The 121,896-nt window shown below is 38.7% G+C and overlaps 3 protein-coding genes across 7 annotated transcripts; all 3 read right to left on the reverse strand.

Annotated features, from left to right (window-relative positions):
• Nucleotides 1-26,723: 26,723 nt before the first annotated feature.
• On the reverse strand, nt 26,724-69,031 carry LOC115903682 (coagulation factor XI-like). Its single transcript, XM_030948326.1, has 15 exons — nt 68,863-69,031; nt 66,133-66,295; nt 65,371-65,474; nt 63,684-63,843; nt 63,001-63,110; nt 59,873-60,032; nt 58,967-59,076; nt 58,720-58,879; nt 58,475-58,590; nt 57,529-57,703; nt 56,977-57,152; nt 56,575-56,670; nt 55,164-55,303; nt 32,517-32,608; nt 26,724-26,775 (listed from the first exon to the last, which is right to left on the reverse strand). The coding sequence occupies exons 1-15, from the start codon at nt 69,029-69,031 to the stop codon at nt 26,724-26,726; spliced, it is 1,983 nt and encodes a 660-aa protein (XP_030804186.1).
• Nucleotides 69,032-75,728: 6,697 nt separating this feature from the next.
• On the reverse strand, nt 75,729-89,460 carry LOC115903359 (cytochrome P450 4V2). The gene is made up of 11 exons (XM_030947795.1): nt 89,227-89,460; nt 86,470-86,582; nt 85,806-85,891; nt 84,104-84,294; nt 83,627-83,696; nt 82,491-82,617; nt 80,537-80,728; nt 78,663-78,765; nt 78,190-78,324; nt 77,839-78,018; nt 75,729-76,222 (listed from the first exon to the last, which is right to left on the reverse strand). Exons 1-11 carry the CDS (start codon nt 89,438-89,440, stop codon nt 76,044-76,046), a joined length of 1,590 nt encoding a protein of 529 aa, XP_030803655.1. The 5' UTR covers nt 89,441-89,460; the 3' UTR covers nt 75,729-76,043.
• A 1,269-nt stretch (nt 89,461-90,729) lies between these two features.
• FAM149A (family with sequence similarity 149 member A) lies at nt 90,730-120,555 on the reverse strand. Of its 5 annotated transcripts, XM_030947941.1 has the most exons (16): nt 111,213-111,260; nt 110,446-110,588; nt 108,997-109,107; nt 107,962-108,094; nt 106,225-106,367; nt 105,336-105,461; nt 105,003-105,179; nt 103,004-103,194; nt 101,459-101,613; nt 100,228-100,331; nt 99,800-100,018; nt 99,373-99,487; nt 98,569-98,697; nt 98,132-98,210; nt 93,894-97,304; nt 90,730-90,934 (listed from the first exon to the last, which is right to left on the reverse strand). In XM_030947941.1, exons 5-15 carry the CDS (start codon nt 106,308-106,310, stop codon nt 97,231-97,233), a joined length of 1,455 nt encoding a protein of 484 aa, XP_030803801.1. In that variant the 5' UTR covers nt 106,311-106,367; nt 107,962-108,094; nt 108,997-109,107; nt 110,446-110,588; nt 111,213-111,260; the 3' UTR covers nt 90,730-90,934; nt 93,894-97,230. The 5 variants fall into 5 exon arrangements, with proteins under 5 accessions (XP_030803801.1, XP_030803800.1, XP_030803802.1 ...); XM_030947940.1 differs by lacking the exon at nt 110,446-110,588 and having other exon boundaries at nt 111,213-111,272; XM_030947942.1 differs by lacking the exon at nt 111,213-111,260 and having other exon boundaries at nt 110,446-110,895.
• Nucleotides 120,556-121,896: the final 1,341 nt, after the last annotated feature.

A 121,896-nucleotide genomic window follows, 5' to 3' on the forward strand; every position in this document is an offset into this window, starting at 1 on the left:
CCTGATGAGCCTGCTCCTCACATACTGCATGGCATGTTTATCCAGCTGTGTGCTTGACATTCTGTCCAGAAGAATTCTGTGAGAGACAGTCTTGAAAGCTTTACTAAAATCCAAAAGGATTACATCAGCTTGCTTCTCTTGATCAACTGGTGGGTTACCTTGTCATAAAAGATGAGAAATTTAAGTTCCATCTTCAATGACATGTTTTGACAGCTCTCTAGACTTAATATCTTTCCCCTATTTATTGTTCCACTAAAAAATACAATACTATTTGAATATAATTTTAAAAACCTAAATAAAGAACATCTAAATACAGGTTGTTTGTGGGTTTTTTATAAAAGGGTCAAAGCATAAAAGACCTTGCCTTTTCAATTTGACATTCTTCATAGAGGATGTGAAAGAAAGCAGAACTAATTTATGCTAGCAGTGGGTAGCACCACTTGTATGTTAAATATACATGGGCCAAATACAAGAAAATCAACAAGACACAGATAATTTCAAAATCCAATTTAAGATCCTGGATATTTTCTTATGGTTTAGTTCATTTATAATCTGTACCAAGACATTTACTTAAAGCACAAGTGAAAAGTTAGAGACATATTCTTAATTTTGTTTTCAACAAAAAATATTATTCTTGACCTGCTGCATCTGCCAGGTTAACAAGATATTTAATACTCTGCTTGTTTGATTTGTCATATATTGGTGATTTGTTAATGATGTACGGATGTAAGCTTGCATCGTAAAGGGAGGACTCTCGTTACTCATTCTAGCATTAATTCTCCTATTTAAATATAGGTTAGCCTGCTAATGGGGAGGGAGTCATAAAGTTCTTATATTTTTGTAGTGTAGAGCTTTAATGCACTTTTTGTTGATGGCTGCTTGAGGGCGCACAGTGTAATTGGGAAAATCAATATTTATCCGCTCGTAGAGATTGTATTCTTTTTTAAAGGAGCTGCACCCCCTTTAAATAGCCCTTAATTCATTTCATTAGGGTTTGTGGGTTTTCCTTGGAGAAGAGTTCAGAGTGAGCATAGATTCATTTCACAGGCAACCAGCTATCACCAGCTGTCATCTGCATCTGACTTACATCAGAAATAATTTGTTACAGTGTTCCAAACGATACTTGGCCTCACTGCTCATATTTTGCCCCCTTAATAGTATTACTCTATGCAATAAAAGACTGACTCTTAATGCATATGTAAAATCAGATTGAAATACAGTTCATAAAAGTCAGGTCTTGGTTTCCTCGATCTTATTGTTTATGACTACAATCATAGCATCACATTAATACAACCACCACATAAAAACTGTAGTTGCACTATACATAAATATTAAAATTTCTAAGGTTGCAAATAAAGAGATTAAAATTCTGGGAAAAGACAGAATGAGCTATGTGTGTAAGAAAATACATTACGAAATTGTGCCAAACTATTTTTAAAAAATTATTCGTTTTTGTTTAATTAATTAAAATGGAAGGAAAAAAGGAGTTGAAGAGTCTATACAAGGAAGTTAAGAGTACACTGACATTTCCATTTTGTCACCTGGACATGCTGATGACTATGACTGAGTGAAATTGCATTAAAATATAAAAGCCATAGTTCAAATCAAGGGCACACATTCTAATTAACTACAGTACATCAGGGAGATGAAATTAAGAGTTACATTGTACCCAGCTGTTATGAGGAATGCATGAAGTTCAAAATGGGCTTCCACCATTCATACAATTATCAAGAACTACCACTGACTCCTGTGCCCAGGGGAATGCAGAACCTGCTTGGTTCAATTATTCACTTTTCTGAGGAGCAGAGGCACAGAAAGTATCACAGCCTCTGACGCTGATACAAGAGCTCAGTAACCTGGGAAGCTCTGAGGTACAAGGATGTAACACAGGAACATACTGAGAGGAATATTGTCTGCTAAGCTTCAAATTAGTTCCAGGGAGAACCTAGCTGTTCTGATATTTAAATGTATGGATCAGTGTCAGTAATTTATTAGCTAATAAGACAAGGTCTGTTGAGAGAATAGGGATGGAGTCACAGAAAAAAGGAAAACAAGTGAAAGATTATCTGGTGGCAAAGGAATACATGAAAATGTGAAAGGAACTTGGAGGAAGTCTGCAGAGAAGAAAAGACTTTTCGGAGGGAAGACTCTAAAACCTAGTTTGGTATCACCCCTTGAGTCCAGAAGGTCTCTGTCTAAATTGCCTCAGGTCCTGAGTGGCTCAGCTATGATAAAAGAGAACAGGTGTGCTACAATTTGCAGAATACTCACCTGTATTGTCTTTTTGGAAATCCACCACTTTTGGAGGACCCATGAGGTCCTGCAGCCCTGCACAAGGCAAAAAATTCCAAGGAAGTTTTAAGGTTATGATTTCAGCACAGAGAAATTCTGTAACTGTTTTTCCAATGAAAGCATATTAAGGCCGCTCAGAAAAGTTTTAGAGCATGACAGTTGCATAAGTCTGTTCACCAGGAGGAAAGACATACAGTGCAGATAATCCTAAATTAGAAGACCAAGCAAACCAAAATCCAGCTATTGGATTAATTGGATTCAGATATTCTTCTTGTCATATGTGACTAGATATGTATATTATAGAAATTCATTAATCAAGTTACCAGGATGTAGGACAATGTTTAAAGACAAAACTACATAGAAGTCCAGTTAAAACCACTTTAAAACAACCATAAAATAGGCTGAAGTATTATTTGTCCAGTATTTCAGTAGTTTTTAGCTAAAAATTCTGTGAAGAGAAAGAAAGGCTGGGGAGAGAGAGATGGAATTTGCACATTCACAAGGAAAGACCTTGGCTTCCTCCACACCTTCAACATCAGCCTGTCCAGGAAACCTGTCTATCAGTGCTGACTCAAGGATGAGGACACATCTATTTAGACAGAACAGCTGAAATTGATGCTGCCTTCAGTTTCAGGTTCTAGCCTTTTTCTGAAGGTTCCCATTCCCAAAGCAGAGACAGCAGAAAGAGCAAGGTGTCTGCTTTTGAACTGCCACAACCAAGATCCAAACATATGAATGTAATTCGAAATCAGTCATCCAACCAGTTGCAGCTTGGCTGTGGAAACCAAGAAGATTAAGCAGAATTCAATCCTCTCATAATAGACCATCATCCCTCAGATTCCAATTATCTGGCATGTCTGCCTGCACTGCCTCCTGTAAATCAGTCTATGATCTAGTCCTTCCACTGATTGAACACAAATACGAACATACAGCACCCCAGCTTTCTAGACAAGTTTTTTTGGTTTTTTTTCTGAGAGCTCTTCCTGCAGACTGAATCTCACCCTAGCTTTTCACCTAGCCCAGGTCAAAGGCAGCTGCACACGAAACTCTTGCGGTCGCAGCTGCATGGCTGGACATTGCCTTGGAGCCTGCTGACACTGAGTGATTAAATCCTTATGGAAACCTTTCTGAGAGTACACTTTGACTCAGTTTTCCTGCCCACATAAAATTGGGCATGGAAGATCACTGGTGTGTGACAGTGATCTTCATCCCAGCGTAGGATTAGGATGTAACCAAGGCATGTACTCAGATCCTGGGTCCTCACACATTTCTGGCATATCCTTAAGCATCCTGTTTGTTCTTCAAGTGAAACATAGAAAGATAAAGCTACTTTAAATGTTATAGGAGTATGCAAAATTTGGCTCAAACTCCAGTGTGGGAGAACAACATTTTTTAATTCTTGATACATCACCAGAGCTTCCATTGGACATAAATTAAAGTATAAAGTAAGTAATATTTAACTTTGTTTTGCTGAATTGCTAGTAAATATGGAAAAATACATGCTGAAAATATTAAATGTTTTTCAATATTAGAAAATAAAATATATTTTTAAAATAACAAAGCTTATTTTAATTGAAATAAATGTTGATTTTTCTAATCTTAGTATAGTATTGCCAAGATAAAAAAATTCAATCTTTTTACTTTAATGAGTTTTATTTGTCATGCTAGCAAACATTAGTTAACAAAGAAATTGATTTTCTACAGTGGAATTAGGTCATTGCCAAACACTTCTAGTGTATTTAATTTTCTTCCCCTATTGAAATCCAGCTGTGAAGTTTTTAAAAATACCTGCTCTGTGTTTATACCCTCTGCAAGCCAGACAGGCATAATAATTATTGTCCTTTCCTAATTTGCTCTGTGTAACAAAAAGGCGAAGAGTTTTTTGTTCTGCTTTCATAAGGTGAACTTGCTATGCTCTCTATGGTCTTAGAAACTAGCTCTTCCCCACATTGTTCTAAATAAAGGCCATGTATGTGGGTGACCAGAACTATAAAAAGCAGTCTAGTGTTGTTCTACTGCTTGTCATGGCTTAACTGCAGCTGGCAACTAAGTCCCACACATCTGCTCACTGACCCCACCCTCATTCGGCTAGGATGGGGAGAAGAATTGAAAAAAAAAAAGGGGGAAAACTTAAAACTTTATCTCTGGATTGAGATAAGAATAGTTTAATAATTGAAATAAAATATTAATTATAGTGATAATGGTAATGATAATAATAATAATAGAATTAAATGAGAGACAACAAAGAGAGGAATGAAACCCAAAAAAAGACAAGTAATGTACAGTACAATTGCTCCCCACTCACTGACCAATGCCCAGCCAATTCTGAGCCACCACTGGCATCACCCACCCAATACCTCCCAGCTTATGTCCTGAGCATGACATTCCATGGTGTGGAATATCCCTTTGGCCAGTTCAGGTCAGCTGTCCTGGCCATGATCCCTCACAGCTTCTTGTGCACTTCGTCACTGGGATGAATTCTTCCAGAGCCTGGGACACTGAAAAGTCCTTGACTTGGGCTAAGCACTGCTTGGCAACAACCAAACATCAGCATGTTATCAGCATCATTCTCATACTAAATCCAAAACACAGCACCACACCAGCTACCAGGAAACAAATTAACTCCATCCCAAATGAAACCAGGACACTACTATCATAAACACTGATACTGGAAATTGTAATTACAGCTAAACTATGCAAACATGAAAAATAGAAAGCCTAAATATTTCACTTGTCCACCAAAGTATGTGTGACTAATGAAGAACTAAATAACAGATTTATTGTGTGTCTAGCCCATAAAAGGACTGATAAAACTCTGGCAGATAAAACTGTCTAAAAAGGCTTTTTAAATCCATGTTTAAGAATTTATGTGTTATAGAAAAATCTTAAAATACTCTAACTACAAAGCACACGCAGTTTATTCATTTATAAACTAATAAAGGGTATGAACTTCTGTGTCTGAAAATGAAGTTAAAAACCATTGTTCCAAGCCAGATTTGAAACATTTATTCAAAGGGAAATTTACATTTGTATTCCACTAAGTCCCTGTGTGAATCGTTGTAGTAAGAAAAAAGCTTCAGAAATATATGTTTGGCGCTAAATCTCAATGACCAGTTCTGCAAAGTGTAAGAATTGCAGAAGACAACAGAAGCTCTGTCTGAAACTTCCTCTGTTGTGCCCTTTCTCTCCTCTCAAACACTGACAACAGCAAGATTCTGGAGAGAAGTTTAATCCCTGGAGTAAAAAGAAGTACTTCCCATCACTTCCATGACTACATAGGCTTGTGCATGTGCGCACAGACTCAAATGGAAAAGACGAACTATCATTCTCAAAACTAAAACCTGAAATTAATTGGAACACTTTTTACCATTGAAAAATTATTAATTATTTGACAGACAATGACATTATTCACTCTGAGGTTTTATCACTCCTTCAGAAACTATATTTTTAAAGGCCACACTGAGAAATGAGCTAATATAGGTCATAATGTTGATTATGGTGTTTAGACAAAAGTTCTTCGACTGCCATTTGTTTTATAGAACCACCAATGTAATATTTTATCTTTTGACTTTTAATGCAGGGGTTTTGTATTGTATGAATAGCTGAGAGGTGATAAGTATAAAATGACTCATAAGGAGAATTATTAATGCTGGTAAATTGGATAACACTCCATAGGATATGACAAAGTAATTACTCTCCCAAGAACTCCTCACTCTTCTCAATATGCATAGATAATCTTCTCTGTACATTGATTTATTGTCTATGCTATAATGTATAGATGCTTCAGGTTTTTCAAATAAAGGTACCGTCCTGTATAAACATCCTATTTTCCTTCCAATGTAGAAATGTATTTTTCCTGCTGCACGGACTTCAAAGTTCTATAAATAAATAAGAAGATTAAACAACATTTACAAATGAGTGTGGAGATCTCTTCTCTGCATGTAATAAAGATGAGATCAGGCATTTCTCAGTGGAAGCAGTGGATGGTTTGGCAGTTGGCTGCCAAGAATTAAAATGGTGCAGATCTGAGGTAGGTCACAGATGCACAGGCTGCAAACACTGCTGGCTTATCTGTTGCATACTTTTTTACCTCTCCTTCCTTATTACTTTCTATTATCTTAAATCCCTAGTCTTTCTAATTTTATCTTTCTCCTTCAAACCTGGTCCTCCCCTTAAATATGTGTAAAGTGTGCTTAAATATTCAACAAGTTATATGTTCTGTGGTTCATGTTTTATTGACAAAAAAGTACATCTCATAATGCCAGAATTTCCTAGATCCTATCGGAAAATAATGCATGATATATTATAATTCTGAATTAAACTGCAGATAAATTTTTTGCAGTTTAATTCAGATAAATTTGGAATTAAACTGCAGGGGAAAAAAACTTCTATTTGGTGAACAAAAACTAAATTTTTTCAGCTTTTTTTTTTCTAAACTTCTACTTCTTCCATGTTGGACATAGCTTACCGTACAAGGAATACTAATGCAAACTGAAAAAATTACGCAAAGATATTTTTGAATGGTAGCATTTTTGAAGGTAGATTAGATGCACAGAAGAAATAAAATGGAGTTAAAGTGAGAAAAATTTTCTGATTTTGAAGGCTGATCATGCTTAAGGTCTTAATATTTACAAGGTGTTTCAAACCCCAAACAGCGATGAGAAGAAATAAACTTAAAAATCAGTGCCATGGTCACTAGAGTCCATGCATTCTAGAGAGTAAATGTTTATTGTGGGAGATAAGAACTCATAAAAAAACATTTAAAAAATTGGTTTTCTGCAGCTAAGAAAATAGTACTAATTTAGAATATTGTGTATAGAGTATTTTCTGGACATATTGGAAATTGGATACAAATGGAAAGAGTAGCTCCTTTGCCCAAATTTTGCATATTGAGGAAAAGAGGCATTGAAAAAAAAGTATCTACCTTAGCTGGTATATTGTTTCAGCAGAAAATAAAGAATCTGGAATTCAAGAGCTCTGAGGTCGAATGCAGACACAAGAGAGACCCTGCTCTAGGTACATACAGTGCGCTGTCATTAAAGTGCATTTTGAATTTAGAGTATAAACTTCTGGTTTAGGGACCAAGCAGGTCTCCAGTGCTTTCAGATATGTTAATAAAAAAAGGAAAGTGAAATTGTTTAAAAAAAAGATAGAAATGGCAATATTCATAAGCTAACCTATAGTTCAACTAAAAATGTTAATTGGGCCCTAAAGGAGAAGAAATACCCACACATAAATATCAAAAGATAAACAGTAAGTCAAGTTTTACAGAAAATACAAAAAGGAAAAGTAAAATATATCCAAACAGACATAAATAAGATACACCAGCATAGCTGCTTGTGCGAGGACTGATTCTGGCTGTTTGGTAAAAGCATCAGACAACAATGAACAAAAAAATAAATATGCAGGTGCTGGCATTTAATGCATCACCTCAAAAATGTTTTAACCTTCCTGTCTAAGAGAATGTCTATAACATTTAAGAAACACCAAACCACATAAAATATTCTCCAATATTCTGACTTGCAAAACACACACAGTGCTATACACGAAGGTTGCAAAGTTGTCTGAGCAGGGCAAAGAGCCCTTTGATACTTCAAGCATAGGTGAAACTGAAATCCTAATATGTAGGCAAACTGCCAGCCAGAGATGACTAGGAATAACTGCTGACATACAAGGAAAAGCAGCAGGAGAAGAGGTTGGAACTGAGGTAATTTGGATGGAAAGTCTTGGCAGGAGAGAAAAGCTCCTGTAAAGCAGCAATGGCTCAGTATGTCAAAAAGACTATTTAGAATTTAATTTTAATAGAATTTAATTTTAAACATTTGCAAGAGGAAGTTTTTCACTGATTTTTTCCTCCTCACATGGTGTTTCAATAGAAAACAAGGGGGTTTTTTTGACATTTTAAATTTTTTTCTCTTCTCAACATTTTCCATGGTCTCCCTTCATCCAAGACACACTCTTTGGGTAAAAAATGAGGGGACAGGAAAATATAAAAGGAAATGAGAAAAAAATTAAAATTATTGACAACATAAAGGTTAATTAAAAAAAAGTGGCATATTCTTACTTTTTAAAGATACACTTAATTCATAATAAAATGAAGAAAAATCAACAATTATAACAATAAATTTAAATGTTTGAAAGTTGTTCATTAAACTATGTTTTGATTTTTCAGATCTTAACCTAAAACTTAGGTTAAAAACTGAATCTTAAGGGAAACAGAGCAGCTTGTTAGGTAAATAGTTAGGAGTGAACAGGATACATGCTGGTATTAGCTATGTTTTTTACATAATTCCAGATTATAGTTTTGTCACTACCTTAAAATTACAGTGAACAAAAAACATCATAGGGTAAATTCACAGCTGAACAACAAAAAATTTTGGAGGACCAGTTAAACATAATATACCATCAGAGTGGATTAAGTTTTTCAAAATGAGTACTGAGTTCTACCCTGGTTTGACTCTGCTAAATAGTTTTTTTAGAGGTTTGAATGATGGAATGGCAGAAAGCTTGCAAATATTTTGTCACAGATTTCAAGACAATAAGGAAGAATTTATGACAGCAGCAAATCAAACCCCAACAACTGTTTTGGAAGGTGTTAAAGATTGCAGTATTTTAGCCAGACCAAGTCAATTCTCTTTCAAAATATTGTTACAGCATATTTAAAAGAGAAGTTTTCTGACTGTTACAATATTGAAGAAGTCCTGAACAACAAAACAACCAAGGCATCCTACATGAAAAGTGACTGTAGAAGCTGCTGTTAATAGTTTTCAGACTATAATGAGAACTTCAGCTTCAGCACAGGAGGGTAACTACTCCCACCTGCTCCTTGCAGGGACTAGCTGGCACCTAAAGCCCTAACCACCACACACTGGCCTCAGCATGAAAGCGCTGAGCACTGAAACACCCTGGATATTGACCACAGAGCAGGACTTAAGGCTGTACTTTTAGGAAAAGCAGGTCAGAGGGGTCTTTGACCCAGTCAGGTTGTTACTTTATTTAATAATACAGAATGAAAGTGTGGCATTTAAGAGGACAAGTTAAAATTGGAAACTATACCTTGTCCCAGCCCATGTTGCACTGTGTGACATGCCAGTTCCCGACTCACACACCTACACACAGACTCACAGGAGCAAACAGGGACTCAGGCACTCACAGCTGAGGGAAGGACCACCAACACTGAGTGACCCCTATCCTACTTAAGGAAAACACCTCTACCATTTCAATGCTGAAACTGAAAAGGGCAAGGGGGTCTGCACGTACAAATGGACCATACAAGGATTACAAGGGCAGGATTTAAAAGAGGTCGTAACAGCACACAGCTATGTTATTTACACTCCTTCTCTGATCCAGCGCTGTTTTGGAGCAAAAAAGACCAGAATTGCTACAAAGTCTGCACAAGGTCACTGAAATCAACACACTTAGCTGAATTCTGCTGATGCTTGAGCCCCTCAGGTAAAGCCTCCAAAGACTTTCCTCTTTGAAGTCCTTTCTTGCATTAGTCTAGAAGCCATGGTAGCAACAAAAACACGTTCTGGCAGAGAGTCTTCAAGCATACATAATTCACTAGATACACTTTACAGGTTCTAACAGCTTTTTGCAGGACTTTTCCCTGTACCAGTCAGGCCACAGCTAGCTCTGCAGAGGGGAACTGGGTTAATTAAAGCAATTACAGAATGCATTCTACTTATTCTCTCATAATGGCTATTTTTGTAATTAAAACTTAAATCCAAAGCTCACAGAGATTAATGATGAGCTCATTTCCATTTCAATAGTTATCATGACTGTAGCTGTTGACAATTTGTAGTGTTACTTCACTCACAGAAAACAAAAGTCCTATTGAAAATGTCCTGTCCTTCCACTTACTTGCAAGAAAAACTTCCTCTTTTTTTCAGTCTTAAAAAAATAAGTAAGTCAATGTTTTTGAGAAATACCTAGTTAGACTCCAGTTCCCAAAAACTAGATAAATAAGCATTGTTGCAATATTTGTATTGTTTACATGTTGTGAATGAAGCTTTGTACATATGTTGTAATTTGTAAAACGCCTGAAAGTCTAATTCCCTGGAACTGTCTTTTGCACCAAGTCTGGTCCTCAGTCCCTCCTCTCACAGCTCCTACAGTGCAGTAGCCCTCTCAGTAGAATGAACACAACTTTGCTGTAGCCCAGTGTTGCTCTATCAAACAAGGACTTCTGCAAGACACCAGGCTGAAGAGACAGGATCCCTGTGTGCACGTGCTCAGCTGTGTGATGGAAATAACCCACCCCACTTACATGAGAGAAGGCAAAGGCAGGGGTGCATACAGAACAAAAATGGAAAAAATAGCAGTCAGAGAGAAGTCAAAGAAAAGCTGGAGGAGAAAAGAAAGAAGGAAGTTCCTTATAACCACCCCTTGAGTACAAGCTATTTATTTTGAACCAGGACGCCTGTGTTTCCACATTTCTCCATATCCAAATAAAAAACTGTAACTGGAGTCTAAAGCATACACTTGTGTGTGTCAGAATAAATGCAGAGTCTAGATCAAACCAAACAAAACAAAACCACAAACAGACACACAAGAAACTAACTACACAGAAAAAAAATAAATAAGAAACCCAAAGAGAAAAAAAATTTACACTCTCCAATACACCTAAAAAGACCTTAAGCAGATAGTGGTGGCTGCTGAGAGAAATTCTTCAGATGTCCTGGCAACAAGGGAGCAGAAGGAGGCGGTAAGTCTCATTCACTGCCACGTGAGTTCATGTTGCTGGCACTGAAGGTGGAAAATTTGGTAAGAAACATCTGTGGCTTTGTGAAACCATGTTAGGCTTTGAAAGGAGCAGCATGTGTAGGAGGAAGAGCAGGCAAGTCTTCTCTATAATAGTTCATAAAAAATCTGTGCAGACAGTTCTGCTCTGCAGCAGTACCCCACAGGCCACTAAATATAGGTGTCTATCTTGGAAAAGAAAAACATTTCTCAACAATTTCAGCAGCATTAAACCACTAATATCTACAGAAATTGCCTAAATACAGAATATTCTATACCCATGAGAAGTCAGAAAGCAACTTAATGTCCTTGAGAATACAGAACGCAAACTTCTACAATGGCAAACGCATCTCAAGTGGCCAAGCAGAGCAATTTCAACTGAATCCCTTTTCCAAAATTTATAAGGGAATTCCACTGACTATGCTTTCTCCATCTTTCTGCATTTCCTATATTCCAATCATCTCTAACATGAAATAATGAACAGGATGAAGGAGGTGAATGGGGAAAAACTTTAATATTTCTTACAATGTGAGAACTGGAAATAGTCAGATGAAAGATGTATTTCTACATACGCTAATAAATGGACCTCATTGCCACAGGATGCTGCAAGGGCTAAAAGAATTTTTTAAAGGCTCAAAAAAACCACCCCAAACCCAATGCTTAAATTAAAGCCTGTAAGAACAAAACACACTTGTGTATACAGCCTCACAATCTGACCCTCACATGTCACTGTCATATTTTCTGAAAAATCCCTTCACCAGGATTTCTTCTCCTGGGAAGCTGAGAAGCCTCAGAGAAAAATGAAAGCAATAATTATCTGATTGCTTCTCCTGTGTTTGCTGCTTTGGAATGTGGTTTGGACATTGTTTGCCAACTGGTCAGTGTTTCATTGGTCTCATGTGAATTGTTTTAACTTAATGACCAATCACTGTCAGCTGTGTCGAGGCTCTGGAGAGTGTCACAAGTTTTTCATTATCATTCTCTGTAGCCTTCTGTCTGTATCCTTTCTCTATTCTTTAGTATAGTTTTAGTATAGTATTCTTTAATATAATATAATACCATAAAATAATAAATTAGCCTTCTAAGAACATGGAGTCAGATTCATTCATTTCCTCCTCCAACAGGGGACCTAGAAAATACCACAGTCAAAGATGGTCAGAGGACAGATCATGTTCAAGAGGTGAACTGCTGTAATCTCATCCAAAGGACCCATTGTTAGGCACACACACGCACATGCAGAGCAGAGACAAGCTACCTGGCTAAGCTGATCAGTGTTTTCATCTAGTACAACGACCCTTTGTATGCCACTGTCTCCTCCCCTCTCCCATTTACCAACACACCTCCCTTCAGCTCTAGCTGTACCAGCCAGGTTTAACTCGCTGTGGAGGGACATTTCCCCAGGTGGGAGCCAGTGAGTGGGAGCCAGTGATGGGAATGGTACAACATGAAGATGCCAATGTTGTATTTGAAAGTGCTGATGATCAGTTCATCAATCCCCATTCTAAATAATTCTGCAGCAAATGCACAGCTTAACTCTGTAGAAAACAGATGGTAATCATATCAACCCACACCACTTGAGTTAATTCACCACTATTTCTGCAAGGTCAGGATGTTTCTTAACTCATCATTTCAGCGTGAAATGGAGGAGAGAGACATATAGACTAATTTCATCTACAAAATCAGAAAGGTAAAATCTAGTAATTCCCAAGTTCAGTGTGCAGCACTGTAGTTCTCCCATGTCTGACAGGTAACATTAGATCAGGTCTGACACCAAGCTTTTACTTCATTGTCACAGCTGTGCACGTCTGCACAGAGCACTCTGAGGCTAGAAGACAGGTTTGTGGCTGTCCTCAGTAGCTGAAGGAACAGAATTTTTCCTTCTCTCACTGTTTCCAAAATGTCCCTATAAATTAATAGTTTTTTAGAAACTAAGCAACAAGAAGCAGCAACTTAAGCTGTAAAGATGAAGTAGGATCTTGCTGAAAAGATCCCAAAATGGTAAGTGACTATAAACGAGCAACATCTGAAAGCTGTTACTGAAAATGCTGTTTATATTTTTATTACTTGTGTGCTGGGAATACACAAACACAATGTAAAACTACAGCTTTGCATTTGATAACTGCAAATACAAGGATGTACATAATATATTATCTATTTAGTTCCAGGGTATAGTAGACATTAAATTTATGTTATTGTGTTTCTCTTTTTTTCTTAGGTCATGCAGTAATTTCTGCACAGAAACACATCTATGCATGATATAAAAAATGTTCATGCTTATCTAAATTCAGAAGTGGATTACTGATAATAAAATGTATCAGATTAAATTATACCCAGACTAGTTTTCATTTAAAATAGATCCCAGTGAAAAAGTTTGCTTTGATGGAAATCTACAGATTGGCAAGTGCAAATGTCATCCTATCCTCAAGCAACCTTGTACAAGAATAGTATTTCTAATGATAAAATACACTCCCTGCTGTCCAAATCAGCACAGAATATATTGCTTTCCTTTCATAACACAAAACTTAGGGAAAGCTGCCCTCATTGTGGTTGCCTACCTCCATCTAGTGCTCAGAAGAGGTACATAAATTAACTCTACAACAATAATTAATCATTTTCCACTGGAGAATAAAGATTACAAATCCCCAAACTCTGTTCCATTAATTTTCAAGTGGTGAAGGAAGTTTCTGGATTCCAAGAAAACCCAGAGCAGACGTCCAGCATGCTGAAAGATGTATTAGTGCATTTGTGCAAGTAGGATGTGCATCTCATACAGAGACCTGGACAGGCTGGAAGGGTGGGGTGTCAGGAACAGCATAAAGTTTAACAACAAAAAGTGCAAGGTCCTGCACCTGGCCCAAATAATCAGAGCCCAGTTCAGGCTGAGATCTGTGGGCTGAGGCTCAGCCTTGCTGAAAGGGACCCAGGGATCCTGATGGAACAGGAGCCAAGTGAGCAGCACTGCAGCAATGAAGGCAAAGCAGATCCCAGAGCGCAGCGCAGGGGCATTACCAGCAGCGCCAGGGGCACGATCATTCCACTCTCCTCAGAGCTTGTCAGGCTGCACCTGGAGCTCTCTTTCCTCTTCTGGTCCCTACAATTCAAAAAAGACATAGAGGTCGTCTAGAGACGGGCCATAAAAATAACCAAAAGTCTGGAAAACTTTCCTGGTGAGGAAAGACTGAAAGAGTAAGATGTTCTCTTTCTGGGGAAAAGAAAACTCAAGGAGGGTCTCATCACAATATTCCATTACTAAATTGATGGCTCCAAGAAGAACAGAGCCACACAAAGAGGTCAAGGGGAAAATACTGCAAGCTGCATCAGACATGCATCACATTTATCTTGATATGAGAAGAATTTTTTTCATAATAAGAAAAATTGATCACTGGAACAACCTCCCGAGGGACATATTGGAGCCCCCATCACTGGAGGTTTTCAACACATGACTGGACAGAATGCTAGATAATATCATCTAGGCTCCCTTTTTCAGTAATGCCTGGACCAGATTACTTTCTTTGGAAAGCAGTGACACTGTGCCAAGAAGGTACTGAAAGAATTCAGCATTCTGTAGTTCTACAGTCAGCAAAAAGGAGACATAGGAGAGTGAGAAAAAAAAAAGAAGGAGTACACGAATTGAATTAATAACACAAGTTCTATTTAAAAGCAAAAAAAAGAGCTGCTCCTTTGGAGCCAAGTATAGTATTCGAAAAACAGGCAATAATTTCAGAACCTAAAATGCTACAGGGAATTTCTTTGTTTAGGCAGACTGTAGATGACTGTCCCAAATGCCATCAGAGGTCAGCACTAAGCTTCCTGAAAAAGAATACCCCTCTCTTGTTGGGGACATGGACTGTGAATATTCAATATTCAGAGCAGCATCTACAATACAACCTTTACCCACAGCAAAACATACACACAAGTACTACTCAAGACACAAAGCCTTTAACATAGTGGGATTTGATGCATATTTGTCCAAAAGTGTGGCTTTTTTCTGTGTATAACCAATAATACCAGAAGATTTTTGATCCACAGCTCAAACATTATATGCTCAGAAATCCATCTACTAACTCATGTACAGTGAAGTTTTATTTCAATGGAATTTTTAAGTTAATTCCCTGTAGATGGTATTTAGAGATTTCTGCATAAGTTATTATTTACTCACATCTTTGCTTTTTACTCCCTTCTGCCATTTAGAAATATTGATAAATTTCTTTAGCATCCACTCATCTCTTTAGCAGAGCTCCAGAAAGACCATTAGGGCACAGAGAAATGTTTGAGAGAAGTAATTCCTTGGGGAAAAAAAGGAAAAGGAAAAAGAAAAAGGGAAAAGGAAAAGATTATGAGGAAGAGCAGAAAAAGAAAGGGAAAGGCAAAGGATGTGAAGAAAGAAATATATAATCAGCTCTTACTTTGTTTGTATCCAAAAGCCAAAATCACCCTTTAAACATTCTGTCTGAGTGGGCATGCAGGCAGCCTTTGAGAGAGAAAATTTGTTTCATTTGCACAGCATGGACTGGCAACAGACTCATTTCACTACTGCAACAGCATCTGAGGGGTTAGAGCAGCTCCCTGTGCTAGTTATCAAAGCAAAAAGACATCCCCCTACAGACTACGTCCCAAAGCTTGCACAGCACACACCATGCAGGAAAAGGCCCAAGGCTAATAACTCTGTTCTATATTTATCCCTGTGGTCTTATGCTTTGCTCTGTCACCCTAAGGAAGTCATGTAAAGCCCTGTGACTCAGATATAGCTGACTGATAAAGCTCCCTGTTATCTCTCACTTCTAGAAGCATGCTGTTTATTTGGAATATAGTAGCCCTGGCTACACAAGGCAGACTCCCATGAACAGAGGAAAATCTACAGGCTTCTATCCTTCTCCTTCATTTGCGATGTCATTCACAACCTGCTTTCTAGGCAGCATCTCTGCAATAAGGAGAATTGAGCAATTAAATCCAGCTAAAAAGTTTGTTTGGAAATTATTGCCTCTGGTGCCCATGTACAGTCACATAAATCTACTTTCAGACCTGGCCCTTAGGTAAAATCTCTGCCTGAATATCTTGACTGGTCCCCTTACAAGAAGATATGGTTTGTTACCAGATTAAGTCTTTTTAAGTGACAAGGAATTTAAGAAGACACTTTATCCTCTATTTTCCCCACAGGAACTCAGATAAATGCCCCTCTCCGTAAGTTTCATTCATTTAAGAAAACAAAAGGCATGGCAAACATATGACTGTCACTCTTGCATGTAACACAAAGTAATTTATAGGAAACTATGGCAATCAGATGGTTCTGCAAATTTTAGTACCAAGGTGAATTCCTGGCCTGCTCCAGAGTGCAAATCCCTTACCACCCTTGCTTAAGCAATGTAATACCAGCTCAAGGAAAAAGAGTGGATATTTTTTTTAAACCCTTTAATGTTCTCTTTAATACCTCAAAACATGATTGAATGGGCAAACAGACAGACAACAAATACCAGAACCACATCTCTGAGCAGCAAGAGGGACACTCTTTAAAAGTGTCCATTCAGAAGGGCTGCTGGGTCAAACCTGCCCACAATACAATAAAAGGACATCAACAAGCATCTAACCTCTGTTAGTTACAACAACAGCTTTTCATTTTTGTTTAGAACAACAAAATATTTGTCTCAAGGTAGATGCTTTTCTTCATCATGCAAAAGTTCTTTTTAATCAACATTCTCAACTAAATTCTCAGTTACTTACTGCTCATTTATGCAACAAAAAATCTTGACCATTTAATTCCACATTAAGCTGGTACTTCTGCATGATTGGCTGGATTATTCCTGTGAGACGAGTTTCTGCCTACACAGACTTCCCCAGGTAGTTCTTCCAAAGCCCAGGCCACTGCTTACCTCCTCTGGAGGGATGGGTTGATTGCCTGGTCCCAAAATCATCACAGCCAAGCTCCAGCTTGGGCATCATACACTGCTGGTATCCTTATCCCATACCTCATGGCCCTTTTCATAGGTAACTTTGGAGTAGCAACTGAGCTTATGGCATCTTAGCCCACTGAACTCAGGAGTTTCTAGAATTCTGGCACCTTTTTTCAGGAAGTGTGGGATTTCATACTTCCAAAAAAATGTGCTTTCATACGTTTCATCTAGATCCCTGGAATTTCATACTACAGATTCTATGTTAAGATAAATGAAGATAAGAATGAAGTTGCATATTGGCACTGCATATCATGGCTCTAAAAAAACAGGAACTGGTAAAGGTGAGACTGAACAGGCCAAATACCAGGTATCTCAGTATTAGATCTACCTTAGATCTGTTGTAGGCCAGGGCTAGTGGCAATGTTCACAAGAAGAGGTGCAGCAGAATGCCTTCAGTAGAATGAGGGCTGTGAATAAAAACACTGATTTTAAAACAAAATTTTATGGGCACTTGTTTATACATTTAAATAGTATGACACTAGTTGAAGCACTGCAATCTTGGGTTAGATGTTACTATTAGATACAAAAAATGACAATCTGTTGAAGTTGCTGCTTTTGCGATCTATTTCAAATTAACATGTGATTAATGCTGAGGAATTGTAGCACTTACACATATACTACTTATAGTGTCTTTAGTAAATTAATCACAGATATACTGATCTACCCAGTCACTGAATGATGCCAGTAAGTACAATCCTTACTTGATTAGCCTCTGTTACTGGAACAGGTTTTTTGTTTCAATCACATATGACTCTCATGGAGGGAACCATTAACAATAGATTTACATTTTTTCACCTAATTTGCATTAGCTTTTTTTAAAATTTGTTGAGTGTAATTCATTTTCCTCCTATTTCTGCCAGTTTATCTGTTGTGCTATTAAAACCAGAGAATTATAAAAACAATGAGAATTATATATTTTCCTCCTCCTCCTCTTCTAACCAAGTGATTTTTAAAATTAGATTTCCCTGTCATAATAATAATAATAAACAAACAAAAACAAACAAACAAAAATCTCATCGCAGGCAACATAGACAACAATTTCTGAGATAAAAATGCAAGATTTAAACTATTTTACTAGTTTAAAAATTATCAGGAATTAAAACCAACTTATGCTGCTCTTACTTATACTGCACATTATTTCTCAGATTCCCCTTAAAATCTATGACAAAAACGTTCTTATTGAATTCAGTGTTAAACAACTGGATCATAGAAATTCATCCACCTGCATGGATATCTTTAAAGTTAATAGAGATTTATGTTCCAAAATGGAAAAAAATATTCACATGACTAATAGTCTCAACTTCTGAAAAACACCTCCTTTAGTATTCTGAATTGCTATGTACCTCTAAGTTTCCTTTGGTGGAAAAAGAAAATCCTAAAAACATTACAGACGACATTTGTAACCAAATTTCTGTTAGAACTATCCACTTCTAAATCTTGATCATACCCATGAAGACTTGCAGACATCCCAAAAAGGACAAACTGCAGGGTTGCAGGGTTCATAAGACCCTATATTTTAGCCACAAAACACAAAATTATGTTAGAAATCTGCCAAAAAGGTCAGACTTTGCAAAACCCACGGAGATCAGTATCTGGAGCCCATCGTTAACACAGCTACAATCTTAATCCTCCAAACCAACAAGTCATGTTGAACAGTTGAGCACCTTTCCATCAAGGTGCTAAGGTATTTAATCAAGCAGTCACAAACATCACTCATTAAACTTGTATGTCAAATACTTCAAAATAATCAATCTTACTTCTCTACAAGCTGCATTTACAATGGTCATGTCCTGCCCCAGACAGGTTGCTACATTTCCTTTCCTTCTCCACAGCTTGCCAGGGCCTTGCATGTCAGCTGCTATTTATAGCTACAACTTCCCTCTTTTCTCCTTGAGGAAGCTGCAAGTTCTTCGATAGTTAATGAAAATCAATCAGACAATCAGACTGTCACCTCTTTCATGAACATAGAAAGCAGTTCTTCAGCTAAAAAGGCAAAAAAAAAAAAAAAAAAAAAAAAAAGGGAAAACAATCTGCCAGCTCTTAAACCACATTTCCTGGAAAAATCAAATTCTAATTATAATTTAAACTCCTTCCAAAGTGTAAAACACCAATCCCTTAGTAAGAGTCAAGAGTTCCTACAAAAATACAGCACACACTGAAATTTGTTCTTGCTCTTGAATTTAAAGCATGATTAGGCCTGTGGTGTACTGCTGAGGCTGATTACGGCATGTTTTGATATCGCTTCTCATTCTGAGTAATTCCACAAGATGAACACAGGAAATTTCTTTATTTTCCTATTCTTCCTTTGAGCTTTTGAACTTTAGGCAGTCCTCTTTCTAAGGCTTGTTTGCCCTCAAAGGAATAACTGATTCTGGATCCCACAGATCCAAAACAGTAAGGAGAAAGCTAGAGAAAGGACTTAGAAGAAAAATCCCAAAGCTAGTTAGCCACAAATAGAAACCCAATGTATTAGTAGATGAGGACTGCCTCATTCCACATGTCTCTCACCCTCATCTAGACACTGAAATGACTGAGCATGGTAATGCCTTAAAAGGAAAAGATGCAACTGAGTTAGCCAAATAAAGTTTTCTGTATTTCTTCGCGCTACTGATTTCTCTGGAATTTTCGATATGGCAGCATTACCTATGACAACAGAGCCTCTCTAGTTTTCAGGCCATTTTGTGCCTAGTGCTGCATATTAAGAAAGGGGAAAGGCAAGGGGATGTGTGATTAAAATGAAAATACGTTTATTCACCTCAGAAATATTGCCATTTCTTTCTTTTGATGCCTCACTTTAAAGGAAGGAAAAAGACAAGTGGGTGCCTGCTGTTGTACTGCTTTTGTTATCACCACAGTAGCTGCCATAATTGCGCTTTCAACGTCTGTGTCTGCCTCCACCGCTGAGACTGTTACTAAAATAATTACAGCAGCATTGACTTTTCTAGCCTTTTTCTAAGCCTTGTCTGTGACATGCATTTAAAGTGTTTTACTCAACCTGCTTCCAGGCAAAACCAGGCACTTTACTTGCAGGGGAGTAACAGGTCCAAGAGGGCTCTTGATTCCTACGCAACATTTCCAGCTTGAGTGAAGAGCAAGGCAGAGCACAGGCATGACCTGTGCACTTTTCTTCACTGCTTATGGACCAGGGAGGGCACACCTGGGTCAACACATCCAGTCCCTGGTTGCTGCTGGTGGCATCAGAGAAAGCCCCGAGCAAGGGAGAACCAAGGGATGAGTCGGGTGCATCACTGGGCATGTGAAGAACTGCTGAGTGGAACTCAGTGCCATCTCTTGTTGCTTAGGTTACATAATGCCAAAGGTCTGTTTGGGCCCCTAACATGCAGAAATACAAATTTGAGTAGTTAGTGACAAAGTGGGAAATCAAAACACTGGAAACATCTCCAGCTTTCTCTGGTTCCTCAGCACATGAATTATCTTACCTGTGTTCCAGGCTGCAGAAGCCTTGGGTATATTACCTAAGAAAAGTTTGAAGATGCATTTAACTCTGCAGCAAGAGATCCCTAATCCTCTATTAGGAACCTTCATTAAATAAAGAGGCATAACTCCCATTTAGAATATAAATTATATTTGCTCTTCCAAAATTCACATGCTAGACTTCTACTTTTTCCAGCACGTGTAGATGTGAAACCTTAAGTCCTTGATTTACTGGTGGACTTGCCTCAAATCAATGAGCTTAATGTCTTTTCCTACCTAAATGATGTTATGTTTCTATGGTCCTACGAATGAATTCACAGACAAGAGAGAGTAAACTGTCAAACAAGGTGATATTTTTCTGCTTTGCCTCAATTGAGCTAATAATTAGAGACCCACGAATGTGAACAGCATTGTTAATATCATCCCATAAACAGATAATCATAATTTTGTGCCATTTTACTGTCCAGAGGTATCAGTCAATGAATTGAGAAAATTAAAGAAATTGACAGTTTGATCTGAAAATAAATGAAAAAGCCTACTAATTTGTTAATGCTATGATGCTTGGTTAGAATGAAAATAAAATTACACAAGTAATTTGAAATATTTTGAAAACTAAAGCTTTTTCACTTGGTATTTGAAAGAGTTGCCTATAAATAACACGAATACACTTCAATATTTGTGTGGGTCAGTTTTTACCTCAGGCCACAAAACTAATCATGTAATTCTGAGATTGGGACACTAGTTTGACTCTTGTAGTGAAGATACCAGAGGGTTTTTGTTTGCCTGGTTGGCTGGGGTTTTTTGGCCAAATGAAGTTAAGCAGACACAAAGAAAAGGCTTTTCTTTTTCCTAGGAAATGGAAATTCAGAGCATGCCATGAAATAGATTAAATGTCAATGGCACATAAAAAACTACCTACTGAGAGAGCAGTACATCTGTAGAGGTCATCATACACAGTTGACATGTACTAAGAAGCAATAATCTTCGTAAGTGATGTTACTTTGGAGATAATTTATTCTATTTTTCAGAAGAACAGCTGGTAGTAAAGACATGTAACCAGTTTGCTGCTCCAGCTCCTCAGGCACGAGCTCTTTTACTAATTTGCTCTAATAGGGAGTGAATAGTTGTTCAGACTGATGGATTCACAACTCATGGTACATTTGGGCTTAAGAATTCCTAGTGTAATATTTGAATACATGAATATTTATAGCAAAGAATATAAAGTACAGTGGGAAATGACAACTTATTCTAAACTTCTCTGTACATTTTACTTCCTTTTCTTTTTTTTGCCCAGGCATTACAAGTGCCTATTAAGAATTCGATATACCTTGTTTCTTTTAAGTGCTGCCCAGGATTTTTAAGACACCTCATTACTCATCGATTTCTGGAGCATGAACACTCACTTGATCAATGTCAAATAATAAAGGTTGCCATAGTTCTGTCTTAGCTGACATGAAAATAACTAATGATTTAATTAACAAAATAGATTAAAAGCAGTGATAATCAGTGACAGCTCATTCTGTAGTGGCATCTGTATTGATGCATCTCTGGAGCCTGAAACACCAGACAATTTTGTTTTATTAAATGGAGTTAAAAGAGATTGACATGATCCTGTTTCCTTTAGGCACCTTCCAGGGAGCTCCTTCTAACACTGTTAGTAGAATGTCAAGCCCAATACTGTTCTCATAATGAAATGTTATTAACACTATGCATTTCATAGTGGTAGATTACCATGAGGTGTCTGAAGCACTGTTTATTTTACATTCAATTTTATTTTCCATTTATAATATTAATATAAAACATATCTGGAAGCTTTTCCTTATCTTGAAGCTAATTACATCCTTTGTACCTTCTAAGTACAAAATCACATATTTTCACTTCTGGGAGAAGAACAGCTGTGTGTCAGCTTTGGGATGTGACTAAGAGCCACACATATCCTGGGACCCATGTGAAAATGAAATTATTCTGTGGAAATTAGTTCAAATGGTGCCTAGACATTTGGAATGTCTAAGGTTAAGAGTAGCAAATGCACAGGTTATGATCCCAGCAATTCAATGACATACACAGATCACAGTATTCTGATTCTAATATATTGCAGCCTCGGATCTGACCTGCTTCAGCCATCATGAGCATGAGTCAGTGGATTGTCTGGGCACAGGCTAGGAGTTCTACTGTACAACACTGCAATATTAAACATATTTCTCTTGGCTGCTCTTCAGAAATAAATGAAAAATTTGAGATGTAATATTACTTGAAAAAAAAGTGTCAATTTAATAATGATGAGAACTGTTCCCGTATGTTAACTGAGTGTCAGACTAAAAAAAGAGAGCAAATCATCTTGCAATCATTTTTTAGATAAATTTTGCTATTTTAAAGACTTTGGCATCCACAATATCTCTTACAAAAGCAAAAAAAAATATTTATAGAAATCATACACTACATAATACAGTAAAAGAATCCAATTCCTAGCAATTTTACTAATTCAGGGTCATCTATTTAGGTACGGATGTTGATACACATTATAATAGTGATATCCATTGGACCCAAAACATCTTAAATGGCCCTAAGTTCCTTGATAGAACACTGTTTGGCAAGAAAAGTCCAGCACTTGATGTTTAATATTCAGTATACCAGAAATGATCCAGTATGTCTAGCAGATAAATTATGGCTAGTTACAGCTGACTTTGGTAGATAGACTCTTATGAATTTTTAGCAACGATCAGCTAAATGCAATTTAAAAAATATGAGTCTTTGAACATTTGCCTTTTAACTGATTGCAAGTAAGTCAAGACACATCCACTTAGTTTTCATATGTGCCTGCTGTTATCACTGCAGCAGAGCTATGCAGCAGAGGAAAGGTTAGCAGAGAGGCTATGGGCAACCTACAACAGCTGAGAACATTTTCAAGTTTCTGATCAGAGCTGAAACTCGGGAGCAGTCCCAGGTTGGCATCAGAACCATGTAGACTGCAAACTTGATCTTTGACATCAGCAGGAGAAAGCACCCAGAACATTGTGACTCAGTCTGAGCTGGCTGAGGCTTCTTGTAGCAGCTGTACAAGGGCCAGTGGCCACTCCCCAACCAATTTCAGTCTGGTGGGAAACCATATGTTTTTAAGACCTGAGAGCCCCAGGGAACCAGTGTGCAATGAACAGTCATCTGGGGCAACACAGCTGGGAGAGGCTTGGGGCAACTTTCAAACATCAGCTGGGAAACAACAAGAAAGAAGCAAATTGTGTTAAGAAAATGTATAAAAAACCCCCATGTGGACCATATAGCCAGGGGAACGAAGCTCCAGGCTGATGGCCTTCATAGGCCTAGAAAAGGCCCTGGAATGCCCTTGTTTTACTGAAAGAAAATCTAAGTGTGATTCTGATGCAACTGTTTTTTCTCCAAAGATATCAGACGAAATGAGGGCGAGCCATTCAGAGCATTGGGATTACAGGATGCAGCACTGCAGGATATGCACATCAAGAGATAAGCCTAAAAACAGCCAGACTGGCTGAAAGAAAGAATTCACTCCACATAGAGCTCTACCTGCCCTTAATAACTAACTTTTTTGGAAAACAGCTCCTCATAATTGCATTGAAAGAGGTATGCAGATAAGTCTCACTTTCTCTACTAGGCAACAGCATAAACAGCTTGTCCAAGGTCACACAGAAAGGATGAACTGAACCCACCTCTTTTAAATCTTATAAAACCATATACCATTTAATGAACTTAACAGTCGTGACACCACTGTTCATCATTCACTGATGCTACAGCTGCTGCTCAGAGGTGCTAGTTATCACCTTTTGAAAATTTCCCACTCTGTTTCCTTCCTCTAGTTGAATACCACTCTGGCAGTAAAACTCATCTAAACATGTAGTAGCAGGACAAGGGAGAATGGCTCCAAACTGAGAGTAAGTTTATCTTACATATCAGGAAGAAATTGTTTACTGTGAGGGTGATGGGGCACTGAAAGAGGTTGCCCAGGGAGGTTGTGGATGCCCCATGCCCAGAAGTATTCAAGGCCAGGTTGGATGGGGCTCTCAGCAATCTGGTCTAGTGGAAGGTGTTCCTGACCGTGGAAGAGTTGGAATGAGATGAGCTTTAAGGTCCCTTCCAACCCAAGCCATTTGACAGGTTGGACCTATGTGATTTAGTAGGGACTGTTGTCTCATCATATAACTAAAATAAACTTAGTTTTACATAAGGGTTATATTGGAAATCCCTGTTGTATATGGAGGAATCACGATCATTTCAAAAGGTGACAGAAGACACAGCTTGAAGGATATTGAGGACAGGAAAACCCTCAAAATTCACATTGCTCTAGCTTGTTACCTCTGTTCCTTGTTAATCTCTTTACAATACAGGAAGATACTAGAGTAATCTTGTAATGGGTGCTGCCGCTGGTTTTATGCAGCTACGTCATATCACTTCCTTTTCTAAAAATGAGATATTCAGTCCAGCATCCTGACTGATGCTCTTTGGTGTGAGAGAAAGGTTTCTGAGTAGTTTAAACTTCAACACATCTCTAAAAGACAGCTCATTTCACATCTTCTTGTGAAGTTTGCACAGGTCCTCTTCCACAGGATAAGTCATCATTAGCTTTTATAAGCCAGGATGGGCAATCGGATCTTCCAAATAATTTGGGCTGAGATTCCTTATCAAACAAGCTTTGCTCACATTTCTGGCAATGGCAATTCCTGAAACAAGAGAACTTTTAAGCAAAAGTCACTGAGCAATGTGAGATTTTGAAGTGTTCTGCAAAGGTCAGAAACTAATTTCCCCCTCTTCTCGGGAGTGGATGCACTTGAACTTACTGTAGCATTGGCATGTTCCCGATTCTGCCTCCACTAAGGTGAAAATTCCCCCAGCCAACAAAGCTGTAGAGAATTGTACACATCAAGAACACATGGCATGTGAACTGAGGTCAGGGGAGGGGGATGAGCAAAGAGTGAAGTTTGATTGTTGGCATTAATGTATAAATATAGGGCATACAGTGAGAAAGCGTCTGTGTATCACAAACTGCTTGTCTTTTATTTCTCTGGCTATTTTAGCCAGTCACAAGAAATCACAACAACCTCAAACCTAATATAGAGAGAGAAGCTGACAACTTTCTGTGATGTCTCAGAGACAAAATATTTATGTGTATGAAATAAAGATGGAACAAACAATGCTAATAATTCAGAGTACTAACACTGAATTAAAATTTGTATGAAAAGTTTTTTCAGATGGGTACACATCATCACATAGTGAATCTAGATGTAGTGAGGGCTTTTAAGTCACATACAGTCTTTTCCTAGTAAAGTAAAATCTGGATGCAGCTGGATGCAGCTACATAAATACTTTTCACACCTACCCAGATAACAGGTTTCACATATTGTCTCTACCACACATATAACCCCACTCAGCATCAAGAATGAAAATAGAGTGAAGAGAATTAAATGAGAACATTGTGTCAAGAGGGGACTGCAGTAATAGTAAGTAATTTCCTTTGGAATTCACACCTACTTGAATGTGTAATTTTACACAGATGGAAATTTGCTGAAGTTTTATAAAGAACATCTCCATAGCAGTGATCTCATGAGGAACAAAAGAAACACAGTGTGATTTACGTGTACAGAAATTAAATCACTAAAATACTGAGCAATAAAAATTTGCATAAGCAGAGGGGTAGTACAGATATTTTACCATTCCTTACTCTTTTGCATGCTATTCGCAGTCTTCCAATCTTTCTCATTTAAACAGCCTCACATGGACAGGACATACACCAGTGAGAACAAGTGCACTGCAGAAAAGAGGACTTGGTTGTCTTTGTCCTTGGTTCATGAGGTGACATCCCTTTATTCTAACGTTCAGACTGGATTCATTCTGGTCAGCATTTAAGAATGAGCTTAGCTTTAAGCACATGCTTGGGTAATACTGAATCTGCCAAATTGAATTTATGTGGGCCTAAACAGAGATGATTTCGCAGCTCTAGTCCCAAGTCTCTAAAGTAACAAACAGCTCACAGAAGTCTGTCCATACCTAAGTCACGCGCTGCTCAAACCACAAAGCTCAAGTGCAGAGCATTGTAGAAATACAGGTTCATATTCCATAGGGAGCAATTTATTTTCTTCTTACTATTTTATCACCAGTACCTAAAACTGACTGAATTTACCTAAGGCTTTGTGAAGTTAACCTTCTATGGATTACCCCCTTCTCATATAGTTCTCTTTCAAAATGCTGTTACTGCAATTTGACTACTAGAAACAAGAAACCACAGACAAAACTACCCAAAACATGGCTTGGCTATTATGTTTCAATTATTTTTCCATACTGTTATTTTAGAAAGCATTCAGGAAATTTTACCTTTTGATGATGTACTTTCATCCTAGAAGGAAGAGGGGAAAACAATGAATGACAAAAATAACCGCATTTCAAATTTGCTATTCCAACTATGAGGTCAATATAGAGGGCCTTAACATAGAGAAAAAAAATCTATTCTTTCTGAAACGGTTCCTGAAGGTACAATATTCAGTTCTTGTTGATGCACAAAAAAAAAAAATTTGTTTCCTTCAGACTTGACTCCCTCCACTTACTTAAATGTTTGCTTTAGATTCTTCAAAGCCATGCATGTTCACTTATGTTGCTACGTTACCAGGGTAATACCTATGGTTACCAAGGCAACAGGTAATAGCCCTGTGTGCGTGTGTAACATGTCAATAATATCAACACTCAGAGCATCATGTTAATATATAAACTATCAACTTACCTGGAAAAATTCTAGTTTTAGACTATTATTCAGTTTTTCCAGTGTCAAATACTTTATGTCCAGATGCTTTGGTAACCCCTTGATAATGAATTATTTAATTCTACAACTTTGCCATTGCAAGTTGTCTGTGCCATTTTTGGACTATAACTAGATATGTTTCAATAAGTTCTGTTCTCAGTACTAGAAAACCAAGATATCATTTCACAGTGCAAAGTATTCATGCAAGCACTGAGTGAGGAGCAGTTTATGTATATTAACCAATTATTTATGGCATCCCTTGAAGGATTCTTAATCCCTGTAACCCACATTTTGGAGAGAAGAAAGCAAATTATTGGTTTCACTGTTATCTCTTTGAGCCATTACAGTGCTCTGAACAAACCTCTGCTAAAAGAAATTTCAAAGAGGCATGCAGGTGCCCACCAAAGCTGTTTGGTCAGTCCCCTCCTCATCTGGGCAGGAAGAGAAAATATAACAAAAGGTTCATGGGTTGGTATAAGGGCAGGGAGGGATTACACATTGATGATGGTCATGGGAAAACCAGACTTTATTACCAATCAAATCAGAGTAGAATATTTGTAAACAAACCCAAATCCTAACAACTCTTCCCCCTACCTCTTCCTTCTTCCCAGGCCAAACATCTCTACCCCTCTCTGTCAGTGGCACAGGGGTGAGGGAAATTACTGCAGTTTCCTTTTGACATAATCTTGCATCTTGATCATCTAGTGCAACCTCCTTAAACACATTTTTCCAGATATATGAAAACATGTCATGCACAGCAACAACCAGGTCTTGTACCATTTTGGCTTGAACTCCTGGAAATAAACTGCTCAAAATAACAGCAAAGTTCTGAACCTTGAACAAGTAGAAATATGTGAGTGACATAACACCTTGAACATGTGGATCTGTACATGCATACTTATCTCCTGCGGAATAATGAATTTCTTTTTCGCAGTTAAGAAAGAAAGGTCAACTGTCAACTTTGTACAACTACAAAATGACTGCCTGAGTCTCCAGGGAGATTCAACAAATATGGGACAATCACGGATGAGAGAGCAGTGTGAAAACACCTTCCTTCTCAAGGCAAACACATAATGAGAGGTTTCTGAAGGCCCACCAATTTGGCAGGCTCTCACTACAAGTTTAAAGGTAATGACTAGGGCATTATTGGCAGATCTTTCAGAATTGCAGAACGAAATGGGAAGGAAGAAAGAATTTGATGACAATATGGAAAAATCAAACCAATAAATGTTCTAAACCAGTTGTTCATACACTTGCAGAAGGGGCACATTTCCCACTCCTCTAATGAAAGTCTATTTCTTACAAGTCTCCTAAGTAATATTTTTGAAAAGAGGAAAGGTATCTGACTTGATCATAAGCATCTCCAAGAAGTGACTTTTATTTGTCACTGTAGATTTGGGTTATTTACACATTTCATTACGTACTGAAAATAAAAAATACACTACCAGGATGCAATTGTGGTGGAAATGGCTGTTGGGAAAAACAGCAATTTCAGGGAGAATGATAAATACTCAGGATATCTCTGAATGATGAACTATGTGTTCAATTCTTAATTATATTGAAAGATGTCTGAAAACTCATCTCACTTGTATCTATAAATGTCAGGATTTCCTTAAAAAAAAATTGCCCAGGTTCCAAAATTTCCCCTTTGACAAAGGCATTAAATAAATCACCATCTAAGAATTTGGTTCTTGTTCCATCTGCTCCAGGAACATGGTTTGAAGACAGCTGCAAATTCTGCTCATGGATGATCTATGCCCTCTTATTTTTGAGATTGCTTTTCACATACCTGAGAAACATACAGATGTGTAAAGGATGGCAAAAGTAGCAGATCAACAGAAGAAGGTTGTTATCAGCTCTGACAGAAATTACTCCAAATTTTGAAGATTTGAGACTCTGTCTGGCAGAAGCATAAGTGAATAATGTTTCACTCATTAGCACTACATTCATCAAGTAATCTAAATGCCACAGGTGGGCTCAGTGCTTTCCAAAGCATACATGAAAAATCAGTTAAGTCTCCACAGAAACAAGCAAGAATTAGACTATGCAATTTTACCCTCTAGATCAATTTTTGGATGTTATATATAAATAGAAGGAAAGGAAGTTCTTTAAAATTGTGAAGTAAAATTATTATTATAATCAACATATCCAGTGGATGTGACATTAACAAGAAGAATGTCTTAGTTTGTTTATCATTTAAATAAATCCAGCAATGCCACCTGGTTAATTTAAAGCAATATTCAAGCTGTGCTGCAGACACCATAGAATTCACAACAAAAACAAGGATGTGTTTTAGATACAATTCCCCAGCTTTGGATCCCATTTCAGTTCAGCAAGCAGAGAACAATTTCAGAATGAATTAGCAGTGCCTGCATGCATTCTTTAGTTAAAAAAGGAAATTACCAAGAGGACAGAGTTTTAACAGCTTTATGCAAGTTGACAGTCACCACTGAATTTCTGGAGCAAGTTGCTACAATTTCCATTTAGTTTTGTTGATGTGCTATTCCATGGCCTTCTGACTTTTAGAGACTTTCTCTGCTAAAATGATAGAGGTGTTTAACCACAAGCTAGTGAGCCCCAAAATGTTCTACCTTATGAAAGAGATCATTAGCTTTTGATCGGTGAGTGTACACAGATACAGCTTAAGTAATTAAGCTAAAAACTCAACTAAATTATAGTATTAACTAGGTGAAAATATCTTAAATATTCCATAGTTTAATTAATTTTAAAGTAACTGCATTTAAAGGCACATAACCAAGAAGTCCATTTTTGCATTAACAAAAGTGCACCAAGTTTTAAATTCCGTTTGCCTTGCTCCCCTGGCCTTTAAACTCTTCTTGCAGTTTCAGAAACCCCTCTTGAAACAACAGATGTTCTTCCAGCTCTTCTAAGGTAATGTCTGCCTATTCTTTATACCAAGGCATAAAATTTGAAAATATTTTTATCTCAATTTACCTAGAAGCTGTCCTGTTGGGTTTTTTCCCAAAAGCCATGATGTTCTTCACAATACAGAGGACCTAAGCAGGAGCAATAAATACCAGTTTAGTAGCTCAAATACAAAGTCACACTGATAGCAGTATTTTGCACTAATATATTAAACAGCATCAGGACAATTTGGCTACAATTGCCCACATTATTTAATTGTTAACATACTCTTTGGAATAATTTTAGCCCGTGAAAATGCTTGGGCACGGTTCAAAGAAAAGCAGATCTGGTGGTTCTTACCAACACCCAAATTGGACTCGGCTATCCTGCTTTGAAGCAGAGAGAAAAAATAGTGCTAATTACCTGCAGGCCTAAGGAACAGTCTCTCCACAAAATTAGTTACAAAACTTACATGCCTTTGTTATAAATGATCAAATCGAGGGCCAAATTTCTAAAAAAATTTAGCCATGATTTATTAGATTGTCAGCGAAACAGAAATTCGATCAGAAAAAAAAACCACCACAGCCAAGGGCAGCGTCGACCCCAGGATCAGCACTGGGTGAACACACGGACCTGACACCCGAATGTCAGTTTCCCCTGTTCACACCGGCTGCTTTGCACAGCGACTTCTTATACAGTATATTCCGCCTGAGGCAGAGATGACCAAATGTTCCTTTGTGTCCCTTCACATGCAGAACCGGGGCCATACATGTGCAGGGTTAGATGAAAGTCCAGTCCAGGTGTCTAGGTGTTGTCAGAGCACTCCGGAGAAGTCGGCATTCACATGTAACAGGGTGGCGCCGGTGATCACCATAGTAGATGCAATCTTCGAGGTGCAGATCACTCTTGAGAGGTCCTGGCATTCCAGGGAAGTCAGTGATCATCGCTCAGGAAGGTTCCATTCTTACGTTAAAAGACCCGGTATTAACATTGTCCGGGAACTAGTTGAATAAGACTCTGCTCCCAGATGGGGTGGTCAAAAGACATAGCTTGGATCTTACAATATTTTATATATTAAGAGCATGAATTATCTCTACCATATACTACACCTTGATATAAAAATCCAGTCTTTCCTACAGCACAAGTCCCAGGGGACTGAGACTGTTGCTCAGGAGACAATCAAGACAATCAAAAGAACTGCAAATCTCACATCCTACAGCAGCCACCAATTCACAAAAAGAAAAAAAAAAAAGTCAACTTGGGGTGCTCTTTGTGTCCTAGAACAGCAGGAACAGCAGCCAGGAGATTCTGCAGCCCTGGGAGTTAAAAAAAGACCAACAAGTACAAAGGAACACCTGGCCTTGGGCAGAATCTCTAATCCACCTCAAACCTCCTCTTAGAAAAATAAGCAAATCCCCACAGATTTTTCAAGTAAAGGAGGTTTTCCTTTACACCAAAAAGAATATCAAAAAGCCATTTGGAAAAGGAATATGAATCTGATCCAGAATTTCAGTTTTCAGGGTATTTTCCTGAGAGATAGCAATCCCCAACTTGAGGCTCTGCTGCCTGGACAGCTGATCAGTTACCTTCAAGCTCTTCACTGATGCAAAATGCGGAAGCACACCCTGTCCCAGGCAATTTTCTGTCACCCTTCCCATCAGGAATTTCCCTGACTTCTTCAATCTGAATGTCTCAAGCACATAGGCTACTTTCTTCCTCCTGGTTCTTTGATCACAAACATTCAAAATACCATTTCAGGAAAGTGAGACACAAGAGATCACTCCTGTCAAGCAAAGAAGGAATTAGGCATGAGGCTATTGTCTCCAAGAGCACCAACACACCAGCCCACCTTGGTGCCAGTTTCTAAGGGCACAAAGCCAACCCTCACAAGAGTACTCCAGGCTGTACACACAGCCTTTCCATCTCTGCTCTGACAGCCTAAGAGGGGGAAGAGAGGCATAGGAGAGGCACAGCTGAGCAAAGTGCTGCAGCTGTATATCTGCCTCATGGGGCTGCCCAGCTCCAGGAGATGGCTCCCCAGTGGCTCCATGAGCAAAATCCAGGCTCATTTCAAACTCATCCGTTTCAGGCCTTCCTTCACTCTTCTGCTCTTCGGGGATTTGCAAGCTGTTCACATGATCAATCCATTGCATGCCTTTTGTTTGCCTTTAGGAACAGTGTAACTGTCTTGCCTTGCACCCTTCTCAGTACATCTCTGCTCTTCATCCTTCACTTAGGCAGTCTCCCAATGCTGTAGGAAATCGAAGTATTCCCATGAGAGAGTGGGGTAGGATGGGATGGCAGGTGCCCTGGAGCACAGACACGTTGGGTTGGACTACCTAGGGTGACGAAACAGGGACAAAGCCCTTTGGTGCACAATCTGTGCCTTCAAATCCCTAAAACTCTGCTGCCTGGGTGTCCCTCCTCCATTTCATGGTCTTGCGTAGGAACAGCATCAGCAGTAAGTAGTATCTGACCTTGCTGGCAGTGCAAACGAAAGACAGAGCAGCTGAAACAGCTCCATATTTTCACCTCTTGAATGGTCTGTTGAGGTAGTGACAAAAGCTCCCTGGAGGAGAAAGCAAAACCACTTCAGTGAAAAACAATATTTTCAAGGCCAGTGAAGAAGTTCCAGAATATTATATTATGAAAACAAAGTGAAAAAGAAAGATGGAGCAATATGCACAATTCGCTCTGTGTCAACAAGTGCAAAACTCTTTATTGAAATCTATAACAAGGGGGTTAATAAGCTGTACAAAATGCTACGTACTTTTTAGTTGAATGCACCATTTGAAAGTTTCAGGGTAAAATAGCATCCTGGAAGATGTTCCTGAAAAATTCCCCACAGCAAGGAGAAAAAAAACCTTTCTGCTTAGTTACTTGTTGCATGGCCTACTACAACCTGCATGTTTCCTTAAGCATTACCCAAGAAGCAGGCAAGTACTGCAGAAGTCTGTGTGCTAATCATTGTAGTTCTACGTGGCACCTTGTTTTGAATCTAGATATTCAGAGAAAAAAATTGCAGTAAGTCGCTTCCACAGTGCTATAGATAAGCTTTGATTAGTTTGTGTGTAGGCAACCAGCACAAATAGCACAATACAAGCATGACAGTGGTGAAGCAGACAAATTATACATGTTTACATCATGATGCACAAACTCATTTTCATAGAGCATTTTTAAATACCCTAACTATGATGCTTAAGAGCACAGAATTTTTTTCTTAGTGACTTTTTATTGGCCTTTAAAAATACAAGAATAATCAGAGATAAAACAAGCATTCAGAGATATTTGAGTACTGCTCCCACCTTCTGAGCCAGAGGTATGCAATTTGCTTTTCAAGTTACTCTGATCAGATTTCTGAGTTCAGTTCATATGAAACAATAACAGCAAACCAAATACTGTAACTATTTGCTTTCCTGAAAGGGGCTTAAGGTTGCATTGGAGGTTGTAAGGAGCACAACGAAGAAGACAAAGAAAATAATTTGTTTTAAAATAAACCAGGAATGGTCACAGTCAATAAATGGCACAAAAAGCAATATGTCAAAAAGGGGACTGAAAAAGAAATGCCAACGGAACCACACTTACACTAAATGTCCCCTTAGGACAAAGATAAAAAGCAAAGGCTGAACTTGACAAGGCTGAAAATAAGTTTGACAGCCTTAGACAAGAAATGTAAGATGACCTTGGCTGCACTGACTTGAGTAAGCAGATGTAGACAGATGGCCAAAAGAAAAAATATCCGCGTACTTTCAAGTATAAAATTTTCCTGGGACTGTAGAGACAATCTTGCCGTTTATAAATGAGGTCTGAAGAGTCAAACTAGATGTCACAATGTAAATAATGCCAAACATGCTCTTCAGAAACAATCAAAAATATCACGGTGTAAACACAAAAATATCTGGCACTGGGTAGAAGATATCTAACCATAATAACAGCAATTCAGATGAACCAAAAAGAAATAGAGCACTTGTTCCTTGCCCTTCCTTGGTACAATAGTAAAGAGGATATATTTGGATGACAATGGAAACTTTCTCATATCTCCTTCTGCAGTTCAATTAATGCAGAAAAATTACTTAATAGCATTTAAAGTCATTAGATATTAAATTTTAGAAAAAGAAATTGATTCAGAATAAAGTAGATTAATTGCTAGCAATTTAGATTGAAGGGGAAGGATCGTGACTCTTGGATCTCTGTTCTAGGTATCCTCAGCTACAAGGTACATGATCTGTTTTGTCAAATCTCCCCATAAAATTTTCTTAGCTTTGCAATGATCTCACTTGGTGGTTTTCTTAAGCAGTGCTGTAAATCCATGTTCTCTTTGGAATCTGCAGGTGCACTCAAGTGTTCCTTCTGTGTGTGTTTCCTTGCTGCGCCAGTAACACGGTCATCACCAAGCCTGTTTGGGTTTCAAAGACCCTCAGTGGCAGAGCCTTTCATGTACCCCAGGTTTTCTGCAGATAGTTAGAACAGCTTCAAGACAGATGGAGCTACAAATGTTATCCCACTGCCCACAGTGGGCAGGCTTCAAATAAATTTGAAATCATGACTTCTGTTTTTCTCCTGTCTACCAAGAGCTGCAGAGGGCTTTTTGTGCTAGAGAAATATTTCACTTATGGCTTTCATTTATTAATTAGAAATCTGCAAATATGAGAGGATAATTTTTGATATTTTGGTTTGCAGAACTTCCCTCTACAGTAGTGAGCCCTCATAATTACTCATTCATTATACTCTGCTCATTCAGAGTCTGTGGATGATGTGCCATTACAGTTGAGGATTTTTTTCCTCAAGAGTGACTTGCATTGCTAAAAATATGCAGGAGGTAAAAAAATTAATTGATATTTCATCTTGCATGTTGTACTTGTTCTTTTGGAAAAAAAATTAATTCAGGAGTTGCATAGTGTGCAAGTATCTTAAACTTTCTAAAAGCCCAACAGCATCTCAGAAATAATTTTGCTTTTTCTTTCTTAAAAGCACCAGAGAATTTGTTTCACATTCCCCTAGAAAATATCAAATTACTTTTCAACAGAAGGTCATAACTGACTTTTAGACTGACCCTTTCCTTAGATTTACTTGCAGCCCAACTTTGCATCATTCTTTCTTATGTATCAAATACATCATCAGTCCACTGTTTTATTTCTACAGTTCTGAATTAAAACTACTTTCAATGTGTTTTCCATTAAAAAAAGCTATTTTTTGTGGTCTAAGTAAGCCTTCAAATATATTTTGCAATATAATTCTAGAACTATATATTAATCATTGTTGAAATTATTATGACGAACTACAATTTTCTAATTGTAAGTGCTGTGAAAATTCATAACCTGCATATGACTAAAAGAAAATAATGTCTTCAAATGTCAAACTGCTGAAGGGTTCTTGCCAACATTCTTCACAGCCCTACCAGATGGTATGTTTTAATTTCTGTCACAGAAAAATGCCCTTAAGAACTTTAAAGCACCTGGGTAAGGATTACTAGAATGTAGTAATAGTAACATGGTAAACAACCCTTGCTTTTCCCATAGCTTTTAAGACTGTGGAAAATTAACTGGGGTACAAATGCATGCCTATTTCAGGAAACAGTGAGGGTGAGGACTAGTGGCAGTTAGGACATGAACAGAGATGGACAAACACCAACCACAGTGCCTATTCCAAACAACAGCTAAGTTAAAAGAGTGAAATTCTGTAGTTCATTGCAGGTTTGACATCTAATTCTGGTGACAAGACATATGATGGTACCATATAAACATTCTGACTGAAATATCACAAACCCAGGTTTCTGCTTCATCTTTCTTTTCAGAGGAATGAGGAGAAGAAGCAATGGAGAATGGGATGGGAAGGGGAGAAAACAGCTACAATTTCAGCTTCATATCTGGAGCACTAAAGCATAAAAAATGTATTATACTGATCTGTACATAATATTTGCAGTCTAAGACAAACGGTTGCAACAATACAAGTCAAAAACAATGCTACACATCTGTAAGTCATATTGAATATTACTGCTGTTAATTATGAATACATCTCTTGTATGTATGTACGCTGAAAACTAAAAATAAAAATCATATTTCAGTGTTCTGATAAACTCTCAAGCTTCTTAGAGCAAAGACAGGGAGGACTGGAAGGAGTTTGTTTCTTGACTCTTAACAGAAAATAAACAGCTCTGCTTCTTAGGTCCAAAAGTTCTCTCCAAAACCCTTGGGTTTATGCATTTTACATTTACATATTGATGAAAACGTGTATTGTAAGTTTAAAAAATCTTGTCATTATTTTTGTATTTATTTTTGTTTCATCCAGGACCAGAACTTGCAAATAAATATACTTGTGCTTTGAATTCACAGGTTAGAATCTTGGTACTGCTCATTTTGAATCTCTGTTGCTAATACATTTGAAATTACTTCTGCTCTAAAGAGGAGCCCTTTCTATAGATCAAAAACCTGAAGAAATTTGCAAGTTATTTCAGAGGTAACAACCTCCTACCCAGCTGCCATTCTCACTCTTCTGCATTTTTGTTAGCAAAATACATCCAACATCATCAATTTCTCAAAACACATACCTGTTTCTTGAAGACATCTGAATGTAAAAGCTGAATGCTGTAATCAATGGCATAGGGTGAATGATACCACAGTGAAACTCCCAACCTGTGACTTACATTCCTAATGGTTGGGCCAATTTCTCTATGACAAGAGGTATGAGCAATTACATCTAAGAGAAGAAAATAATTTCCTTGAATCCTGTAGAATAGATTTTCAAAGCATAAAAGTTATTTTGCTCATACTTTGTTTTAAGATCTGCTGTCAGACTTTGATCTGGTGAAGGGTTTTGTCTGGCACAAAAATTTTTAAAAACTGACCTGTTAAAACCAATTATTGTTATCTAATACAAAACATCACTCTTCAGGGCATGAGCCAACCAAGTCACTTTAAATAGGAATAAATTCTCAGTATCAGATTTCTGTTTTCTTCAGCTAAAAATCCAGATCCTAGTCTTTGCTCAAGAAAGTGTATCAAATGGAGACATCACATGTAAATACCTGTCTCTTAGGCAAATGTGTGATAGGTTTCTCAAAATTCACATGTTCACTTTAACTTCTTTCTAGCATAATTGAGGCAATGAAATCTGGAGTAGAATTAACTTGTGTATTTATATGTATTTAATTATCACTTTTTTACTGAATCAATATTGCATTTTTTACTAGAATGAGACTAAGGTCAGCTGACATATCTCCTTCATACAACTCATACTTTTGTAACAAGCCAGCTCTAAATTAGAAAACCAAAGCTATGTTAAATTTTAGCTGTGACATCAATGAAACAATTAAAAAATTATGCTTTGCTGCCACATTAATTGCATTCTCCATGATATTTCCTGAAAGGATTAATGCATCTCATCTCCTTGTAGGTGCTGCGGGGTCACTTGTACCTAAGTGTATCCTCTTTTGATCTGTTTGAGGGGAAAAATGTAGAGAATTCCACGTAGAGAATTATCTATTGAACTCCTGGATAAAATAAAAGACAACATGTACATTTAAAGAAATGAATACATGTATTTATTTATATACATCTAGATGTAGGCATACCTCAAAATATATTGTACAAACACGGAGGTACTTAGAAAGCAGGAAGAATGTGCTCACTGAAAATCAATTAAGTTTTTCAATAATTATTAAAAATCACAGTAAGTAGGTAAGTGGTGCATACTTTAAACTACCTCTATTAGGAATCATCACCATTTTGAGTTACAACTGTAGTGACACCCACAATGTATCATATCTCTTCTTACAACATCTGAAAGGCAAAACACTGTGAAAATATGTAAAATAACATGGAAAATAGAACTCGAATGAAAACATTGACCACCTAACAACATTTTTCAGATGCATACACAATGGACTAAACCTCCTCATCTGCCAGATTTACACAAAATGTGGTAATTAAGATCTGTGCTAATCATGTGGGAGAAAACTGACTGCTTCACGTACATACTGCCCTTACACCAACACACAGCCTGGGCTCCATAATATTCCACTGAGAAAACTGAGCTGCTCAAAAGATTCATTTTGTAGTGAATATTTACAACTGAAGATAGGGGCAGGGAGGCTCTTACGAATTGGACTGCCTCCATTTGCACCATCAGAGGCTTTACAATCAATCTTCTGTTTCTTAGGGTTTCTTTTCATTTTGCAAACCTCTGAACAGACCAGAATGTGACATTTACTTGAAACATCTAAGTGACTCTTCAATGAGTCATTCTACAAATTACTTTTTCCTTCAGCCTTTCTAGGATACAGAGCCCTAAGTTCCAGAAGTGAAAAACAAGGGAATAATCAGCTGCATTTCCCATCATTACGCTGCTGACCTTCATTGCACTATCAAAGAGAGATCTGATTCAGTAATTCCAGCTCTGTTTTACTGAGCATTCAGCCAGTGCAATACACCTGAATGTATTTCCTCTCATAAGAAATTGGTCCATTTTGTCTGTTTTCCATTCCAAAGTTACATAGTATTCAGTTGCTTATTTTTAGCATTTAATACTAGAACAAAGAGAAAATGAACTATACAGTGCTACCAAGGACCAAAATGTCTCCATCCACACAGGAAGTACAGCAGATGTACTCTATTGTCATCCTTTGACTTACAGGACATACTCTCACTTATTCATTCACCAGAATGAAAGGCTATTAAGCTTTTTTTTTTTTCATCATCTGTATTTTACTACATAAAAAGTATTCCTTTGAAGACAGGATAAAATTTCCTCTCTGTGGTCAGAACCATGGAATTATGTATATTTAATATCTAAATTCTTAGAGTTGTTCTCATTTTTAATTCTCCAGAAAAGAAGAAAAACATCAGTAACATTAATATCTGTTATTCACCTTTAAAACAAAAATTCTCATTGATTATATCCATAGAAACACAGACAGTAAACTGAGAATTCATTTAAAAAAGAAGAAAAAAAGGTTTAAAGAAATAGTATTTTCTACTGATTTTTTTCTAATACAAAAGATTTCCTATTTCCCCAATAAGCACGTACAAGACCCATCCCCAACTTTCTTTTCTTTTTTATATTTACCTCTTCTTATTCCCAGCCTTTTCTCTTTTTCTTCTACTCTTTTGGGATAAATAATACTGATCAGATTCTGTTTTGATTTAAACTTTGGTTGGCCTTGCCACCTTTTAATCAGGATAGAGAGCATGAGAATCACAGTTCCAAAAATTCTCCTGGGATCAGCCTGCAGTGAAAAGTGACTTGCACTGAATAAAATTCAGCTGCTGGAGAAGTGAAAGGTGTTGCAAAAATCATCCCCTTTTTTTTCTTCATGCAGCAATCGTAGATTTTACACCAAAAATCAGCAGCAAGTAGCTCATGTCCCTTGGACTGGATGTAGCAAGCATTCAGACATCTGCTTAACCTTAAGTACACAGTTATTCGATGGAGCACTTTACCTATATTGATTCCTCACTGTTCCACTCTCGCATAAAAATTCTTAGCTAATTGAGATAAATTCCAAATGCATGTATCAGTGCCTGCGATTCCACGTACTTTACTTTTTGGGAGCCCTCATTACTTACCACACTCTAACAGCAAAATCACAAAATGAAAAAACTTGCGACTTTATATTGCCACCTATGAATCAATACACTTTAATTTTAGATATATATATATACACACCTTAATTTAGTTGCTTTAGGGGGTTTAATCATTCAAGTCAACACACACAGTTGTTACACACATTTCGCATATTTCATTTATTGGTGGTTCAAATTAGCACTAAGGGAAAGTCTTCCTCAGCACTTTATGAATTTCAGAGTATTCATAGCAGAAATGACCTGAAGTGCTAAATGTGTCATTGTTAAATCCTTTGTGCCTTCATGCATTGTGCCTATAACTGAAAAAACAGCATGATGCTTCTTCATGGAGGAGGTTTCAGTCAATTCTCAAGCAGGAAAATGAGGCAGCACCACAACACTTTCCATTCTTTTTTTCTCTCTGGGGCAGGGACAGAAAAAGTCCTGGCTAGAAAGGAAGGCATTCTGCCAGTTTTTGTCAGCGTTGGATTATATACTGAATATGCTTTTATCTTCACAGCAAAATATCACCTTTGGTGTCCTCTCTAATATCCAGCAAGAAGCATTCTGGCCACCTAGGGATCAAATCAAGAAGCTTCTTTTTCCAGAAGGTAAACTAAACCTAGTTTTAGACCATGCAAAGCTTAAAAATAGTCAGATAAAACAAGAATTTCAGAACGTCAAAACTAAGGTTTCTCTTGATCCTGGCTTTGTACCAGCTTTGTCTGCCAGACCCTGTACATTTTGATGCAAATCCTTCCATTTCCTTTGATCCACACCTCTCTCAATTCAGCTGGAAATCAGATCTTTTTGACCTGGTGTTACACTGAACAAGTCAACAAAAAGAGCTGTTTCCCCAGGTAAAATCCTGAGTCAAAATCCCAGCTCTGGGAGAAGGTAGGATTACACCTCCAGCATGATTATCCTTCCCTTACCGCAGAAGAAATCCTGCAAACAATGGTTCCACGTCTTCAAGTCCTTCCTAATACTTCAAACTGTGTACAAACATACTTCCTTTATTACCTTTTGTGCAACATTATTTCCAGTCAGTGAACAGCAAACCAGATGCACTCAATATGCAATTTTGCATTATGTAACATAAATTTTTCTAACGGGGTGTAGTAGCACAAAGGTGTCCTCAAAGGTTAGGGCTCTCTCCTCTCTATTTCAAAGCTGACTTTAGTAGCAAGGAATAAAATAGAGCAGAAGTCTTCTGAATCCAAAGTCTTAGAGAGTAGGTGAGAACAAGCATCTGACGCAACAAGGAAAAAGTCAGAGACCTTTGTGCTTTGAGCTCTGCTCTCCAAAGGCCAAAGCTGCATTCACTTTGAAACTGAACTGTGTGGTCAGTCCTCATAACAACTGGACTGAAAAGTGTGAGGGTAGTCCAGGCAATTTTAGATTTGCTAGGCTGAGTGGCTAAGAGTCTTAACATTTCTTTTTCCTAAAATTTCCAGACTCTTTTTCCTAAAATCTCAAGACTGCTAAAGCAAAAGCTGTGAGATTCACTTTTTCCTGTCTTGCTATGCCAGAAGAAAAATTATATATGCAATGGGACAGAATGTGTTACTCCATCTAAAATCCAACAAAAGACACAATAAGTGTTTTAACATTCACCTTCCTCTCCAAAAAAGCTTTACTGTAAAACGACTATTATAAGTGTCTCTCAAAAATAGAGCAGTTCTTTATCCACACTGCTACATTTGCTTGAGAAAATGTGTTATTTACTGAGTCCCAACACAAGGCAGGCCAAGTAGCAGCCACTTTGCATCCCTAGTGTAGCATTTGAGACAGGCTGAGTCCAAATGAGTAAGATGGTAATTCCTCTGCCCTTAACACTTCAGTTGTGTCTGCGAGGTATGAAATAAATCTGAAGCCTTTTCAGCAGACTATGAACAGAATCAGGATTTTCCAAATTAACAAAAGATGTTGGGCTTTTTTCCCAATGGAGAAAACAAAAATTCTTATTAAAAATGAAATGCTTTCTTTCTGTTCAAATACTAACTGAAGACTTCACAGATTACAAAACTTGCTATTACTGAGTGCATGATTCCCAGGGAATTGAAACTGATTATAAAAGAGATCTGAAGAAGATGGCACAGTTTAAGGTGAATGCATTTATAAAGCTTGCAAAAAATAGCACCATGTCACCTTCACCTCAGGAAAACACTGAAAAATAATTATTTGAGACTGTTAGAACAAGGTTCCTTCAGTTTCATCAGAACTTATAAATTCTAGAGTTTTAGGTGTCTAAATGCCAGCAGGAATGTTTATAAGTTTGTTAATACTGAGATTGAAACAAAGCAGGAACACTATAAGCTATATACATCATAAGATGAAAGAAATCTTACCCCAAATTCCCCCCCTGTTTATTGTCAATACCTCTCTAAGCTTGATTCATTATAATGGAACACTTGCATAAAAACCAGTGGGGGGTAATGATGTAACAAAATACCCGAGTACAGTGTTATCTATTCAAGCTCAGAGACAAGAATGTAAAATGCATAGAAGGTCAGACCACAAGCAAGAGCCTTAATCAAGTTTTCCAACTTTTCCCTGCAATATGTTATTTTTATGTAGCATATGCTTGAGGTGACAGAGAAAGCCATACTCTGATAATTGTCTAATGATATGGGAGCACTTCCAAGAAGATCAAATCTCTGCTCCTCTCCGTTCTGTGAAAGGTCAGCAGCTTCTCTCAGCAACTTATCTTTTTGGCTCCCTTATTTAGTGAAAAATGGTCAACATGAAAATGAAACATATTAATTCACCAAATAGACTTGCTTTGAAGTTTGACCTGAATAATCTTTTAAGTCTGGTTCATCTGCCAAGGAATAAAAACAATTATTCATACAGCTTTACTGTTGTCACCCTAATACATGATTAACTTTCCAAAAATAAAAATCAAGTCTTTTTTTCCCTCCATTCTGAAGACCTGACATAACCTCTGCATTTAGTGAGAAACATGCATGTCTTTGAATCCTGAATGGTTCCCAGGATAATAAAACTTACATCTGTTTTACACAGTGACTAAGCCTTATAAATAACAGAGCTTCAGCCCAGCGAAGCAACCAAAGTGTCACTACCTTCAGACAATAGTCACCACTAAGGATAAAAGCTCTTGTGTTGACAAAAACAACTCATAACACCACTGAGGAATGTAGAGAGACACTTACCAAGTGAAGTTCCTGCTTACTTATGCAGGTAGTAGGGAATGTTCCGCTTTGCAAGGCATCTGAACAGGTCAATTTAGCACTATGGATAAGCACCCCCGTGCCAAACAAGCACAAAAACAAAACAGATTAAGAACACTCTTGCATTAGGACTATATCGAATCCAGGCTAATTAGCTTTGCTATGAGCAGAGCTAATTTACTCTGGAAGAACACTAAATTGCTTCTGGACCACACAGGATCTTGTGCAGCACAGCTGGCAGCCCATGGCTCCACCTGGACATGCCAGCTCATACAGATCCAGGCTCAGGAATCACTTACAGGAACACAGCTCTCAGCCCTCTCCAGCAGAGCTTTCATGAGCCATTTTGTTAACACCACTTTATGGCCCTGGAGGTAGACTAGAGAAGATATCCTGCAGAGAGAAGCTCTGGCCTCACGAAAGGGAGAGGTGAGCTACTCTCCAACTTGAATAGGGCCAGCCTTTCCCTTTCCTTGGTGTGAGTCCTGAGCTGTTCTACTGAGCATCAGCTACTTTTATAATCATAGGACTTTACCTCTGAGTTCACTCCAGATGGAATTTTTTGCTTAATGTGTATGGAACATCTCAGCTATGCTTGAAGTGCTCTGACCCTCCGGGTCAAGAGTCCATGACATCCATTTCATTTCTGCAACATAGCAAGGCTGGTTTTGACACAGGAAAGGAAAGGATAATTCTTCAAAGAAACTGCAAGTCAAAGGTAGATGAGGAGAATGTAAATGTTACCCTGGCTGAAATAAAGCTGGGACAGTTCAAGTTTTCAAAAAAGTGCCAGAATAACCACCAATGGTGGTAACCCTTACTGTGTTTCCTTGGAGTTTAAATATTAATCAGCAAACTATAATTTGCATTGCTACTCTTTCATTATTTATTTTTATATATTATGTTATAGTGCTGATGGACAGAATGGCCCTTTGTATTTAATCTATTTTTTAAAGTATTGGGGTTTTGTGTTTATGGAATGAAGTCCAAAAGCTAAGAATACTTCATTTACTCTTCTTGCTTGCTTTATTATATGTTTGCATGCTTCAACTGCCAAAATGTGTTTAGCTCTCCCAGTCCATCCCCATTTTTTCTCATCAGTAATTTTTTTTTTTTTGCATAAGGTCTTTCATCAACCTTTCCCTGAGTCATAAATTTGAGTCTTTTTCTGTGGTTTAAAATTGCCATGTCCAGCCTTTGTACCTGTACTGCTTAACACCAGCACATACTCCAGTTTCTTCTAACCCCTTTTCTGATGCCAAAGTCTTCTGACCTCCCATTTTATCTTCAAAAAGCAATTATTCCAGCAGATACATAATGAATCATATTACACAAAGATTTTTGCTATGAAGTTTGCTTTCTTGGTACACTTACACCATAGGGGGAAAGCAACTTAACCCTTCTGATATAAAGAACATGTTTGAAATCAAAAAAAATGGTCTTTGACATGAGAGTGCTGGTGCCAGGAGAAAGTACTGATAAATAAGAGCAGGCAAAAATGAAAGGTTATTTAATGTGATTATTTAGACTTGTATTCTTAAAACTGCATTCAATATATAGTGAAGGGAACCCATCAGAGACCACAATGGCTTAAGAATCCTATTTACCAAATAAAAAACTGAGACCTGATGGATGCACTTGGAACCTGACTTTCCACATGCATCACCCAAGTGTGGTGTGAAGGTTTTTCCTTTTTGTACAGCTGCCCATAGTGTCACCATCTGCACCTTGGGTGAGAGCTGCTCTCATGTGGGCTGTGATAACCAGCCAGCCTTACCCCATCAATGGCTAGCTCTTTCAAGGTATGGCCCCCATAATTTTTTGGCATTTAAACAAGACATGTCATGATTGAAAAGTCAGATCTCTTGTTACTGCTTAGAAGCCTCCTGAGTGTGCCTGATATGCACACCTGAGCTTGCTGAGAAAGTGACTTTTTACACGGGCAGATAGTGAAAGCACAAGGAGAAACAGTTTTAAACTTATAGAGGAGAGATGCACACTAGATATTAGGAAGAAATTCTTTACAAAGAGAGTACCGAAGCACAGGTTGCCCAGAGAAGTTGTGGATGCCCCATCCCTGGAAGTGTTCAAGGCCAGGTTGGATCAGGTTTTGAGCAATGTGAGCTAGGGGAAGGTGTCCCTGAACATTAAGGATTGGACGAGGTGATCTTTATGACCCCTTCTAACCCAAACCATTCTATGGTTTTATGATTACAGATGCAAACAGAAAAATAAGCATTCAAGTGTTCCTGGAAACTTGCCAATGTGGACTTGAAGAAAGAGCTGGATGGCATTTTCAAAATTTCAAGGGTTTTCTACTCTTTCCTCAAATGTCTCCATAACCTGAAGTAAATCGCCACTTGCTTTACGTTCCACTGAAAAAATCATCATTTGGGCAAAAGGGAAGCACCACACACGGAGGTTCAAAATATATTGCCAGTACAGCTAATGTTTTTATAGCTTAGTAATCCACATTGTCCAATTAATGCAGAAAACCTTCATTAATAATACAGGAAAAATTGCTTTGGAAAGAAAATAGCCCTTCCAACTACATACTCTTTTTCTCTGGTGTGTGCTTGCCCTTCCTATGTTCCCTTGCATCTAGAGGTCGATGGTTTCAGGTACCCCTGTGAGGCTTCTGCTAGATGGAGGGATATTGTACATACAGCAACTATCACATCCTCAGTCCTTCACTGAGAGAAGTATGATGTTGTTGCTGGGTATCCCAAAGATCCTGTTGAAATTACCTTTTTGTGTGTTTCATCATGGTGTGTTTCTCCTTGCTTCCCAGTCAAGTTTGAACAGTGCTCCCCAGCCCTGTTAGCCCAGCCACCCTGTTTGTTTCACCATGGCTCTCCTTGGCCTTTACCACACACAGTTTCCCATCACTCCAGCCAAAACCAGGTCAGAGAGCAGCCCCTGACCCCTTCACAGGGTTAAACCAAGTCCCCACAGCTCAGGCTGAGGCACACACAAGTGCTGGGTCCCTGCACAACCAGGTCAGCACAAAGCCTGGTGTTTTCTCATGCTAGTGGCAAAATCACATTGAACAGGACAGCAAAATTAAGTAATTTCTTTATATTAGCAATGTTTAGGCCTATTTTATAGGCCTTGAGTCTTCTAAACAAAAACAACTTCCCTTGAAGCAAAAGAAAACTAAGCCCATAATAAAAAAAATCTGGGTTGTTGCAGGAGAATGAAAGGAATGAACCAGTTAAAGAACAGGCATGCAAAACAAATAGAAAAATGTTCAAAAAAAAAGATGTATTATAGAAAAAAACCAAACCCCATTATTTTGTATTGCTGGTCATGATCACAGTCGGCAGCTGGAAGGTCCAGTCCACCACAAGTGCAAGGCAGGGCCTGTTACACCACGGCCAGTTACCACCTAGCCTTAAATACTTCCAGTGATGGAATTTCCACAACACCCTCAGCTGCCCCCTACCCACTACTTCATTCTCTTTACCCCAAACAGTTTTTTCAGCATCCTTCTTGGTACAACTTGAAGTCACATGTTCTTTAATCCACAATAATAGTAACTCTAAATCTTTGTTTTGTTCACTGATGCACAGAACTAATATCTCTTTCCTCCTGCCTGAGTGGTCCAAGATTTACTAAGATCAACAGCCACTTTCAAATGTTAGAGCTGTAGTAGAAGAGTAAGATACTACTTATTCTTCAGCCCAAGGACCTGTAGTACCTGGGACATTGTTCCTCATGGTTCCCTTTGGCTGTGTTCAGAGGTAATGTTGGAGACTAATAATTCAAGATTATCATCCCTTCCCAATTCTGAGCAATCTCTCCATTTCAGACAATCTCACTACAGGCTTTTCCAGATATGAAAACCTCACAAAGGAATTTTTAACAGATGGGTATGATTTTGGCTGTAGGAACCATTCATATATTATTAAAGTACAGACTAATTTTGTTTTAAGCATATAAGGCACAGTAGTGAGGGCCAAGCTCACATATAGCTCCCCAAGCTAGTTCCCCCAACTCTGTCTCCCAAGCTCCCTGATTCAGGGCCAGGCAACTGCACTGTGCCCAGTCTGGCCACAAGCCAAGCCCCCCAGAGAGAGCAGATGTGCTCAGGGCCCTGCCTGTGTCTTTATGCCTATTTATTAACATTGAAATACTGTGGGGTTCCATAGGCAGGGAGCTGTGGGCAAAAGGCTTGTGTTTAACTTGATTTGGTCAGCCTTCATATCCTAAAGTCTTTTAATGTTCCTGTGCCATGAAGAAATGTGGAGCTATATATATAATATCTGCTGCCTTTGAATTCTACAAATGAAGATGGAAATTTAATATTTATTATTACTTATTCTCAGCTATGGAAATAAAAATATCTTCTTAGATGGCCTTTTTCTCATCAGAGCCATTGAACACAAGACAAATTAAAGCTAAAGCACCACCTAGTGACAAGCTACTGAAAGTTAATTTAGAATACAGAAAAAAGCTTCTCTTTTCCCCTGAAATTTTAGTGAAAGCTAAAGAAATCAGAGGTTTACTGAGAACCATAAAAAACTTCCTGGTAATAAGAACAATAAATATACTGGAAATAATTATAAAACCACTTTTCCCATTTATTTTCTGTGTTTACAGCAATTCTACTGCTCCCACCAGTCCGTCCTGCTAATCATAAAGTTTTAGAATCTTTGAAGTCCAAAGTTTTGGATTGTGTGGATTCATTCAGTATTAATTGTATAAATGTTTTATTAACTGTTCATTCTATTTTTTCCAACAAATAGAGTTCAAAAAATTAGTTGCATTCAGACAATATTATTGCATCAAGTCATCTGCCACATCCCAGGATGCCCCAAAGAGAGGAGCAGCAGCTCCTTCGTCCTTCTCCTTCCACACTTTCACTCTGTCCCCCATGGGATGACACCGCTCCTCCCTCCTTCCCCAGCAGCACTGAGTGATATGTGGAGTTATGGTGTGACTTGTTCCCTGCTCAACATGTTGGGCACAAGGTCAAAACCAAAATGCTCATGCCTAAAGTTCTTAAACAGTGAACCATGAACAGAAAAATGGAATCACAACACTGAAACATAAAAGTTTCAGATATGCTATGGGTGGTGTTTCCTCAAGAAGCACCTTCCTCTTAGCAGCACTCAACCAACAAGAATCATTCAAAAATGATGCTGTACTAGGGATGGGCAACACAGTAAATTTCAGGAAGACTTCATCACCCAATAACACCCCATAACAGATGTTTGTTTAGATCTCTCGTGATAATCAAAACCATACCACTCTCCAAATTCCTGCAATGACTTCAGGGACAAAAGTAAGCAAAGAGGTCATTGGAAGACACAATCTACCAGATGGTACAGTCAGTGGAAATGGAGTGAAAGTACAGAGATGAGCCTGACAATTGAATCTGATGTCTCAATGTAGAGCAGCAAATCACAGCAGAGTTGTGTGATAATAAGCTCAGGTCAGACCACAGTACAATCATGTTAGGGCAATGCTGCACTTCAGATGATTTCACACTTCCTAGCACAGAATAAATCATGTATAATACAGGAATTCTATTTTCAGGTCCTGGGATACAGTTTTGTGGACCTGGAAAGGATGCCTAGGTGTTCCATCATATTTTCAGTTCCACACCCACAGATGCATATCTATTGTTTAGGCTGGTCTTTCTTTAAGTTGCATTGATACTTGTTTTTTTGTTCTAACTCACTTTAACTTTGATTTAGTTCCTACCAACTCCTCTTAAACTTTTACATGCCCTGTGCATGCAGTCTTCTTTTGCTATCATCTCTTCCTTTGGTATCATTGCTCCCCCACAAATAAACCAGCTAACAAAAATATGGGAACTGACTCACTATTTTCTAACATCACATCGTGATAGGAAAAAAAGTTGTCATTATATTACAACAGTTCTATTATCATTACATAGCAAGGGTTCCATATTGCTAGAGTTTCATACCTCCTTGATGCTTCTCATAGGTGGCTCCTCTAGGCACTGACTCTTCTCGTCCTCACAGCAGCCAACTGACTCCAGTTCCCACCAATCCACTCTTTTATAACACTCTTCTCATTGGCTACAGCTGTGGCCTGTTAACATCAGGCCTGCTCCTAATCTTTAGTAATTGGTTCAGCTGCAACTCTTTAGGGGGTAAGATTACATTCTATACCACCTTTATTTACCCACACTGTATCCCCCCCAAAAAAAGTATTAGAAACATGAAGAATAACTGCAGAAATTTTTTTAAAATTAAGAAAAAAAAAAACAAGAACAAAAACCCTCAACCAAATAAACAAAACCAAAACCCATCACAATACCAAGGAAACCCCAAAGTCCACTGCATAAGACATGAAAAAAAGGTCTTGCAGCATTCAACAATCCCCAGTAATTTTAACACTTATATACATATCTATAAAGTTATTTACAACACAAAGACCACAGGTAAAAGAATCAATTTGCTGCTCCAGGAAATCCTTCACTATAAATATGTAGTATTGCATATCTTTTATAATTGCTCAGAGGCAAAATAATGTTGCCTCCTATTTGAAGTAGAAATGCAATTTGAATATATTTAAATGCAGATATTTCACTTTAAAAAAGCACCTAACAATCATTTTCCAAAGAATCCTCCATACATACAGGAAATTAGGCAGAGAATTAGAATTCACAGATCTCCTACTATGAGGAGTACCATTGTGAATTATTTTAATTCCATACAGTTTGCTGGTTTTCAGCATCGAGACTCGTTTTTCATTACAGCAGAATAATAATTTTTCACAGAACAAATTAAACTTACGCTAGGACCTTACACCAAATTGTTCCACTCCCCTCTGCTGGGAAAGCAGAGGAAACAGACTTACTAGGCAATCTCTCTAGATCTTCATTGCAAGGATTTTTAATTCTCCCAGAGAGAAGAATTGAGAGGCTTTATGTCTTCTTGTTCACAGCTCAGGTCACTTTCATGAGGTTAGACATTAGGCAAAGCACCAACAGTAGTAGGAAACACTGCATTCCCAGTTTAATGGGAAACTGGGTTTTTTTTCTTTGCAATTCTTTTTAAATGATTACAGAGAAAGCTATTACAAGTTAAAACTTTAGTCCACTTGAGCAGCAAAAGAATATGCCTTTACTTTATGCTTAACTAATTGTTCTCCAGACCGTCACAGCACATACGAAGTGTTTCATCTGTACCTGAACAAGTTTGAAAATTTCTGGGATCAGGGATCTTGTTTGTACAAAAAAAATCAAGCCAGACTAACACTGCCATTCGATGCATCAACAATGGCACTTGCCTCTACCAAAATTCTTACATCTCTAAGTAACATTACGAGATTTATTGACTTTCAGGACAACCAAAGACACTTGCCATTAATCAGAATATCAACTAAAGCACCGATGTTTATCTTCTGTTCCAACATGAGCAGAGGAAGACTTTAAGTATAAGACCAGGCTTTTCTTTAATGAGATTGAGATAGATTTCTTGGTTGTCAGATTTTTAAATATCACTTTTCCCCAGGGAGGTAGATTAGAAGGGAGAATAAACAAAGGTCATAAACTGCCTCTCATTTAGTGCTAGTTACCTATTGATAGCTGAAAGCCCAAGTGATATAACACTTAATAATAACACCAATATACTTCTATCTATGAGTCTAAAGGTCTCCATGAATTACATATCACGCTGGTGTATAAACCCACAAAAAGATCAGACATTCCCTCATGTAGTTCATCTTCAACAAAGTCATAAGGACTTCATATAGCCACCACAAACTCCTGCATTCTCCACATATCTGGGAGATATTCCTGGTGCTCACTTTTAGCCATCAGGATTTTATTACACATGGACTGACAAATAATATAAATTGTCATTGAAGGATATCTGCTGTAGGTGAAAATATATTGCAATAAGGTATTTTATCTGGTCAACAGCTACTCATGAAGGATGGCTGCAGTCATTGAGATCACTTGTCCTTTTCACAGGAACAGCTTAGTTTCCTTTGGCATATTGCTGCGACCTGGAATATTTCTGAGAATCAAAACCTGGAGCTCCAGAGGTCTACCAAGCACAGCTGACTGCCATTCCTCTTTTTGTTACTGCAATACATACAACCCAAAAACTTGCAGCAGAAAAAACAAACAAATAAATAAACATACAAACAAAATTGAGGGAAGGAAAAAAAGAAAATAAAAAATAATAACACATTTTTTGTGCATTTGAAAAAGCTGATGACAGGATTATTATGAGAAGGCATTAAAGGCTGTCAGATTGACATTGCATATACTCTTTAGCCTACACAGTTTGAGTATTAGGGTCAAGTATTTTGGATGGTCCCCTGATGATTCTTATTTAGAGAGTTTCAGCCTCTGTTTTCCTACTGAAGCAATTCATTTTTTCTGTCAGCAACTCTTTTCCAGCTGTCTTCATTCCTTCCCCACGAGGTCAAAATCACACTTGAATGCCAAGAATCTTTTTTTTTCTGTTTTCTATTTTTTTCCTTCTCAATCCCTTATTTAAGTCTCTAGTTTTTTGCCAGCATGTCTGAGGTTTGCTGTTATTTTAAACCAGCTGCTGATTAAACAGAGCCTGAAGAGACCAAATCAGCCCCCACCCATATCTCTTGTTCTGCTTCTGCAGTGTTGGCAAAAATCCCATGTGCCTTCCCTCTCACCCTTGTTCCAATTCCCCCAGCACACACCAAGCTATTCCTGTTGGCTCTCTGAGCAGCCATGTCCTGCGCTCAGCACTCCCAGGGCATGACACCTTCGGCACTGTGTGCCCAGTGACTCAAGCCCCTGTCACCAGGAGTCCACACAGGGCAGAGGGAAGGCAGCACCTCTTTCCCCAGATGTGCCTGCAACAGCAGCATTACCTCTTCTTTCCTGTTAAGTCTGGACTGTTCTTATCCCTTCTCTGAATTTTACTTCTTTAAAAATAAACAAAGTAAATCAACTCCTCAGCCTTTGAATACAGCCTTGGAGTTTCAGGTTTGTTGACTGCAGTCAGCTTAGCACTGCACACCCTGACTCCAGCCACAGATAGGAGTACAAGCTTGTAGCGTGGAATTACACTTTTTTCCCCTCAGTATTATTTACAAATAAAGCATAAAAATTTAAAGACAGAAGTAATTTTCAGCAGCTTGATTCTTATCTCCCAACAATTTGATGTTTAATTCCTAAGTTTCATGACCTCATTTACTTGCAGAGCCACTCCTGCTGCTTATCTCCCAGTGTGGTATAAAGCAATTATAAGTAGTACTCTGGAACATATTTTCAGCAATTATGGTAATGTAGATGATTAGGAAACAAGCTCATAAAGTTTGGCAAAGACAGTGTTGGTACTCCACTCTCCTTTCTGATGCAGTGTGAAATGTTGCCTCTTACTATGGGAAAGTAATTAATTTTTTATTCCTGTTTCTCACACTAGCATTAATTTCAGCCATGAAATATGCTTGCCATCTGACACAAAGTAACAAAAATTATAAAAGGAAACAAGGATATATAGGAACAGGATAAAATTGTTTCTTTAATCACAGAATTAGATATTTGGAAAATAAAAATATATATTGGGGGAGGGAATCCTTTTATTGATTTTCTGGATAGTCTTCAAGAGAAGTGGACGCTCATTAAGCTTCTCATCACAAAATTATCCACAAAAATTAGAATACTGTAGGTGACAGCTCATTGGGAGCAATGGGTTAAAATTGGAAGACTGGTGGGGATTGTAAACACACTCAAGTGACCTTGCAGCTGGGAACGCAAAAAGTCTGGAGAGCAGCAATGTAGAAAAAAAGTAATTCATGCTTTCCACTGTTTGTGTTCCGTGTGCCTCCAGAACACCTGTGTATAGATAACATGGGTGTTTGGTAAACAGGAGGCACCCTAAGGATTAGGCTCGAGCTCCCTGCCTTGATCCTAAAATCAAAGCCCAGAGGAGATCACAGCACAGTGGTAAACAACACTTGTGCAAACCCTTGGCAGTCTGCTGGGAACAGCAGGATGGGACTTTCCAGCATGAACTGGGCTTGGTAGTGTCAGCACCCATGTGTGTCCCTCTGCCAAGACCTCTGGGTTTGTTTTCTTGGTTAGTACCTGTTGTCTTATACCTTACAACAGTTCTATTATCGTTAAGCCACAAGGATTCCATTGCTTCAGAGTTCATACCTTCTTAATGATCCTCGTGAGCAGCTCCTCTGAGCACTGACTCTTCTGGTCCTTGCAGCAGCCATCTAACTCTACCTACTACTCCACTCTTTTATGCCACTTGTTCTTGTTAGTTACAGGTGTTTCTAATCTTTAGTAATTGGCCCCAGCTGCAACTCGTTGGGGGATAGGATTACAGTCTGCATTGCCTTCGTTTATCCTACAAGTACTGACACTTTTCTGGTTAATTCCCCAAGGATACTAGGGGAATGCAACTATGTAGGCATATCCATGCCTCAGCTTCCCTTCCCCCAGCCCTCCAGTAAGCTTGTAAGTGGTTCACCCATTTTTACTACATTCAGACAAGAGAGGGGAATTTCTTTTTGCTGTGTGGCAACCTCCTAAGACAGAGGTAGTTCCCAGCTTCAAGGTCCATACATGTCCTGCAACCTCATCCACTCCTGTTTTATGCTAGAACAAAAGAAGTCTGTGCAAGAATAGAAGAAGTCTGTGGCTCAGCCATATTTTCTTCTGCCAAATCAGTGGTCACAGAGTTTATTGTTATTACTGCTTTTTATTTAGTAATAGGAAAATTAATTCATTTTTTCTGCATTTTAAAACAAGTACTTTACACTCCAGGCTAACAAAAAACACCATTGAAAAAGCACTAATACACTTTATCCCATTGCTCTGAGGGTTGTTATTCCACAGCAACACTTTGAGTGAGTCAGTAATGCTCATACTGTGTAGTTTTTTCTAGAATCCAGTCTGAATAGTCAGCAACTTTGGTGTAGACTCCCGGCTGCCTGGGGCGGGCGCAGCCTTCGCCCCAGCTGGTGATGCCCACCAGATACCAGACCTCCTCGTGCCTGCAGGACAGGGGCCCTCCTGAATCTCCCTGTACCACAGGAGAAAAAGAGAGAGCATGCAAGGAAGAGGCCTCATCAGTATTTCTATCACAAAGAAAACTGTGAATAAAATCAGCATAATTCAATGTTACCACCAGCATAACAGCCTAGATTTCAGTCGCTCTCACTTATAGCTAATTAACAGAGGACTGAAGCAGGTGTTCTGATTGTTTAGTAAATTGATTTCTAAGTAGTCATTGCAAACAATTTCTTCTTCCCATGAAGGTTCAAAACCACTGGTTTATATTATTTTCTTTTTATTATCATTATCACATACTGTGATTTAAACACATCTACATACAGTGTTTTAAAACTGTATGTAGTATTGGCAATATTTTTTTCTTATGACCATATTTTTAGTATCTCTGTTCTCTACGTGCCTTATCCTGCTTGAGTGACTCTGTCCCACTCAGAATAAAACACCTTTGTTTTTTCTTTTTCTATTCCTTTCTGAATATAAGATTCCTTAGAGAAGCTGTTATGAGTTGTTAGGACAACAGCAAGTGTGGTTTTTTTTAAACAGCATCTCCATGTTCTGTTACACTGTATCAGATAAAAAAAGCTTAATTGGCATAGAGGAAAAATTACATCCCAGCTCCAAGTATTTTTATTCCTAACTAATCACAGCAATAGTAACATTTCAGCATACAATTATTAAGCGTTAAATGTTTGCAGTGAAAACTGTATGTGAAAGAGAATTTAATATTAATAATCAAACTATTTTCCTCTTGCAGAAATTAACTCAGAATATTTAAAGTGGTGAAAGTGCGTGAGTTTACTCTTGAGCAGAGACTTTGGCTCATGGAACTCATGCTGTTGTGACATTTTCAACTCTAATTATGAACAGAGCAGTTTTCACAGTTTGTTTTCAGCCTTCTATACCCCATGCATTTTAATAGCATTACTAGCACCCTCCCTTCTGGTTTATACACAATGGATGCTTTAAAATAAGATTTTAGGCACTCTATTTCCTACCAAGAAATGGAAAAAAAATAAACTACATAGGAAATCTGCTCTTAGTGGAGAAATGCTTCAAGATACTGTACTTATGCTCTCTGGATTTCTGATAGCCTGAAGGAGCACTGTTTTATTCCCTAAATGGATATCTATATATCCACACTCAGAGTTTCCTATCCATGGAATCTATCCCTAAAGATTTCAATGTCATATAAGAAGTATTTTCCATATACCTTGGTTTTCAGTGCTTTTGACAACAAAAAGTGACAAGTTAATCAAGAGCTCTATTGATAATCATACTTTTCTGATAACAATTAAAAATAATTGCATTATTCCTTTACATATTTGAACATATGGTTGGAATATATAACCACACACTACTGTTTGTCGTTACCTTACAAGCATCCCTTCCTCCTTCATCATAGCCAGCACAGATCACTTTGTCACCGATTCTGTGCTTCCGGTACCTTGCCTGGCATTCCTCTTTTGACATGAAGGGAACAGGAGCCTTTTGAAGAATATCTTGGACCCGACCTATATGGAAGGCAATATGAGATGAGAAATGTTTGGTTCTAAAAAATAAAGGTTAAAATTCAACTCTAGAAATCCCCATACACTGATATTACAATGTGGGAGGTCAGTGCTTCTGGAGTGTCAATAGATGTTCATGACACTGATTTTCCTTCCTTTGTGTTAGCAAACAATGTGAATTGTCTTCTAATTTAAATGCTTTTATGATGCCGTCTTCTTTCTCTGACTGGAAAAGGTTCAAAACTCCCTTCTGATGTGCAACAAATCCTCATATTGGAAAGGCTCTCAGGACATTGGCCCTTGGAGCATTGCTGTTAGCAGTGCTTTGTGTTAGTAACTATTATTTCCTGGTAAAGTGTTGCAATAAGTTTGAAATCTCCCAGTTGCCAAATCTGCTCTGTCCTAGTAGTTTTTAAGATGGAGAAATTTGCACATAGACTAAACAAGAGTATTTAAAACCAGCTTTTTCTCTAGTAATTAACAGAAGAAATTTGTCTGTACAGTAACTGCCTAAATTTGTTAGATTTCACATTGAACTATAACTTTCAGATAGGCACATGTATAAAGGAAAAGTTTCTCTTTAAAGAGATGCATATACATCTATATAAACATATTAAAAATAAAATAAAGAGATGTAAAACCACAGCTTAGTAATTAAGATCTTTTTGGCCTACCTCCATATAAAATCAGAGGAGTTCAAATCTCATCTACTATCAAAACACAAGTCATTGGCATGGTCTATAATCAATCTTCAGAATAAGAAAAGCAACATACTTCTAAAGTCATATGAATACAATCGCATAAAAATATCATGTGTTATGTGCAGACTGTAATTCAAAACAGTTCAGTGGTAAATTTATTGCCTTTTTTTCAGCTAGGAAAAAATTAAAAAGAGTGTGCAGAACCCAGGTATGTACTGGGATTTGCCAGTAGATTAAACTAGAATCTAAGGAATGGTGTTGTAGAAAATGTATTTAGATGTATGTAGAGGATTGAAATATCAAGTACTTCAAACTACTGAACCAATTTATAAAATTAATTATTGTGTCAGAGCATGGAGCTATTTAATGATAATTTCATACATCTTTCATTTATATTTTATGGTGTCTTAATAGAAATCAAATTTAATAAAGAATTATGTTAAAGTACTGTCTAGAAGGAATAGTGGTAGCTAAGAATGGAGAATAATTTTTTTTAGAGAAGGAGAGGTTTTTTGTCAAAAACATTGACCTTAAAAATACAAAAATTCACTGCTTAAAAGTATTTCTCTGTACCTTTTTCTTTTCTGTAACCCCATCCAATTACCCAACAGTCAGTATAAAATATGTTAGTGTCTTCTTTCGATGGCAGGCAGATAGGCAGTTGAAGATCTAAAGTACAAGAGAAAAGATTAGTTTGTCCAGCAGAGACAACTGCAACAGTAAGGTTTTGTGGGCACCCACACGACCCCTGACGACAGCTTCCATTTATGCTTTGTCCCTTGCATTATGCGTGACTCCCAGCACGTAAATTAGAGCCACCCATGTTCTTTTTGAAGCCAACAGAATAGATTCTCCTCAAACCCCAGTAACTGCATATTAAAGGAAGCCAGCCCAGGCGTCATGCACTGCCATAAGCAATGCCAGCCCTGTGTCATCCTGCATGTTTTCACAATTCCTCTGCAATATGCTACATACCAGTAAAATTCATAGGCTCAGCAAGTTTCATTAAAGCAATGTCGTATCCAAAATGTGCATATTTATACTGAGAGTGAACAATAATCTCTTCCACTTTGAAGAAGGGTGTATCCTCATTTATTTCTGATTGTCTCAAAATGCCAGCATAGATGCGCCAAATATTGGGATTCTCTAGACTGAGGGGAAAAGAATAACAGTCAGTCTGTGACTAAATAGCATAATGCAGTATTACAGTAAGAAAAAAACTCATATCTCCTGAGAATGTCTAGGGTTCTGTAAGTATTTGTTGTCTGCTTTAGAATTTCACCTTCTAGATTCATTAAAATAATTTAGCATCAGCAGTACAATACTGTGCTAAAAAGGGAGAAAGTATGGACTTCCAGTTACATTAAGAAAACAATGTCTACCTGAAAATTTCACCTTTTGGCTACATTGCAGCAGTTCATCTATTTCTAGTTCTCATTGTTATTATCTTGAAAGGTAGGCCTCAATTTCCCTTGCAGGCTGGGCTAACCTTTGAGGCTTATTTGTCCATTTGCATTTAGGGCTCACCTGGCGACGCAGTGAGCAGCCGTGAGGATCCACTGGTTGCTGATGATGGAGCCCCCGCACAGGTGTCTCTGGCGGGACAGCTTGGCGTGCAAGCTGACCTGCCACGGCCACTCACCAGGGGAGGAGTCTGTCCCACCAACAATCCTAATTGTTCTTGCAGAATGCTGCATACACACTATTAAATTACAGAAGTAATTTAAAGCTGAGCTTAAAGACAATTTGCATTCACCAATGAAAAATGAAGATGAGACTACTGCTGATCACTGAATAGGCACCAACTATTGTGAAGAAGGTGATAAATGATACATTTTTCATGGGTTATGGTCATAAAGTCCATTAAAATCAAATTCACAGTGCTGTTCCAGTCTTTGCTATCTATTGAATTTGCAGGCAATCTCAACAAGGGGAGAGAATGATGAGGAGGACTACACTGATATCAGAAGGCTAATTAATTACTTTATTATACTATATTATCCTATATTCTATTACATTAAATCTAAACTGAATCTGCCAAGCACTCCACTCTGCACCCAACTGCACAGAATCTTGTAACTGTCATCGGACAGTCCTGACACATGCACACTCTTGGCCCTGATAGGCCAAGGAAACAAAACACCATCACTCTGGGTAAACAATCTCCATATTGCATTCTACTTTTGCACAAACACAGGCACAGCAAATGATAAGAATTGTTTTTCCTTTCTCTTAGGTTCAGAGAATGTGAAACACAGAAATATTCTTGGGAAGAATTGTGCCTTGCTTTTCTCTGTCAAGAGAAATGTGGTGACAACTATCTGAAGACCTGACTGACTTCACTTTTCCAGAACACTAACTTTACAAGATCACCCACTGGGACAGTGAAGCCACTTTAAAAAATTATGGTTTGGCCTCCTACACTGAAATCAGGGAAGCACTGTCTATTTTTCATAAAAAAAGTTTTACTTACCAGTACTGGCTTTTTCTTTGCATAATCTTAGTGAGTATCCAGAGATTCTTCCTGGTCCATGTACTATTTTCACTGGAGATCCATTTGAGGACATTCTTAGGTGACACTCACACTTTCTGCCAATGAATTAATGCAAACATTTTGTTTGTATTTTTTTCACTGAACAGCACATACATTAACTTGCTCACCCATGCCTGAAATGATTATTTCAGCAATCTTTGAACATTTTAAAAAGTATATCTCACCCTTCTTCACTGCATGAATCTTGGAGGAGAGAATAGGAAAAAAATTGGCAGCGGATCATGTCTGTGCAAACCTGCTGACAGGCTCGGTGTCCTTTAGTATAAGTGACAGTAAGTTCATCTCCCAAAAAATCCATCTGCATGTAAGTGCGAGAATTGCAGGCTGTAAGAATGATTGCATTCAAAGCATCAGAAAGTTATTACTTAGATTAATTCAAAATTAGTGGTTTTATTGTAATTTGTATTTTACCAGGAAAAGATCTTCTGCAATTTAGGAGGCCAAAGCCTGATACAGCATTTTCTTGTGATATCAGCCCCTCTGGAATTCCACTTGTTGATGTCTTCAGGAGGCAAAGATTTCTAAAATTAAATATTTTTCACAGTAACTAAACCTGTTTTCACATTCCAAAAATAATTGTTTAGGTACTGGTAAAAGAAGGTTCTTTCCTAAATACACTCTTTTCTCCCAAATCTCAATCTGTAGAAGTATTTAATATGAAAATGCACTCCCTGTGTTTACTGGTTCGCACTAAATTGAAGCAATCAATTGTGCTGTGAAATGTCATACAAGTATACTACTAAAAGTGGTACAGTATTTATACCTATATAGATGACTTAAGAAGATGCATGCAATCTCAGCTTTGCTTCTCCCTGAAATTCCTTTGAGACTTTATTCTTCTGATTTGTGTGCAATGTTGATTTTTAACTATTCTCACTACTAAGTGTGAAAGAAGAACCACAAATAGAAATATTTTTAAAGCCATTAACTTAATTGAAAAATCTTTTCAAGTAAATAAGTTCGCCCTGCCAGGAAACCAGATGGCTCTTTTGATAATGCCATAAAATTCAGCTTTAAGTCTTTAAAACAATCTGGAGGCTCACTGTACTTTTGACATGTATAATTCTTTTCAGATTAAGACCAAATACACAACCACAATACAAAAGTCCTTATCAAGTTGGAAAACAGTTGAAATGCCCACAAGAAATTACAAATTTATGAACAAAACACATAAGAAGCTGTACTTTACTGAAAATAGCCTTTCAGCATAAATTTACATATGTATAAGAAATTAGTGTTTTAAAAAAGACTCTGTATTTTTAAAATGTAAATTTTAAATAATCTACATAGATAATATCATTTAACTGTCATATTCACCTTTGAGATTCTATTTGCCATTTCTTGGTAAAAAATGTAAAGAACAAGCACTTTGGAAAATATGTACACATAGTTTGGCAGACAGAAATATCAGGAGTGAAAAAACTTGTAACATTAATTCCTGAAAACACTTGATCTTCAAAAATGTCCATTTGACAATCTGTATAAAACAAGAACAAAATATCAAAATTCAAAAAACTTTAGTATGTCATCAGAATATTGAGATTTACAAATTATTCATTTCTACCTTTATTTCCATTTTCCTTCTGTGATTGATAAGCTGGAAAGGTAAGACAACATTTTAACTAAAAGCTATTTCTCAGGAATATTTTTGAATACGTAAAGTTATGGAGGGCACTACAGGGATAAGGTTCATATAGAGGAAAAGAGAAAATATGTATTACAGTAGAGATTTGCTGATTATGTATTACAGTAGAGATTTGCTAATCTAATAGGGAAAATTTAAATTAATTTTCAATGGGCATATCATGTTCATGGGAAGACTAGAAAAAAAATAAGGTGATGATCTTAACACTTCTTCTTTTACTACTTGAAAAGTAGGCAGAGTAAGAAGGATTGCTGCCCTCTGACATAGCCAAAATATCAAAACACAACAGAGGCTTGGCAGGATAGTTCACACAACCAGACAATGGACATAGAGGTTACAGGAAATACTAGCATGTTTAAAAAGAGATTAATGAGTGTCCTACTTGAAGTCCCAGTTAGAACTCTAGTGCAAGAATTTAAAAAGAAAAACAGGAAGCATCAGCACAGAGGATGTTTCTTCAACCTATCAAGCTGCAGAGATAGTAAAAATAGTGAAATGATCCAAAAGAAAGAATTTGGTGGCAGCAGAGAACTTGAACTGTTGAGAAAGTGCAGCAACCAAGTCAATACTGCCCAGTATGTTATAGAAACATATTGGGAACATCTTACTTCAGAAAGAGAAACTAAGAGGCAGAATTTACTCTGAATCCTGTTAATTTGATGAGGTTTTTAAAAAGCATAGGCAAGAAAGGACAACAATATTGGGAAGTAATTACACAATAAGAACAGTAAAAAATATAATCAGAAATGTAGAAAATTAGAGTCATTTAACTGTCACATTTAGTAGTAAAGATCCTATGTTAAGGGGAAATAGCCTTCAGAAGAACAGATAGTTTCAAAGGAAATTATTTTTAAAGTAAAAATGTGGATCTGAAACTTAAGGAAAGCTAATCCATGATCTCAAGCACCATGTTCAGTGATCATTTGCTCAATATCCAGTGATGCCCAGGAAGATACTTTGCAAAGGGCAGAAAACAGACAAATTGCTATGCATGCATAGTGGTGTGTGTGCATAAGAATAAAGTCAGAGAGGCAAAGGCAGAAAATGAAAGGCCACCTAGAAAGGAATAAACTAAATAAATTCAGAAGAAAACCTCAAACAAATATTGAAATAAACCCCTTTCAGATGCTGACAAAACAACAAGGCAAAAGACATTACTGAGGTTTTAAGACTACACAAATCTCTGTCTGGACAGGTATAGATGATTTGTCTGAGATTAGGACAGGTGACCTCCTTAGATGACTTCTTGATGCAGTAGTGCTGTCTAGGCTTCTATGATCACACAATTTATTTCTTCTCTCTCTTGCCTGCTCTTGCCTCTTTCATAAGACACAGAAAGTAGGGAAAGAAAGGGAGGAACAAGATTGATTTTCACATGATGTCATGGTTTTATCCCAGCCAACAACCAAGCCCCATGCAGTCACTCACTCACTCCCACACCAGAAAAAAACAGGGAGAGAATCACAAGGGTAAAAGCCAGATAACTAGAGGTTTCAGGTAAAGACTGTTTTGTAGGAAAAGTCCATGCTGGGCACCAAAAAGGACTTTGGTGTGGTGACCTTGTCTGGATGCCAGGTGCCCAGCAACTTACTCTATCATTCCCCTTTCCTAGCTGGAGAGGTGAATGAAAATGAGATGGAAAATGACATATAGGTAGAAATAAGGCAGTTTACTAAAGCAAAAGCAAAAGTTTGCACACACACAAGCAAAGAGGACAAACCAGATTCTTTTATTTTCTACTTCCCATCAGCAAGTGATATCCATCCACTTCCTGGGAAGCAGGGCTTCAGCACACATAGTTGTTGCTCCAGAAGGCAAACACTGCAAATAATAAATGCCTACCCTTCTTCGTCATTTCCTTAGATTTTATAGCTGAGCTGACATCATATGACATGGAATGCCCCTGTGGCTAATTTGGGTCAGCTGACCTAGGTGTATTTACTCCCAGGATCTTGCCCACCCCCAGACTATTGATGGGAGGAATGTTGGGGAGAGAGTGCTGATGCTGTGCCAGTACTGCCCAGCAGTAAACCCAAGCACTGATTTTAGAAAGCAATATATTGATACACATCTCTATGAAATGTGATTTATACAGGAAAATTAGATTATCTGTGAGATAAAATAAGGCTATATGAAAGCAGAATAACATCATCATCATTAAGGGAAAATATTACACAGTAAGACAAAGTGGTGATAGAATTAAACAGAAAAAGAAGAAAAAAGAAAAAGTGAAAGATGTTTCAGCTGAGAATAAGAAGGTTTGATATACACTGTTTGATTTTAGACACTTGAGAATTTTGTATGAGTAATGATCGCAGGAACAAGCACAGACTTTTTCCTTTCATCACAAATCAACCACAAAATGCATAGTACATCCTTTCCTATTAGCCAGCTGTATTAAAACACTGCAGATCTTCAATAAAAATTTTCAAGTGCATACACAGTATACAAACAGAATGTAGAAAGCTCCATATTTCCCCTGATCTTTGAATCTGATGGGCTTTTATCTTTAATTTTTGTATCTATGATACAAAGATAACATACTTTTTCATCAAGTTAATATTATGAAGGAATTCTTTAGATCTCTAAAGGGAACTGTTTCTGTAAGACAAATGATAACATGAAAAAATTTAAAAGATACGAACCTCCTTTGTCCCTGAGTGTACTAACTATATTTTAAGAATAAGATTATTTTAGAATTATTCTACATAATGAAACATTTCTACATGTGAGTGATAGATTGCATTTCAGGATACATGACCCTTAAAACCAATCAGAATCAGAGATTTTAAATAGTTACCTAATTCAGAAAGCTGACATGGCTTTAGAGAGAATCCAGAGACAACCTCATCAAGCGTCTTTATGTTGGTTGGAGTTCCGACACTGGTGTGTTTCAAGAAGCATTTTTTACTGAATGAAAAAGAGTAAAGAAAGTGGTAAAAAAACAGGTCTTCTTCCTCGGACCAAACCATCCTCCTGAACCCACAATTCCTACCATTGTGCATGGTCTGGCCATGGGCCAGGACAATCTCCAGCCTCCAGAACAGAGTTCAAATGTTGAACAGAGCTAGCTGAACAATGTTTAACTTCCACAATTGAGCAGATTAAGAGCTCAAAAATAGGTCTTATTAAAATGAAATAATTTCTCTGTATACTCTGATGATGCTGTTTTCAGAACAATAAGCAGAGTAAGATTGAACAGAGCAAAAATGCAGCACAGCTATCAATATAATTTGCATTTCAGTATCTCCAGAGAATTTTAGGATTTTTTCAAGGCTGTAATAATCAAGTTTGTTTTTCTGACCAACAGACAAATGAAAGCCAATTTACAATTGATATTTTCCCACCTGTAAGTGTGAACAAACATTTCAAGGAGGAATAAATTAAATATTCTTGAGTAAATTCTTGCACCTTAGAGTGCTCTGAGATTTAATCTATTTAGGCACAGGGCTGTCCAGGGGGATGAATCCAACCTGTATTTACCAAAAGCTTGCATTGTGAAAATTTTCAGAGGCATATGTAAAAAAATGACAACGGTTGTCATTGGTACATCGTTTTTGACACTCTTGATAGCTGTCAGCCATAGTAATATCAAAAATATTCCCTTCCATATCCAGTCCTACATGGACATCTGGGCTGCAAGCTGTGAAGAAAGAGAGACCAAGTTCTGAAAATGTACTTCTATTCTTTTCCCCATCCCTTGCCCCAAATTGCCCAAAAGATAGCAGATTTTCTGACACATCCTTCATAATCCAGATGCCACATCCCACGCTCATTTCAGTTACATCATACTTTATACATAGATTCAGCACCAAATCAGAAATGTAGGTTTAGTGTAGTACCTCGTGGCAAGGGGGTAAACTGGCAGACTTTGACAGTGCCTTTGCCTACATGAGAGAGGGGCTCTAACCACTGTGGCTGACTGAGAACAGGATGACACTCACCAAAGCAAGAACTCAGAATCAATATTAAAATATATTTTCCCAGTTCCAAATTCATAGAGCAGGTTAAATGGCATATTCTGTCCTCATAAGCAAGAGACATTTCCCACTTGAGTCAGAATATTACCCTTCAGAGAGAGAGGACCACAACTGTGGGGTTTAAATGAAGGTCATTTCACAGAAGAAGAGTCAGCCAATGATTGGAGGCATTTTTAAACGTGTATGCATAGAGTTTCATTTAGTCTGATTCTAGAGTAATTCAGTGATATTAATTAGTCTAAATAGCATAAAGAATAATATCCCACTGAAATCTCTTTCTATTCCAAAATACTCAGAATTCCAAACATGAAGGGTTACTGGCAGGAAAGAGCTTTTAAGGGGCCTGACTGCTCTGAAGGGCAAGTGGCAAGCAAAAGAAAGTACAACTTATTGATAATAGCTACAGTGGACAACTTGCATAAAAACCCACTAAGTCCTGCCATCTTGAGCTGCTATACCAATACAACTAAAGAGGTAGCCTGACATCCGTAAGACACTATTTGTCCTCGAGTCAGGAAGTGAATAAATATATTCTTCCTTATTCCATTTTTCTAAAGTACCACACTATGCTTAAAGTTGATCTCCTTTTAATGACATCACTATGACAGTGCAAATTTAAAACATTCAGAAAATAACACATTTAATAGGCTTTTAATATGCCTGATGATAACTTGCAGGCATGGCATACTGACATTAGGTCTTCATGTATACCCTAAAAGATGCAGCTGCTAAAAAAATTATTACACAGAACCACAAAAGTATTAGCATCACTTTGTGACAGCGCACTTTTGCTTTGCTGAACATCTGCACCTCAGAGTTAGGAAACAGGATCACACATGCCATATGAGCCACTCTCTGGACTGGAACTGTAGTAGTAAATTAATCTTTAGAACTGGAGTCAGTAGTTAAAGCTGCCATCTGCCTGCCTTTAGCAAAAGAAACTGTAATTGCAGGAACATGATTTCCCCGTTACCTCATCTGGGGACCCTGGGTGGTGGATAGGTGGGCCCGAAGAGTAAAACCAATGGAGATTTTGTCACCTATGTTTGAAAGTGGTCTGGCAAAGAACACACAAATCACTGCTTGGCTGCCTCCCTGATTCTATTCCTCTTCCCAAAATGCTAATTTTTTTAACAGCTCCTATGCAATGCAAAGCATAAAATATATGCATGTGAATAAACATATCTTACCACTAATTTGGTTACACTGTTTTAAGGAATGTCCAGAGATAGCTCCTTCCATATCCACTTTCGGCAGCATTTCTGTATCGCTGTCTTTTAAATAGCAGGAGAACCTGTGTTTTAAAATGCAGCAATTCACAGCTTTGGCAGTACAACACAGACATTCATAACTGTTTCTCAGGTGAAATGCACCCTGTCCAATATCCCTCAACATGAAAATTTTGACAAGTGTAATTAGAAGAAAAATAGGATCAAGCCTCACACACTTTGTTGGCAGTTGTGGCAGATGAGAATATTTTGTGTTTGTGGGAGCTCCAAGAGGTCTCAACAAAATGAGAAGATGAGCCCAGGGCTGGGAGGACAGAAATGCACTGGGCATAGAGAGAAAACAACCTCATTCTCTCAGGCTACTGAAATTCTTAATTGTGAGAAAAATATACTAAATAGAAAGGATGGGGGACAATACAGGGGATCATTGAAGATGTGAAATTATTCACATTGTCCCTCAACAATAAATACATGGCCTAGAGGAGGGAGTGCAGAGTCAGTTCTCTTTCCTTCAAAGGCCACTGTGTGAGTGCGAAAAATTGGGCATTGTCAAGTTTAACCTTTTGAATTCAAGCAATTACTCTTAGATCACCAGTTTTAGAGATATTTGACATTTTTTTCCCATGGCAACCCTGCACCTTTCCCTGCATGCCTGTGTTCTGTCAAAATGTTACTAGGTTTTTAAATTATCACAGGAGACCAGCAAGTACATGAAAGTTCTACCTTTTTGCAGGATCTTTAGTCCATGTGGCTGGCAAGTAGGTGAAGAGCAGACAGGTAGGATGGTAAGTGCACACTATTTGGCAGTAATTGGCACTTGGTGTAAAAACTGTAGTGAGGTCTCCTCCTTGGAAGAATGTATTTTCATAGATCCGAGTCACACATTCTGACACGGAATAACAAAATTGTCAATTATTAGAGACAGGAACACTCAATTCACCAGGAGAGGGTGAAGCCACTTCTCGTCTTCATCATTAACCTTGATTTTAAACCAGGCTTTTGTCAGGAAAAGTGGAAAAGGGGGGGTGAGTAGCACAGTTCCTCTGAGTCTCATCTTTTCTCTCCAGCAGAAATAGTACTGTTTAGGGTGTCTCCCTCTGTTCCCTGCCTCATATTCAATGCTGGAGCAGGGCAGCTTGAGCCCAGGTAGAAACCCAAGAAGCTGGATGGGCCACAAGGCAGATCTGCATGTCAGAGGGGGAAAGTACCTTCCCATGGCAAATCTCAGGAACAGCAGAAGCCTCTCCTGAGAGAGGCCAACACAGAACATCATTATGAGGAAAACCAGGAAGAGGAAGTGCAGATAACAAAAGGAGTTAGAAAGTTTTATGTAAAGACAATCATATTTTTTAGGGATCCTCTGAATTCAGAGTCACAGGTGGTACCACTGCACACAGCCTCAATGGCTCCCAGGATTTCATAGACCTTCAGCTCTCTCACACTCCACCCAGGACCCCCCAAACCGTCTTCACAATGAAGAAAATACTGTTACAGGAATAATTTCTCAGGAATAGTTTAGAATAAAATTGAGCTGTACTACTACCTTGCATCTGCAGGATTTCTTAACTATGAACAACATAACTCTGTAATGGCAACAACTCATGCTGCAGAGCTCTGCAGCAGAGGTACCTAAGCAGCAACCTCCTCACATCTTTCAAAATGAAGGCACTTGTAAGATCGCAGAATCACAGAGTATAATGAGTTGGAAGGGATCTACAAGGATCATTGAGACCCTCCCCTGGCCCTGCACAGGACCATCCCCAAGAGTTACACCACTTGCCTAAGAATGTTTTCCAAACACTTCTCGAATTCTGTCAGGTTTGGGGCTGTGCCCACTTCCCTGGGGAGCCTGTTCCAGTGGCCAGCCACTCTCTGGGCAAAGAACATTTTTCTAATATCCAACCTAAACCTCACCTAACACATCATCAGGCCAGTCCCTCTGGTCCTATCAGTCTCAAGACTCTTGAGGGTCTTGAATATCACTGTAGTGGAGAAGCAGGGAGAGTCCAAGGGCTCTAAGATCTCTGCATTAAAACACATAAGAGATCTGTCTTTGCACAGGAGACCACACTGTTTTTGAATTTGCCCTCCAGAAGGAGTAGCAAACCAATAAAATGGCAAGTTTTATTCCTGCATTTACCAAGTCTTTTCTCTTTATCTTTAAAAGATAAAGAGAAAAGAATGTACTTTTACAGACTGGGTGGAAACCCAACTGAAAACATTTTACCTAGTGGCTTAATCTGTTACTTTAGAGTGATCATACTGTATCAAGTGATATTAAAAATGAAAACAAAAAGTAATATCATATTGGATTTGACAGTTTTAAAAGACTGCAAGTGGATTTTATTTGTTATTATGATTATACACCATGCAATTCAGTATTTCCTGCACACAGGTATAATATATAATTTTTTTAACAAGGAATAAATAAGCATTATTATACATATTTGCTAGATGTATTAATATCTTTCAAAGGTTAAGTCCTTATTAGTAAAAAATTGGACTTTATAAACATCCAAATTCTCTGGTATGTATACACTTTCAAGCTCTTTCTTTAAAAAATGCTATTTATTATTCTTAGTAGCATTTCTTTATCCAGCTCATCATTAAAAACATTTTCAATTCTTAGAATACACCAAGTGAATTCTAAAGCTAAAAGAAAAGAATATTGCAATTATTTACTGTATCAGATATTTTGGATCCTATTTATCTTCTTCTAGCACAAATTAACACAAAAAAATTATTTATGCTGTAAAACTATGCACCATGTAGAACCGTGCCAGTTCTGAACACTTTAATTTAATTAAAATGTTTTCTAAACCTCAGAAATTTTCCAAGATACTTTTTCTGAAACTTAAAGCCAAGTGAAACATTTTCTTAAATAATATTACATTTATCTATTTGATTTTGCTAAAAAGTTGCTACCTAGTTGTTCTCTGAGAAAACAGCTAATACATTACTGAACTTATACCTGTGCTAGTCCTTAGTTATAATTTATCAGGAAAGGGAATTTCAGAGAAGCACAGTGCAGTTTTTTGTAGTTTAACTTTTGCTACTGGAACAAAGTAAATCATTAACCCATCATGAAAGACACACATTACTCTGCCTCCTGCACCCCCAAAGGGCCTCCTTCCCCAGCTGCTGCTTAGGCTACTGACCTTGCCACTGGGCACAGAACAGGGACCATCACACCAATTTCACAGTTACATGCCATGGTCCCACGTGTGCTGGGGGAGGTGACAGCACAGGGGGTGGCAGGACAGTGCCAGTAAAGGCCCACTAGAAAGTTCCATGTCAGACAATAGGGTTATGCCAGTTACACAAACTTAACTAAACTCAATCCAGCAGAAGAAACAGCTCTCTCAAGAGCAGACTGCAGTTACTAATCTTTTCCCCACCTACGAGAGTTTATCTACACTGTTTGTAACTCTCAGGAATTATACATTAACTTACCACTGTAAACAGAAGCAAGTAAGAAAATGAAACAAAAAGTCCGATAAATCCAATTCATCCTAAAAACCACAAAATCATTCTTTAGGATATGTTCAATCAAGGGTTTGTAATTAGTTTTATAAAGCACTGCTAAACCTAACACTGATTTACACTTGTACTGTTTCACCATTAATTCAAAATTACATTGAAAATTACAATTGCAGTTGTGACATGCTATTTTGGCATACCTTTTAACAGCAGAATATTCATTCCTGCTTAGACTGGGAACAATATTCCACTGAAATGACATTACTAATACTGACTCTCCAGATAGTTTGGTAAATACAGTTATCAAGGTAGCAAACTAATGACTCACACTCACTGCTTCATATGCTATAAGAATTCTAAGCTTTATTTCACATGCAACAACTTAACCTGTGAAATAAGTTAACCGCAAAATACAAACCATGAAGACTCCAACTTGCACTGTCCTGTTGCTATGAAAACCTTTCACTGAATACCAGTGCATTATTGCAATAATGATTACATACCTGAACACATAATAAGTCTGGATGCATGGATCAGGTTTGCACTCTACTAAAAAAAAGAAAAGTCAACACTTTATGTTAAATATTACTAGATGCAATGCTATCTCATCTTTAATGTTTACTTTGAATGGGTACTGTTTTTGTCAATACTGCTGCTGACCTTGGGACACATTTTCAGAACATCTATCATCCACACTGCACTGGAATTGATCCTGTATAACCACACATATGCAACATAGTCTCTCTTTTCTCGTCTATAAAGTGATGATAATATTTTAAACTCCTTGAAAAATTTTCACCTGTATATCAAATTACAGAATTTTCATGGTCCCTGGATGCAATCACAAAATCTACCTGTACTTGAATATTTACAAACAAATTAAGCTGAATTTACCATTTTTTGTGTTGCTTAACATATATTAGTATTCAATTAAAATAATTGTTTTGCCTCTGTGTGTGTGTGTGAACATTTCAATTGGTGGCACAAAAGGGTTAGAACTTTTGTCCAAGAAATTAGTTTCTTCAATTTTCACTTCTTATCCGGGCTTTCCTATTCAGATACTGGGCAGTTATTCCAGTTTGTTACTGTTCTAATAAAAACACGAGCAAAAAACAAGAAAACAAAAAAAAAAAAACCAAAAAACAAGAAAACAAAAACAAAAAACAAGAAAACAAAAACAAAAAAATCCAAACCAACAAACAAAAAAATCTCCAATCATACACTTTTGGAAAAATAAGGTATACCATTCAAAAATGCAGAAAACCAGAGCAGCTTTACCATAAATTTTGCTGAGAACATGTGTGTCATTCATGCAACATGTAGTCATACTCACGTTCATGAGAAGCTTTTGTAAGATTTCATTTTTATAATCTATTGTCTATATTTTAGGTTTTTGTCTGAGGAAGGGGCATCTTCTGCTGATGGCTGTTTGTTTCAGAAGCAAAATACCGAGGAATAAAAAAAAAAAAAGGAAGAAAAAAAATTTCCCTAAAGCAGCAGTTCTCAGATTTAGGTATCATTCTTTCTAAAACCAAATCTCATTTTAATTACATCTGTAAGGGCATCAGTTGGATTCGATGGTGAAGCTCAGAAATAAGGCAGAAATGCTAGTCAAAGAGAATCACAATGAGTGTGATCACTTTGGAAAATAAATGCATTTTCTTTCACGGGGCCTGCTACCCACATTACATGCTCCCATTTGCACTGCTGTGCTGTTGCTCAAGCCAACAAAGTTATTCTTCTGTACTGAGAAAACATGTATTATGGACTCTATGATGATGAGTGAGTTATTGTTTATTACAGGACATATTTATTATAGGACAAATTATTAAACATACTGAGACAAACTCTCTGCTGGTATACGTTTCTTGAGCCTCTCTGAAATCCAGAGATTATATGATTTAAACTAGGAGAAGAGATAGAAATTTAAAGTGCATAGAATGCCAAAACCATCTAATACTCCTTAGATCACAAGGGCTCAACACATAAGTTTACTATTGGTCTTAAGTCCCTCATTGTATCAATTTAGCTGTCCATATTGTAAATATTAGCTAAATCAGGGTGTTGAATTTAGGGTTCAGTAATTCAGGTAGCAGAAATAAAAGAGCTCATCAAAGCATTTTTATAAATGAAAACATTTTTGATGATCAGATTTCAAAATTTATTTGAATAATCTACAATACAATTAAGAGTTTGCTTCTGTTTGACTCTGCTTCATTTTGACTTGGTAGTTAAAAAACCAAAACCTGCTTCAGCCTAAGCCAGTTCTTTAACACAACATCTCCCAGGCAGTGCACTTGCTTGATACTGCTTTCTGCTGATTTCCACTGTGATCCATGCACAAATTTCATTCCTGCAAAGGTGGCAGGAATTACTGAACTGTTTCACCTCAGGAAATAAATTACTGGATTCTAGCTGATTTAGGTCTAATTCTGCCTGGCAGAACCAAATCCCGCATTTCTTATGGCAGTCCTATTCAAAAAAAAGCTTCAACATGGAAGAGGATCTACTCTCTGTGATGAGACAATACCTGCTGGTTGTGGTGTGGAGCAAGAGAAGTTTCTCAGAGGAAATGAGGGAAGGAAGGCACCAGTATGGTAGGAACAACCCAAATTTTCATTTGACTTGGGGTTATGCACACCCTATCCATTTGAATGAGGATACCGTAATAATTTCATGAACCTGAAAGTTCCAGTAGGAAAAAAACAACCAACCAAAAAATATTCTGAAGAACTTCATGGCTATCATTATGTATATGAGAAAGGAGATAGAGAAATAAAATATCAAATGCTACTAAAACAAACTTTAAATCTAAATCTCAATCTTTTCTTCTTACTATCAACAATCTAGAGCCTTTTCATCTGAGTCAGGATGCCATTATGTTAATGAAGAACCTACTGTCTCACTAGGGCAGAACCTGCTGTTTGACTTGATTCCACCCCAAATGGCTGCAAAAAGATGGATAGAATAATTTACTGATTTGTGAATGGTGCAGCATTGTGTATTGTATCAAATTAAAACCAGTTTACTAGTTCCATATGCTGAAATTACATGTCCACAATAGTCTTCCTTGAAATAGAGCCCAGAAAACACTGCAAATCAGATGTCAAATAAGAAATCAATGCAAACAAAATTCAGGACGTATTAAAGAAATAGAAGACAGTTGCAAATATTAAACAACAAATAGTTACTGGGTTTGTTATTTCAGAAGTCCTCTGTGATTTTTTTCAGGTTTTCCATTTTTTAAATAAATGGAGAATCACATTACTGCCCAAAGCCTTCCTTTTTGGACCTATAGCACCTGATGCCGGTTATTGTTAGATATTAGAGAAGACAGAATGTTTCAACATACACTGAAGGGCCCTAGAATCTTGATCAAGGCCTGTAAACCACCAACCAGTAATTCTTGGGCAAGTTTATGTTGTATGTCAATTACTAGCCTGGAATGAGGTCACTTGGGCATACAACAAATGCTGAGTCTTTTGCTAACTGATAACCTTTGCCTTTCTTTGATCAAAATATTTTGCAATTTCAATGAACACTTAAGATCTCCACAAGTTATACTCCAGGCATCAAATAGAGAAGTCCATTTGTTGAATGAAAGATAGAGTTATACTCAGCAGAGTATAACTAAGAGACTCCCATTTTCAGAAGAAGCTCAGATGCAGTTTTTTGGTTTAGAAAGTGAGATAATTTAGTTTTTAATCTTTTAATCCATGCAGACCATGAAGGTAATCTTCTAAATATGACCTGACTATAAACTGCGGTGCTTCTATACTGGGAGTTTTGTCAGGGTGTGGCACAAATACTCCTTTAGGAAGAAAATTGGAGTAGGATTCTCTGACTCTTTTAGCTGCTGGAAAAGAAGATGACACATGAGATCAAACATGGCACAATTATTTGTTTGTGGCAGCATACTAACATTTATATATCAGGTTTTTGTCTTTTACAGCATGAGGATTAAATTCAGGAAGGCAGGTGGATATCTAGTATGCACCACTAATCCACCTCTTGCACATGTCCAAAGCATGCAGCTTTCAGAGACCAAAAAGCAGTTTGTGTAAAGGTGGCTGGGAAATTCTAGTGCCTCAGGGCACCTGCAGGTGCTCTCAAGCAGAACCTTCCAACAGAGGGAGGTCACACCTTGTCTGTTGTCAGTGTTCTTTGTAACAGCTGTAAACCATGATCCAGAAACACTCACACATTCCATTTCTGTCATCCCAGTAGAAAGTCATGTCCTTGCTGACACCACACAAAAGGGATCTTTATAGACAGTCTAATCTTTTGGTTTAGAGATCAGCTGCTACCTTTATACCACAGCAGATACTTACAGCTCTGGAAGAAGATCACAAACAGCTACCATGCACACGCAGCTTTTATTACACAATATTTTATTGTCCTATTATTTTATGAGGAAACCTGCTACCATGCCATGCTGCATGCCACAATCCTACAGGAACACCCCCCCCAATAAAACCCCAAATCAAACAAAAAACCCCACACGAAACTAACAAACAAACCCCCACATCCAGAGGATTGCTGCTGACCACTACCAGCAGCTACCCACCACATGATTTAATTTAATAAAAACACACTAGACAATGCAAGGTATTTAACATCTATCCAGCAGACACAAAGTTGGCTGTATGTTCAATACTGTTTTCCTCAATATTTATTTCCTTAGCAGCATCAGATTGCTTCAGAACCAATTTTCACTGCCCTTTCAGAACAGCTCAGAACACAAAGATTATAGGATTACATCAGTCCTTATCTTGGCAAAGACACTTTTTGCAACACTAAATAGGGATTTTTCACATTGGCATCCTGGTGCCAGCATTTGAGCCCACACACTTTTCATAATGAGTTTCTTTTTATAGTTTTATCCAGTTTTTGTCTCAATTATTTTCCTGTCCATTTTGAAGAGTATAAAGAAATTATAGGAGATACACACACATTTTATGAGAAGAGCATGGTACAAGAAAAAAGCAGAGTGCAAGAAAAAATATTGGTCATAATTTGGTCTATCTTACAAATATTTTCCACAAAAAAACATCCCACAGAAGGAAAGGAAGTAATATTCGTTTTCATTTGTCTTGAAAGTCCTTAACTTAAGCACATAGCTTAAGACATGAGGTACCTCTCCAGGTTTCAACTACATGCCAAATTTCTTGAGAAAATATATTCTGGATGCTAATCTTATTTACCTTGAAAATTCACACTGCCAAGTACATAAAACCATGAAATAATTCCTTAATTTCAAGTTTCTTTGGAAAACTTGTGTCATGTGCGTTATATGCATTAACATATGGAGGTGGTCTCAAAAGGTATCTCATTATAGAGAAGACAATCTTTAGATTCAGCCCTGGAAACTGAATTTTTGTTATTATACAGCAATGAGACCTATCTTTGAAAAAGAAGGCTGAAGAATGCAAGTATTACTATTGTTAAAGGCTCTTTTGTCTTAATGGTAAAATAAATATAGTGATTGTAGACTATTTGTCAAGATCTGTGATTTCATTTTTTAAACTAATTGTTACACACTTTCTTTTTAGTAGTTCCTCAGAAAATGGTAAAAACTAGGCCTATCAGAATACATAGAGTTTGGCAGGTTCAAGGAAACCTCTAATTTATTTGGAACAAATATAAATTATTTTGTCACTATTATGATATTCTGCAAGGTACAGCGGTATCCCAGGTATTAAGTGACTAAGCGTTGTAGAAAGGAAACAGAAACAGATAAGAGAAAAAATATGTAAATGTCAACAAAATGAGTAAGAAGAGATTACTCCTTTCCTACTTTGTAACACATTAATCATTTCTGGACCAGTCCATATTAGTTTTATCAGCTCTGACCTCCAGCTTCTCATCCAGTCCCCCTCTGCAGGCTGCCCACAGCCCAAGAACAACCTAAAGGCAACAACAAACCAATAGCCCTCAGCATCAAGAGGCAAGAACAACCAAAGGCACGAGTGTGGTTATTGGTGGGCACCCCTCTTTGTATGGTGCCAGGTATTGTGCTGGAGCAACACACACCAGTCAAAAGAAGCCCCCAGGTATAGGGCACCAGTAAAGCCAGACCAGGTAGAGGACATCAGCTTGGTTTAGCACCAGCTTTTTCTTCAGAGCTTGCAGAAATCATGGACAGTCTGTTCTCCAGCTGTATGGCCTGCAGCAGACTTTGACCTGTCATGAAGGTACAATCAGAAACTTTGACAGGCACTTCATTCTATCACTGTAATTCCTCCTCAACATCAATTAGCAAAATCTCTGTATGTTGCCTTCAGGGCACTAGAAGGCAAGAGCACACCGGATCATTGTTTCAGCTTTGACCAGCACGGTAAAATCTAGTTGATTGATCACCCTAGAGGAACTGATGCTAAGAAACAATTATTCATCAGCAATTTACCTGCACACAGGCATGCAATTTCAACAGGTACAATTTCAGTCCTCATTCAGGTATAGTAGGAGTTTATTCTCAAAGTTTTTAATAATACATTGCTTTTGTCATTATGAAATCCTGTGTGTAATTTACATACGGTCTAGTTCCTGCTATGGTTAATGCTTTTGGTACAGTTTGCTAAAAAATAATTCAGAGCACTCCCTTCTTACAAACTACTTTAAATGCTTACCAAGAAGGAGTGAAATGATCACAGATTTTTGTGTGGTCTTTACAGAGGCAGTCACCACCAAAAAAAAAATTATGCAAAGAAGAAGGATTATCACTTGTATTTTTCAGAAAAAAAGAAACCTGAAAACCTTACAAACACTTGAAAATTCCCAGTTACTTGGAAAATGCTATGGCATGTAAGCTGATCACTTCATCACAGGCATTGCTGCTGTTATTACCATAGCTTAGTTTTTATGGCACTGTGGCAATAGAATAGTTTCATCTGAGCAGATAAGGCACTAAAATTTAAGGATTAAAGGCTTGCATTTCAAAGATTAACATGAAGTTCACAAGCACTATAAAAGTAGAGCAACTAGGGCTATTACTGCATCCTTTTTAATAAAACAATAGCAACTAGTTTTAACAAATTGCTGGACTGACATCAAAATATTTGATTTTAAAATACGTCTCAGCCTAAATAGATTGAAAACTTTTGGAAGTAAACTCTTGAAATTCCTTTTATTCTGATCCAGTATTTGGTCTCCTTTTATTCTGATCCAGTATTTGGTCTCCTAGACTTCAGTTTAATCCAGATGCCTTTATTTGGACGAAGAATCAATTCTCCACATAAACCAAGCTCTTCTGGCATTTGACACGATTCCACCCAAAAGCGCCGCAGGATGAGGGCTAGAAGAGTTTTCTCCTCCATTTGTGCAAAGCGCTGACCTATGAGTTACAGGGCAGGAAAAAAAATAGTTATTGTCAGGTTGCATCAACAGCTGCTGCACTTGCATGCTCACAGGACTTAAGAACAGAACTAGCTTCAGGCCAAAATCAAGGTCACATGCATGCAAGTAACACTAGCACTTTTCTCTGCATGAAAACTCTGGCCTTCTTGGGATAATCCACAGTCCGTCCTCCTTCCCATAGTACACAGAACTCAAACAGCAACGTGGAAACAGTCAACCTTTCATATGGAACTACTACAAAACACAGCCTTGTCACATCTCTTGAAAGGACTGGGCAGGAGGGATGGATAGCAGACCAGAGCAGAAGATGCAGCACAGGGACTGTGGGGAGACAAAAATCTCATGGTTCCATATATGTGGAGAGGAGCAAAGAGATGCAACTGCAACGGAATGACAGACAGACCTTCCTTCAGTGATCATTGAGCCTCATACACACAGATGATTTGGTAGCACAGAGCGCAAAGTTCAATTTACAATTCAAAGACAGGTGAAGGCAGAAACATGAGAACAGAGAAACATGAGGGAAGCCAAACCAAGTGCCACAAGGCAGTTCACAAAAACTAAAAAATGGAGATGGGACACAAAATGCAGCGCTGAGAACTTATGTTCTCCCCTCTGTATTATACATACAGATTATATACACAGAAGTCTGTACATATGTACACACAATGCACTTTTGCAATTATACTAATGAACCACCTCTCCTGCATATGTTCCTACACACTCAGGAATTAGCTAGACATATTAGATTTCTCTTTGGAACAAGGAAAGACCTAGTTTACTGCTCTTATGGAAAAGGGAACATACTACCAATGAGACAAAAAAAACCAAACCAATTGCATCCCCCAAGAATAGAAACCAAATAAACAAAACCAAAAAAACCAAAAGAAGTAATATTTCCCATTATTGTAATGGCATGACAACTTTTGGATGTTCCCCATCTACACTTAAAATCAGTGCATGGAACAGTCTTTCCACATGTTCTAGAATATAAACAACACTGCCTCTGCTTGAAGCACAGATAAATGCCAAGTGCCTCAGTGGCATCTGACAAGTTCTGGGATGACAGAGAAAACACCAAACCAACTACAGTGTCAGAAATAAGGGAAAGAATACATCAGTTGCAGATTGCATGCTTTGGACATCCAGCTCAGAACCTGAGAGAGACAGATGAACTGTTTCCAGAGCAAAACAGGCGTGGGACATGTCTTCTCTCATTCTGTATTGCTGACACTGAGAATCAGAAATTAGGAAGCAATCATGTCCTAACACAGGAGCCCAATAACATGCTGCCAGGCTGCACAGCAGTGAGGAAGAAACATCAGCAGGATAGACACTTGTCCCTAGGAAGAAAGGAAATGCCTCGGAAGAAACAAACGGGGCAGCTCAACAGTATTAATATAAGTCTATGAATTAAGCTCTTCTGAGAGAATTCAGGTCTATCTAATGGAAGTGTGTGGCTTGCAGGACACGCAGTGCCCAGATTCAGAGGTGGGGAATGAGGAAGAACACTATACAAACAGTACTCATTGCTGTCTCAGTTACCACATTCAAAAGCAGAACCTTACAAGGGCTTACTCTCCAGATACATACCAATGCAGTTCCTGGGACCAGCTGAGAAGGGCACATAAGCGTATGGGTGCCTTCCCTTAGAATTTTCAGGGAAGAATCGCTCAGGCCTGAACTCCTGCGGGTCAGGGAAGACCTCAGGGTCTCTATGCAGGACATAAGTTAAAATGAGGACAGTTGCACCTCTTGGTATCTGATATCCCCCTAAAGATAGGAGAGAAGGGGAGAAAAAGAATCAAAACAAAAACAAACAAGTGACTTCCTATACACAACAGAACAGTAAAAAATAAAACAATGCTGTCCTTTTCTTGGGAAACATCTCCACTGCAGAAATGCTAACACAAGAGAAAGCGACAAAGACAGAACACCACTTACTAATGCAGCAATCCTCTCTCAAGGTACGGGCAAACATGGGAACTGAAGGGTAGAGACGAAGAGCTTCTTTCACAACACATTCAAGGTATCGAAGATTCTTCAAATCCTCCATTGTAACAGAACGTTCAGTATTGTCTGCCCAAAGATAAATAGAGGGATGATCAAGAACAAAACTCCCCATCTTTGGCTAAACAAACTCATCCTGGATCTCCCCAGAAACTCTCATCATGCACCAAGACTACATACAAGAAGGTGTTACAAATATATTAAACATGCATATCTTGCCCCAAAGACATAAGTTTGGTTGTACACCCCAAGAGACCTTCCCACACCCATCCCAAGCACCTCTAACTGCTGAAAGCTCCAGAAGGGCCACAAGGCATGCTCTTAAATCCCCTTCTACTTCTAGGCTTTTAACACATTTCCACTCACAAATGCAGCAAAACCCCAATGAAGGGGGAATGGAGACTTACCAAACACCTCGTCCAGCTCCCTGTGAACTTTCTTCTGAACTTCCGGATTATGTCCAAGCAAGTACAAGACCCAATTCATAGCAGCTGCTGTTGTATCATGGCCCTACAGGTCAAGATTTACAAAGACATTCATTTCAACTTTATTCCCATGTACCAGTGGGCTTTGTAAATACTTAGGTGTGCAGTTCATATGAAAAGTGAGACTTATTAGTCCCATCACCATGATAAAAACATGAATCAAGAGTGAATGATTCAACTCACTAACTATCAAGATAAAAGGTGATCCATGATTGTTCTGACAAAAGGGGAAAATTTTGAAATAACCCAAGAAAAATCCCTCTTTTCTGATTCTCAGGAGCTGCATGAACTATCAGTATCTACACAATGAATCAGATGTATATTCATCTTTTTGGTTACTGTCCAGTCAACATCTATGGGGGCCAGTGACTGTCACAGGAGAGATACAATGGAGACAACTTGTAACCTTTTCAAAAGTATCTAAAAATGGTTTTATGAGACACAATACGGAAGCCATAGAAGAAAATATTTGGTTTTCTATGGGGAGGGAATCAACTAATAGTTCCCAGCACTGTGGGAAGGAAAGGAAAACAAAGGAGAGAGAAAACGTGAACCAAAGAAGGGAAAAAAAAAAGCCATAAAAAAGGGAGGAACAGAAAAGGGAAAAGTTGACCAAAAAAAGATTTTGATACTAAAAAAGCACACTTGTGGTGAAGTTCAGGATGCTGCTGTGGTACAGAAATGGCAAGATGAGAAGACAGTTTCTCTAGGTTACAACAGTATTAATATGATTCTATGAATTAAGCTCTTCTGAGAGAATTCAGATCCATCTAATGGAAGTGTGGAAAACTCGCGAAAATCTTCTTCAGATCCTCCCTTAGGTAATCAGACAAGAAGAAGGGCCTTGAAGATAATCAGAGGGATGGGACACATCTCCTATGACAACAGGCTGAGAGAGTTGGGGTTGTTCAGCCTGGAGAACAGAAGCTCTGGGAAGACCTGATTGTGGCCCTTCAGTACTTAGAGAGGACTTACAAAAAAAAAAGAGGGAGTGTGACATTTTACATGAGCAGGCACTTATAGGAAAAGAGAGAATAATTTTCAACTAAAAGAGAAAAAATTTAGATTAGATGTTAGGAAGAAATTTTTTACTCAGAGATTAGTGAAGAATGTGTTGGCTAGAGAAGTTTTGAATGTCCTGTCTCTCAAGGTGTCCAGGGACAGGTGGGATGGGGGCCTGGCAACTCAATCCAGTTGATGACATCCCTGCCCATGGCAGGAGGGTTGTAACTAGATGATCTTTAAGGTCCCTTCCAACCCAAGCCATTCTAGGACGAGTTTCTACAAGATGAAGCACTGATGCACAGTGGACAACAGAACCAGAAGACTGCAGGCAATGTAGCAAGGGAAAAAAATGTGAGGAGACATGACAAAATGCAAGTCAAAACAGTGAAACTATTTAGAGCTCTCTTCAGTGTTAATGAATCTTGCAACAAAAGGCAAGAGCCCATGGTCCATGTCAGCCTTTAAGCTTTCATTTCTCTCCTGCTTTCATGAGTAGACCCTGCTCACACAGGCAGGGTCTACCACATGTGCATTTTCCAAAGTTTTTCCAGGGCATACCAAGGCTTCTATCTTACCTCTGTAGAATAGAAACACTGAGATTTTCTCTTAGGCTTCCAGGGCTTAAATAACATCATGCTAAAAGCAACATCCTGAACTAAGAGTCACCACTTGAAAATTCTGAATCTTGGGTTTGGAGGAAAAAACCAAACAAAAAACCCTAGCAAATAAAACCTTCCAAAATAACAACAACAACAACAAAAGAACAATAAAGCAATGAATTCCTTGGTTACCTCAAACATGAAAGTATCCACTTCCTCACGAATGTCCCTGTAGCTCAACTTTTTCCCTTCATCATCTGTTGCATTCAGCAGCATGTCCAGGAATGCTTTTCTCTTTTTGGAACCACTTTCTTCAGAGTTACCATCATTATCATGTTTATTTTGCTGGGTGTTTTTAAGTTCTTCAGCTTTTTCTACAATGACCTGAGATTAGAACCATTACATAGATATGATGAATTCAGCACAAGCGCACTGTCTGCCTCATACAGTTTTGTCCTAACTTATCAAAACAACATCCATCTGTAGCACTCTACACAAGCTAGTTAGCACAGCTGTCAGCATTAGGTCATGAAATGTAACTGACTTTTTATTAGTACAGAATTATGACCAACCTTTCTTGCCCTAAGCAAAAGAATAAACCTTGAACAGCCTTTGTGCAATCAAGAAAATAGACAGCCAAGCTACATAAACAACTTGGGGGCCATCAAGAAGTGTAAACATAGCCAGAGTATCTGGAACACACCAATAACGAATGCCAACAACGGCAACAGCATATCAAAAAAATCACCACAGTGTGATCACATTAATCACCAATAAGATCTTCTCTATCCCATCTGAGAACTAAGGAAAGATCTCACTTCCAACCTCCAAAAAACTCAGGAAACTGAAGAGAAGCCAGGGGATCCCAGAACCATGTGTCAAGGCTACACACAGTATTGCAGAACCCACTACACTAAAGCTTCCCAAATTTTCCCAAGTATGAGAGCAATGGCTGAATTTCCCTTTTTTAGGCCAAAGTACAGACCCAGTAACAGACATAAATTTCTTATTGTTGCCATTGTTGTTGCAATGTCAAAACAGAACCCTTCATAAAACTGGCATTGCTCTTAAAAACAACAAAATAATTTAAAAGTATGTAGAGTATGCATTTCTGTTTGGAGGAATCACTAAATGGAAGAACAAAAGTACAGTTTCATGCACACACATTGTTTTCCTCACTTAACATGCACATGTGTGACATTGACTCATCCTTCACCTCAGTGCTTGCTCTCAGCACCTACACTGGTGCAATTATTATTTATGGTCCTTTGTCATCTTCTATGATTTGGTTGCTTATATTCTTCAGTGCACTAGCCCAGCATGAGAAGAGTGCAAGTGTTAACAGCCTCTCCCATGACTCACTGCTGCAATTTCCAATGAAAGGAAGCAAGAAAAAACAACACAATGTGGCCAAAGATGAAAGATTATTTCCTTCGTCAAAGACATTGATACAATGACATCATAGGGTACATGCATAGGGAAAGCAGCCTCTATGATAACATCCTAATAATAGATTTGGGAGGGCAAACTTTGGTAAGAATAAGATAGGAATTATTTGGTGAGAGAAAGGGCTGTTACTTCCACAGTCTAACAAGGCGAGAGAACGCTTTATTTTATGCCAAGTGAGTAATGCATGCCTAATGATTTCTGTATCAGAGTGCCTTACTGCTGATGTGAGGACCTGCGTGTGTTTGCTCCTCTCAGCAGTTCTGTTCTGAATAGGGGAAAATGAACACAGGCTTCAGTTTCTGACGGTTGAAACCAGTGGCACTACCATGCAGATACCTATGTTTACTGCTCCAAACTTGGAAGTGAGCTGTTGGATGTCATCCAGATGTGGAGCTTTTCAGGCAGAACAAGAGTTCAATGAATTTCTGTTGTTTGTTTCAGTTGTCAAGGACCTGCAAGTTCTGGCACTCCCTTGGAGTAGTCTACTTTCTTGTTTAAATTCAGCAGAGATCCTAAAAGGGAAGTTAGCTCTTGTCTTCTTTTCAGGGAATTTCTCAGCATCACAATAGAGTGACAGCATATCAAGGAGGCTGAATATCATCCCTATTTGGAAGATCTGAGTGCAAAACTTTAATCCAACAATGAAAATTATCATTATAAATATTATAAATAATATTTTCTTTCAAACACTCTATACCGTATCTGTAAAATTGTGAAGGATGTTGAGCTTCCTCTTGTGCTCTCTTCCTTCTTTGAACAATACATACAAAAAGTCAGGCCAAAGCCAAGGGCTCATCTGTCGCCTTTGGATTAAATCACTCATCCTAGGGACAAAACAATTATATCATGTAACATTACTCGACAAAAACACCAAATTATAGCATATTTCGAGAACAAACCAAAAAAAAACCAAAAAAACAAAAAACAACTTCTATGTACCCTAATGAAGTAGAACTTAACATATTGTGTAGGTTTAAACCCATTATTTGAAAGGAAAGCCATTCACATTTGTGTCTTGATTTTACACCATCTCAAAATTTCTGTTACTTATCCCAGCATCATCATGTTTTATTTAAGTATTGATCTCTGAGAAGGACAGCATAATATTTAGTCTGAACCCTCTTGAAACAGTCCTATTAAGTCATCCAATCCCATCACACCCCACTTCAGCAAAGCATTGACAGTGTTGTAAAGACTATTAATGACAGGCTCCCAAAATATCTGCCCCAAGAGCTCAAACAGTTTCTGAGAGCAGTGCATTCCTACTTGAACGTCCAGACACCAGACTGCACAATAAAGGACTTAAAATGTGCTTAAAATGAAAAATATGAGACTTAAGTATGCTCAAACACAAGTGGAGTACATTTGGAAGGGCTGATTGTCATTGCTATTCAGCCCTTGCACATGCTTTAGCTGCAGAGTAATTATTACTGACTTCAAGCACACTTGTACTACAGTTTGGAAAAGGCCAAGGAACCGATGATAATCAAATCCTTCAGATCTTCCCCTGTTTTTCATCATACCTGTCTCAACAAGCTCCATCAAAAGTTAAGAGTGAGATCATAGAATCACAGATTCATTTAGGTTGGAAAAAACCTTGTAGATCCAGTCCAGCTGTTAGCCTACTGTTAACCCAGTCCATTGCTACACCACGACCCTAAGGGCCACAGGAACATGTCTTATCAAACACCTCCAGGGTATTTAGTGACTCAGGGTTATTAGTCTGTTCCAATGCTTTACATTCTTCCTTCTGACTCCCTGGCCTTCCTTCCTGACACCAGCAGCATTAATTCCAGCTCAACTAAAAAATAACTAAGAAAAATGTGCATTTACCTGTAGATAGCAGAAACATAGTCAGAATCCTTATTCTTCTGGGCACCCACATTCCTGCCCATTGCTGTTTCTAGGAGGAAAACATCAACATTTCACAAGTACAAAGTGAAATGCAGTATACACAGTGAGTTACTACTACTCCCAGCTTCTGACTATCACCACCATCCCTTTGACAAGTGAATATGCATATCCCTTTGCAGGGAATGAGCTTTCTTTGTATTTCCATGCTCAGGAATCCTGCTCCTCAAGAAAACCTCACTTCAGACTGCTACCTGTCCTGCCAGTCCCAAAACTCAGCTGCTCAGTTGCAAGTAGTAAATCCTGGGGAAAAGGTTGGGAAGGATGGAAATGTATTTAGAAAATATGCAGGGACATTACTCTTCAATCATCTTACACAAACTGGCACAGCTAAACTCATGATCTTCTGCATCCTTCACAATTCTACCACAATAACTGAACAAGACTTACAAGACTTACCACAAATAATATCAAGGGCACACAGAGTGATGTCCATAAAGACATCAAATGGCTCCTTGTCAACATGCTTCTGAAGTTTCTTCACCAAAATATTTCCTTGTTCATTCATGACTTCTAGAAAGTCACTCAAGATTGCAAAGTGGAATGTGGGAGTTATCATCTTCCTCCGTGACCGCCACTTGTCTCCAGTGCTATAAAATTAATGGGGAGAAGGAAGGCTAAAGAACTCCAAGCCAAAAATAATATCCTCACCATTACAGAAAGCACCCAGTGAATATTGCAGCCTGGAAGAGATGGACACACTGTAGATTTCTCTTCAAGCTGTTCATAGCACCCCACAGAAGGAGCAAATGGAAATATTTCTTGCTCCAGATCTCTTGGAAGCAGAAGCCACCATTTCTCCAGCTGATCTCAACCAGTGGAGATGCCAAAAAGCCTCCAGACAGTACATTCTTGTTAGTCAGTGCACAGGCCCAGAGGGACCAAGCAAAAGCCAGCCGGAGGCCAAACCAGCTATTCAGCATCAAGGCCTCAACCACCGACCCTCTCTCTGAATCAGTGATTGTGCTTGCCTCCATCCACTGACCATGAAATGAGGCCTGCAGAGAACCAGGGCCTAGAGGCATCATGAAAATGACTGCCTCAAGGCATGGCTACAGTCTACTTCCATGGAGACAGGCAATCACTTCCCACATGCCAGTGACAAGCATGGAGCCACAGTGAGTGTCACCAGCTTCCTGGGGATCCATGTTCACTTTTTCTAAATAACATGGCCCAGCTGGCACTTCAGCTTACAGGGTAAAACTATCACACCACTGCCCCTGTTAACTTGCTATCAGGGCACTCCACAGGCCAGCATATTGGCTTGCTGTCTGCCACTGCTGCCCATAATCAGCAGAGACTGGAACATTCTCCTCCATTATGTTTTTGCAAGCACAAGAAAGTCAAAATACCTCTCTACATCTATGGAAGACAAAATAACCAGTAAAGAAGAACAGTGAAGATACACCATGCCTGATGCTCACGGACTTCATCTCTGCACTCTGCTACTGATTAATTACTGCCTTCTTACATGAACAAAACTCAGGATAAAATGCATGCCTTCTCCTCTCCCATGAACTTGTACTTCCCACACCACACGATCACAGCTGGCTTTTACAATACCATGGTCCCATAATAAAGCAAGAGGATTCCACCTCTGAGGGCTCCAAACAAGCAACAAAGTTAACCACTAACACTGGGACCTGGACCTCTTTTCAAAAACCCAGAAGATGCTCAAAGGTACCAAAGACACTCTATACTTACCTTGCTCTGACTATTGAATATCTGCATCATCCAGACCAATCCTTCCTTTGCCCTTCCAAGACTGGAGGACACCAAACCCTTATACCACTGCTCCTCCCTTTCTCCACTCCTGATTTATGCTCCTACCCAGGCTCATTTCTCCCGATCCTCTACTTCGTGAATGAAATAAAGGAAAGGGTGCACATACTCTCCGATCCTACCCCAAAGTATCGCCAACCTCAGGCCTGTCCTACTGGTCTGCAATATGACCAGCTGAGATAAACTGAGATAAGCAATGCATACAATCTCTTCGTTCAGAAATACATACAGTATTCCTGCCACCAAGACCTCTTCTTATCATATACCCTGAAAATTTCAAAAAGGCAGCAGTGCACCTTCACTTGAGTTTACATTATACCTTGTCAGAAGTCCAGTGCCCAGCCATGGATGCAGGAATTTGTATAGGTATGATTTTTCTATATGTTTTGAATTGTTCAGAATAACCTGTCAGAAAAATGAACAGTGAGGAAAAAATATTACTTGTTAAATGGAGAGAGATTTCTTCACTATTTCTTCAATAAACACTCCAACAGAGAAACAACACTGTCTTAGTAGATCAAGGACAATCACTGTTGGCAGAAAAACTTATGACTACCTTTCATGGCATCAAAACAGACCCACTAAGTTTTCATGCAGAAGTCTGTCAAAGAGACACAAGCATTGCAACCTGAATTTCATAATGTTCTATCCTTATTTCAGTGGTCCCATATTCCCTGCTATCTGCTTGTTTGTTCTGATCTTGGGAGCAGAAGCTTTCACATATGTGAAAACCAAGCTAAAGGAGATGCTTCTTTGATGCTTTCATTTGCAGGTCATCTTCAGTATTCCCCCCAATGCCCTCTGACTATGCCTTTTTATAATCCTTTACTTTAGGCCTTTGTTTACCACTAACTCAGAGGACTATCCCAAAGCAAATCAGTCCAAGCCCCTTTTAACAAAAAATTACATTGAGGTAATAGAAAGTAACATGTTGGGCACTGCTCTGCATCCCAGTAGAATAGACAGGAGACCATCACACTCACCTCCACACAGTCAGGGTGATTCAAAAACATGACAGGCACTGGTCCTATCCAAAGTTTGAACAGTGGCCAACTTCTGAACTGTTCACTATAAAACTCTATCTGTTTAAAAAAATCTGGAAAAGAAAATCAGAGTAGAGCTTCAACAAGGGGTGTCACAGACATTTCTTTTATGAAAAATCCTCTCTCAGGATTTTTCCTGCTGAAGCTGAGAAGTTCAGCAACAAGATATAAACAATAGGTTATCTGCTGCTGTGGAATGCAACAGGTCCATCTGGATTGGCCCATCTTGGATGTTTTTAGCTAGTGGCCAATCCAGGACTGAATTCTCTCAGACAGAGTCGGAGAGAGCTCCTTTGTTTTCATTCTTTTACTTTTCTATTCTTAGCTTAGCAGCAGCTTCTGAAAAGCTCTCCTGCTTTTTCTTTTTAGTATAGTTTAAATAGATGTATATATCATAAAACAATAAATCAAGCCTTTGATAATGGAGTCAAACATCTCATCTCTTCCTTCACCCAAAAACCCTTGTGACCCCCGTCACAAAGGGGGATTTACAAAATAAGCAAGGCTTATGTAATGAACTCTAGCACCATGAGCCCTGCAATTATTTTCTTGTAGTTTTAACCTGCTGCTGTGACCTAGCAGCATATTTTACACCTGTGGACTTTACAATTCAGGTATCCTAATCTCTTCAGGCACAGAAGAGCACCATTTATGCCACAGATCAACCTGAGGGATATCACTGCTGTCCAGCTGCCAGTTGGACTTCACACCAGTGAGCTCAGCAAATCAGCAAATACTCCCCCCACATTCTTTTGCAATTATCCAGTCCATATCTTGTCAATTCTGCTATACAGAAAGCATGGGAGATAGCTGAATATGTTGGCAGAGTAAGAAGAGTCAACGGTGTTTGATTTAATTCAAGAAGGTCTTTGACACTATCTCATCATAGAGCACAATCAGGTTCATTCTACAATATTAGAGTGGGGTCCACTCTCAGGATGTTTAAGGATTAAACACTTCTTTGCCCTTTCAGAAACAAGCTTAAACAAATGATACCTTTACAAGCCTCTGCAGAGTTGAAAATTCAAAGGTCCCCAAATCAAAGAAAAAAAAAAAGAAAAATAAAAAGATAGTTTCCTAATAGATGTCCAAATACAGCTTTCCCTAGACTTACAAAAAGTTCTAATGACACCTCATTCAATACAATTCAGTGTCAGATTATTTTACTATTTTTAAAATATTTTTCCAAACATTGCTGTGATTAAAATAGCACATGTTCCAGCAACTGTCTAGCAACACCAATTTAAAAAATCCTCATCATATGAAATGTTATTTTCATTCCTGTTATAGAATGTTACCCTTTTTAAAAGGTTTTTTTTTGTTATATTTTTAATGAAAAAGATTATAAACCACAAACTTCACCCATTTTTAAATAAACCAAAACAAAGAAGGCTGGACATGGGAGCTATGTGATTCCTTAACTAAAACACGGGAGCTATGTGATTTCTGCTAACAAATGAGATTAGGGACTACACAGAACATCAGAGTTCACATCAAATTGCTTTCTGGAGACAGAAGCAATGTTCCAGTTTGCTTTGGACTTTTAAAGATTTTTTTTTAGAAAAGAGGATAAGAAAAAAAAAGTAATCTCTCAGTCCAGCTCATATAAACATCCTATCATCCTCCTACTGCTTCCCCAAAGTCAACTTTGTGGAAATCTGCCTGCCCTCACATCCACCACAGATGTCTCATATTTGTCCTTAGATATGGGACCGGATCCAGAGGAAAGATATGACAGTGTGCCTTGTGAACAGAGGCACCTTGTCTTAGCATGGGCCAGCACTGGGCAATTTGTGTTCCAGTGCTGTACTCTCACTTGATTTCACCATGCTCCCATGACCCATTAGTCTCTCTCCTGGCAGCATACACAGCAGCACAGCCAGCAACACGTGCACAGAGCAGAACTGGCATATACAGGCATCACAAATATACACAGAGGACTGTGGCAGCAGATTCAACACTTTCATACCACAAACTCCTAAAGAAGTGTTCCTGTTAAAATATGAGTACCAAATGGAAAGGAAACATCTACCACATTAGTGCTCTCTCATGCACCTGGCAAAAAGAAGGTCCCATTATCCAGTTCAGAAACAAAAGGATTTGCTTTTGTGCGATGTACCATAAATGCTCAGCAAATTCTTTCACACTCAACACATAAATCTAAGTCACAGATGATTCAGGAAGTGAGCCCAGATAAAAACAACTTGACATGCTGAAGTCCCTTGCACATGCTTGCTTGGGGGAAAGTAATTGTTTCAAGCTTTGTTTGGATCACAGCCAAAAAAGTCATGAGAACATGGAGTTCAACTTTGTGAAGCAGCATTTCCTGCAAGAGCCCACAGCACACCGCCCTCTCACTCAAACACATTCCACAGTGTTCATGCTCCACCCTACCAACAACTTAATGGTCTGAGCCCAGCAGCAGCTGCTGTCAGAGTTAACCTCCGGTTAATCTTTGAGACCAATAATAATGCCACGTTTATGCAGTTCCTCTCCTTTCCTCTTCACTGCCCACTCCTCACACTGTTCCCCTCTGCAGACTGCCCAGAGAGACTTAAAAGCAACAGCACATCCTCTGATACCCCACTGTCCTTCCACAGCTCAGCCACAAAAGCACCTCACCATCACTGGCTCCTCCAGCAAACCCCAGGCAGTGCAGGGACCTCACAGCTGGGCTACATTGTGAGCTGGCATTACCTTCTCCTTTCCGCTCCAAGAGCAGGGCATTTCCCAGCACAGGATAGCAGGGGCTGACACCCGGGATGGACTTCAGCATCCACCATTGCCTACAGTATTCCATCAGGGAGGGCAGGGAGCACACAGTCACTATTGTCACAAGCAGAGCAATGATCCCAGCTCCCCATGGCAGCAGCTGGGGTCTCCCTGAGAGTCCTTCCACAACATCCATCATCACCTCTCAGCCTCCTGCTCTGAGCCTTGATCCCTGTTGCAAAACTGGCGATGCCTGTACTCGGCACTGCAGAAAAGTTGGCCAGAAGAGCAGGAGGCGGAGCTGCCACACAGGCCATGGGCGTAGCTTCTTCCCAGGAAAACAAACAGAGTTGAAAAACACTGTCATGGAGAGGCTGCTTTCTATCATTTCCTGGTGGCAGGCAAGCCAGAGGGAACAGTCACTGTCCTCATTTGGTTCTAGCCAAGTGATGAGTGAGAACCTTCTTTGCAGGCCATGCAATACCTCACAAGGAAAAAACAAAGCACCATCAAGAGATAAAACACCTTTTTGCTGATTTGGAATAGATGATTTTTCTCAATATCATCTTTCTCAATCTGTTCTCAGGTGCTCAACACCATTTTGCCCTAGAGAACTGCTCCAGTGCTGTCCAACACGATAACTGAATGGCCAGATGGAGAATACCCTTTTTTCAGCTGGTTTGATTGCTTCAAAGGGTTACAAAATCCAAAGCCCACAAAGACCCCTGATCAAAAGCAGCACTGCAAAGCACACTGATGCTTCTCAGCTCAAATGGCCTTTACTGATCTCGTTGAATGCTCAGGCACAGGCTAAAGGGTGCCAGTAAAACAACGGGCAGCACCAGCACCTGTGCCCCAACTTGCAAAGTGCCTGGGTACTCACAGTACTAAACCCACCATATACACTGCTGCCCCTCCTGCCTCAGGAGGATACAGGGTCTCTTCTCACTGCTGCAGGGCTACTCAGCATCTGTTTCTCAAAGTGGGTGCTCAGAAACTTTTTGGTCAAACAGAATTTTTGGTAGAGGCAGCACGGTTCACAGCTAATTCACAAAACTTCACCCCCCAAATAAAGCACAAATGATGTGTGCCTATGGACATAATCACATTTATCTTCTTTGCTTTGTACCAAAAAAGACAGCACTGACTGCAAAAGCATTTTTAGCAAATCAACAAATAGCATAAACAAAACAACTAAGATAAAAAAAGCACAAACAGAAAGCTCAGAAAATCAGAAGTTAAGTAAGTTCCTGTGACCCTTGGCATCAGAGGGGTGTAAATTTTGGCACTTTGTTCTTGCAATCTCCCAGCAGAAACTTTATCATAAATGCTGACTGTTATATCTTTCTGCACAGTAAACAGCTAGAAATGAACTTTCCAATTCTTGCTGTTATTTGCAATGTCTTGTGACAGAAAGCAGCAGATATATACCCAGTCTTGCAAACATATAAGCAAGTTAGACAATCATCAGTCCCATCTTTTGTTCAGGTGACAACCTAGGAAGGAAGCAAGTACACAGAGACAAAGAGACTCACCTTTTGTATTTTTAACATGGAGATCAGCTGAATAATTATACTCTCATATTTACAAAAAGTCTTGCAGCTTGTTGCCTTAATTGCACCAATAATTAGAGGAAGTGGCTATTTGTGCTCCTGAGTCACAAATCTGTACTTCTGACTGCTGATTACTCCTTCTACAGGAAAAACAAAAAAAACCCAAACACTAAAAACAAAAAAAAAAACCCTGTGAAACAGCAAGGAGAAGGTGGAAAGGCATTGGAAAAGCAGTAGGGAACACTGCAATGCAAACATTGCAGCGTCCTGCCAGCAGCTGGCAACGGTGATGATGTTAATAAAAGGCAGCAGAAACACTGGAATGAGACACAAAAGATATATACCCAAGAAACAAGAAATGAGAGGTCTAGCATCTTTGAGGCCTAATTATGTCACCAAGACTTGGAATCATAACAAAACTTGGAGGATGTTCTGTAGGAAATGAGTTTTCTACCAGCATTTCTTTTTTACCCTGAGAGCTATTGTTCAGTGCTGGATTTCTGTGAGCACTCCACTGGTTAGTGAATCTTTATTTTTACAAATGCTTGTAACAGTGCAAACCTGCTCTTCTTCACCCTCTTGCCTAAGTGGAAGCCTATCTACCTGTTCTGGCAGAAGACAAGCACCTGTTAAGCAGCTGTGTCAGCCATGAAACACAATCATAACACAGGCTTCTGCTGGTCCCTAGAATAAAGCCTGGATTCTTCAATAAGAAAAACTAATAAAATCATCATTAGCAGCAAGAAAACAAAACAAAACAAAACAAAACAAAAAGAAGTAAAGCAAGTCTAAAGCAGATCTGAGACAACAGGGATGGGGGGCGGTTCCTGCCGGCTCCACTCTGGATCCACTGCAGAACATAGCTGACCTCAGCAGCCAAGCTGAATAGTTCAGCAGCCAAGCTGAATAGTTCAGCAGCCAAGCTGGACAGAAAAGTACACAACCCATTCTGAAAAACTGGTTTTTTTCTCAAGAAAGGCTTTCTTAACAAGAGCTTCTCTTTTTCTAAACACACACCATTGCAACATGATTAACCCTTGTGCAAAAAGCTACTCTAAAATAAAGAGGCTATTTGTAGACATCAATAGCCATCACCTAGATAAAGAAAACATAACACAGTATGTCTCCATTTCAAAATATGTCATCAGCTGGACCGGTGGAGAGCTCAGAGATCTCACCAGTCCTCAGAGAGGAATTTTAGGGCCTGATACTAAATTTCATGCCCAAACAAGGGTACTGAAGCTTCATACCCAAAATCTAGGCCTCCAAGAGCTGTTTTTCAGAGACAACGACTGGTTTGATGCCACCTCCATCAAGCATACCTTGCCTGGTTTCTACAACCTGGTGTTCACTGTACAGCAGCAACTGTTTAGTTCCTTCACTACAAGACATTTTGCATTAATGAATTATCCCCAACAGAATACAAAAGCCTGCCTGCTAAGAAATCATAATCTTCCCTACCAGGATAAAAATGTGACTTACAATAGCAGAGACCACCACTCATGCCCCAGAACACAGACTACTGCTTCACCAAAATTCTGATAAGGTTTTAGTTATGTTTGCATAACTAATAGACAATTAACACTAAGTAGCTACCGGAGCATCACACTTGTGTTTATTCATCAATTTTTCTAGGAAAGTGCACACTCCCAAGCTGGATGATCACAACTCCTCCAAGGCCACAAGTGAAGACTCTACCCACTTTTCTGTGATTTGGCTAGATTGTACAGGGCCTCCTCCTTGCTAAACTCCAGCAAGTTTAAAGAAAGCATTTAGCAGCATACAACACACTACATGAAGTGAGCCGAAGTCATGAAGAATGAATAAACAGGGGAATTTAAAGACAGGAAAAACTTGTGGGACACAGAAGCACAGCACTGCAAATCTGCTACCTGTGTTCTTGCAGCATGGAAGATTTGGTATCAGTATTTGCTCTAGGAAGTTCTTTGTCCACATTTCATGTGCGTGCACATAACACAGTCATAGCTGTACATCCTCGTAGAAGCTGTGGTGGGTTAGCCTTGGCCAGCAGTCAGACACCCCATTCACTCCCCTCCCTCAACAGGACACAAAAGTTTATGAGCCAAAATAGACTGAAAGATTGCTTAATGGTTACCATCATGGGCAAAACAGAGCCAAATTTGGATATTCAATTTAATTTATAGGCAATTAAAAACAGATATAGAGGAAGCTAAAAACAAAGACAAAAGTTCCTCTTTGCTGCTCCCTCATCACTCTTTTCTCCTACTCCAGCACAGTTTCTCCACATGCTGCTGAGGAATCTCTGCTCTGGAGCCTGGACACTCCCTCCTCCTCCTTCAGAGCTTGTTGTTTGCGCTGCTGTTTCCCTCTCTTTTCCCTCCCCACACTTCTCTGTCTGTTTAGCATTTTTTTGTACACTTGTAAATACTTTTTCATTGAAGTGCCACTGGCTTAGCTGCTTAGCTCAGCTGTGTCCTGCAGTGGATCCAGAGTGGAGCCAGCAGGAACTGTGTTCTCCTCTCTAGCCTTTTCTCAGAGAGGCCACCCCAGTAGCAGCCCTGCTACTGACACCATGACATCTACACTCAGCTGATAAGCTTACCATGAAACAATCACAAGACTGAAAGGGAAAATAGGGGTGAAATGTCCTTCACATCAGCTCCTAGTGAGACCAGAAATGTCAGTTACAAAGTGATGGATGCATGAAAACTGTCAACAACATTAAATATTTGGAAACTATACAGGTGCTTTTCCTTATAATGTTCAGGGAAGAATCACTCAGGACTAAACTCCTCCAGGTCAGAGAAAATCTTGTTAGGGCACAAGTTATAACAGGAATATTTACACCATTCAATAATGTTATCCTTCACCTAGGAGAAAGGGGAAAGGAAGAAGGATCAAAACAGCAAATAGGTGGCTATCTATAACTGCTTTACCATAAAATAAAAAAGAGAAAAACCCTACCCTTTACCTGGAAAACTTTCTAAGTACTCTCTCCTGCAGACATTCTAGCACCCATTCCAGCCACCTCTGGCTACTTAAAACCCTAGAATGGCCACACGGTGCATTCCTATCTCAATTTCTTCAATCTTGATAAAGGAGGAATGAAAAACTTACCAAACACCTTGTCCAGTTCTCTGTGAATCTTCTTCTGGGTTTCAGGACAACATCCAAGTAAGCATAAGGCCATGGCAAGAGTGTGCAGAGATGAAGTTAGAAAAGCAAAACCTCAGCTCAAATGGATTTTTGTGAGATGTCAAAAACTACAAGAGTTCTTCAAGTACTATTATGGCTTAGACCATGACGAAGTACCATGCATACACTCCACCCCAGTGGAACAGAGTAGAGTATCAAGAAAAAAATAAAACCCATGGCTTGAGAAAAGAAAATTTTAATGATTGAATTACAATAAAGTGAAATGAAAACAGGAAAAGCAGAGAGAGGAACAAAACCTAAGAAACACAAGCAATTACACAAAACAATCCTTACCACCCACTGACCTCAGTCCAGCCCCAAGCAGCAACAGGTCCCTTCCAGCCACCCCCCACCCCAGTTCATGTACTGAGCAGGGCCTTCTGTGGTACGGAATATCCCTTTGATCAGTTGTGGTCCGCTGTCCTAACCATGCCCTCTCACAGCTTCTTGTGGAGCCTGTCACTGGCAGAGCATGGAGCACTGAAAAGTCTTTGCTGTTGGGCAAACACAACTTAGCAGGAACTAAAACATTAGGGTGTAATCAACATTATTCTCAATTTAAAACACAGCACTGTGCCAGGTACAAGGATGAAAATAAATTCTATGCCAGGTGAAACCAGGACAGGTATGTAAACAAGAGGAAACAGAAGGAAAGTATTTTCCTGCTGTTTAACAGGAGAGATTAATTAGTCACCAACAAGGCTGAAAGGCAGAGGTACTCAGCACTTTCTTCACCCTTGTCCTTCCATCAGCTCCAGGCCTTGAGAAAAAATCCTGGCTGATGCAAACACAGACCCAGTATCTGTGAAGGAAGGGTTGGTGTGTGAACTATTAAAGGAGCTTGACCTCTACACATCGATGTGCTCTGACAGCATCCAACCAAGGAAAGTTGGCCAATATAGCTGTGAGACCACTCTCCATAATTTTTGAGTTGTGGTATTTGGGGGACATCCAAGAAGACTAAAAGAAGGCTAATGTCACTCCTGTCTACAAGGACTTCAGAGAGGACCCAGAAAACTATAGGCCCATCTGTATTACTTCACTCCCAGGGAAACCTATGGAAAAAATTTTCCTGGGTGCTGTTACAAGTCAAATGGAGCCCATGATTAGGAAAAGCCAGCACAGATTGACCAAGCACAAATTTTGCTTGACAAACCTGATTGCCTCTTACAACAAATGAACCTGCTTGGCTGATGTGGAGCCTGCAGTGAACGTTGTCTACCCGGATATCTCCAAGGCTTTTGATATGGTTTCCCATGGCCTCCTCCCACAGAAATGTGTATGTGATGGTGTGGATCTGTGATCCATGCAGTGGGTTGGAAACTGGCTGCCCAGCCACACCTGGGTGGTGGTAAATTGTTCCCTCTCACTCTGGCAACTGCCACAAGTGGAGTCCCCCAGGAACAATACTGGGCCCAAGGCTGTTTAGTATCTTCATCAGTGGTTTGGATTATGGGATCCAGTGTACCCAGATGAAGTTTGTCAGTGATACCAACAGAGTGAGGCAGTGGACACTTTGGAAGTAGGAGCCAGCCTGCAGGAATACCTGGACAGGCTGAAAAATTAGGCTAACAAGAGCCTTATGAAGTTCAGTAAGGACAAATATAAGGTCCTGCACATGGAAAAACAATCCAGGAGAGCAGCACAGGCTGGGGATCTGTCTGGCTAAGGAACAGCTCTACGGAAAGGGACCTGGAGGTGCTGGTGGACAAGCAGTTCAGTGTGAGCAAACAGTTTGTTGCTGTAGCAAAGAAAGCCAATACAAGACTTGGCTCCATCAACGCCAGGAGATATAAAGTAACTATGCCATTCTACTCAGTTCTGATCAGGCCACATCTGAATATTGTGTTCAGTTTTGGTCCCTGCTATACAAGAAAGATGTGGACAGGGTGGAGAAGGTGCAGTAAAGGGCAACAAAGTTGACCCAATTACTGGGTAGCCTGTCACATGAGGAAAGGCTGAGAAAACTGGACTCCTCCAGCTGGGAGAAAATAAGCTTAGGCACACCTTATTACCATGTTCCTGTATTTAAAGGGTGTCTACTAAGATGGACATTCCCTTTTCATAAGGAGTCTTATGGAAAAGTGAGGAGTGATATGTGCAAGTTACGCTTGGGAAGATTCCAACTGGACACAAGAGAAAACTTTTCACAACGAGAATAATCAGCCTTTGGAATAATCTCTCCATTATGTGGCAAGTGGTGGAGACTTAAGCATTGGAGACTTAAGATTTGGCAGGACAGGGTGATGGTGACTCATCCAGACTGTGCTTTCACCAGCAAAGACTGGACCACATGATCCTTGAGGTCCCTTCCAACCTGGAATGAGTCTACATGATTAACAGGATGTAAGATGACGAGTGATTGTCAGGTGCCCAAACATTGACCAAAAGGGATAAGTGTTAAAATACTTCTGGTAGATAGTAAACATCCCTCTTCCTCTCTCTTGCCACCTGAGAGCAATCCATTGCTGCTCTAGTAATTAGCAAATCTGTCTTTTTAAGCCCCAGAAGCTTATTGTTCTGTTCTTCTCTTCATTTGTGCAAGAAATCGCAAAAAGTGGGAATGGTCTTACAGATTTGCAAGCATGTGGTTCAATTGCTCAGCATCTATAAATACTTGGCTTGGCAGGAAAAACATTACTTGCTGTAAACAAGTTTATCCCTGCAGTTCCTGCAGTTACTGGTGATCAGAACAGCAATAAATGAGATTTTGAAAGAATTAAAGGAAGAAAAAAAGGTTAGTACAGATAATATTTGCAAGAGATAAAATATAATAATAAGCAGACAGACTGAAAAATGGAGAAATGTTAAAACAGCAGTTAAAGAGGAAGTACTGCAAACTTCTGTTTAAAAGTATAAATTTTATATATGACTAATATTTAGATAGACTAGAACGTCTTTAAGGAAACAAAAAAGTGGGAACACTACCTTGTATTCTAAATGTATCTTATTTGATAGGTAGAAAAACAATTCACTAGGAAAGGCATAAAAAGGAGGAATGCCTGAGAAGAAAGTGCAGCCACAGTCTCTTGATACTGCAGAGTAGACACCTCAACCATTTATTTCCTTTTGCTATAATTGTTAATCTAAGCTCTGGTCAAATAATTTTAAAAGAAGGCAATGCAGGCATCCTGAGGACTGCAAGGTTCAGCAGACACCAGCATATGCGCACCTTCTTTGTTACACAAGATACTAAGTGGCAAATTTAGTGTTCAGTCTTTCAATCAGGGCAGAGGGTTTCGTTTCTTCCTAAAACAGGTTACGAAGCAATTTGAAATCTCTTCTTTGAGTTTGGAGGATTTCTCTGAAAGGATCTGGAGTAATTCTGTGAGCCTGAAAAATATAAAATATTGCTAATTGTTGTAGTTTCTGCAAGTTTCCAGGATTATATATGAATTACCTCCACCAATGTGCTCAGATCAATATTTGCTAACCTGCCCTTATTCTTACATCACCTGTTACATAATTTTGTCAATGATATAATTATTTAAACTCAAGGAACTTCCAAACAAGTAAAGATTACTTTTAAGAACTTTTAAGAACACCAGGAACCTAGCTAGTCAGCTTTATTGTAAAAATAAAACAAAGAGCTACTGAAGGTTGCTCTCTTTTTTTGGGGCTGTAAATTCAAGACAGAGATGCAAATCAATACTAATTTGTTTTTTATGAGAGCTTTATATTTTTATTTAAAATGCACATTTTCAAATCTACTTTTTCTACAGAAAAGAAGTATATTAATTTCAGACCTAAAATAAAATTTGTCATTAGCAGTTCACAAGCATGCAAGTGTGGTACTACTCTAGGAGCTGCAAAAGTATCTTGCCAGTACACCACATACTCTTGCTATTGTTGTAAATATGTCAAAATGCTAAAAAAAAAAAAAAGATGAGATTATGAGACTGAATCTTTTTCCTCTTCCCTTTCCCTTTCATGTCATAACAAGAAAAAGAAGATTCACAGGATTCCTACCCATAAGAGTTAGGACTACCTCAGAACAAGTGAGAAGAAACTTCAAAACCAAACTCAAAAGATCCTGCCAAGAAAACCTGTTGTTCTTTTATGCTGAGATGGCTCTTCCTAGACACTAGACTTTTTGACAGTATGATGGGTTAATAAGTTTTGTTGGCCTTTTACCTTTCAAGTCATTCTCCTTTGCCTACCTGTAATCAAAAATCCTTGACCAGTCCTTCTGTGATTAGCAAAATCCACAGGAGTCAGTGACTTCTGAGGTGTGTCTCTCTGTAAAAAGGAAAGACATACTCTTAGCTAGTGAGATACACTTATCTACAGAAAGAGATTGATTATGGTTTTACGATCTAGTCCAGCAGACTGGATCCTACCAAAGTGCAAAGCTCAACACAGCACTAAAACTGCACACTTCTAGCACACACACCCCCTCAAAACCTGAAAAAAAATTCTTCATACAACAGTACCACACCCGCCCCAAGACTTTTAGCATCATCCTCTCTACAGATAGCAGGAATCCCTGTACATCAGAAGTCAGGAGGCTCAGAAATGAGACCTTCTGTAAACCAACAGCAGGCATGAAAGAAAACCTCCTCCCTTTTTCCATGTCTCCCCTTACACTATAACATACCCTGAATGTATGAGTTGTGTTGGGTCTTGAAAATTGATCAACAGTAACAGTTCTTTCTCTGAGTGGCTGTTGCTCTGCCCTGCCAGCTACTGCACTTGACACTCTGCTATGAGTATATCGTTCTTGGTGCTGAGAAAATTAAGAAGAGCATTAAGAGAATGCAGCAATTGAGTAAGTTAAAATATTTTTTTCTGTTGACATACAAAAGTTTACAAGAAGGTAAGAAAAACATGTTTTCAATAACCAAAAGCACAAATTTAAGTGTTGCCTGTTTTTTAAACAGATGCAAGACTGTTTCTATGTTGGCATATCAATATATCAACATGCTAATTTACTTTCATTCTGGTGATTTATTACTGCCTCAACAAAACTAGCCAATATAAGATCTGGCTTTTTTCAGTTATTAGCCTTTTCCACTTCAGTCAGCATAGTATTCTAATTCCTACAACCTAACATTAGTGAATAAAACAATGAAAAGAGCTATTTAAATCCAGATGCATAGAAAAGCAAGGTTACTATCTTGTCATCTTGTTGGTTGGTTCTTTTTATCTTTTTTTTTTAACCAGATTTTTCTGTTGTCAGACAAGTCTTTCCACTATGATCTGTCTGTGACCTAAGGTTTTGAACTGCCTCCTCTTGCATTGCAATTGCACTCCAATGTAACACATATTAGCACGTTAAAACTATGTATTAAATACAAACCAACACAAGCTGTAAACTCACTCACTTCAACAAGTGACATAGCATAATTTATTTCTAAATAGCTTGAAGTTCTTCACTGGTTAAATAACGAACACAACTTACAGGGCTCTGCTGCATTCGAGGTACTGAAACACGCTGTTCAACAGTCTCGGAGTTTATTGGTGGTAACTTGTTCCGGGTCGCAGGCGCACGAGCAGAGCATAAACTGCTGCCACCCCTACAGAATTTTAAGGATTCCTCTTTTAGGAGCATTCACATTACACACTTCTTCATTGAAGTAATATGAAATTATTAAGTAGTACATTTCTTTATAAAGCTCAGCTACAGAAAGTAACAGTGCCTAATACAGCAATTAAGAAGTAGAACAAATGCCTTTCCTCAAAACCAATCATGGCTCTGCTTGTTTCTTCTTCCCTCTGAATTCTACAATTAATTATAAATCATGGGTTAGTTCTCAAGTATTTTTCAAAATCCTTCAGTGGTGAAATTTCAGTAAAGTTCTGAGAAAAGAATAAAATTTAAAACTCACTTTTTTTTTCCTTTACGGATTTCATCATTGTGCATATTAGGAACTTCCGAGCAGGGATGGTCAGAGGTGAGAGAAGGTAACCTTGGTACTTTCCTAGAAGATGCCAGCAGAGCTGGAGATGGTGAGAGAACACTGTTATCAGAAATTCTCCCCAACCTAGCATGTGCTGAATTTGGAGTGCTGGAGGTACTGGTATGCTGTTTGTCTTCTTGCTCATTCCTAGGGAAAGAAAAAGAAATAAGGAATTAGGATCAAGAAATACAAGGGTTTAACAGTGCATCATTTCTACCTCTGCAAATTACTATCATATCAGTGATCACAAGATCACACAAGATCACTGCCTTTTTTACCATTTTTTTTCTAATTGTAAAAAAAATTTTTACATATTGTGAATTATGTCATATTTTTAAAATGTCAATGCCACCTACTGTTTTTTTTCTGCCACAGCAGCATGCCTCTGTTGGAGTGGTTTTGCTTGAATTGTCATCACACCACTGAGATCACTACAGAAGTTGCTGGAGAAACGGTAAACCTATTAAAAGCAACAACTATGTGTTAACCTTTACTTTTTTAGAAGGAAGATCTCAAAAAGCACATAGTTAAGAGGTATTTTACTTGTTTTTTATTTATAGTTCCTTTTAAGATGGTTCAGTATAATTCTCAGGAGTAGATGGGGCAACAATGTTTTTTCTTTTGCTTATCTTCAACATGTTTTTATAAACAATATTTGTGTAATTTAGTTACTGAATTGCAACTTGATTTACAATATAAATTTCAGTTGAAGCCAAAGATTGATTCTTCAAACTTTTCATTTTCCCTCAGCACAGGGGCATGATTTATCAAAGCATTTTACTTCTCCTGGCTGCTGGGACTGTAACAGAACAAAGCACACCCATGGGGAGAACCAAGACTGCTGTGCTATCTTTCCTGTGTTCCTTATCTCACTGTTTAGCAAGCATGGAAAAAGAGCCAATGGAAGAAAATTAAGTCACTTGAACTCAGTAGTGAGAGACAGGAGAAAAAAAAAAACCACAAACAGAAGCAGTGGCTGAAAAAGGAAACAAATGTGCAATACACTAATCAGGAGACAGAGGGAGGAGACAGCAAGGAGGACAAAATAGGACATTTTATCAATATAAGCATGAGCTTCTACAAAGACAGGTAAGACCTAGTGCCAGTGTGCTAGTGCATGTACTGCAGAATCCCCTCGCACAAGATGCAAAGAAAATGAGAAGGAATGGGAGAGTCTGAAACTCGCAGTGTTGCGAGAAAAGCACTTCAAATTGCAACTTCACATCTCAGTTTATCTTCTTAATTCTAGCATGAAGAAATTACTGGATCACGATAAAAGCATAATTAATTTTTAAGGACAGAATAGAATTTAACAAGACTTTGCAAATCAATGGCAGCAATACCTTAGAGGTAAATTGTACCTTTAAGAACCACCAAAGAAAAACAATTGACAATAAACAAAAAATGAACATTGAATTAAACCTCATTTTAAATCAGATTACTTAAACTACCCCTAATTGGTATAAAGAAGAAAAAAAAGAAAAACAGAGGAAATAAAGAAAAAGAGCCTTTTCAAGTTTCAATCAAGACTGTCCAAGGTTTGACGAAAAAAAGAACATTTGACAGAAAGGTTTGCTTTATTTTTACCTGTGATGAAACTGAATGAGCCCCAAAAGATACACTTTGTGCTTCAGAGCCTCTGGGAAGAGGAATGGTCCCAGCATCTGCTGTAATATGAATGGCTGGCAAATGCAGCAATTTTGCTGTAACAGTTTTCAGTTTTTCTATTTGTTGGTCACACTCTGCACAACAGCAAAAAAAGTAGAGGGAATGAGAAGTATTTTCTATGTTTACCAGCCATCATTTCTTGGGGTTCAAGCAATATGACACAGTAAATAAAGAGTTGCACATAGCTTTATATTTCCATGCTATTTTAAAATCTAACATATATTATGAGTTTTTGAAAGCATTTCCATTTGTCTTTGCTGTCTCTGACACTGATATACAAGCTGGCCTATACAGGTAGATTTGGAGGCTGTTTAAGAAAATACAGCTAAGACATTTGAAATGTTGTCTAAAAGTCCCCAGAGCTTTTCCTTTCTAAGTAGTAAAAAAAAAAAAATATATATCTATATCAAATAAAAATTCTATTGATACCAGCCTCGTCTGACAGCACTGTTTTATTTTGGGTATATGTTACCATCTTATTTCTATTATAAACCCAAATTATTTTCCTTCCTAGTTTAAATACTAGCTATATGACCTTTAAAATATAAAAGGGCAAGCCTATCATAATATTGCTAAATGATCCTCCCTAAACTATAATACAGAGAGCTAAACAATCCACCTGCACTGTCAAAAGAACTTTTAAATTACAGAAAAACTTGAAATGTTAAGTTCTGATGCTGCAAGCATTCAGAAAAATTTTGCCATTTCTTACTTTGTTGTATTCTTAAATTTGAGGTCAAGTGCACCTTACATTACAGGAAACTTCCAAGACCCACCGTCAGTTATTCTTCTGTTACTTCTGTCCTTTTAAAATACATTGCCAGAACTGAAATTCCCCTCAGTCTCCAGAGATAACACATGCACACTAAATAGATTTTCACTTCTACTTATTTTTCCTAGCTTTTTCTTTTCCTCACTACAGTCTGTTAGAATATGAAAACATAAAATAAAATTACACATGTCACCTTTTCTTCCTCCTATAGTCAAGTCATGAACTCCTGCACATCGGACAGTAAGACTGTCTGTCTCACTTTAACATTCTGACCACCCAAGGGTTCTAAAGCTTAAACAACAAGGACTAGGAGACTCAAATCCCTAGGTTCCAGATCACATTGTCAGTAATCCCCTGACTAATGATGACTAACAGCATTAAATTGCATCTTCAAGCCAGTGATTAATATTTTTGTTTTTTAAAACACGCTCTCTTGCAATGAAGCTATTTCAGTATTTTTCTTTTTACACGTCTCATACAAAACTCCCTGAAAATTAGAAAGAAAATTTTATTTTAGGTGCATGTGTGTGCACACATTCTTGTGGCAAGGCATTACATATGTTACAGTTCTACAGCACTGGTTATCTTAACTAAAGCTTGGAATATTTGCTTAATTTAAGCAGATAGGGAAGGATGACTTTTCTGAATTAGATTCAACAAATACTGTATTTTCAAATGAAAATATCAAATACCTGGGATACTAGTTTCCCAATTTTTTTTAATCAGTTCCTCCAATATTCCAATGACATTGCTCCAGATATGATCAAACACTTCAGAAGCCACAGCATCTTTGATACAGGCATTGGGAGAAACAGGGGGAATGCCACGCTTACACCTCTTCTCAGAAAGACGCATTTTCTTTTGTTCCCAAATCTCATCCTCACTAATAAAGGAAACAAATTCAAAAGAATTCCCATGGGAATTGACTTCCCCCCCCCCGCCCCCTCCTTCAATAGAGAAACATACATATGGAAGAAAAGGCAGTCAGCTGGAGATAACCAAAAAATTCAAACCAAATTCACCTAAAGGAAGAGAACCTATCAAATACATATACTGATTTCTTTTTCATTTGCTTGCCATTGAAAAATTTAAAAATCCCATTAGGGCATTACAACAGAAAGATCTACAGGTCTAGGAAAAAGTTTTGTATGTGGCACACAGTTATTTGAGATTTAATCCTATGCTTTTTACAATAACATAGGCAACAACATCTGTTGTATTTGTCAAGAGGACTCTCACATGAAAATTTCTTTCTCAGCATGCCCTGTGTACCTGCACACATCTGCAATTTTCCACCACTGATCAAAGATGAAACAACTTTAAAGGATTTCTGTAGTATGACAAGAATAGTAGAGCCCATAGCCTTGCACATACCTTCCTCCTATGCCCTAGAGTAAGAACAGCTACGCCTTTTAATTTTTTTTTTCTATTTCCTCTGTTTCTAGGGAAACATGTTTTAGCAACATCTCCTAACTTGGTCTTCTAGTACACCCTCTCAGGAAGAATGTTTTAACTTTTTTCTTTTTTTTAATGCCATTGTATTTTTTCCCAAGGAACGGGGGGTTTTGGGAGGGGGGTTGAGATCAAAAAGATACTTCCAAATTCCTACAGGTTTCTACTACCTCTCTTTCTCTTCTCTGTCACTTCTTCACTTCTTCCTCAAGCCACACTGCATAATTCTTAACTGTATGTGAGGTGTGGCTGATTGGTCCAACTCACAAAATGACCAAGCTATTCTCCTGTCAGGCTTTATAACACCTAATGTTTTAGTTATGGAGAACAAGGTATCTCAGAACTGAAGGAAACAAGAAGCATATGAAGGAGACAAAAGAGAGAAACATACCTTCAGACAAGTCTCCCTCCCAAATTAAGTTTGTTTACTTATTAAAACAGAGAAAACTACTGAGAGCATTCTTAAACCTAAATGCTTCCTAAAAAGGCAGCAATCACAGCCGTCTCTTTCAAAAAGAGCACTGAAATGGTCTCTGTCTGAAAGGTTCCTCAGGTTTTCAGAACAACCAAGTCTTTGTTCTGAGTGTGAATAAGGTCTTAGCACAAAAAGCTGTGCTTTGTGCCCAATGAGTCCTACCAAAGCTTTCCCCTTTTAGAGGCCTTTTAGAAAACAGCACATGATTATCTTTCATCCACCCAGTAGCCTAACTGCTGGAACATTCAACTAGCTCACAGGAAACCTAGGCTGCACTGTCAAGAAGAGGACTGAATGACTCGCTGCTCACAAAAGTGCTCTAAATGCAGGCTGTAACCTGCAGCTCTCCTCACAAAGCTGTTGTACTCTGCACAGAAAGAATTTAAGACTCCTTAGGGCAGACAATGACAGTACAAACAGGGTAATGACACTAAACACCCTGATGCTCAAGCACTCACTTGGGGAGAAGGGATGCCTTCATTCTCAAAATTAAAACAATCTTAAAATTAAATATTCATTTTATTGAATCTCCATGCATCAAATACCTCAAAACAACTAGTTAAGACATTCCTCTGAAATGGGAAATGTGAGCTTTAAACCACTAGAAAGACAACATATTTAAATCTTCCACATGCCCAGTGAGTGTCCTGACTACTGTGCTACCGAACACAGGGACAGAAGAGAAACACAGTTTAGTAACCCTGACTCAGTTCACTGATATTTTTTCATTACATTCTTCAAAAATACATATATCTGTTATTTACAGTTCCTTGTTGTCAAAGGCAAGATATTCCTCTATTTTTCCATCCTCATCGTAAATTTCTTCTTCCAGGAAGGAATACGTGGCTGAGTCTGAAGCAGAAATCCTATTGGAACTTGAATGCAGTGATGTATGTATTGGAGATACTGTTGGGATCAGTTTAGAGCCTGAGATGCAGAGCCTGAAAAAAATACCAAGAAAATGAGAATTAAACATTCAAAGAAAGGAGAAAGCACGTATTTAATTTTACCGACATGTTTCAGTAATACCAAAGTAATATTTCTACATGTTTCTGAAGAGGGAAGACAAAAGTGAAAACTTTTAAAAATTAACATACTCTTTTGTATGACCAGTACATTCAAGGAGGCCAGGCACACACTTAGTATCTACATGGGCATCATTTCTGCTCTGAAAATGCTGAAAGCCTTCATCCTTTGGCACCAGAAGCTGCTTTCCTAGAACTCTGAATAAAAAGGAGAGAACAAGCAGTGTCATAGATGAAAACCTTAGCCATACCCAAATATCCAGAATGCAAGCACCTGCAAACAGTAGGCAATGCAAAAGCACAACTTATATCTGCTTTGAGGGGCCAGAGCCTTGTGTATTACCTTAATATTGCCTATTATTTAAGTCATTAAAGTTAAGCTGATTTACACAAGAGGAGATTCTAGTTCATAAATTTTAAGAGCAAATAGTAAAACTTGTTAGATTGTTCTAAAGGCAGACAAAAGTAAACACACTTCCTTTCTTATGAAAAAACTCTGTAAGATACATTTTAAAATGGATGCAGAAGACAAATAACATCTGCTGTGACTTCACTTATCCAACTCCAGTATCCACCAATGTGAGTAAAAGTGCTAATCAAAAACGTTTACATGGAAAGTTAAGGCTACAGTTAAAGTTCAGAAAATGTGTGAACTCTGACATGCATAATGTAGAGAGGAAGAGCGAAAAGGTAAAAGCAACTCTAATAAATTTACACTAAATTATATAATAAAATAATTTCTGAACAACTTTGCCTGCAATCATCTTATTAATCAAAATGAAGGGCATCAGTTGCTAAAGCACCACTGCCCAGATTGACTGACAGCTATGGCACAGCTCAGTCCCAGGGACAGAGATCTGAATGCACAATGTTGCTGATGCCCAAACCATAAGAGGGTACCCCAAAAATTCAAATTACAATGGTAACTGATTTAAGCTACTACTACCAAGAATTTCCTTACCTTATATGAGGAAATTGTTCAACCCAATCTGCACATTCTGCCTGCAGGTTCTCTGTTTTTGAGGTCACTTTTCCTTCAAACAGCATTTCATCAATCTCCCAAAATAACTGATGCACTCTCTGTGTGTTGACTTTATCAAATTCCTATATATTATAAAGTTAATAGTTGTTAGCAAATATGTACGAATACTAAAATTTCTGTAATATTTAAAGAACAGAACAACACGAATCAACTTGGCTGAGCGTGTCAAAATGCATGTTCAGACTACATATTTTTGACACAATTTATATACCACAATGCAAAAAAAAACCCCAAAAAACAAACACCCAAAAAATCCCATACAGCTGGTCTGAACAAGTTGATTTAGCAAAAAGGAACTACAAGAATGTATTTCTTTGACATTAACATATAACATACAGCTGCCTAGAATTAGCCCAATCAAAAAAAAAAGAATAAAAGACACAACGGTTACAAGTTGTTTAGACTCCCAGCTTATTCTCTGTGCCAACGTGAAGCATACACACTGCATCTCCAGCACCCAGGGCACCCTGCTCTTTCAGGAAGTGCTCTTCTTCTTCCTTTCTAAGTACAACAGCTACAAGGGCAAAGAGGGAGCAGCTTATGCCTGTGGACCTAGTCTAAGGCTTAGGAAACAGCTGTCAGTGTGAGAAATGCCCTTCCATACTTCTTCACTGAACCTACAACTCAGTGCAACTAGATAGTAGGTTAACAAAAAGGCAAATGAAAATGGTAGAGAAATGCCTGATTTTATCCAGTGATGTGGAGACAAGCACTTAGCTGAGGGTTCCTCAGCTAGGCACTGTCTGTAATGACATTAGACACTTTGATACACTAAAAAAAACTGATAAAACTCAAGGCCCAAATTATGCTTGTTCACTTCCAGCTGAATGCCTCAAAGCACTTTAAGCCACAGAAGGGATCACACTGAACAAGAAAGTAACTCTCACACAGGTTACTGTAATATCCAGAGTCAGGCTTTCTCCTGAAGGGCTGGCAGCGACAGATAGGGTCAGTACCCTAAAGATTAGGGCATTATGCAAAAAGAATGGCAGAACTACCACTACCAGCCACAGAAGGTTTTCTGAAATGAAAGTGGCAGCAACTGCAATGCTGCAACTTCCAGCCTGCACCAGGTACACCTCAGAGGTCAGCCTTTGTAACAGTAGGACCTCTCTTTGCATCATCTACAAAAAATAACTGAGTTCATGTAAGAGCTAAATATTTACCAAGACTGGGAAATTTATATGCATGTTCATGAATGTACTTCAAAACTGAAAACATAGAGAAAAGTTCAATTTAGACATTGCCTGCGCTATATGGTGTTTGAAAAGACATGTTTTATCATTTGCTTGCACTCAAAAGCCTACCTTCTTCAGTAAAACAACTTTGTTTTCCACAAACTTTGTCATTTATCATTTTATTCCAATTTCCTTTGTTAGACATTAGCTGCACCAATACCAACATGCAAGTAAAATTCTTTTTTAAATATTCAATTAATACACTTATTCATTAGGCTATTATGGATGAGATGCTGCATGTCCAATATCAGTAAAAACCAAGTATTTCTACTAGTATATACTACATATATATATACTTATATATATATATTAGTGTGTATATATATACACTATATATATATATATACACACAGAGATATATATATATATACACATTAATATTTAGAGAAAGGGTAATATAAAAGTTTCTGTGACATACATCATCCCTCCAGGAGTAAATCGAACTTCTTTCAGTAGACAAACTAGTAGTACAGCTGTTTATTCCAGACCAAGAATTATTCAGCTCCGTGGGTGTTGTGCAACCACTAGGTGAAAGTGATGAAAGTGTCTCACTGAAAAGAAGACAAATTAAAATGAAGAACACATGTATTTTCTGTATAAACATATTTTAGATAAAGCAACTAATCAAGTAAATGGTGCAAGTGGATAGTTTAAAGTAGAGTGAATACATGCTCCTATTAGTACTATTTACTGCCTCAAAGGCAATTCCTTGTACAATATGAAGTTTTTGCACGTATATAGACCATTGCAACTGTACGGCACTCTAAAATATGCATATGAATGCGTGTATGTATTTGAATATAATTATATGCATGTATCTATATTTCCAGCTCAAACAATTATTTTGGTTTCTCCATGTCAGCTAGAGATCACATGAAAAACAGATGAAAGATAACATAAGCTTTCTTTACCTCTTTTGCATTAAGTCTTCCACAAGAAAACTTTTGCAAAACTAAGCACAAGATCTCTACAGATGTTTTAAATAGCAGTGATTTACACGTTCCTATGCAGTGCTTTTTATGTTGCTAAATCTGGTGCACTTTAAAATCTGAGCCACGGCAACTCAAGGCCCCAAAGTTCTAGCTGGTCCCTGCCAGCTACCACCCACCCCAGGGTGCAGGGAAAGCAGTGGTAATTAGATGTGCAGGCAAATCCTAACCAGTGTCATCTGCAATAAAATTTCTTGAAAGTTAACTAACCTGATTTCCTTTCCACACCGAATCAGTGCCCTCCACTATGGTCTTAAAATACTTAAATCCATATCACAAACCATTAATAAAGTTCAAACCCTTTAAACAGCAGGTTAGGTCAATTTGTATCCTGCATTACATTGTGCAATAGTTATTATCCATGAGAATGACTGGAAGAATGATTAGTGAAAATTAACGCCAATCTGGAAATATCTAAGTCAAAAGTAAGTTAATTAAGTATTATTTCAGAAGTACATGTATACCAGTTATAATTGTCAATGGCTTCTTGAACATTTCTTGCAAAAACTGATGGAAGAGACACTCCACTTTTTCCAGAGAGACACCGATTTGGGGAACCTCTGGACAGTCCCTTCCTATAAACACAGAAATATAACATTCTATAATCTTAAATACGGTTAATTCACATCTCCACTGGAAGGGGGGGTGGTGAGGAGGGCAGGGGAAAGGAGAAGAAGAGGAAGACAACGACTCTGTTGAATTTTTCAATTTTTCAGTCCTATCTATCAAGACAAACATTTGCTTGAAGCAAACAAATAGCTTTTATTTGCCTTACTTACAAAAGTATGTTTAAAAAAATGTACTTTTACTAGGAGACTTGCTTTACTCCACTGCCATCCTCCTTGGATTTTGCACTTCAAACTTTGCAAGAAGCACACACAAATGAATCAGCACCTCACTAACGCAACAACAGAGCAAAGGCACAAATCAGTAATTGCCCATACAACAGTTTAATGAAGGAATGTTTTTTTCCTTTATTGGGAGAGTGGGGCTTTTTTTTTGCGGGGGATTTTGTTTTTTTTTTAAGATGGAAATTGTTTATAATTACCCAACTGTTCATAATTACATATTACCTTCGATGCATGCAGTTGGGTTATTAATATGCTAAACCCACCTCTTCCGAACATACACAGATGTGTGAAGTGCTCCTTGGAAGCACTTAGAACAACTGATTGTTTCACCTATTTTCATGCCATAAAACCCTCACAGCAGCATGACTGCATCGAAGTACATTTGTGAATGAGTAACTATAAGAAAACAGCTCACAGTTCCAAGAATTTTCTTCATTTCCTTAGACAAGAACTGTAGGTTGGTCCTGCAGCAGTTAGGATTGCTCTGTCTTCTTTCTATCCTTTCTGATATTTTCCTTTCCACTACACATATTACAAAGACACATATGTCAAAATCTAACTCCCCACTCAAATGGACCACATCACACATCCTACTGCTATGTCTTGGTTAAGAAAACAGCAAAACCTATCATCAGCTTGAACTTCACATCAGGGAAGACCTTAAATTTAAAATTCTTCAAGGCTAGTAAAACAGCAGTGGAAAGCATTTCCATGTGTTTGCACTTCATATCCTATCTCTTACCTAGGAATCTGCTTTTGGCCAGTAAGCACCAGGAAGCTCTGTGAATATTCATAAAAGTCCAGTCCCATGACTTGAGTCTCATTTTGTCCTAACACCAAAATCCATCTCTCAGGAAGCAACAGTGAGCCCACAGTCTATCTTCCACATAGTATGCTGTTTCCTTCTGTTCGCGTACATCCCTCTCTAACATTTGCCATATTATTTATCGCTCAGGGAGCCTTATAAGGTCTTTCAATTTTTTTTCATACCTGACCCTTGCTCTTAGTATTTTTCCACAACTTAATACCACCACCAAGGTTTAACACTTCACCGCTCTTTACCTGCTCAAACTGCTCAGGTCGGGTTCCTATGAAACATCACTGGAGGAGGAAACCACTTACTGTTACCTTCTGCTTACATATAATATCCAAGCTAAACCTCCCCGGGCAAAACTTCAGGCTGCGTCCTCTTCTCTTGATGTGAGCTGGAACAAAGTAGTGTTTCTGCCACATTTTTCCACTGCATGTTGTTGTACTACGTCTCCTGACTCCTTGGATCACACGCCCTTAGATGCGCCGGTAAATTATTGCAACAAAATAAATCTATAGGAAAAACCCCTCCCAGCACATCTATAGCATCACTTCCCCTGCGCTGGCAAGCGAACACCAGAAGCTGGAACAGCTCCCAGCTGCTCACCGAAAGCTCTGCAGCGACGGGCATTACACGGGGACAACAATACCGCGGCAGCGCTCTCGCCGCCCCGGCAGGACGGCAGGCGGGCCACGGACACCGCCCCGCCACGGGCCGCAGTCCCCTGCCCCGCCGCCACGCTCACCCCGGGACGAGCAGCCCCCTGCCCCGCCGCCACACTCACTCCGGGACGAGCAGCCCTCTGCCCCGCCGCCACGCTCACTCCGGGAGGAGCAGCCCCCGGCCCCGCCGCCACGCTCACTCCGGGACGAGCAGCCCCCTGCCCCGCCGCCACGCTCACTCCGGGACGAGCAGCCCCCGGCCCCGCCGCCACGCTCACCCCGGGACGAGCAGCCCTCTGCCCCGCCGCCACACTCACTCCGGGAGGAGCAGCCCCCGGCCCCGCCGCCACGCTCACCCCAGTACGAGCAGCCCCTCGCCGCCGCAGCCGCCCCGCGGGCCGGCGCCCCGCGCCCTGCGCATGGGGGCGCGGCGGCCGCCCCTCGCACCGCCCCGGCGGCGGCACCGCCGGCACCGCCCGCTGCCAGCGCCCACCCGCAGCGCCCGCGGCTCACCGCGCCGCGCCACGCCCCGCCGCAAGGCCTCGCACGCCTCCGGGCCTCCCCACGAAAAGCTAAAGCCTCAGCCTAGGCGGGAGCGGTGCAATATCCCCATTACTCGCCTCGCAACACGCAGCCAAAGAACGCCGAGCTTGGTCTTTCTGACCAGAGGAGGTTTCCCTCGCCTTCGTAGATGAACAATGGTTATGCGATGCTGGCCAGCCACATAAAGATTTTCCCTTGTTAATTCAGTTCTCCTCCGCACTACCTCTGTGCACGTCACCGATCTTTAGCACGGGCCAGGGCAGAGCATAGACTGTCAGCTGCAGATTTACACTAGCTCCAGTAATCCACTAGCTTCATTCATCTCTAGCTCCAGGACATAAAAACTCTGGTGTCTACGTATTTTGCAGAAAGCATCTCTTAAAGGAGGAAACAGATATGCTTATAAGCAAAAAGAAAATACAAGAAAGAGAAAAAAATAAAGGCAGCATTAAATATGCTGAAAATTAAGACTGAAAAAGCAAGACATATGAAGCCTCACCTTACAGGAAATCAAACAGCAGCATTTAAATGACATTTAAAGTTTCATAACCAAATAAAATATTGCTCACTAAGAAAGGCATATAGAAAATGCCTAGAATTTTTTCTCTGATGATAAAATATTTTTTTAAACCTGTTCAGTAAGGAAAGTTCCACATTCTTCAAAGGCCCGTTCTTCCATGTCAGTAAATCATTAAGAAACTGCATGCATAATTACAACTTTCCTTGTCCTTAGCAATCATTCTTCATAGGAGCAGGTTTGTCCAACACTTTGGACACATGCACACACACAAAAATAGAGTGCTTTGTTAAGAAAAACTTATCCAAGCAGATGAAATCTAGAATAGAAAATTATGTCCTGGTTAAGAAAATGCAATTTTAACCTTCCACCTTCTCCTATATTTCCACAGTGGAGAGCAAGAGTTAAATTTTGTGCAACCGTTTTGGAAGGCTTTTTTGTCATTGCAGCAACAAGATTCAGCCAGTGGCCCCCTCCACACCTTACCACTACAAAACCCCACAATATCATTTGCATTTCTCTAAACCAAGCCCCTTCTTCCTTTCCAACCAACACAATGATAATTATATGGATAAATAATTGTGAAGGAGTATATTATTAGTATTAACACTACTTCCATCACTCTAATTTGGAACTGAGGAGAACTAATAAAGGACATGCCAAAAGACATTCAACCAAAGGAGTTTAGAAAATTCAATTAATAGAGAAAAATGCTAACTTTATTATCTGTCACACATGCTATGAGACCTCTTTAACAGATGATTCAAAGTCTGTTTTGTAGCCACAGCCCCAATAGAAAATATTATGCATTGCTCCCTTGCCAACAAGTTATAATATCCTAATTTCTAATTAAGCTGCTGCCTTGTTGTCTGAAATAATTCATTTTCTTAGATTTCACATCTTTACATGTTCTTTACTATTTTAGAAGCATGATTGGTAACAAATGTAAACATACTAACCACATAATGCTCTCATAACAAGACGTGCTTTATCTTTTAACCTACCATTTACAGATGGGGCACTTAAACCTGGAGAAAAAAGAGGGTTCAGGGGGACCTTATCACTCTCTACAACTACCTGAAAGGAGTTTGTAACCAGCTAGGGGTTGTTCTCTCCTCCCAAGTAGCAAGTGGCAGGATGAGCAGAAGTAGCCTCAAGTTGTGCCAGAGGAGGTTTAGATTGGATCTTAGAAAAATATTCTTCACTGACAGGGTGGTCGAGCCTTGCAGTAGGCTGCTCAGGAAAGTGGTGGAATCACCAGCCCTGGAAGTGTAGGTGTGACACCTGGGGACACAGTTTAATAGAGAACACATCAGTGCTGGGTTAATGCTTGGACTTAATGATTTAGGGGTCTTTTCCAACCTTAATGGGTCTCTTTATTAATTTCACTCATATTCTCACTTTCTGCTTGTTTGTCTATCCCATTCTTGGTTTGTAAAACCAAGACATTACTATTTGTATGCCAGACTTCTATAAAACTTTGATGTGAGAGTATATTAAAAAAAATTAAACTATAAGCTTTCTCTAGCATAAATGTGGAAATACATCTGCAGGAAAAACAGATTTTGAAATCACACCAATCTTTCTTAAACTGGTCTGGGACAATTACCATGAAAGCCTATTTCTCATTCTTCTGTGAAGTGATATAGCAAACAGAAGCGTTATGCCACGAATCCAGCCCGCTCAAATATTCCTCTTTAAAAGGCTCACTCAACACAGTACCCACCTGTCAGGGGCATTTTCTTGGAAGTGAATAGACACTCCTGGTCAGTATCATGTTAACTGAGCAGAACATACAAACTTTGTTGCAAACATCACTAAAAAACTGTCACTGCACAAAATGATGCTTCCACACATTCACCAGCTAATGCTGCTCCATCTTCAGAGCAAGCAAGAAACAGACACAATATGGCTACTTTCCACATTGATAATGTACAACATTCCAGGCATGCACTGCAGTATTGTAGTTGAATATTTATACCACAGAAAATACAAAATTCTTAAGAAATATACACATCCTTTTCCTTCTAGATCAGGTAGTCATCTGTCCAACTTAGTTGCAGTCAGCCAAGTTAAGCTCTCCCTCTACTGCTTGACAAAACACATCTTTTTCAAGATTGAGAGGATCTTTGGGAAAAGCACTTTTAGTCTCTTGTAACAACTTCAGTGACCACAAACTTCCAGGTATAACAGACAGGACTGAATGTCATTGGCAGACCCCAGAGGAGGTAGTACTATCTGAAGACTGCTGTAACAACTGTGCCAGGGCTTACACTTGGTTAATACAGCAGCACCAAGTTCTTCCTTCAGCAGTCTGGACCTTTTATGAGACATATCCAGTGACTTTTACAGCTCATGAAAGCAGTCGGTTTGGCTCAGCATTTAATCACTTACTGCAGCAATACAAAGAAAATCCAGGTACATGACAACAATACAACAATGCCTGTCCCTGCTTACAATCCCTGTGCCTCAGTTTTCTCAAAATCAGACTCATTGTGGCATATCTTGAAAAAGCATCCCAGGAATAGTTTAGCTGACGTAACTCCAGTAGGTGCATGTAAATTAAACAGAATTATGAGAAATTTAATAGAACATTCATCTAGCCTTCTGCAGTAAATTATTTTAAGGCAGTTATAATATGTTTGGCTAGTTTGTTTAGAAATGTCATGGCTTATTAAGGAGAAGGAAAAAGAAAACCTGCCTTGAAAGGTAATACAGTAAATGTTGACCTTCTTAGCTTCTAGCAACACATCTTTATCATTACTCTTACTGAACATGCAAGAGGCTTGACAGCTAGCAAAAATACATTCCCAAAATTATAGCATGTCTCCATTTGAGAGTGTCACTCCAGACTTGGAGATAATTTTCATTTTGTTCTCATCTTTATTAATGAGCACTGCCAGAAGTGTTTCAATGCTTTCAGTCATCTGGTTATTGATCAATGAATGAAGTACTGACTATATCTGAAGCATGAAAATAAAAATCTTTATCAGTCTTTCCACTGATAGTGTTTAATCATACCACCGGATTGGCCCTTTCCTCTTACAAAAATGTCATTTACTGTCTTTGAAGCCATGTAGGAGTTACTGATATGTTGATGATCAAACTACCTTGGGAGCATTTGTACAGTTGAACTCTTGGTGAGTTTTTCCTGTGTCTACCTTTTTGATCTGACAAAATTACCATAATTTGCCACAGTGTCAATTTTCTTCATATGTTGCTAAAATTCTATTTGTAAATAAACATAAAAGCCTCACTTGCTTCAAAAAGTAGGTAGCATTGGAACAAAAGCATGAAAGTTTCTCTGTGCTTGCCTGCATCAACATCTACAGTTCATCAGTCCTCTGGCCACCTCCTGCACAGAGTGCTCACTAGGTGCACTCAAAATCACCTCTTCTACCCAAGACCTGCTTCCCCTTAGGGTCAAAGTTTTCACTTGTTATCTCATCTGGAGTGAAGAAAAATAAGAAGTGAATGTAATTATTTTCGTAAATCACTCACTGACAACACTGAAAGCAGGCCATCATTTCCATCAAGTGCAGTGCCTCTATTAGACATTTTCATATTGAATTCTGAAGCAAATTTAAAGCTTTTCCAACTATGATTTGTGCTGAGTTCTGTTCCTATCTTTATAAAACCAAGTAAGAATAAACTGCTCCAATTTTTAAGAGAGGCTTTTTTGTATATAATAATTTTATTCTTCTGCAAATTTTAAAGGCTTTGTAATTTTGAAATGCATTCAAGATGGCATGAGCTTGCAAGGTATTACATATATAATTTTAAATCTATTTGTAATTTTGATTCACTGCAAAAATGTAACTGCAAGTATAATTCTTGGTTATAGGAAATATAAACAATTTCTGAGCGCAAGATACTACAGAAGTAAATCTGACTTTTTAATATAAATTATAAATCAACATTGAGAAAAATACTATCATCTTAATTAACTGCAATAATAAAGAATGCTAATTAGTGTCTTAGAGAAGGTGTTTTATTTCTTTGGATCTGATAGGAGGCATTTACGGCTGCAGGATCAAGTGTCTGAACAGACAGGGACAGAGTGGCACCCTAACAAAACACTTGGAAGTGATCCACAAGAGTTTCCCTGTGTATTCTTTTTATGTAAATTCAGAAATCCAGTAATTTTTTTTTTTAAATCAGACTTATTTGAGCAGCATAACATCATAGAGATTGGAACACATTCCTTCTGTTCATTGATCTCTGAAGAAAATTGCACATATGATGAATCACTGAGAACAAGTGCAGAACTTTATCCTTTCAGAATTTAAATAAAACAAAAACCGAAAATAATCTGAAATGTGATCATTCTACAGCACAGACTGAAGCATTGCAATTGTGGGATACCTTAGTCAGCCCATGCTACAGCATACTAACCACGAATACCCCTGGCTTGAGATGTCAAGATGTGCAATCATGTTGCTAAACCATTATGTAGCCAAACAGAGTTGAGGACCTGAAAGTTTTCCTCTATTCTTGCTATAGTGTGACTTCTATGGTGGCGTACTAGAAGAAAGGCACTACTGAAAAACAAAGTAACGATCCTTTATTCATCCCACAACCACAACTCCTTTCCTAAAAAACAGAGAGAGACGGAGCAATAAAATGCAAATAAAAACCAAGCAATTGCACAATACCACTGCTCACCACCTGTGTGGAATATCCCTTTGGCCAGTTCAGGTCAGCTGTCCTGGCCATGCTCCCTCACAGGTTCTTGTGCACTTCCTCACCGGCAGAGCCTGGGACACTGAAAAGTCCTTGACTTGGGGTAAGCACTGCTTGGCAACAAGCAAACATCAGTGTCTTATCAGCATCATTCTCATACTGAATTAAAAACACAGCATCTACTCAGGAGACAGAAGTCATCAGAGTAAGGATGTAAAAACTATCACATGCCAACTTGTGAACATTATGAACATAGTTTTCAAGTGAAGGACTCCAAACAGCATAGAAACCCCCACACTGTTATCCATATAGTGCACATACATGCACAAGTACACATTCACACCGCATCCAAACTTTTCCAACAAAACTGTAGCAACAGTGAGAAAAAAATGACTGATTCAGTCAGTCATGTATTTTGTGAGACAAGAAATCTCTAATTCCTTTAGCGTTTGACAAAACCGACAGGAATAATCTCACCACTGAAAAGACTACAAATTTCCACCAAACTACTGCATTATCCAAGAATTTTCTTCCTTACCAAAAATATTGATTAAAAAAAAAAGCCTATTATGAGCCCAAACCCTAACTAAAAGCATGAGTCCCATGAACAATGCATGCTGAATTCCACATTAATGCAATTAAAAAGAAATAGTCCCCTAACTCACAAAATTTTATAGGAGTTCACAACAGTTGTGGATGACCCATCCCTGAAAGTGTTGAAGACCAGACTGGACAGGGCTTTGAGCAATCTGGTCTAGTAGAACGTGCCCCTGCCCATGGCAGTGGGATTGGAACTAGATCATCTTTAAGGTCCCTTGCAACCCAAAACATTGTTGGAAGTCCATTAACATTTTCCAAAAACTGAGGTTTATATACAATGTCATTAAATGTTAGTAATTATTTTTAGTTGCATCCATCTAGAGAGTGTAGATGAATGTGCAGCACCATGTGAAAATAAAATTTACTTCTGAGTTCTTGTACACTTAATTGCAATGAAAAAATAGACCATAGCAAACCACCTCATTACTATATTTACTCTTTTAGATCAGTACAATAAGGGAAGCGACAGCTTGGTAACACTACAATGCCCCATCTATGTTAGTATGCATTACAGTGTGAAAGAGATGTAGTGCTTTTAGTGGGTAAAACAGGAGACAGGGAATCAGAGTTCCCACCCTCTTCTGGAGCTCATCAGGTTACTTATATCCACATTTTCAAAGTTAGTAATTAGTAATTTTGAAACCCAAAGCTTGAGCCTTGAGAAATAAAAATTGACAAAAGATAATGATATTGGTACATCACAGAAAAAGCTGCACTTCTCATACCTAGTTCACAAACATTTTTTTCCATGTGTCAGAACCATTCTGAAAATAGGGAGCAACAAAATTAGTTTCTAAAAAATATTACCCACCCCTAAACAACATAACTTTAGCTTTGCCCAGTTTATCTTTAGATTAAGTAGGGGTTGTTATCTCACCTACCTATTGCAACATGTCAGGATAGCAATAATAATGTTTCTTTAAAAAGGAATCTGTGTATCTTGGTGCATTAACATATTGTTGCAAGTGTAGCATAAGGCATCTTCATATTCTCTCAAGAAATATCATGGTCTTTTTTAGCAGAATATACTTTCTTTCAAATAAGACTAAAAAATTGAATTTCTTTCTCCATTATGAAGAAAAAGATTTATTCATTATAAATCCTCCTTCAATTTGGTTAAAAGAACAGGAAATTGCTATGTAAATAAATAGCAAATGTTAAATCTCACAAAGTACTGCCATAGTTTAGCCCTATACACTACTAGGACAAGTAGTTGGTAGTTGTGGAAATCAGAAAATTTAGCATATCTGAGAAAGATAGAAAGAAATCAATGCTGGATTTTCACGATTTTGCACTATCCATGTACTGTCATTGCTATCAGCTTGTATGTACTTAACTAAGATATAAAATGGATCCTTTCCTTCATTAACCAATTACTCATTATAGATTGCTATCAATGAAAATACACTGGCCGTTGAGGTCTTCTAAATCATTTTAAACAGCAATAAAACTTGAAATGAAGGAATTTTACTTACATAAGTAAAAGCTTCCTGTGTATAACTATCAATAATGCATTATCATATTCTGTAACTCACAAATTCTCATCTCAACTCTAAGCAAGGAATGCTAAGGTTTTCAATATTTAATTAAGATGCTTCTTCTAAAAGCTTAAGTGAAACCATCTAATTAAAAAAATGCTAATGTGGAGGTATAGACTTTCCTTGTCAGTGATGTATTTTTTTTCTTCTTCTACCTCTTTCTGGTTTGGTTTTGTTTTTTGAAGACAGACAATGCCTTATCAGTATAACCTTTATTGCTATTAATAAAATATTTGACATGCCACCATGCATACAAAAGCTTAAGTTAGGGGATAATTAAGTGATATCAATTAGAAGTGGTTCAACAGCAAGTAAAAATGAGTATTTTGCTGGACACAATCAGTTTTAAAATAATAGGGTTTATTCTTCATCCCAATACAATCAGTTTAAGAGTGGATTCCATTCTTCAAAATTTTTTAATGATAAAAGTCATAGACATTTTACTTGGCATTATTTTCGGTACTGAAAAAAATAAGTAGCTAGGGGGAAATTACAGGGACATAACACTGATTTGTTCTGGCATTGTTTATATAAAGCACCAAACATCTTAGAAACAGAGCTCTATTACTACACATAAAACCAGATTAACCTCCCTATTCATAAAAGGCTACTATTTTACACAAATACAGTAAAAGTTTTAAGCCTGAAAGAGCTTACAATATGTTCTGAAATAAAATAAAAAGCTCTAGATTGGAGTAGGGGGAAATAAAAGAAGCACGTCAGGAAGGATTTGTGTTCCTACTTTAAATATTATCCTACATGGAAACTGAACTTAAAGCAGAGGTTCCAAAATCCATCTGAAGATTGAAGTGTACTAAAAGAGATTCCAGTCCTTTAGAGTTAAAAACTTAAATACACATTCATTCCTATCAACACACTACTGTTCTTCTGATTGTCCGTTGTAAAGGTTAGCACAGTTTAGTACTACAGAAGCAGCATTTATAGATGTCCTAGATGTCCATGAAATATATACAGTACCTTCCTTTTTTTTTTTTGTAATAGTATGAAAAATTCCACCTATACAGTAATGCAACTGTTGCTCACTTTTATAAATTCCTCTGGTGTAAATACACTAGGAAACCACTTCAGTATACCTTTCCTGTAGCAAAATATCACCAAATGGAAGCACATATTTAACAGGCTTCTTTTATATGCAGCAAACCTTAAACGTTTCAAGGTGGGACTTGAGAATTAAACACAGAAGCATCCAAACCAAGTTTCACACCTGTTATTGACACTTTAGAACCTCCCTAGGCAGTGACTGAAATATCTGCTTTGATGCGCAGTAGCAACCTCGGGACAGAACTTGATACAACTCGCACACCTACGTGCGGGACCTTTATGATACCTACTCAAGCTCACCATCCCCTGCACGCCCTCTGCACCTCGGCTTCTCTCCCTGCGCATCCCCAGGTGGGGACAGGACAATTTTCCGTGCAGGGTCGGGCTCTGACTCCGGTCCCTTCCAGGCGGACCCGCGAGCGTTTTCCAGCTCTTCGTTCCTCACGGCGCCGCACACACACAGCCCGTGCGAGCCACCGCTCCTGCCCGTGAAAGATGCGCTTCCCGGCCTCTGGCATACTGCCGGGAGAGGGAAAACCCTGCCCACGGGGATGTCCGCTACCTCTCAGGACGCCCAAAGGCAAAAAAAAGCCAGGAGGAAGGAAGCCCCAGCAGTGAGGGGCGCACACCTCCCCCGTACCCAGGTTTGCGGGGCGCTCACTCACACGGGAAGCTGTGGGCTGCCGGCCGCCTCGTCGCCCTCGGCCGCCGCCTCCTCCCCGATGTCGGGCAGGGTGACGAGCAGCCCCTTGGCCGCCGCCCGCCCCACGGGCTCTTTGTCCGTCTCGCTGACGGTGCGGCCGCCCCTGCCCTCGGCGCGGCCCCCGCCGGACGGGGGTTGCGGGCTGGGGGCCGGCGGGGAGCGGCGCAGCCTGGAGAGAAGGGCGCCCGCCCTCAGGGCCGCCACCTTCATGGCAGGCCGGGACGGGAGCTCCTTCTCGGCGCCGCAAGCCCTGTCGAGGGGCCGGCGGCCTCCGGCGGGAGCTGCCCGCTGCCTGCGGCCCGGCAGGCGTTGCTAAGCGAAACAAACCCCGCCGGGCACGCACCGCCCTGGGCGGGGAGCACCGCGCCGGCGGAAGGCCCGGGAGCAGCCCCGACCGGCCTGCGTACCTGCGGAGCGCCGGGCAGCGGCAAAGCGTGAGATTTCCCCTCCAGTTAGAATCCTGTCTAATATTACGGGGCGAAAACGAAGCCCACCTGCCAGGGCAGCAGGGCCCTCTTCACACCTCTGTGAGTAGGAAGGGCTTAACCAGAAGTGGGGAGTGAGAGCCACCCAAGCCAGCGCATCTTTTTCACTGTGGCAGGCAGACACAGAAAGGAGCTGTGGGGAAGCAACAGCTCGCGTGCTTTTAAAGGTGCTCCCAGGCAGTTTGGAGAGCAATAGAGGGTGACAGTGGAACAAGCCAGACAGCTGAGGGCACACAGTGGGGAATTTCTAACTTTGCCCTAGCTTTCCAACACTGCGTTGTCTGCCTGGCTGAAGAGAAATATGAACACACCAGCAGAAGTTTGGGAACACTGTAATGCTTAGTATTATGGACAAGGCAAATATTGTGCCAGCTCAGAACACGACAGGTTACGTGGCCCTTGGAGTGCCCAAGAGAACAGCACAGGCTGAAAGTTAGACCAGTTGCTGTATACATGTGAGCCCCAGGATCGTACATCAAGCAACTAGTTGTACTGTCAATGTCAACTAGTTGTACTATCGATGTTAAGTTGGCAGCTGCTGGTCCACAACAATCAAGAGTACAAAGTGAGGAATTTTATGTCTGCCTTGTCTTCCTAGCACATCAAGGAGTACAATGAGCTGGCAGAGAGAGCACACAGAACACCAACTAGAGGACTGAGATTTGAAACTAGAGTATTCCTGGCCTTTTTCTTACAAACCAGGATATGTTCTGACAAAACCTTATGGAATAGGTGCACTTAAATCTAACAGCAACACAATCTGAATTTATTCCTACCATGGTAAAAAGCCCTGACTAAGCCACAGTGAAAGTAGCATAATTGAGCTCATTGGTGGGTAGTATATTTATCTCAGCTATATTTACGAACATCACTGCATGTAACTTGTTCATTACTCCCTGTGTCCTGGTT

The sequence above is a fragment of the Camarhynchus parvulus genome, chromosome 4 (assembly GCF_901933205.1).
Source record: "Camarhynchus parvulus chromosome 4, STF_HiC, whole genome shotgun sequence".
NCBI lineage: Eukaryota > Metazoa > Chordata > Aves > Passeriformes > Thraupidae > Camarhynchus > Camarhynchus parvulus.

Coding starts and splice junctions, on each gene's coding strand:
- LOC115903682 (XM_030948326.1), bottom strand. CDS start 69,031: ATGGTGAAACAGTACAAGTGTAAATCAGTGTTAGGTTTAGCAGTGCTT. Junction 57,153..57,528: donor GCTGCTCACTGCGTCGCCAG/GTGAGCCCTAAA, acceptor TTTTCCCCTCAG/TCTAGAGAATCCCAATATTT. Junction 32,609..55,163: donor GAGGAAGGGATGCTTGTAAG/GTAACGACAAAC, acceptor TTTCTCCTCCAG/GGAGCTTTTGTCACTACCTC.
- LOC115903359 (XM_030947795.1), bottom strand. CDS start 89,440: ATGATGGATGTTGTGGAAGGACTCTCAGGGAGACCCCAGCTGCTGCCA. Junction 86,583..89,226: donor CTTGGAGCGGAAAGGAGAAG/GTAATGCCAGCT, acceptor TTTCTTTTCCAG/ATTTTTTTAAACAGATAGAG. Junction 83,697..84,103: donor TGCCCTTGATATTATTTGTG/GTAAGTCTTGTA, acceptor TTTTCCTCCTAG/AAACAGCAATGGGCAGGAAT.
- FAM149A (XM_030947943.1), bottom strand. CDS start 106,310: ATGCTGTTTGAAGGAAAAGTGACCTCAAAAACAGAGAACCTGCAGGCA. Junction 99,488..99,799: donor ATCCGTAAAGGAAAAAAAAA/GTGAGTTTTAAA, acceptor AAAATTCTGTAG/GGGTGGCAGCAGTTTATGCT. Junction 97,305..98,131: donor TCAAGGATTTTTGATTACAG/GTAGGCAAAGGA, acceptor TATATTTTTCAG/GCTCACAGAATTACTCCAGA.